This window comes from Lissotriton vulgaris, chromosome 1_1, assembly GCF_964263255.1.
Source record: "Lissotriton vulgaris chromosome 1_1, aLisVul1.2, whole genome shotgun sequence".
In the NCBI taxonomy this organism is placed as follows: domain Eukaryota; kingdom Metazoa; phylum Chordata; class Amphibia; order Caudata; family Salamandridae; genus Lissotriton; species Lissotriton vulgaris.
Genome location: NC_141685.1, coordinates 1,127,213,725 through 1,127,357,903, shown reverse-complemented (window position 1 = coordinate 1,127,357,903; position 144,179 = coordinate 1,127,213,725). Strand labels below are relative to the sequence as shown.

The following is a 144,179-nucleotide window of genomic DNA, read 5'->3' as shown; positions in this document are numbered from 1 at the left end:
AGGAGGAACTCCCTATACTTCTGTGGCACTACCACCCTCCTGGTAGCTCCAGGATTGGGGATTCTTGCCTCAGTATACAGTAATCCCTCTTCCCAATAAGCTCTGTGGGTACCACTGACATCTCCCTGTGCTTCTGTAACAGCTTGCTGCCTCAGGCTTTCAAGAGTGGGGCAGTTTTGTTGACCCTGGCACAGCTCTTCCCTAGTGGGTCCCCCTGGGCCCAGGAGTCCAACCTGGTAAGGCTCAAGCTCCATGGGCTTAGTTCCCTCTAGGTTTTCCAAGTCCTCTCCCTGAGGAGAGGGGTCTTGAGAGGCTTGCTGTGTAGAAGCTGGTTCCCCAGTCTTCTTGCTTTTTCTTTTCGTTGGTTGGGCCATGCTTTCAGGCTCCAAACCTACTTGTTCACCCTTCGTTTTGCTCTGTGCTCTGGTTTGCACACACACCAGTCTAGGAATACCCAGCATGGCTGCATGGGTTACTTGCTCAACCTCAGTCCAGGCTGAGGTTTCCAGGTCATTTCCAAGCAGACAGTCAGCTGGCTATTGTGGAGAGACCAATACCAGTTTCAGGCCAGTAATCTCCCCCCAACCTAATGCCACCATAGCCAGAGGGCGTTGGGTGGTAATGCTGTCAGCATTGGTGACTGGGTAAGTTTTCCCAACCAAGTATTGCTCTGGGGAAACCAGCATTTCCTTTACCATAGTGATGCTGGCACCTGTATCCCTCAGGGCCTCTACTCTAGTTCTATTAATGGAGGGGTATTGCAGATACCTGTTACAGTTGGGTGGCCAAACAGCTACATTGACAACCTCCATTTCCCCCAAGGAGACTAGACTAGCTTGAGTGTATCCCCAGATTTGCTCGGGGCACTCCTCTGATCCCATCTATAGATTTACTGTCCCTGGAGTAGCTGTATTGGGTGCCTTAGGGGCTTTATTGTAGGGGCAGTTTTTGTCTACAGTTAAATGTCCCAACTTTTTACAGTTGTTACAGTGTCAAGTGTCATCTACTACATTCTATGCTCCCAGATATTAAAGGGTCAACTGAAAACTTTTAAAACAGGTTCAGATATCAGTAGCAACCACTTTCCTAATAGTGTTACCTTGTCAATTAAAAATGCTGTACCCCAACTAACTAGGGTCAGTTTACTAAATCAACAAACATTGTCCATGGACAAAGTAAATGGCTTTTCTGTAAAATGGTCCAAAATCGACCCAGAAGCAATTACTGGTAAAGTGATATCTAGAGCCCTTCCATGGATGAATAATCGTTTGGCATCAGATTCCTCACCCCAGTTGATTATATCCAGCTTCCTGGAAATTATTAGAATTATACGGGAAGGACTGTTCCGTAACCAAAAATCCAGAAAAACGGAAGCCAAAGGCTGGTTTAATTCAACCTACCGTAAAGCCTTAACTGACTTAAAAAGAGCCCTACACAACCAAGTCAGATATCCTGCTGGGATTGTTAAACTTAGAAAGGCTTAAAAACTGGCACAGCACAACCGCAGAAACGAAATCAAGAAGAATCTATGGGCCCAACTACATGAGAGCTGCCTACGCAAAGACAGTTCTCTGTTCTGGCATATGGTTAAATCACCCTTTCTGGCAGATGTCACATCTTCTCAACATCTAGATGTGGCAGTGACGGCTGACGAGTGGGTGGCCCACTTCTCAAAGATATTTGGTGGCCCCACCGTGGATACTACAACAGAGGTTCACGTGGCAGGTGATTGTACCGGGGACCAAATATTTCCCATTGACCTTCTCTTTGATCACAATGAGGTTAATAATGCGAGGTCATCTTCCAAAACTGGTAAAGCCCCCGGCTCGGACGGGGTTCCACTAGAGATCTTTGTGATTAGTTTGGAACTCTGGTCACCTCTCGTCACCCAGGTCATGGCAGCAGTTACAAAAATAGGCCTAATAGACTCTTGGTCCACTTCCATCTTGCTTCTAATTTTTAAGAAGGGCGAACGTAACAATCCAGCTTGTTACAGGCCCATCTCCCTCCTGGACTCCTTGGGGAAAGTTGCCGGCCAGCTGATCTTGGAATGTCTCCAGGATTGGGCGTTTATGAATAACATCCTGACAGATCTCCAGTATGGCTTCCAGGAGGTACTTGGTACTGTTGAGCAGGCATTGAACCTATCCCTTCCGATTGGTAAATATGTAGGGGCTAAAAGTGGTAACCTGTACCTAATCTATGTTGATCTTAGCGCAGCATTTGACTGCGTCATTCACTCAAGGCTGTGGTCCATCCTCTGTGAATTGGGGGTAGACCCCCCCTCTTATCCAATTTCTCCGCGAACTATACTCAAATGCCACTGCAATTGTGAGATACGGGTATGGCGGTGAATTATCTCCATCTTTTCCAGTAAACAAAGGTGTTAGACAGGGTTGTGTCCTGGCTCCCTTCTTATTCAATCTTTACACCAACGGGCTGGAAGAGGCCATGCTTGAAGGGAGTCAGGATCTTCCATCTATTAATCACCGCCCTATTCCCGCTCTGTTATACGTGGACCATTCCGTAATTTTAGCCAGAACATTAAACCAGTTACAAAGACAATTAGACAAATACTTTCATTTTATGCTCTCCTTAGGATTGAAAGTGAATACAAATAAAACCTTTGTTATGCACATCGGCCCTAGGGCGAAGAACCATAAACCAGTTTTTATTGATCAAGTTAGGCTGGAACGCACCAGGGAATATCCCTACTTAGGAATCTTAATGGACGACAGACTATCTTGGAAACAAGCCATGCTAAGTAAAAAACTACTTTTTCAGAGAGCAACCTCAGCTCTTGTTTCCTTTGAGAAAACTGGGTAAACCTGCCCCAGCGGAGTTGCTTAAAATCTACCACGCTAAAGAACAAGTTACTTACCTTCGGTAACGTTTTTTCTGGTAGATACAATATCTGCCTGTGGATTCCTCACCTTGTGAATATCCCCCTGCGTCAGCAACATTCGGAAATTCTTTTGTAGCTTCGCGCCGACGTGGACCCGGACGTCATAGAGGCACGGCATCGCTTGCGACTCCACTGACGTCACCAACGCCTATAATAGGCCCACGCCGGCGTGATGACATCAGTTCCGCCTTTTTTTCCGTGCCTTCGAGGCACACGGATGGACCAATGACAGTAGACAAACACAGTATACGCAGTACCAATATCAAGGTAACACACACAGTGTGAAGTAAATGCAATATAACATTTGACAATTAAATAAATACATAATAGAAACACTGGCATAGAAGAGTGGACAACGGGGAGGCGGGTGGGTCAGTGAGGAATTCACAGGCAGATATTGTATCTACCAGAAAAAGCGTTACCGAAGGTAAGTAACTTGTTCTTCTGATAGATACATCTGCCGTGTGGATTCCTCACCTTGTGAATAGAGTCCCACAGCAGTCCCCACTCCCGGAGGAGGGTGTCCACTCTTCTAAACCAGAAAATCCTGAAGGACAGAGCGCTCAAAGTGGCCGTCCCTCCTGACCTCAGAATCGAAGCAGTAATGCTTCGCGAAAGTGTGGAGGGAAGACCAAGTTGCCGTCCTACAAATATCCTCTACAGGAACACCTCTAGCCAATGCAGAGGTTGACGACTTAGCTCTTGTAGAATGAGCCCTTATACCCTCTGGAGGTTCCTTACCGGCCAAAGAGTAGCAGATCTTTATACAGAGGACAATCCATCTTGATAAAGTTCTTTTATGGACCGCTCTTCCTTTCTTGCAGCCAGCAAAGCCAATGAAGAGCTGGTCATCCAACCGACAGTCTTTAGATCTGTCCAAGTAAAAGGACACCGCCCTCTTGGGGTCCAGACGGTGCAACCTCTCCTCCTCTTTGGAAGGGTGTGGGGGAGGATAAAAGGTAGGGAGGGTAACAGATTGACCAAGGTGGAAAGGAGTTACCACCTTAGGCAGAAAAGCAGCCCTGGTCCTAAGAACCATTCGATCAGCATGAATGGACAGGAATGGGAGCTTGGAACTAAGAGCTTGAAGCTCACTAACCCTCCTTGCCGAGGTTATTGCAACGAGGAAAACTGTCTTAGGGGTCAAAAGCCTCATAGGACATTTGTGGAGAGGCTCAAAGGGAGCACACATCAAAAAGGTCAAAACAAGATTTAAGTCCCACTGAGGCACAATGAAAGGAGAAGGAGGGAACTTATTTGTGAGGCCCTTCAAAAACCTAAGAACAACAGGAGACTTAAAAAGAGACGGCTGGTCAGGCATACAGAGAAATGCCGACAGCGCAGAAAGATAGCCCTTCACTGTGGCAATAGCAAGCCCCTGTTGCGCCAGAGAAAGAGCAAACTGAAGAACATCAGATAAATGGGCTCTCAAAGGATCTAAAGACTTCTCTCCACACCAAGTGACAAATTTAGATCACCTATATGAATAAATGGACTTAGTGGAGTCACGCCTGGCTGACAAGATGAGATACACCACGTCAGGCGGGAGAGAAAAAGAACTCAGGTTGCCCCGTTCAATCTCCAGGCATGAAGGTGTAAGGTCTGGAGGTGGGGGTGTAAAACCTGCCCCTCCATCTGGGAGAGGAGATCTGCCCTGTGAGGGAGACAGAGCGGCAGGTGAGAGGAGAGGTGGAGAAGGTCTGAGTACCACACCCTTCTTGGCCAATCCGGGGCGACCAATATGACTTGGGCCCGGTCTTGGCGAATTTTCCTCAGAACCCGAGGAATCAAAGGTATGGGAGGAAACGCGTAAAGGAGTCGTCCGTCCCAACTCAACTGAAACGCGTCCCCCAAGGCTCCTTGCATCGGAAACTGGAGACTGCAGAATAACGGGCAGTGAGCATTCTCTAAAGTGGCAAAAAGGTCCACCTGAGGAGTTCCCCACGTCCGAAAGACGTGACAAACCACCTCCGGATGAAGCCTCCACTAGTGGTCGGCCGAGAACTGCCGACAGACTGTCTGCACGAACGTTCTGTACTCCGGCCAGATGATTCGCCATCAGACAAATCTGATGGTCCTGAACCCAGGACCAGAGACGCAGAGCCTCTCTGCAGAGACACTGCGACCCCACTCCTCCCTGCTTGTTGATGTACCACATCCCGGTCGTGTTGTCCGTAAGGACCTGAACCGACCGACCGCGAAGGGAGGAAGGCCTTGAGCGCCAGACTTATCGCCCGCAACTCTAGAAGGTTGATATGAAGCAACCTTTCCTCCGGAGACCAAAGACCCTTGACCTCCAGATCCCCCAGATGAGCACCCCACCCTAGAGTGGATGCATCCGTTATTACCGTGGCCACCGATGGAGGAAGTTGAAAAGGCTTTCCTTGCGACAGATTGCCTTCCACGCTCCACCAAGATAGATCCGCTGCAGCTTCTCTGGAGATTCTCACTGACTCCCTGAGATCTCCGTTGTGTTGATACCACTGCCTGCGGAGGCACCACTGGAGCGCCCTCATGTGCCAGCGTGCATGGTTGACCAATAGAATGCAAGAAGCCATCAGACCAAGCAGACGAAGGACCTTCAGGACTGGAACAACCGCTCCATTGAAGGACAAAGGAATAATTTCCTGTATGTCGCGAATCCTTTGAGGAGGAGGGAATGCACGACATACAGTAGTGTCCAGTACCGCACCTATGAACAGGTTGCGCTGGGAGGGCACCAGGTGAGACTTGGGTACATTTATCGAAAAACTCAACCTGTGCAACAACTGAGTTGTCACTTGCAGATGATGGAGCACCTTCTCTGGCGACTCCACTCTGATCAGCCAGTCGTCCAGATACGGGAATACAGGTATCCCTGACCTTCTGAGATGTGCTGCCGCCACAGCCATCACCTTGGTAAAGACTCGAGGCGCAGTAGTAAGACCAAAAGGAAGGACCGCAAACTGGTAGTGTTGCGACCCAACCGTGAAACGGAGATACTTTCTGTGCGACTTCAGGATTGGGATATGAAAATACGCATCCTGCAAGTCGAGCGACACCATCCAGTCTTCTTCCAGCAGCGCTTGAAGAACCTGAGCAAGGGTGAGCATCTTGAACTTCTCCTGTTTCAGGTAAAGGTTCAAGATCCTGAGATCCAGAATCGGCCAAAGCCTGCCATCCTTCTTGGGGATCAGGAAATACCGGGAGTAGCATCCCTGACCCCTCTCCTACTCCGGAACCACCTCTATCGCACCTTTTCGAAACAGTGCCAGGACTTCTTCCTGCAGGAGAAGCAGGTGGTCAAACAATAACCCTGGCAAGGAGGATAATTTGGGGTAAACTCCCGAAAAGGAAGCACATACCCATTCTCTACAAGATTGAGAACCCAAAGATCCGATGTTATCAATTCCCAATCTTGAAGAAAATGGGTAAGCCGGCCCCCCCACTGGGCCCACATGAACCGGAATGGCGGATCTAGGGCTGCTTTGCTGCGGAGGCTGGGAAGGGGAAGGGGAAGAGGAGGAGGAGGAGGAGGAGGAGGAGGAGGAGGAGGCGCTACGGCCCGAGCCCGGGACCTCTGCTTGCCTCTATAAGATCTATACAACATGTTTTGCTGCGGCTGCTGCTGGGTTGACTTATAGGCTCGAAAAGAAGATCTGCCAAATCCTCTTGAACGTCTACCAAAAGTGCCCCTAGACTGAAGGCCCAACGACTTCGCAGTCGCCCTGCTGTCTTTAAAGCGTTCCAAGGCAGTGTCCGCTTTTTTCCCAAACAATCCAGACCCGTCAAATGGAAGATCCATCAATGCCGCCTGGACATCTGTGGAAAACTCACTTGACTTCAGCCATGCAGCTCTTCTTGTGGCTACGGAAGAACCCATGACCCTAGCCACAGAGTCTGCCGTGTCCAATCCACTTTGATACTCAAGCTGCAGCAAGGCAGGTTATTCAGAGATTACCTCCTGGAAGTCTTTCCTACTCTCCTCAGGCACCAACTGCTTCACAGTGTCCATAAGAGCGTGGATGTAACGCCCCATCAAGCAGGTAGCATTCGTGGATTTCAAAGCCATACTGGCAGAAGAGAAAACCTTCTTAGCAGCCTGATCCTGCTTTCTCGACTCCTTTTCCGCTGGGACCTGCGGAAATGCACACGTAGATCTTTTGGAACATGCAGGCTGCACCACCAAACTCTCTGGTAGAGGATGAGAGGATAAAAACTCCGGGTCTTCAGGAGCTGTCCTATATCTCCTAGCTACTGCCCTAGACACAGCAGGAGCCGATACAAGTTTTTTCCAAATCTCCAAAATTGGATCCTTTAAGGTATCATTAAAAGGCAACAATGGCTCAGACACTGAAGAAGGTGAATGAATGACCTCCATGAGCAGATTAGATTTAAATTCTGCAGTTGGAAGAGCAATGTTCAACAAGCCCGCAGCCTTCTTTATCACTACATGATAAGGCGTCACATCCCTTGAGGGTTCATCAGAAACCGAAGCAAGGTCCCAATCAGGTGACAGTTCCAGGCCACTAGCAACAGAAAGGTCCTCAAAAGGATCCTCCGAATCCTGTAGTTCGCCTTCCTCCAGATTCTCCTCACGATATCTTTCCTCCTCCATCAACCTCTGGGCCTCACGCCTTGATCTTTGCTTCACATTCGAAGCCGACGGATCCGCAATCTACTCCGACGGAGCCGGAGTCGAACCCGACGTCGGACGAAGAAGAGATCCACGACGTCGATCAGGGTTCGGCTTCAAAGATGATGGGACTGGCGTCGACGGAATCGGAGACACCGACCTCGGCGTCGAAGGCTTCAGAGTTGAAGGCCTCGCCGGATTCGGATAATGCCAATGCGGCGTCGGAACCGGCATTAAGGGCGCAGGTGCATAGGATTGAGGAACACCCAGACCATATGCCATCGGACCCATAGGACCAGCAGGAGCCCCAGAGGGATACATAGCCCTTGAATAAATTCCGAACATCGCATTCAGAAAATGCGAAGGATCCTGACCCAGACCTGGGAAGGCTGGATACGAACCCCCAGGCGGATCTCGAGGGCGCGGAGTCGATGTGACGTCGACCTCCTCTTCAGGCTGGTGCACCGGAGTCGTCAGACCTTCGGGCAACGGAGCCTCTCCCTCTCCAACCACCTCCTCCTCACCTTCATCCTCCCGACCTGAAGGATGGGATGGGTCCGGAGATGGAACAGCTTTCTGCTTCGGCGAACTCAGTGAATTCGCATGCGACGCCTCAGCCTCGGCATCCTGTTCCTCCGAAGCCGAAGAAACCACCACCTTCTCGACCAGCTTCACCTGCGACTTCGGCTTGGAACCAGACTCCTTTCTCGATCGATGTCGGGATTCATGGGTTCTCTTTTTATGCTTCTTCCTCGAAGACCTTGAAGCATGGGCTGAGGACGAATCCGATCGCGACCTCGAGCGAGACCTTGACTTCGAGCGTCGAGTCCGCGATCTTGATTTCTTCTTTTCTTTTCCTTCTTTAAACTTGGCAACCAGAAGTTTTGCTTCCCTTTCCCGGAGGGCCTTTGGTGTCATCTTCCTGCAGGATTGGCAGTCCTCGACGTCGTGGTCGGAGCTCAGACACCACAAACAGCATTCATGCGGATCTGTGATGGGCATCACCTTATTACATTCTCCGCAGGCCTTAAACCCGGTCTTCTTCGAAGACATGTCGAAAGAAAGTGAAGACAAAGAGACTAGAAACAAATAGCAAGTAACAAAGTTACAGCTAAGGCTACAGACGATCCCAGAAAACCGTTAGCGTCGACGACGCGGAAAAAAGGGAACTGATGTCATCACGCCGGCGTGGGCCTATTATAGGCGTCGGTGACGTCAGCGGAGTCGCGAGCGATGCCGTGCCTCTATGACGTCCGGGTCCACGTCGGCCCGAAGCTACAAAAGAATTCCCGAATGTTGCTGACGCAGGGGGATATTCACAAGGTGAGGAATCCACACGGCAGATGTATCTATCAGAATGCCACAGTGTAGCAACCTACGGCGCAGGGGTTTGGGGTTACGCTCCCGCAGATACCCTACAAACTGTTCAAAACAGGTTCCTAAAATACTTACTGGCACTTCCTCAAAGTGCCCCAATATACGGTTGCCACATCAAGCTGGGTATTGACTACCTGACAGATATCAGATGCCAGCCGATCCGGTTGTGGCACCGTATTTGGACCAAAATGCAATGCCATCTAACCCGCTCATTGATAACCGACTGCTTAGCCCTGGTAAACTGGAGCAAAATCCCTTGGCTTCTATATGTCTCCAATTTCCTTAAGGATTTGAACTGTACAACTTATTTCTCAGAACCCACGACAAGGACAGATATCACCAGGAAACACCTGAAAAAACTTTGTCTAATCCATCTCAGAGATCTGCGTCTTTCCCAAGAAGTAATCAAACCTTCAAATGTACAGATCCTATCGGTCCAGACTGTTTTTGGTATCCAACCATACCTAACATTCCACCTAACTAATCATGAAAAATATGTTTTGACTAGGTGCCGATTTAATTCATTTTTTCGCTTAGTTACCTTTCCTAAAGTGCAGGACTGGTCGCATGACCTAACGAAATGCCCATGTGATGGTACATTACCCCAGTCTACAATGCACGTAACTCTGTTCTGTAAATATTACGAGCTTCCCCGCAAGCGCTGGATCACTCCCTTACTTCAAAAAATTGGCCTGAGAACATGTCGGCCCGCTTACCTGGCCTTGCAGTCATTGGATTCCCAAAATGCTGCTAAATGCGTAGCTTGTTTTTTAAAATTATGTCTAAAAACTCGCTGTAAAGCTTGAGCTTCTGTCTACTCGATTTCTTGTCTTCATGTACAACATCCTAATTAATTATTTTTAATAATGGTTTTAAATGTTAAGTTTTTAATTGTATCATTGAGATTTTTATATGTATTGTAATATTTTATCTCTGTACTTTTTATGGTTTTGCTATGAGATAACCGAATAAAAGTTTTATGAACTGAACTGAACAGTTGTTACAACAGGCCTTGTTAGGATCAAAGTTCTTCCCCCTATAAGGCTGAGGCACATAGGGAGTAGTTTAGGACCCACCCACCTGGACAGGTTTTTGGGGCCCTTTGGAAGACTCAGACTTTTTCTCTTGGGGATTCTCGCTACCTTTCCCCGAGGGAGGTTTTGTAACCACCTTCTTTGGTCACCCCAGTGGCTGTCCTGGTCACCCTAGTCTTGACCCAATGGTCTGCCTTCTTTTCCAATTCTTGGGGAAAAATTAGACCTAGGTCTACCAAATGCTGGTGCAACTTTTCATTTGTGCAATTACTCAAAATGTGTTCCTTCATAAACAAATTATAAAGTCAAGTAAAATTATGTACATTGTGTCCAGTTAACTAACCATCCAGTGTCTTTACTGAATAGTCTACAAAATCTATCCAGGATTGGATCTGGGTTTTGTGAGCCCGCTGAACCTAATTGTGTACTCCTCAGTAGTGAGTCCAAATCCCTCAATCAGAGTTTTCTTCATGAGGTCATTAGACTCTGCATCTGGCCCAGAGAGGGTCAGAAGCCTGTCTCTGCAGTTACCAAAGAACAGTTCCCACACGAGTGCCCCCAGAGAGGTTTCTTTAGTCTTCTGATATCACAAGCCCTCTCAAAGGCTGTGAACCACTTGGTGATATCATCACCTTCCTCAAATTTAGGGACAATCCCTTTGGGGATTTTAGGATCATAAGATTACTCTTTATCCTTATTGGTATAGCTGCCACCAGAGATGGACTCTATGTATACTCTCTTGGCCAACTTAGCTAAAAGGTTGCCCTCTTCATTGAAGCTCTCCCCAATGTGTTCTCTGGGGCCTAGTCCACCTGTGTGGTACTCAGGCTCCCAGAAGCTGACTCCTGGAGTTATGGGTGTAGAGACCCGTACTTCCTTAGAGATGGGGGGGGCTGTTGGTATTCTCCTCTTCCTCCGCTTCTTCTTCCTCTGACCTGGTGTCACCCTGTTCAGAGGGGTGGCCTTTTGCATACTCAGCCAGGAGCTCCTGGGGCCCTTGTTTGGTTGGATGCAGGCGCATGACTATATTTGTAAGTTTATATAGGGACCTCAATTCCTTGAAATTCAAGTGCAAGTAAGGTGTGAGGTTGAGCTCCTCAACCAGGTCCATGTTATCTTCACTAACAGCAGGGTTCTGTTGAGACATCCTAACTTGACAGTTCTAACCCTCTACCCTAACTATAGTGACTTCTTTTTCTGGAAATCTAATGGGACTTAAGCAAGGCCCTATCAGACTTTTAGTATTTTGGAAAAACCAATTTCAGAATTCTAAAGGCAATTTATGAGTTCTGTCCTGTGATCAGATGGTAACCAAGTAGTCCAGCAAATGCAAGTTTGTATCTCACCGCTGGTCCACCAATGTGAGAAAGTGGCTCTATATATACTGGACCAGAATAAGGTACAGTGTGTATAGAGTCCACAAACCCCAGAGGTATAACGGAGGTTAAAGCCAGGTGTGACCTTACTCTTAAAAGTGGTAGCTTGGTCGAGCAGTAAGGCGGTACCAGAGGACAGTGTAAAGCATTTGTTGTACACACTCATTCAGCGAAAGGTTTCATACACTCAAAGACTGAACTCCAGGCCGATTGTTTTTATATCAAAAAGTATAGTTGTTTTATTTCTAGAACCAACAGGCATCAAAATATACTGTTCTCAATAGGAGAGGTCTCAGGTGAGTACTTTGCAGAAAGGCAATAAACTTTGTAAACACAATAGGTACAGGGGTTGCAGTAGGCAACACAATTCTACACACAATTAAGCATTGAGCTCAATGGATTTTCTTGTATAAACACAGTTGATTACTTTGTAGATTACTTTGGTAATTCCAGGACTGGCTCAAAGATTCAGTCCTGGGGTTTAAGCTGGAAACAGTTTAGCAAAAACGTTTTAGGTATTGCAGTGATTTTTCAGGAATAAAAAGAGATTTTAAAAGTTCACACTTAGAAACTTTTCAACAGAAATCTGGCAATGTTATCCAATGGGAGAAAATTCAGGTTGCAGGTAAAGTACAATCTCGTTACTTTTGTAATCCAGTACTGGGCTCCTGGGGCCAGCACTGGGGTCTCAACTTAAAACAGGGAAGTAATTAAGTTTCAGTATTTCATATGATTTTTAAAGACTATTTCTAGACAGAAGAAATTTCATATGCTCTTTTTTTTTTCAATAAAAAATTACTGAAATAAAAAAAATTAAAAAAAGCAGACAATGGATTCCTATGGAGAAAATACAAGTTAGTAGTAAACCCGCTAGGGATTACTTTTGCGGTTCAGTACTTGGCTACAAGGTACAGTACTGGCTTTTCCACTGATCACAGGTGAGTATTTCAGAATTCAGATGATTTTATATGAATATTTTAAGTTTTCAAAAGTAGACACAGAAGATTTTTCGAGTCAAAACCAGTCAATGTTATTCAATGGCAGGTAGGTGAGTTACCGGTTTCCTGGTGAGTACTCGACTGGTGAAGTTGTGGTTCTGGGCATAGACTCAGGGGTCCCCCAGGGTCAGGTAGGTACAGTTGGTTCACCCTCAGCGGCGCAGGGGCGGCCGGGTGCAGAGGTAGTTAGGCCCAATGTTATCCAATGGGGGCCAGGGGGCCTCCGGTTGGTGGCTAGCAGGCCACCACGCGGCTGTGGGAGCTGGGCTCCTTGTCACTTGCTCAGGGCAAAGGGGGAAGCAGGATAGGACTAAGGTGGCACAGCTAGCGGTACTCTGGCGGCTGGGTGCAGGGTACTTTTAAGCCGTCGGGCGCTCAATGTTATCCAATGGAAAAGGTAAAAAGGGAACAAAGGCTGCAGGCTCGGGCGGAGACTCTCCAGGGGCGACCAGCACGTCGAGAGGTAAGTTGGGATCTTGGAGCACAGGTAGGTACCCCAAAGGGAGGCACAGTGGGCTGTAGGGCACCGGGTGCAGGGGTGTCTTTGGGTGTCGGAAAAGCTTACCCTCAGCTGGTCGCGGTTGTGGGGGCCTCTGGTTCGTAGTCTGCAGGCGTCATCTGGTTCGTCGAGGAGGGTCTTTGGGCACTGGACCTCGGGACCCAGTCACCGGGGGGTCGTCCTCGTGGTCTAGGATCACTCGGGCACGGGCCGGGCTCGGCGGGTACAGAGTGGGCTGGTCCGGAGCTTCCTGGCTGGCACCAGGGGGGTTGAGCCTCTGCGGATGGGAGTCCCAGTCTTTAAGAGGGTCGAGGCAGGCATGTCCTCTGTGTGTCCCAAGGTTGCTGTCCGCAGGGATTTAGGCAGGAGCAGGTTCCAGGATCGACAGGTCGGTAGGGCTGGGGCCACGTCAGTGGGTGTCCTCCTGTGGTTAGCAGCTGCGCGGCAGGTCTTCTTCCTCTTGGTCTTCTTTCTTCTTTTCTTTTTGGGATCTCTGGAAGGAAGGTTCAGGGAGCCCCTAAATACTGAATTTAGGGGCGTTACAGGACGGGCAAGGGCAGGGACCAATAGGTCCCTGTCCTGGGGTGGGGTGGGTACACCCCTTAGCCTGCTCCTCTCCTGTGGGAGGGGGGCAGGATCCTAGCTGTGATTGGGCAGTGCTCCCCGTCTTCAAGATGGCTGGAGCCCGGGGTCGTGCTTCACCTCGTCTCCCCCACCTGAGGGGTGGGGTTGGCACATCCCCTTCCTGACGTAGTTTTTCCCGCCAGAGTGGGGGTCAGGACTGGTGGGGGCCAGTTACTGGGTACAGCAAATGGCCTGGAGAAGCTCACAGAGGCGGCATGCCTTTGAAGCTTCCACCTGCCCATCCTGGGGGAGGAGATCTAGCACCTCGCCCAGGATGTGCATTGTTGCAGGCCCAGGAGAGCAGGGGGCTCTCCACCCAGGGGCCCAGCAACATGTCTGCTGTGTGGCAGCCTCTGCAGTAACTCAGCCCAGATGTGGATTGTAGGTTAGGTTTTCAGGGGGCATCTCTAAGATGCCCTCTGGTGCATTTTACACTAAATCCCACACTGGCATCAGTGTCAGTCTTCGGTGTAGCCATTATGGTGCTGTGGAGTTCGTAATGACAATCTCCCAGCACCATATACTCCTAATGGCATCACTGCACGTACAGTGCCCAGAAATGGCCCTGTGTACTGTAGGGGCACAGGGCTCATGCACCTGTGCCCACACCTCTGGCATAGGGCACCCAGCTAGAGGGGTGACTAAAGTGGGCAGTGGGTTCTGTGGGCATGGCACACAGGGTTGTGTGCCATGTTGACTCTTTGTTTAGTTCTGTACGTAGACACTCAGCCTGCAAAGGCAGTGTGTAGGGTGGCACTATAAGTGCTGCAGTCCTCAGGGGTCTTCACTGGTCACCATGCACTGGGTACCTAGGGTACCATTTACTAGGGGCTGACAGGTGGCCAGAGATGCTAATTGGGTTTTAGTTTCAACACAGCTTTTTAGGGAAGGAACAAAGGCCATGGGTACCTGGCTGTGTACTGATTTCCAGGTATCTGCTTTACAGATCTCTGGAACGGGAATATTGTGTACTAAGGCCGTAGTGGCTGCCTTCCCTCGAGTGGAATGAGCCTTAGGTTTTGCGGAGAGACTTTTGTTAGCTTTCTGATAGCATAATAGAATGCAAGAGACTATCCATCAAATGGATTGTTTAGAAATAGCTAGCCCTGTATGGACTTGACCATAGTTGACAAACAATTGTTGCGACTGGCGAATGTTCCTAGTTTTATCTAGATAAAACCTAAGAGCTCTCTTTACATCCAGGGAATGAAGGGATATTTTCACTGGAGTAGAGGGATTCTGTAAGAATTTTGGAAGAGATATTATTTGATTGACATGAAAGTCCGATACCACTTTGGGGAGGAACTTAGGGTCAGTTCTCATAACTACCTTGTTCGAATGGAAGACAGTGTAAAGTTCATGAGAACAAAGAGCTTGGTTTTCACTAACCCTGCGGGCTGAAGTGATCGCCACAAGGAAAGCCTTTTCAAAGGCCAAGGTTGGAGAGATGCCTTGGGTATGGGTTGAAAAGGTTCCTGCATAAGGCGTGAAAGTACTATATAAATAACCTCTCATGGAGAAGAAGGGCATCTGATTGGAGGAAATACCTTTTTAAGCCCTCTAAGAAATCCTTAATTACAGGGATACAGGGATTCTAAAAAAGGAGGTTTGTGAGGGACATTCTCTATAGGCAGTCAAGGCTATCAGGTGAACTTTTGAGGAAATTTGTAAACCAGATTTTACTAAATGGAGTAAGTATGAAAAAATAACATCTTCCTGGCAAGTGGTAGGGTCTTTGTTCTTGGATGAGCACCATATGCAGAATCTCTTCCACTTGAAAGTATATGCAGAACGTGTTGAAGGCCGCTTAGCTTCTTGGAGAATTTCCATGCAGTCCTGAGGTAGATTCAGGTGTCCTTATTGAATCAGCCCAGGAGCCATACTGCCAACTTCAAAGAGGAGAGATTGGGTGCACTATCTGGCCTCCGAATTTTTCACCAGATCTGGGCTGCATGGCAGGTTAAGATGTTGATGGATAGACCGGTGAAGGAGGTCCGTGAACCACCATTGGCGTGGCCACTCCGGAGCTACGAGGATCATCTTTGCAGAGGACTGAGTCAACTGGATGAGGACTTCCATAATCAGGGGGGTGGGGGGTGGGGGAGGGGCGGGGGGAGGGGGGAGAAAATCAGTGGAAAAGCGTAGAGATATTTACCGGACCTATTGATCCATAGGGCATTCCCCAGAGTCCCTGTCTGGTAGAACCGCGATGCGAAGCATTGGCATTTGCTGTTTTTTGCGGTGACAAACAAATTAATACTGGAGTACCCAATCGCTGAAATGTGTCTTGGACCACATCGTTGTGAAAGACCCACTCATGGTTTTCTTGCAGGAGTCTGCTGAGCGAGTCCGCCTAAGCATTTTGGATACCTGGTAGGTGTACTGCTGTGATCGTCAGGCTCCTGGCAAGAAGCCAGTTCCAGAATGTCTGGACCTTGTCCTTCCCAGCTTGTTGTGGTGTTGACAGTTTGGACAAGCAGGGTGGAGGAGTTGAATGACGGGCAGAAAGCTTTCAACGTCAGATGGACTGCACGTAGCTCCAGAAGGTTGATGTGGTACAAGGCTTCCTTTTCTGACTATTTCCCCTGGATCTGGAGATGGTCCATATGGGCTCCCCAGCCCAGCAATGACGCACCGGTGACTATGGTTTGAGGTGGAATCTCCTGATGGAACAGAGTGCCCTGGAGAAGATTGGATGGGGAGCACCACCAATTGAGGGTCAACTTCGCATGGCAGGATAGTTGAATCCTGTCCTCCTAGTTTCCTATCAGTTGGTCCCATTGATCTACGAGACATCCCTCTGGAGGCCTCATGTCTAAACAGGCATTTGGTGTGTGAAAAATGCAAGAAGCCATCAAGACGAGATGCGATGAAACTGTCCTCACTGTTGGATGGGAAGCTTTCATGAGACCCTGACATTTCCGAAGGATCAATAAGCCTCCATAAGAAAATGAGAGTCCAGTTGTAATGCAGCTGTGCTTCTTGGGCCGAGGACACCTTGATGAGCCAATCGTCTAGATATGGATAGACGAATACTCTGTGTCTCCGAAGATGGGCAGTGACCACAGCCATGCATTCGGAGAATGTTCCGGGTGCTGATTTCAGACCAAAGGGGAGGACCTGGTACTGGTAATGGTCCTGTCCCGCAACGAACCTCAAGAATTTGCAATGCTTTCTTGGAATTGGAATGTGAAAGTACACGTCCTGTAGGTCGATTGAGCAGAGCCAATCCCCTTGAAGTATTAGAAGAAAAATTTGGTGTAGTGAGAGCACACTGAACTTCTCGCCGAATCCACCTGTTGGCTGTCTTACGGTCTAGAATGAGTCTGAATTAGTTTCTCTTTCTTTTTGACAAGAACATATCTGGAATAAATGCCTGTTCCTTGCTGTTGAGGGGGAAGAAATGCGTTACTTACCTGTAACTGCAGTTATCCAGTATTGGTATCTTTCATAGATTCACATGCCTGAATCATTCCCCGTCGTCAGGGTGGGAGTCCCCGGCATATAAAATAGTAATGTCCTAAAGACATATATATATACTAATAGGCCAGAGGCCTCACATTAGTAACCTGAGTACTTTTGTAAAAAAAGGACCAAACTTTGGCCAGGAGCCAATCAGCTACTACCACCCTCTAGAACCTTCCTGGAAGGATCCCTAGTCCCTCAGATTTTCGTAAGCACCGCGCTAAGTAGTACCTACTGAGAGAACCAAGGTGAGCCCTTCCAGGGGAGGCGGGTGGGTTGCATGTGAATCTATGAAAGATACCAATATTGGATAACTGCAGTTACAGGTAAGTAACGCATTTCTTATCCAGTATTATGGGTATCCTTCATAGATTCACATGCCTGAATCAGAGTAGATAGTAGTAGGCAGCACATTTCGCATAATATAGTATGTAAGATGTGAGAAGTTGGCCTGATATATAATGTTCACTATTCTAGTGAGCACTTTGTATCAGTCCAAACAACCCTTATGGTGATTGGTTGTAAGTCAACCTTATAGACCAGCTATCCTAGTAGCGTGGATACGAGCAGTATTCGGGCTAAACTCTAGAGGACGTGTTAAGCCAGCTGTTATACCATCACTTATACCCCTTGAACACCAAGTGAAAGGACACCACACAAGTGTTATGAAAATAAACTGTGTATTTATTTAGATCACAACAGCCCTGTACTCTTTATGAGGACAGGGTACTAAGCACACAACAAAACTCTTACGAAAATACTTTAAGTTGCACAATTTACACAAATGCCCGAGGGGCACGAAAAACCATATACTCTGAAAGTGGAATGCGAAATTACTAGCAGGTAAGTACTGGACTAATAGGCTTTGGAATCGCTAGGACTACGTTACTGAACCTTCAGATTACTAGTAGGAGGCCTAGGGGACTCAGGTGCAGAGTGTGCACTCTCACGCGGGATGCGGGACAAAGTCTATGGAGGCTAGTAAAGACAAAGTTAGTGTTCTCGGGCGAACCCGATAAGGTAGGTCGAAAACGACAGTGGATCTGGACCCTTGGATAGTGAGGCTATGCTGGGGCACCGAAATGCCAAAGTTACCTAGCCCAGGGGCTGCAGCTGCATAGGTCTGAAAAGACGTCGGGAATCCTCGTTGACGAACCAGGAGCCTGAAGAAAGAAGTTGCTGGCAGGCGACCAGTGAAGAGAGTTCGAGTGATCCAAGCCTGGATCGAAGATGGACGACACCTGAAAGCAGAGGGGACCAAGTTCTTAATCACTAGCCAGTGATTGTGTGGGCACCAGGATGGCACCGGGCGAAGTCACCTCGACCAGGTGAGTGGGCGACGCTGGGCTCTGCAGTCTCACGGACCAGGAGGCGTTGTCGGCGACCAGGATGGAGGTGCGAGCTGTCCCACGATGGTTAATGCTGTCGACGTCGCTGGACCCAGGATTGGGGCAACAAGTCTTGGCAAATTCAAGCCCACGCGGTGGACCTAAAATGGCGTCTTGAGTGGACCAGGAGGGTCCGGGGTGCTCCTCTTTTGGAAGGGAGCAAGGGCCAGTCTGGAGCAACCAGACCAGCAGTGTTTTCGTCGTTGATCGTCGTCGGGAAGGCCACAAGCCAGCGGGCTAGTAGCCAGACAACGCGGCGAGCAGCCAAAAAGCAGAAGGGCCCCACGCTGATCGTGGAGATGCTGGGGGGCTGATCTTCGGTGCTGGAGCTGCTCAGGGTCGGGGCTTCTCGGACCCCAAAGCACTCACCAGAGGATCCCTCGGCAGTCGTGCTGGATAGAAGTCGTGCAGTTCTGATGATGGCCGGTCCCTCGAGGTCACGTCGCACCTACGGTTCTCAGCTGAGCTGTAGAGGTAGGTAGAGGTCAGAGGTGCCAGGGAAGCCGGGTCTCGTCATGCTGGTCGGTCAGATTCCTGAGGAAAGACGTGCAGCAAACCGCAGAGTTCTTAGATGGTGCCTGTGGATGCAGGGTGACTACTCCTTAGCCACCAGGGAGAAATCGAGAAGAAGTCGAGAGTTCCTTTCGTAGAAAGTAGTTTCTTGATTCAAAGATGATCTAATTTGGAAGGGTCCCCGCTCCTGCCTTTATCCTAAAGAAAGGGGTGGGTACGCGACTAGGTCCTGCCCTAGGGGTGGGACCAGGAAGGGGGGTGGTTACACCCCTCTCCCATGCCGGGCTTTCCCCAGGCCAGGGGCTGGTGTGCCCCTGGAACTGGTTCTAGCCGGCAGATGCGTAGTGAGCACCGGGGTGCCACTTGCAGTCACCTTCCTGTAAAGCCCTGCCTACCCAGGATACACAAAACCCTGTCTGGGATGGTGCTAGCACCGCCCCTGACAGGAAACCCTTTGTCCAAGCTCTCCTCGCTGGAAGGACTCCCAGCAGCAGGAGGTCAGACTCGTGTCTGTGGTGGCAGCATCCATTTTGTGGAGCTGAGGCTTCAGTTAACTTTAACCGGGGTTCACAGTTACATACATGTCATGTCCCTCTAGAAGGGTGGAATGCTAACCCCGTCGCCAGAATTGGCGAGGGGTTAGTATTCCAATTCGTATGACACCTTACTTGACATGTTTTGATAAAGCAATACCAAAGATAGAATTTAACCGCGAGGATTATAATGCACTTAAGAGTATATGGTATGCGTTATCATGGAACAGCTATTAGGACTTGGTTCCGCAAGCTGCAAACAGGCTCAGCTCATGCCAGAGCACCATTTCACACGATTCCAAACACTCTGCCTTCAGGATGGTCAAGGCCTGCCATAGGAGTGACTGATAGGAATCTGTGTGTCCATTTTTAGGGTTAGATATAGGTATACTGACGTAAATAATTAATTTACTCTCTTAATTTCTATGCAGGTAAGTACTTAATCAATAATAACTCAGATCGGAAAGAAAAAAGACAGAGTCCGTGGTGTTAGAGTTCTTAGGGGTTTTATTCCTTACAAAGGAATGGTCATGACCAGGATATCGGATTCTGACCACCACAGGGGTGTCAGAAGGGATAGATAGAGCGCGCTACATTTTATTGACAATACATAGCTTATATACTTAATTCATTTCATAAGAAGCAATGCAGTAGGCGTAACAGTTGAGAGAAGACAAGATAACAGTATACACGTGGTACTAGTACGTAATCAAGAGGCGTGAACTAGGCGTGAACTGGAGGTGTCACAGGTAGGTGTCACAAAGGGGTGGCACTAACAGAAATGTTGCAATGTCAGCAGAAATCGGAAGCTTGGATGCGCGCGCAGCTGCATGACGTGTGATTGACAGGGTGCAGGGGACTTGACATTTACACTGACGGAAAGAGACAGAAGTCTGGCATGTCAGATCAACTTGTACTTCTATCATATCCGATATCTGATGTTTAGGAACCATATTATCTGGGCGGAAAGGTCTCTAGGGCAGAAGCTATTCTATGCTAACTGTGGATGCGTGTATAAGCGCCTAAGTGTCTGCATGAGGAGCGTGGGGGCACGGGGCCTTCCATGGAAGCATGGTAACAGGAGCTATGAATTACTTGCACTGAGACGGGTCGGCCCTTTGGCTCTGCAGCTGGGGAGGATGTTTACTGAAGCTAGTAGGCAGGAATGCATTTGAGGAGCGGAACAGATAACTCGAAGGTTATAGTCAGTCTTGGCAGAAAGCAGGCTGAGCTGAGCGCGAGGGGCCGCGCTGGAAGTAAGTCAGAGTTCACGGGTACAGAGGCAGCCTGGGCAGAGGCTGTCAGAGTCAGAAGCCAGAAAAGAGGCTCGATGGCAGAAATTCAGGGCCTACTCCGCCAGAGCAGGAAAACATGTAGAGTATACTACAAAAAGACGGTGGCATGGCATACTTAGGAACGGACCATTCAATCCATTCAGGGTGGATCTGAAAGAGGACATATTAACGTTGGACGCAAATGTATTTGCGTCTTCATAGCTGGCACAGGAGGGAAATTACATGCACTTTAAGCTGGTACATGGAGTCGGTGGGGTACGCGCTAGGGAACATAACATGACCAAAAATTTATATTTCCTCATTCCCTCCTTGTTCCCTACGGACCCTTCATGATATATCGATCCTCATGAATCGATCAGTTTGTTCTTGTAACATCATTTGTTCTTCTTTCTTTCGTTTACGTTTTGAGAGAAAACTGGAATGTTCAATACAAGAAGTGGCACATAGTCCACAAATCGCTGGCCCACACTGTAGGCACAGGCAGCAACTGAATACTAGGACTAGGCCAATGCCTAGGAAGGATAGGATCTTCCATCCCCAAGCGGTTAACGTTGTCCAGAACCAACCGGACCAAGTCCAGGTGCCTGGATCTTGATGTATCTGATTTGCAATTTTATGGAGACGTGTAATAGCTTGATATACAGATGGTGCGTTTTGTGGTATGAAAACACAGCAACTTGACCCGATGACCTTACAGGCTCCACCTCTATCTGCCAAGATGACGTCAATAACAAGACGGTTCTGAAGGACAACAACCCGCATGGCGGACTGCTCTTCTGTTAAGTTACCTAAGGCGGAGGCAGTTTCATTTACTACTGCTTCAAGTGTTCTAGTTAATCTGCGTATTAATTTACTATTCTGAACAGGTCCTAAAAAGAAAAAGAATCCTTTATTAAAATCGGTGTACTGTTCCCATGCCGTTTCTGTGTAGTCGACAAGTGGGATATCTCTTCTGGGTCTATTCTTTACTAGATTGGTATTTCTATGGTAATCAGGGGGAGCTAGGAAAACAGGTGGCAGAAGGAATGCAATGTAACAGGTACCATCCCAATCTGGAGGTAGACGTATGTATGCGGTATGACCACAAACAAAGTAAGAATGACTAATACCTTTAAAGGACGATTTTCCATGATCACTGAATTCGACCACAGTAGTGCATTTACTATGACCTAAGTGTACTGAACCTTTCTTCCTGATGCATAATTCGCCAGTAACTGGCAATACTGACATAGTAGGTATAACAGGTGCGGCTTCGGATTCAACAGTAAGAATCATAAGGCTAATTGTATAGTTACCCAATCCATACACTTCATTTTCTAGATCAGTTCCTATTCTAGTGGGGAGTCCATCCTTATCAGGGTAACAGACGTCGAGCAGGACTAAGTTCAGGTTTCCCCAAACCCAGCCTCCATCGAAAACAGCAATATCAGGATCTAAGGAATTAATTATTTTAAACCATGCACCGCAAGAGCCATTGTGAGTGAATGGGTACGGAAAGAGGGGCAGAGCTCCCTTGTAATTCTGATAGGGAGGGAGTCGGCCACATATCCAGCAATCTGTAGCATTGTTAGTTTGATGAGAATGGTGTAGCATACTAATGAATGTATTGTTGCGCAGCGCAAGTCTGTAGGAAAGTTCGTGTGGAGGTAACTCACTAAAAGTGTGTTCAGCAGATACATTGTAGGCAGATTGTTCACGCTTGAAAATAGGATAATAAATAGGTAATAAGATGCTAGCAACAATAGTTAAAATGCTCAGAATAAACATGATTAATAGTGTCACTATACAGTGACTACGAAGTGATTTACAATATGTACGTTTCTTATATTCTCTCTCTCTATCTCGATCTAGGGGATACATGTCAGAAACTATTTAACCGATTCACCTAGGGGAGGACTTAAACAATTAAACTGTCTGACTTGCTAGATCGGAGTTTCATACGGTACTCTTCTTGGGGAGTTTTTTCTCGTTCAGATTCAGTAAAGTCTTTTGGCTCAACACAGTCTTTGGTGGGGGTGGACGAGTCTCGATCAGGTTTCAGTTCAAAAATTTTTTTCACATGACTCGTGTGAACCCACCCCTTTCTCCCTTCGATCTTCACGGCGGTCCTCGTGGTGAGAAGGACGGTCTTCGGCGATTTCCAGCGGGGCTCCAACGGACTCTTTCTATCAAAATTGCGTACTAATACGAGGTCCCCAGGACGGACATCATGTGGCTTTACATCAGTGTTGTCAGGGAAGGCTGCGGCAACCTGTGAACGACATGATTGGAGTGCAGACATCAAGGAGGCAAGGTAATCTGTCAACATGTTACAATCAACATCAGTAATCTTTTTCGGAATGGGCGTCCCCCACATATTCGGTGGTCTGCCAAAGACCACCTCGTACGGGGATAGCCCTGATCTTGAATGGGCAACCATTCTCATGTAGAATAGTGCCACTGGCAGGGCGACTATCCAGTCGACCCCTTTCTCCTGACATATTTTGGCAAGGCGGATCTTTAGTGTCTGGTTATGCCTTTCTACAAGGCCTGCGGCTTCAGGATGTCGGACACAATGGAATTTCCACTGGTATCCCAGTAATAAAGAAACTTCTTTCATTAATGCGGAGGAGAATGGCTGACCGTTATCTGAGTACACGACACGAGGCAAGCCGTATCGTGGGAAGAATTCACGAACCAGCTGCTTGGCAGTGGTCGGAGCAGTGTAATCTGGGACTGGGTATGCTTCGGTCCAGCGGGACAGAGCACAGACAATTACGAGAACATATTTAAATCCTCGACAACGGTCCATCTGGATATAATCCATCTGGAGGACTTCAAAAGGGTGATCGGGAGGATGAAATCCACCTTGCTCTACAGGGACGCTTTTACCTGGATTGAACTGACAACAGATCATGCAAGTACGCACTTTCTGTTTCGCTGCTGCTCGTAAGTGTTTATTGTTCCAAAGATTTTGTAAACTGTCTAACATCGCTTTCTCTCCTAGGTGTGCTGGGCTATGTGCTGTATTTATCATGACTTGAACCATAGAGTCAGGAAGAAACCATGTAGATTTTCCCTTCGTCACCCAACCTTGATCTGTTTGGATCCCTCCTTGTTCAATCCATTTCTTTATTTCTTCTGGAGTAGCATGTGTCTGAATGTCGATAACATCTAGTGTGGGATCCCTGACTGTCATGCAGTTTGTCGGTCCTGTTGTCTTTGTCGTATCAATTGTTTGAGTGTGAGTCAATGCTGTATGTTTTGCTGTCTGGTCTGCCAGGTCGTTACCCTGGGAAACAGAATCTGTGACTTTAGTATGTGCTTTACACTTCATGACGGATATGCCTGAAGGCAGATGTATTGCTTCTAACAGTGCTTGAATGAGGGGACCATGTTGGATCCTTGTACCGTGAGAGGTCAGAAAACCTCGTTCTTGCCATAACATGCCGAAGTCGTGTACAACTCCGAACGCATAACGGGAATCAGTGTATATGTTGACATTTCTGTTCTTGGCTAGAATACAGGCTCGGGTCAGAGCGATGAGCTCTGCCGCTTGAGCAGACAGTGTATCAATACGATGTGTTTCTTTAACTTCAGTTTCAGTGGTCACTGCATACGCGGCCACTAACTCTCCTGTACTTGTTCTCATACATGAACCATCCACATATAGTGTCAGGTCTGGATTTGTCAATGGAACATCGGCTAAGTCTCGTCGGGGCTTTGTTACTGCATTAATGATCTCTATGCAATCATGCGGAGCTGGATCTGTCATAATGGTAGGTAACAGTGTTGCTGGATTCAGGATGCTGCAGCGTCTGATTTCTATGTGTGGCTGGAATAGTGTTAATTCGTAACCTGTCAGTCGTGCTATAGTCAAGTGTTGAGTCTGGGTTCTATTTAAAAGAACCTCTACAGAGTGTGGAACTTGTACTGTTAACTGATGTCCTAAAACAATTGAATCACTTTGTCTTATTGTTAACGCTGTTGCAGCTACTGACTTTAAGCATGCAGGGAGTGCCTGAGCTACGGAATCCAATGTACTTGAAAAATAAGCGCAAGGCTTATGTGAACCTGCCTGATCTTGAGTGAGGACAGACAATGCTGTACCGTCACGTTCTGTAACAAAAAGTGTAAACGGTTTGCTGTAACATGGTGTCGCTAAAACTGGTGCTTGGCATAATGCTTTCTTTAATTCCTCAAAGGCTTGTGTGTGTTCCTGAGTCCAAGGGAGGGCAGTCGAAGATGCTGCCTCCTGCGTCGTTAACTGGATGAGCGGTTTAGCTAGAAATGCATATTGAGGAATCCATTGTCTGCAGTACGAGGTGAGGCCTATAAAGGCCCGCACTTCCTTTTGTGTCTGGGGTCGTGGCATGTTTACAATTAACTGAATGCGATCGGGAGTGAGCTGTCTCCCCACTTTGGACAGCAAGTGACCCAAGTACACAACTTGCTGAACACAGAATTGTAGCTTCGAAGGAGACACCTTGTGTCCCTTGTCGGCCAGGAAATGTAAAACTGTCAGTGATGCTTGTTCACATTCGGGCTCACTTCGTGCGGTGATCAGTAGATCATCGACGTATTGCAGTAAAGCGGTGTTAACTGGCATTTGAATACAATCTAGTTGTCTTTTCAGTGCTTGACTATAGATGCTGGGGCTTTCTGTGAATCCTTGAGGTGCGCGGGAAAATTTGAAACTTCGTCCATTTAAACTGAATCCGAAGAGATATTGGCTCTCTGGATCAATAGGTACACTGAAGAAAGCGTTCTTGAGATCAATTACAGTAAAGAACGTTGCTTCTGAATCAATAGCAGTCAATAGGGAAGAGATATCGGGGACCACAGGGTACTGTGGTACAATGCATTTGTTCAGTTCTCGAAGATCAATCACCAGCCGATATACTGGCGGTGCGTTGGGATCAGTACGTTTAAGAATTGGAATGATAGGTGAATTACAGATATTGGAGTCGGTCTCTACGACCACTCCCTGGGCAATAAGCTCTTCAATGATTTTCAGTAAAGCCACTACAGCATCAGGCGGTAACTTGTATTGTCTGATTCGGGGTAGAACAACTCCTGTCTTGAGTGTAACACGGTATGGGGTGATATGCATACAACCTACGTCAGCTGGGCCTTTTGCCCATAGGTGATCTGGTACATTTTTCAATCTGACATCAAATTCTCGCAAAACATAATGACCCTTGAAATCCCGTAGAAAGAGTCTAACTCCCTCCGGGGAACAGCAGATTATAGCTCCTAGAGCCTTCAGTGTTTTGATTCCTAACAGATTTTCTGGGCATGAGTTCGTAAGTAACAAATCTGTAACTCGTGTTAATGGACCCACAGCCAAGGGTACTGGTTCCGATACTTCATTTACAATAGGCTGTCCTGAAAAACCAAGGGAAACATTCTGTGAGCCTGAGAGGGGTGCCCCTGGGACTTCATTATGACTGATTGTGGTGCGGCTTGCCCCTGTGTCAATTAAAAACTTTCTGTCTTTTCCCAATACGTGACTGTGTACATAAGGACCTTCTTGATCTACAGGAATTTCAATAAGAGGCAAACCACCTTCCCTCTCTAGGCTATTTCATGTATATCGGGGGTAATCTGGATATGCAGATTGGGCATACTGGTACATCTGTTGCGAAACTTGCTGAGTCGCGGCAATGGGCTGTGGTCCTGCTACTGTCTGGGCTGTATGAGATGGAGCATGCATAGGCTGTGTATTCTGCATTGGCTGTACATTTTGTGAGGTCTGTTGCTGGACCTGGTCTTGTCTAGGCGGATGCGGTCTTTCTTTAGTTTTACCTGTTGCTATGTTATGTTTCAGGACTGGGCATTCATGTACGTAATGACCTGGCTGTTTACAGTAATTACATGTCCCTTTAACGGGAGCTGTACTGTGACTTGTCTGGGTCCCACCTTTTCTCTGACCGTCGGCTGGGATCGTCTGAGCTACTAACATTTTCATCTTGGTGTCTTTCATACGTTTCTGTTCCTGATCTTGTTCTTCTCTAATTCTGTTCTGATGATATTGTAACATTTGTAACATCTGGGATGGCGTATTTGCCTGCCAAGTACTTTCAACTTTGTACACTCTATTTTTAACTAATGGTAGGGAGTTCTCGACTAGTTTTGATACAAAAAGGTGTGGATATGATTCGCTGCTTGGTTGTAGGCCACTATTTATAATAAAACATTTCTCGAATCTTGAATAGAAATCACTAGTATCTTCATCATGTTTCTGTTTACAGGACGAGATGGCGTCCCAATCTTCCTTTCTAGTTGTCAATAATCTTGGCAAAACCTGTACTATTAATCCGGGTAATGCTTTAGTCTTGTCCCCAAGGCCTACCCCTGGGACCCGTTTGCTTTCTTCGTCTTCTATTTCTGCCCATGCAATCTTTGTGTCCCCCACCTCCCACTCTTTTTCCTTTAATTTCTCGTAAATGCCCGTGGGCAACAGTACCTTTAACATTTTCATAATATCATCATACGTGTAATCCCCCATTAGTAACATGTCTTTAAGCTCTCTGTGAAAACCTGCAGGGTCTTTATCATGACACGGAACTAGTTTCTTCATTTCTAACAGTTCTAACTTAGTCAGTGGCGTGTGTACATATACACGTTTCAAGACGTGATCCGCACCCATAACTGGGTGTACTTCTCGTAAGGGGTTCTGACTTTCAATGCCACTTCCGCATTGCATGTGGTACGTTTTCCTTTCTGGAGGTGGGGCGGGAACATATTCAGAGCTTATGAAGGTGTTATATCTATGTCGTTGTTCTAGAATTATTTGTATTAACTTGGTACTGAAACCTCTCCATCTATCCATGAGTAGTGCTTCTAATGTTTCGTGTAAGGGACCTGGATCGGAATGTTTATTTCTGTATTTCGTGAGGAGGTGCTGAATCATGTATACACCTGCTAATTTCTGTTCGTCTGGGGAAAGGTTTAGAAACGTCTGTGCTAAGGTATCATCATTATACATGTCTGGATTTTCGGCCCATAATATGGCTGACCGTGCTAGTTCTTGTTCATCCATCGAATTGAGTACATGGTACCCCATTCTTTCTCGTAGTCTTTTATCAGTCTCCTGGAACTGGTGTTCAGAAGAATTCGGGTTTGTTAAAGCAGAGAGAAAAACTCTCTTACTTTCCGGACGGATGCCCTTCCTAAGGTAAGTTCCCTTACCTACATACGCTATAGTATCTGTAGCTTGTTCTGGTTCTTCAGGTTCTTCTTCCTCCTCGGAGGAGGCTTTTTCTTTCTGGTGTACTGTTATCACTGCTTTTCTAATTTTCTTGTACATACTGGCTATGCAAGTCCCCTTATCATGTTTTCCATCGGCTATATGTTGACCCCACTTGTTTAGTGCATCTAATTCACTCTGATCTGTCCCAGGCCTGTCTCGTTCTCTTATTAGACAATTTATGAAAAATCGTAGTATCTGTGCTTGAACGTCAACTTTCTGTTTCTCCATGGCATCCTTGATACTGTCAGGGTCTTTCCCTGTTTGAACAAATTCATATATTCTATCTAGACGGTCCTTCATTCCTACATAGCATAGCAAGATATCAGTAGCAGATCTTAACCGTAGTGATGCCAATATCATTAGATCGTTTTTACCGGGTACTGGATCATATCTACAAACGGAAATGTTTTCTCTGAGTGCGTCAAGACGAGGTGACCTGAACGTGAGAGGACTCTGCATGTCCCTGAGATTGAATCTGGGTGTTAATGGCGGGGTCCGAAGACCCGCGGTCGCACCTCCTGAAGCGGATGCTTGGGCATTATCTCCCTGCGGAGTCTGGATCTGAACTTGAATTTGTCGTTTAGTAGGATCAGGTAGGTCTTGCTTCGGTAGGTCAATTGTTGGTGCGGGAAGTGGCGGAGCTGGCGGAGCGGGGGAGGTCTGGCGCGGTACCGGCGGAACATGATCTGGGGGCGGAGTGCCACCCCCGTCCCTGTCGGGAGGCAGGGCACGAACAGGCAAGTTGGTGTAAGCTGGTGCTACATCCTCTAGATAAGAATTTAGGAATATGTCTTTAGTAGTTTTGTGCATTACTTTAGTTGGAACTAATGGTGGCGGTAAGTTTTTCGGTATTTCTGATAGGGCCTCAGATGTGCCTTCGGCCGCGAGATACATACCGTTTACGAGATTGTTTCGGGCACGGTCTATTTGTTCTGTTTTTACTCGGATCCCTTCAGTAACTAATTCGTTTTCTTGGGCTTTTTCTGATTCTTTAAGTCTGTCTTCTCTACGGAGTGCTTTCTCAGCACGCTTATGTGATTCCTTACGCCAAAATTCTATGGCGTCTTTCTGAGATTGTCTAGCTTTCTTTTTCCATAGTGCTTCTTCTACCTTCATGATGCACTCGGCATCCCATGTTCCAGTAGCAGGCCATCTGTGTCTTTCGTCTAGGTGTTTGGTGTAGTCGGCCCATAAGTCTAGATACAATATGGCATCTATGCCATGTTTATGATACATAAAGTTACCTGGAGTGTCCCTAGGGGGAATAGGAATTTCTTCCTCCAGTATCCCTTTCCTAGTTCCTATCTGTTTTAACTTGCTGAAAAACGGCATCTTGTTTACTTATTACTGAATGCTCGATCCTTACTCCTTAATACTGGTTACAACTAGTTTATACAAGAAACACAATAATGCACATTAAAACGGTCACATTCATACCACGACATTAATCACATAAGAAAACATTTGAGACATAGATGACTACCCTCTATACTGGATGTACTGCTAAACAGTACAGATACACTGGTGTAACAGTGCAGAAATTCGGAATACTAGATATACTGCTAAACAGTACAGATACACTGCCTAAAAACAGTGCAGACCGGACTTGTGTACCCAAACCCGTCTAGATACGTCCCAGCAATGGTACTCACCGGGAAGCACGGAAACAGAAGGCCTCGGAAAACTCGACTGGACTCGACTCGGTACTTCGGAAAACTTCGGAAAGCTTCGGAAAACCTCGGAAACCTGGTGGGCCTCTTGACACCTCGGACCTTGCTTCTTTCGGCTAGGCTCTGGTCGGGATCCTCCGCACTCCTCACCGCCTCGTCTGGGCACTGATCGCAGTCTTCGTCACCTCCGTGGGTCAGAGGGAGATGCAGGAAATCCTGCCAGTACGCGTAGGTTCCATCTAACTGATGGCAGGGGACAGAGCTTGCAATGCGCCAACCGGCGCGTGAGGTGGGGGAGGGGTCCCTATTCGGGCGCCAAAATGACGTAAATAATTAATTTACTCTCTTAATTTCTATGCAGGTAAGTACTTAATCAATAATAACTCAGATAGGAAAGAAAAAAGACAGAGTCCGTGGTGTTAGAGTTCTTAGGGGTTTTATTCCTTACAAAGGAATGGTCATGACCAGGATATCGGATTCTGACCACCACAGGGGTGTCAGAAGGGATAGATAGAGCGCGCTACATTTTATTGACAATACATAGCTTATATACTTAATTCATTTCATAAGAAGCAATGCAGTAGGCGTAACAGTTGAGAGAAGACAAGATAACAGTATACACGTGGTACTAGTACGTAATCAAGAGGCGTGAACTAGGCGTGAACTGGAGGTGTCACAGGTAGGTGTCACAAAGGGGTGGCACTAACAGAAATGTTGCAATGTCAGCAGAAATCGGAAGCTTGGATGCGCGCGCAGCTGCATGACGTGTGATTGACGGGGTGCAGGGGACTTGACATTTACACTGACGGAAAGAGACAGAAGTCTGGCATGTCAGATCAACTTGTACTTCTATCATATCTGATATCTGATGTTTAGGAACCATATTATCTGGGCGGAAAGGTCTCTAGGGCAGAAGCTATTCTATGCTAACTGTGGATGCGTGTATAAGCGCCTAAGTGTCTGCATGAGGAGCGTGGGGGCACGGGGCCTTCCATGGAAGCATGGTAACAGGAGCTATGAATTACTTGCACTGAGACGGGTCGGCCCTTTGGCTCTGCAGCTGGGGAGGATGTTTACTGAAGCTAGTAGGCAGGAATGCATTTTCGAGGAGCGGAACAGATAACTCGAAGGTTATAGTCAGTCTTGGCAGAAAGCAGGCTGAGCTGAGCGCGAGGGGCCGCGCTGGAAGTAAGTCAGAGTTCACGGGTACAGAGGCAGCCTGGGCAGAGGCTGTCAGAGTCAGAAGCCAGAAAAGAGGCTCGATGGCAGAAATTCAGGGCCTACTCCGCCAGAGCAGGAAAACATGTAGAGTATACTACAAAAAGACGGTGGCATGGCATACTTAGGAACGGATCATTCAATCCATTCAGGGTGGATCTGAAAGAGGACATATTAACGTTGGACGCAAATGTATTTGCGTCTTCATAGCTGGCACAGGAGGGAAATTACATGCACTTTAAGCTGGTACATGGAGTCGGTGGGGTACGCGCTAGGGAACATAACATGACCAAAAATTTATATTTCCTCAATACTATATCTAAAGCAAAGGGTGATTACACCACCTTGCCCCAGCTGTCGTGCAGCCAGTTGTGTCAGTTTTAGACGGCCATCCAGGGGTGGCATACTACATGCTTCAGCCCCTGGTAGGCCCTGGGTACACCTATGCCCTGAGTTACAGGGTCTGATAAGGTGGCCCAGTACCAATTGGATAATGCACCTAAGGTACACATGTCAATTTAGTGAGAGAACAGCTAGGCTGTGGGTCTGATTGGCAGGCCCACAGCCAGAGAAAGTCGTAAACCAGTGAAACAAAAGCAAAAAATCTGGGTGATCATAGGTTTGCAGACCCTACTCTCCTACATGACCCCCCCCCCCCCAAACTTTGGGAAAATAAACTAACCTTGACCAGGTGAGTCTTCTTGCTCTAAGTGGAAATACCTGGAGAGCCCATCTGCATTGCCATGATCAGTGCCAGGTCTGTGCTCCACTGTAAAATCCATCCCCTGTAGGGAAATGGACCACCTAAGGAGTTTGGGGTTTTCAATCTTCATCTGATTTAGCCACAAGAGGGGCTTATGGTCGGTCTGAATCTTGAAATGAGTGCCAAACAAGTATGGCCTCAGTTTCTTCAGGGCCCAAACGACAGCAAAGGCCTCCCTCTCAATAGCTGACCAATTTTTCTCTCTGGGGGTCAGCCTTCTGCTTATAAAAGCAATGGGCTGGTCTTGACCATCAAAATTCAGTTGAGATAGAACAGCTCCCACACCCAACTCAGAAGCATCTGTTTGGACAATGAATGGTTTGGAGTAGTCTGGACTCTTGAGGATAGGTGCTGTGCACATGGCCTGCTTTAGGTCATCAAATGCTTTTTGACAGCCTGCTGTCCACTGAACCTTTTTTGGCATTTTCTTACTTGTCAGTTTATTAAGTGGAGTCACAATTGATCCATAATTTCTGACAAACTTTCTGTAGTAACCAGTCAGGCCCAAGAAAGCTCGAACCTGAGTCTGGGTGGTTGGAGGAGCCCAGTCCCTGATTGACTGTATCTTGCTCTCCAGTGGCTGAACTTGGCCTCCACCTACAAGGTGGCCCAAGTATACAACCTGTGTCTGCCCTATCTGGCACTTGGTGGCCTTGATAGTGAGACCTGCTGCTTGCAGTGCCTCTAACACTTTCCTCAGGTGGACCAGGTGATCCTCCCAGGTGGAGCTAAAGACAGCAATATCATCAAGATATGCTGCACAGAAGTCATCCAGCCCAGTGAGAACATGATTTACCAGCCTTTGGAAGGTGGCAGGTGCATTTTTCAAACCAAAGGGCATTACCACAAATTGATAATGCCCACCAGGGGTAGAAAATGCTGTCTTGGGCTTGGCATCCTCAGCTAACCTGATTTGCCAATACCCAGCTGTCAGGTCAAATGTACTTAAGTAGTTGGCAGAAGCCAATCTATCTATAAGTTCATCTGCCCTTGGTATTGGGTGGGCATCAGTCTTAGTGACTGCATTGAGACCTCTGTAGTCTACGCAAAACCTCATCTCTTTCTTACCACCCTGGGTGTGAGGCTTTGGCACTAGAACTACTGGACTAGCCCAAGGGCTATCTGAGGGTTCAATGACTCCCAACTCCAACATTTTCTGCACTTCTGTTTTGATGCATTCTCTAACATGATCAGGCTGCCTGTAGATTTTACTCTTGACTGGCAAGCTGTCACCAGTGTCAACCTCATGGGTACACCAATTGGTTTGACTGGGTGTTAGAGAGAACATATGCCTGAAGGATTGAAGAACTTGTTTGCAATCCTTCTGTTGATGTTCAGAGAGGCTGCCACAAAAGACAACACCATCTACTGATCCATCATCAGGATTCTGAGTGAGCAGGTCTGGGAGAGGGTCACTCTCTTCCTCCTGTCCCTCATCTATGGCCATGAGCAAGCTCATGTCCTTCCTGTCGACATATGCTTTGAGCCTGTTGACATGGAGCACCCTGTGGGGGCTCCTGGGAGTTCCAAGGTCCACCAGGTAGGTGACCGCTCCCTTTTGCTCAAGAATTGTGTGGGGCCCAGACCATTTGTCTTTGAGTGCTGCTGGGGCCACTGGCTCCAACACCCACACCTTCTGTCCAGGCTGATAAACAGTCAGGACAGCCTTTTGGTCATGCCAAGCTTTTTGAAGTTTTTGACTGGCCTTAAGGTTTTCAGATGCCTTTTCCATATACTCAGCCATCCTGGAGCAGAGACCAAGTACATAGTCCACTATGCTGGTTGCAGGCTTGAGAGGTCTCTCCCATCCTTCCTTCACCAAACACAGGGGTCCTCTTACAGGATGTCCATACAAAAGTTCAAAAGGGCTGCAGCCAACCTCCTTTTGTGGGACTTCTCTATAAGCAAATAAAAGGCAGGGTATCAGGACATCCCATCTACGCCTGAGCTTTTCAGGTAGTCCATGAATCATCCCTTTTAGGGTCCTGTTGAACCTTTCAACAAGCCCATTGCATTGTGGATGATAGGGTGTAGTGAACTTGTAGTTGACACCACATTCCTTCCACATAGCAGTTAAGTAGCTTGACATGAAGTGTGCACCTCTGTCAGAGACAACCTCCTTAGGGAAGCCCACTCTGGAGAACACTCCAACTAGGGTTCTTGCCACAACAGGTGCTGTAGTGGTCCTAAGGGGAATAGCTTCAGGATACCTGGTGGCATGATCCACTACCACCAGTATAAACTTGTGCCCTGATGCTGTCTGGGGTTCCATTGGACCAACAATGTCAATCCCCACTCTTTCAAAGGGCACCCCCACCACAGGCATTGGTATAAGGGGGGCCTTTGTTGTGCCACCTGACTTACCACTGGCTTGGCAAGTGACACAGGAGCGACAAAACTCCTTGGTATCCTCATTCATGTGAGGCCAGTGAAAGTGTGAGACAAGCCTGTCCCAAGTCTTTGTCTGGCCTAAGTGTCCTGCTAAGGGAATCTCATGAGCCAAGGTAAGAAGGAAACCTCTCTGAGACAAGGGGATAACCAGCCTCCTGGCCATGCCAGGCTTGGGGTCTCTTGCCTCAGTGTACAGGAGTCCATCATCCCAGTATACCTTATGGGTACCTGTGGCGTTCCCAGCAGCCTCAGCAGCAGCCTGCTGTCTGAGGGGTTCAAGGGAAGGGCAGTCTAACTGGTCCTTCCCCAGGTCTTCTCTTGAGGGTCCCCCTGAGCCCAGAAATTCAACTTGATCAAGTTCAAATTCTTTAGGCTCAGTTTCCCTCAATTCCTGTAGGTCAGCCTCCTCTGAGACTTGATCCTCAACCTGGGGCAAGGGGGAAGGCAATGCCTTAACCCTACTGCTCTTCTTCTTGAAAGGTGTCTGATCCATTGTTCCAGGGTCCAGCACCTGTTCAGTGGGGCATCTTCTGGCCTGTGACCTAGTCACAGCAAGCACATGTGCTGGCAAGCCTAACATCTCCATGTGAGTCCTCTGCTCCACTTCTGACCATTGTGATGACTCCAAATCATTGCCCAACAAACAATCCACTGGGAGGTCTGCACTAACTACAACCTTCTTTTGGCCAATTACCCCTCCCCAGGAGAAAGCAACAATTGCCATACTATGACTGGTAGTGACATTGCTTGCATTGGTCACCAGGAAATCTGTACCCGGCATGATCTGTCCAGGGTCCACAAAGTTAGGTGTCACCATTGTGACACTGGCACAAGTGTCCCTATAGGCCTGCGCCATTTTGCCATTGATAAAAGGTGTCTGTCTGTATTTGCCCAAAGTATTGGGACTGACATCAGGGGATATATCCATATCCCCTGTACAGACAAGGACAGCCTGAGTGAGTGTGCCAACTAAGTTGTCATACCCCTCAGAACCCAAGGTTAACCCCACTAGTCCCTTGGGAGGTGCACTACTACTGCTGGCTGTACTAGGGGGCACAGGTGCCTTAGGGGCTGCAGTAGTAGGAGTCTGCCCTCCTTTCTTGGTGCACTCACTAAATCAGTGAGTTTTACTTTCACAGTACTGGCACCACCTTTTAGACTGGCCTTCTTGAGTCTTCTTCTTCTGGGAAGCCTGACCTCACCCTCTTTGGATTGTTGGGGACCTGTCGAAGACTTCTGGTCATTTTGTTCACCTTTAGTATCTTTACCCTTCTGGTCTGCTTTCTTCTGACCACCCTGGTTCTGGCCCTGGTTCTGCTCAACTCTTGTTCTGACCCATCTGTCTGCCTTCTTTCCCAATTCTTGGGGAGAGGTCAGATCTGAGTCAACAAGATGCTGATGCAACAACTGGTTCTGACAATTGTTTAAAATCTGTTCCCTCATGATCAGATTATACAATCCTGTGTAATCAGTAACCTTACTGCCCAGCAACCAGCCCTCCAAAGCCTTAGTGGCACAATCTACAAAGTCAGAACAATCCTTAAACTGAGTTTTCTGGGTATCCCTGAACAGCAACCTGTACTGCTCAGTGGTTAGGCCAAACCCACCTATCAGTGTATTTTTCAGGACTTGGTAATCCTTAGCATCCTCAGCTCTAGTAGTGAGGAGCTTGTCTCTACCTTTACCTTCAAAGGAGAGCCACAAGATAGCTGCCCACTGACTCTGGGGGACACACTGTATAGTGCAAGCCCTCTCCAAAGCAGTTATCCATTTGTGGATATCATCCCCTTGCTTAAAGGGGGGCACTATCTTACTCAGGTGTCTAGTATCTAAACTCCTGTTTTCCCTTGGGGGAATGCTGCCACCAGTGGAATCTTGTCCACTTAACTTTTGCTCTCTAGCAAAGGCAAGTCTCTCTTTGGCCAGGGCAAGTTCTTCCCTTTCAATCCTCAGATTGACTTCCCTTACTTTGGCTTCATACACTCTCCTCTGAGGGGATGTCATCCCTCTTTGAGAAGAGCCCTGAGAGCCATTGGTTCGAATGGATCTGTTAGAGCCTCTGGAGAGAGACCTAACTCGTCCATTCCCAATGTTAAGCTGACCTGAGAGGGGCCCCAGGGGTCTCCTAGTACAATTCTCATGCCTGCTTAAGTTGTCCCTAGTTAGCTTGCTAACTACTTCTGGACCTTTGTCTGCCTCGTCCTCAGATGGCTCTAGATCCTCATCCTCCTCTTCACCTTCTGCAGAGAGATGGATAAGGTCAGGGTCACCTGAGGTTCCCTCTAGGGGGGGGGCATGTTCCCATCTGGATTAGAAGGGTCTGGGTTACCAGCCCTCCTGGCATCATAAGTCTCTAAGAGGCCAATCAGGAATGGGATTGTAGGGTTAGAACCCTGTTTTAGTTTCCTGGAGGTACACACTTGTCTCATCTCCTGGAAGCTAAGAGCAGCATATCTGGAAGTGACCTGTGGAGGGTCCACTGACACAATGGGAGACTCAGAGTTTCCTCCTTTGTCTGACATGCTGATTCTAGTGTGGTGTAAGTGATGCACCTACCTACACTATATGTTTGCCTACTGATCCCTTGCTAAGAGTTGTAGCCAAGGTGTGCTAAGCCTTTAGGAGCTACAACAGCTGGTTCAGTAGAACTCAGAGTATTCTAAGCTAAGTTATATGTACCTGAAGTACTTATGTGATCTTTCACAAGATATTCTTAGGATACGTGTGGTAAAACAACAGCAAGCTCAAATCCCAACCGCTGCTCACCAATGTGAGAAGTTGGCCTGATATATAATGTTCACTATTCTAGTGAGCACTTTGTATCAGTCCAAACAACCCTTATGGTGATTGGTTGTAAGTCAACCTTATAGACCAGCTATCCTAGTAGCGCGGATACGAGCAGTCTTCGGGCTAAACTCTAGAGGGCGTGTTAAGCCAGCTGTTATACCATCACATATACCCCTTGAACACTAAGTGAAAGGACACCACACAAGTGTTATGAAAATAAACAGTGTATTTATTTAGATCACAACAGCCCTGTACTCTTTAGGAGGACAGGGTACTAAGCACACAACAAAACTCTTACGAAAATACTTTAAGTTGCACAATTTACACAAATGCCCGAGGGGCACGAAAAACCATATACTCTGAAAGTGGAATGCAAAATTACTAGCAGGTAAGTACTGGACTAATAGGCTTTGGAATCGCTAGGACTACGTTACTGAACGTTCAGATTACTAGCAGGTGGCCTAGGGGACTCGGGTGCAGAGTGTGCACTCTCACGCGGGATGCGGGACAAAGTCTATGGAGGCTAGTAAAGACAAAGTTAGTGTTCTCGGGCGAACCCGATAAGGTAGGTCGAAAACGACAGTGGATCTGGACCCTTGGATAGTGAGGCTATGCTAGGGCACCGAAATACCAAAGTTACCTAGCCCAGGGGCTGCAGCTGCATAGGTCTGAAAAGACGTCGGGAATCCTCATTGACGAACCAGGAGCCTGAAGAAAGAAGTTGCTGGCAGGCGACCAGTGAAGAGAGTTCGAGTGATCCAAGCCTGGATCGAAGATGGATGACACCTGAAAGCAAAGGGGACCAAGTTCTTAATCACTAGCCAGTGATTGTGTGGGCACCAGGATGGCACCGGGCGAAGTCACCTCGACCAGGTGAGTGGGCGACGCTGGGCTCTGCAGTCTCACGGACCAGGAGGCGTTGTCGGCGACCAGGATGGAGGTGCGATCTGTCCCACGATGGTTGATGCTGTCGACGTCGCTGGACCCAGGATTGGGGCAACAAGTCTTGGCAAATTCAAGCCCACGCGGTGGACCTAAAATGGCGTCTTGAGTGGACCAGGAGGGTCCGGGGTGCTCCTCTTTTGGAAGGGAGCAAGGGCCAGTCTGGAGCAACCAGACCAGCAGTGTTGTCGTCGTTGATCGTCGTCGGGAAGGCCACAAGCCAGCGGGCTAGTAGCCAGACAACGCGGTGAGCAGCCAAAAAGCAGAAGGGCCCCACGCAGATCGTGGAGATGCTGGGGGGCTGATCTTCGGTGCTGGAGCTGCTCAGGGTCGGGGCTTCTCGGACCCCAAAGCACTCACCAGAGGATCCCTCGGCGGTCGTGCTGGTTAGAAGTCGTGCAGTTCTGATGATGGCCGGTCCCTCGAGGTCTCGTCACACCTACGGTTCTCAGCTGAGCTGTAGAGGTCAGAGGTGCCAGGGAAGCCGGGTCTCGTCGTGCTGGTCGGTCGGATTCCTGAGGAAGGACGTGCAGCAAACCGCAGAGTTCTTAGATGGTGCCTGCGGATGCAGGGTGACTACTCCTTAGCAACAAGGGAGAAATCTTGAGAAGAAGTCGAGAGTTCCTTTCGTAGAAAGTAGTTTCTTGATTCAAAGATGATCTAATTTGGAAGGGTCCCCGCTCCTGCCTTTATCCTAAAGAAAGGGGTGGGTACGCGACTAGGTCCTGCCCTAGGGGTGGGACTAGGAAGGGGTGTGGTTACACCCCTCTCCCATGCCGGGCTTTCCCCAGGCCAGGGGCTGGTGTGCCCCTGGAACTGGTTCTAGCCGGCAGATGCGTAGTGAGCACCGGGGTGCCACTTGCAGTCACCTTCCTGTAAAGCCCTGCCTACCCAGGATACACAAAACCCTGTCTGGGATGGTGCTAGCACTGCCCCTGACAGGAAACCCTTTGTCCAAGCTCTCCTCGCTGGAAGGACTCCCAGCAGCAGGAGGTCAGACTCGTGTCTGTGGTGGCAGCATCCATTTTGTGGAGCTGAGGCTTCAGTTAACTTTAACCGGGGTTCACAGTTACATACATGTCGTGTCCCTCTAGAAAGGAGGACTTATTGTAAGAGGACTGGCCTTGTTGTTGCCTCTGTTGGTATTGAGGCTTGTATTGCTGGGACGAGCCGTAGGTGGATTTGTACCCCTGGTATCCACCTCTTGTTTGCTGGCTTCTTCCTCTGGAGCCTCGAAGGGAGTATTCTTGTACTGGAGTGTTCCCAGGGATCTTGCGGTCTTGGTATCTTTCTTGATAACCTGTAGCATCTCGTCGATATGCTTCCTGAAGAGAAGCTCGCCATCGAACGGCATATCCAGTACCTTGGCTTGGACTTCCGGCCGGAAAGATGTAGCTTTCAGCCAGCCTTGGCGCCTAAGGACAGCCGCCCCCGCCAGCTGGCGAAATCCTGTTGAGGCGATATCCATCGCCACGTCAATCTTCGAGGCGGACCGCTCTCCTTCAAGGAGGATTTTCTTGACTTCTTTCTGCTCCTCTGGCAGAGAACCTAGGTATGATGCTACATCTGCCCACATCTGGCGATTGTAGCGTCCCAGGAGCGCAAGCGAGTTTGCTGCTCTGACGTTAATGGCAGACATCGAGGAGAACCTCTTCCCGATATGATAGAGTTTACGGCCTTCCTTGTCCGGAGGCGCAGTCAGTGCGGCAGCCGGATTGTTGGATTTCCGCTGCGCGGCCTCTGTGTGATCACAGAGTCCGGTTTAGTATGGCCCGTAAGACATGCCGGTGCCTTGTATTTCTTATAAAGTCTGGCCGGCACTGGAAGTAGAGATGAGGGGTTTTGCATTATCTATAATCCCTGGTCCCAGATGTGTTCAATAATCGGGATGGACCGGACCGTCTTTTTGAATGGCTCCTTAAAGTCGTATAAGAAGCAGTCCGAAGGTTGTGTGGTCATTTCTATTTTGAACCTCGCTGCTGCACGTTCTATAATATTGTGAAACCCCCCTGATGTCCTCTGGAGGGGAGTCCGCCTGTGCCTTGTCTGGGGAAGCTGGATGTGAGATGACTTATTCGTCCCACTCATTCTCTCGTATTGCTCCCTCTTCTTGTTGACCCTCCTCTTCCTCTTCTACTGCTTCCTCTTCGTCCGAAGATTGCTGCGGAGGCAGAGACACAGGATCTGGGGTAATCACCAGTGGAGGTGGTCTATGGCGAGGAGGAGGGGCAGATGATACAGCTTGAGGTGGCACCACTGGAGGTGGCGGAGCAGGTGGGAACCGCTGTTTGTAGTCCGCTATAAGGAATTGGAGGTCCGTGACAATTGAAGCCGGGAGGCTCACCATTGGCTGTGAATGAGGAAGCGAATGATATTCCTCTCGATAAGGAATGCCTTCCTGATCCAGGTCTTCGTTGTCCGAACTCTCATGTACCTTAACAAGTAGTTGTGATGGGCTTGTTGCCGCTGGGAACATGGCTCCATCATCATAGTCCTCAGTCTCCAGTAGATTGGCCGGCGGCAGTGGTTGGACTCTGCTAGGAGACGTCGCTTCTGGCATCAGCGTATGCGTTGACATTGTGAAGTGTGTATAAATACACTTTATCATGGGAGAGCCTTCCGTCGACGGGCCCGTCGACGGGGTGGTCGTCGACGGTGAGAAACTGACGGCCACCGCAGACTTCTCTATTGTTTTCTCAGACGACTATGTCGACGGTATCGACGTCGACGGTGTTTTCTTCGTCGACGGTACTGTCGTCGACGGTTTCGTCGATGGCTTCGTCAACGCTGGTGTCGACGTCGATGGCCTCATCCACGAGGTGGTCGTCGACGTCGAAGGGACTTTCGTCGACGACGGAGCTGTCAACGACGGAGGCGTCGTCGACTGTCTTTTGACAGGAATAACAGATGGTATAGACCTACCAGACGACGACGAAGTTGAAGTAGATGTCGTCAAGGCGGTGAAGGCAGACGCTGTCGACGTGGAGATGGTGACTGTCAACACTGTCACGGGCATGGCAGAAGACACTAGCACAGGCTTTTTGAATGTAGTTTCCTGAAGAGAAGTCTTCACTGCCATGGTCTTCGGACGGCCGTCTGAAGACTTAGGAGTCTTCTTTTGAGGAGGCATATTAGAAGGACCTGGAGAAATCTGTCTCAGCCTTTTAGAAGAGTGTGAGCTCCTAAAGGAACACTCGCTCTCACCTGAGGAGACTGCTTGATCCTTGTCCTTCAGTCTCTGAAGCCACAGAAGCAGGCGTCCCTCTCTGTCTTTAAGAGTCTTGACAGAGAAAGTGCGACAGACCTTACAGTCCTTGGCAGAATGGTCAGGGTAGAGACAGTAGAGGCAGTCTTCATGTTTGTCATCTACATGCAGTCTCAGCTTCTTACACGAGGCGCAAGGTCTAAAAAGCCCTTTTTTAGGAGTGGTAGACATAGTAGACTCTAGCCCTCCTTCACAAGAGTAAACAGCAAGAGAAAATATGGATAAAATCCATAAAAAAACAGAAACCTGAGCAGAGCTCAGTGGAGACTCCCTTAGCACGACGTGCGGTAGAAAATCTGAGGGACTAGGGCTCCTTCCAGGAAGGTTCTAGAGGGTGGTAGTAGCTGATTGGCTCCTGGCCAAAGTTTGGTCCTTTTTTACAAAAGGACTCAGATAGGTTACTAATGTGAGGCCTCTGGCCTATTAGTGTGTATATATATATATATATATATATATATATATATATATATATATATATATTTATATGTCTTTAGGACATTACTATTTTATATACCGGGGACTCCCACCCCGACGACGGGGAATGATTCAGGCATGTGAATCTATGAAAGATACCCATAATACTGGATAACTAGCTCCACCGCCAACGTCTGTAAAAGGATGTTGACCTCCGCTCGTAACAGAGGAAGATGGATGGTAGTTGGGTGGTTTCGCAGGAACGGAAGGTGGAGGACTGATGAACCATAGGCAATATCCATTGTGAACAATATTTAGCGCCCAGGAATCTTTTATTAGGTTTTGCCCCTCTACAGGTAGTGACTTATGCTCCCCCCCCCCACCGGAGCGGAACTCAGAACAGGGGGAAGTAATGATTCAGGGCTTCAGCCCATAAGGCTTTCCCCCCCCCTGAGGATGCGGTTGGGGGGGGATCTCCCTCTAGACTGTCGTTGGTGATACGATCGGTAAGGCCTCTATGAGATGAGAGATGAGAGATGAGAAACAGCGTTGAAAAGACCAAAAATATTTTCTCTGTTCCCTAGGTCTTTATAGGCAGACTGCCTTACGAGTTTCCATCTCTGCCTTCATTCATAAAATTACCTCATCGGCGTGGGCTCCGAAAAGAGTAGTACCAGAAAAAGGCAGATTTATTTTCCTTTACTGCGCCTCTGGTTTGAGAGAGGTTAGATGCAGCCAAAATTGTCATCCAAGGGTTATCCCATGACAGTATTCGCGAGCGACCAATAATGAAGTCTGCTGTCACATTAATCACCCGATTTGAAACCATCAGACATTCATTAAGGATCTCCATGAAGTCTTCCATTTTTTCTCTGGGCAGATGGTCAAGAAAAGGATTCAAGGACTCCCAAAGAGCTCTGTCAAATCTGCCTAGTAAGACAGTAGCGCTAGTTGCCTTCATGGACCTTGCTGCCGTTCCATACATCTTCTGACCCACAGAGTAACATACGACTTTTTGTCCGGAGGGACTGTAGATGAAGGAGCAGTGGCATGTTTCCTTACCGCTACTACAAGGAATCAGGTGCCGGGTCAGAGCAGAGGCAAGCTGTATCCTGCTCTGGAAGATTATACTTCTTGTGAAGTCTAGAAGGCGCGGTCTTGATGGAAGCTGGAGTGAGAAAGAGCTCCATAGCCAGTTCAAGGAGACCTGGCACCAGCAGTAATATAGGTCTAGCTATAGACCTTTATTGTAGGGTCTCAAAAACGACAGTTGTTGTCAGAGTCAGAGCCGATAAAGGAATACTCAGTTTCGTAGCTTCCCTCACTAGAACCTCTTGAAAAGTGGAGACATCCACTGGTGAATTCATGGAGGTGGAAAGTTAGTCAGTGTGGGAGAGTAACGACCAGTAGATGTCGAAGATCTTGAATGATGGCGACAGTGATGTGATGTGTGTGGGTGGCTCTGTGTGTGGGTGGCTGTGTGTGGGGGCTCTGTGAGGGGGTGGCTCTGTGAGGGGGTGGCTCTGTACGTGTGTGGGTGGCTTTGTATGTGTGGCTCTGTGTGGGTGCAAATGCAATAGGTCTCGCATTTGCGAGCGATTAAGCTATTGGCATTGTAAATGACAATGCCATTTATGTATGTTTTAAAAACAAAAACATAAAAATCATGTCATGAGCAATGCCAATACTTTACTACTCACTCTTTCACTTTTTACTACTCTCTCTCTAATACTCTACTAATCACTCTCACCTACTCACTATCAACTACTCACTCTACTACTTACACTGTGTGTGGGTGCAAATGCAATAGGTCTCGCATTTGCGAGCGATTAAGCTATTGGCATTATAAATGACAATGCCATTTAGGATTTAAAAACAAAAAAAATATGTCATGAGCAATGCCAATAGCTCTACCTTTAATAATGCCGAGACCATTGCATTGTAAATGCTTGTTGCTATTGCTATCGAGCTGTTGGCTTGTAGATTGCGGCAGCTTCATCGAGATGGTGCGTTTAAATGTTTCCAGCGCCAAATCTCGATCTCCCTCTATGCAGATGACATAACGCTATAGGTCGTAGACCCATAGCAGAATTTGAATCCATTGCTACGGGAGTTTCTGATGTTTGGTGGCATGTCTGGAGTACATATTAATTGGAAGAAATCGCAGTTCTTTCCGCTTACACCTGTGATCACAGAATTTCTATTAGAATGGTGTCACTCTGATCTTCGTTATTTAGGTATTCAGGTTTCCAGAGGCAGGGAGGAAACACTCGGGCTACATTATGGGACTGCAATTACTAAATTGACTGTAAGAATAACCAGGTGGATCTCCCTTCCTTTGTCAATGCCGGGCAGAGTTTCGATTATTAAAATGGTGATATTACCTTGCTTCTTGTATCTCTTTCTCAATGTCCCATATTATCCAGGAGCTTTCTATTTTAAAACATTGCGTACAGAGTTGATTCGGTTGGTATGGGGTGGGCGGCAACCAAGGCTTAAATGGGCAGTCATGGCACAACCTTATGATAAGGGTGGGTTCGATATCCCTGATTTTGAAGCATATGTTCGTGCGCAGGCACACTACACGTATCATTGGATGGCACCTACACAGTTTATGCCAGTTAGCGGCGGAAGACTGGTTAGCGCAACCGCTCACCTTAAACGACATCATACATGGTCCTGTGGGTGTACTAGACACCTCGCCTAGGACAATCACGTGCACGGTTGATGCATGGCGGCGTATGGCAAAGTTGCTGCAGGTCACATTGTTGTATTCGCCACGAATGCCCCTCACCGATCACCCGAAAATGGTGTTATTATAGGAAGCAGGTTTTCAGGCCCTATGCAAGCGCGTCAAAGTGGGTACCTGGGGGGACTTGTTTCTGGGAGGAGTGTTTCGCACTATGGCCCTGTTTTTTAAGAATATGGTCCCTACTCCTCTGGAGGTATTTTATTACGCACGACTAAGACAAGGAATGAGGGAGGTTTTGGAAGATTTTCCTAAGGAGCCTGTTAACCTGGCCCCATTACACCTTCCGGTAAATTCTACAAATGGGAGACACTTGGTGTCTAGTATATATAATAGTATTAGAACACACAGACAGGAAATAGACGGGACGGCTAGGTTACGTTAGAGTGAAGATCTGGGGGAGAGACATTACTGATGACCAATGGGTATATTGTTGTGGACTTACAGGGACTATATCTGCTTGCTGCAAATTTAAAGTCATTCATTATAAATTCTTACAGCGGATATATTACACTCCTGCCAGGAAATATAGGTTTCAACTATCTGATAACGATAGATGCGAAAGCTCTGGAGCTGGTTTTCTGCATCTTGCGTGGGAATGTCAGAGTATAAGAGACTACTGGACACAGGTACACACAGCACTAGAGGAAATGCTAGGCCTTACCATCGACAGAGACCCGCTGATTATGTTGCTGGGATATACTGCCACAATACCCAAAGGTTGTAGAAAGTTATTGGATATCACACTGCTTTTAGCTAAACGGAGGCTGGCATGTCGATGGGGACGGGGGAGAGCCCCAAAATTCAAGGAATGCAAGATGCTATTTATTGTCAAGAACAAAATAGGATATATGCTGAAACTCAGCCGATCGCAACGAGGCCTAGAGATATATTGGGGCCATTGCAAGATTACCTCATACGTACGAGATACTGATCGTGGGGATGTCCCAAGATGCTATTCAGGAACTGGTGGATGGGTAGGGACCGGCTGTTACCACCTAGGCACGGACTATTAGACGCCCCTGCCCTTGCACATCGTTTATTACTTCTAGTCACCTATGTATTATTACATGATGCACTACAAACTGCCACGTCTCTTTACGCTACTGTTGTTCATGTATGTATTTTTCCTGCTTTATAATAGGGATGCAATCTTTGTAAGAGGTCACAGATAAATGTTGATTGTTTCTATGCTGTAGATTGCAGATCCCTCATAGGATGTATACATGAGAAATGCAATATGTCTACTGTGATGTACCACAAGATGCATGTAAATGGTTATGTTTTCAAAAATCGTACAAATAAAGGTTTTAAAATGACAACAACAAAAAACAGAGACTGGTAAGCGCTCCGATATCCAATATGGCTTCAGGTGCGGCCTGGGCACGGTAGAACATTGACTTAATCTGCACCTTGTCATAGGCAAATATACCTTAGCCAGGATGGGATCCCAATATTTAGGGTTCATAGACCTGATGTCTACCTTTGACTGGGTGCAGAGAGGAAAGCTCTGGGAGAAGATGTTGGTGATGGGCATTGAACCAGCGATCGTGCATTTCATAGAAGCTATGCATCAGGATGTCACCGGGAGGGTTAGTTATGGAGCAGGTGGAGAACTTACAACACAAATCAAAATGAGCCGCAGGTTGTGTGCTTGCCCCTTTTTAGGTCTTGCCTAGGCAATGCGCATGTGCTCTAGGAGGGCCTTTAGAAATCGGTCTTCACTTTTCAAGCACTCTACCTCGTGGTGGCATCCACCTTGCCGGAGAGAGCAGAGGCACAGCCACGTTAATTACAAACATCTGGCTGCTGCTCGCTCCCGCAAGGTGGATGCTTCCACAAGTACGAGTGCTTGAAAACTGAAACAGTGAAGACCACTTGTTTATGTTGTGAAGCACTTCCACCCGTCACTGCCTCTCTCTCGTTGCTGCCTTTTAAGGTTCATTAAACCAGCGTGACAGCTGCACTTGCTAAGCCGAATAGTGAACAATGGCAGCCGCGCGCTTTTTTCTTCAGCGGTTGTTTGTGTCTAATATTCAGACTCTTTCTGCTCTCCCATGTGCCCCTTCGATATCCTCCTCTCCTTCCGCATTCTGCCTACCCAATAGTCATCCACCACCACTACGTCCACCTCCACCACCACCACCACATCCACCACCATGTCAGCCACCATCACCACATCCACAACAACCACCAAGTCAGCCACCACATCCACAACAACCACCAAGTCAGCCACCACATCCACTCCACCACCACGCCACCACGTCCACTCCACCACCACATCCTCCTCCACTACCACCACCTGCGACGGGTAAAGTATCACTGGAGTACAGGGGTAATAGGAGTGTCAACTCCGGCTGTACATGGGACATTTAAGGGTGCAGGAACAGGGCTAGCTGGAGTTTGGGGTACTTGTAATATCTCAGGACTATGGAGAGCTGAAAACATGCTCATGAAACGCCTGTTGACTGTTCCTACAAGTACTTCTATCGCCATGTGTCACAGTGAACTTGGTGTGATTTCCCTGTCCTTTTGTACACAATTCGCGCCTCTTTTCTTGTGGTATAATATTTGGGCAAAAGAATAACCAGTCCTGAATCGTGCTGTCATCACAGACTGTTTAAAACTAGAGTGGACAAACAAAATCCCTTGGATCTCTTATATCAGAGCCAAATTGAGTAACATGGGATTGTCAGATTGTCTTGACCATCCAGGAAACAGTCTAAAAATGTCAAGGGCCAAGCTGATCGAAACACCCACCGATCTAAACACAGCAACAACCTCTCCACAGCCATCAAGAACGTCAAATAGATCACCTTGTGCACCTTACTCCCTGGCCCCCTAAAATTCCAGGCCAGTTGGTAGACGGAAGAACTCGGACTGCTGAAACACCACTGCAAACAACTGGAGTGCAAATGGCGAACGGGCCAGGGCACGTTCAAAGCCGCCCCAACATGCTACACCAAATGCACCTATCTGGAAGACCGCATTTATGCCAGCACCAGCAGAAGCAAAGAAATCTTTGCCACTGTGGAAGGTTTCACCTCACCATTACCTGCCTCCAACGATCACTTCCCTCGCAGGACCGCAGCAAAAATCTCTTAATTTTTCAGTAACAAAATCACCACCATTTACAGGAACTTCAGCCAACAACCATACCCAAAAGACCATTTCAAACATCTCAAGTCCATCCTCTCAGGGACCCCATCGTCCCCAGTCATCACTCCTACTCCAGAGGACTGAAACCGATCAGCACCATGCTCACACATATTCTGAATACCTCCACCTCTTCCGTGACCCTTCCACATGGAAACAGGCAACTGTCCTCACATTGCTGAAGATACCCTCTGCTGACCACTCAATGCTCGCCAACTACAGACCGATGTTACTCCTACCAGTCCCGGCCAAGGAGTTGGAGAAAATCATCTACAGACACCTCACTGAATACTACATTGATCACACTCAACACCACCCAGTCTGGTTTCAGACTAAACCACAGCATGGAAACTGCCATAATTGCAGCTAAGGATGACGTCTGCATGACTCTGGGCAGAGGAGACAGAGCAGGTCTCATCTTGCTGGATCACTCCGCAGCATTTGATACAGTCTTCCACCCCATCCTCTTCCGATGTCTATCCGACATCGGAATCAAAGGACAACCACGTCAATGGATTTGCTCCTTCCTGACTGGAAGGACACAGTCAGTCCATCTTGTACCATACACCTCAGACAACCACAACCTCATCTGCAGAATGTTGCAAAGATCTCCCCAAGCCCAACCACTCTCAATGCATAAATATTCCCTCTAGCCAGCATCATCTGCCCTCACAATAACGTACTCGCCAACGACACGCAACTCATTTTTTCCCTCATGTAAAAGACATCCAGTACCTGGCCAAAGTTGTCCCTGCATAACAAATCAACTCAATGAAGACCATCTGTCTAAATCTGATCACGGACAAGACCGAAATCATGGTCTTCCGAAAGAACACACCATCGTGGGACTCCACGAGGTGGCAAACTGACCTAGGACTAACATCCAGCCCCACGGCAAGAACCTCAGGATCGGCAAAACTTTACATGACTGCCCAAGTTGATGAGGTCACAGCCTCATGCTTCCATACACTGAAAATGTCGAGAAATATTTTCTAATGGATCCCCATCAGCAACTGGAAAACCATCATGCACAAGCTTGACAATGGGAACACCCTCTATGCCGGGAATAACAGGCTGGAGACCATTCATAACTTGGATGCCAGAATTACTCTCAACCTCCCAATCTGCCTTCACATCACACCTGAATGAACTTCACTGGCTCCCCAATCACAAATAAGTAGAATTCAAACTTCTCACCCAGACTTTCAAGGCACTACATAACACTGGCCCAACATAACTCAATTGCATCTATACCGCTTCAATCACATCTGTTTTCACAAGTGTTCCAGACACCTCTGCTAATCCGGACTCCTACTTGCATAAATCCCACACATACGGAAAACCAAATCCAGAAGTCGAGCCTTCTCGTACATTGCTCCTAAAGCATGGAACGACCTGCTGCTACACATTAGAGCCTCCTCCTCACTCTAGCTGTGCCTAACTCACACCTGCTCAGCACCAGGATACCATGCCGGGTGATAGTGCGCTCTACGAATCTGCATAACATACCATCTTTATTTGGTCTGTGATGAATGTACCCAAGTTCTACTGCCCAAAGTCACATCATGAGTTATTTTTTAATTGGCAGATCAAGTTTCACAATGTTTTTCTATTTGTGTTCCTCTCAATAGGTTCAAAATAAATACATCTTTTGAATGTGTGTATTTACACATACACACGTGTGTGAGAATATACATTTCCTTTTACTTTATATATATTACATTATACAATTTGTGTATATAGTTCAGTTAACAAAAAAAATTAAAAATACATACACAGCCAACAAAACACCTGCTACAACACGCATACCCAACAATTGTTGAATAAAGATCTCCAATCCCCCCAAAAATAAAAAAAGTTTGCATTATAATTATTTTTAAGGCGGGATAGAGCATGCATTTACTGGTCCAATAAATCCTGCAAAATCAGTCTTAATTTGCAGTCTTGTGACGGACCACATAATGTAGTCATGGCAGCTTATCTGCGGCAGAAAAATGCCACCCTAAAGAAATAATTAAAGGGAAACAGCCTTTACATAGCATGGCAAGTATATTCACCGAAAAAATATATTACGGGTGATGGGGTAGGTAGTCGGGAGGGTAATTTTAGATTTTTGGGGTAGATAGTCGTGAGGGTAATTTTAGATTGTTGGGGTTGATAGTGGCAAGTGTAATTTTAAGGTTACGAGGTAGGTAGTGGTAAATGGTGGAGAGAGTAATTTCAGATGTATGGAGTGGGGAGTGAAAAGGGTAGATTTAGGGGTGGTTAGTGGCAAAGGGTGGTTAAGGTTAATTTTAGGGTTCACAGGTGGGTAGTATTAAAGGATGGTAAGGGTCATTTTAGGTTTCAGTGGTGGGTAGTGGCAATGGAGAAGGTTAATTTTAGGGTTATGGGATGGGTAGTAGGAAAGGATGGTAAGGGTTATTTTGAGGGTTTGAGTGGGTAGGGGTTAAGGAGGGTATGGGTAAATGTAAGGTGTAGGAGGGGGAAGTGTTTTAGCCTTCCCCAATCCATCCTACCAGTAAAGCTTGACCATGCAGTTTGAATAATGGAAACCCAACATATTTAGGGGTGGTTAGCGGCAATGGGTGATAAAGGTAATGTTTAGGGGTGGGTAGTAGTAAAGGGTGATAAGGTTATTTAAGGGCTATGGGGAGGTATGGTAATTCAATAGGAGGATCATCTCACTTCATGCTACTCGCTGCCTGGTTTACCATTCTACCTCCTGGAATGTGTTTGCGTAGATATACATGAGGGACTATTTAACACCTTAAAAGTGCCCTAGATCATCACACATTACATTCTTTATCGAACTGATACATTCTACACAGAAGACAAGCATTCTTTCAATGCATCAGCCTTTAATCTTTAAAGGTTCAAAATAGAAGCCAGACCTATTACATTTGCCAATGCCGAGTTTTTAAATGCCTTTTCAAGTGACCTCTTCAACAATGTTCACATGGCTACCAAGGTAGAAATATAAGAACATAGCTACTCTTTTTTTATAGGTTGGTCAAAAAACAAATTGTCCTAAAGAATAAAATAGGTTCAGGTACAAAGTTGCTATAAAAAAACGGGAACTTTCGGTTTGACACACTGGTGTTGCAAAGTCTTGTTCCAACAGGTCATAATAAATAACGGAGGTAAAATGGTTTTGCATGTTGACTTCGGGGTCGAAACAGACTCCAGTAACTGTAGAAGCATCTCTTCATGGATCAGCCGAACTTCCACACAGAGATATGAGATTTTAAAAAGTTTAGTTGCTTTCTCGCTATGAAAATTTATAAAGCAGAAGGAAAAAAAATGAAAATGTGGGTGTTTCGAAGTCCAGCCTGGCAGTGGGGCAATATAATGCTCCGAATTTGGAGAGGACCCATTCATGTATAACAGTTTTTGTATCTCTCACTTTCAGGCTCATAAACTCATATTTGGGAATAAAAGTGTTAAAAACACATTTGGTTGCAGTTGCATAGAATTTCTCATGTTTGTTACCAACGTTACCAGAGGAATCATTCACAGCATCCACAACCATACAATTGGAAGTGGAGAGGAATAAGGAGGGTTAGGTGTTTCCAAGCGCTCTTCAAATTTTCACATTTCACCGAGCTCATGCGGACAGACTCGTAGCCCAAGTTGATCATTCCCAAAACATCTGTTGTTTAGGATCATAAACTAAGAAATATTGGCAGCACACCAAGTATTTGATAGAACATTTCACGGTCTTGACATGTGTAGGCTACACAGGATGAGAATGTGAAAGCGTTTCTTGTAGCAGATAACTAGGAGCAGCATCTCCAGCGCGCAATGGACATGAAGATTTGGGCAGACTGGAAACCAAGTCTAATCTCGAGACCAGTGTTTAAATGAGACTCCCGGATCTTACGGCCATTTCTGTGGCGGAAAATCTTTTGTAACTTGTATGCTCTATCACATTTCAACAACAAACAACTGAGACCTTTTGTGCTGCGGAACAGTTCCACGGATGTAATTACAACCTCAGTAGTCAAGATTCTAGGAATGTATCTGAATCACCATTGTACAACACTGGCAGAAATGCAAGTAAAATAAAGATCCACTGAAGCTTCAAGAGCAGGGGACCGAACCCTTTCATTGTGGGCTGTCCTAGTGATCTAGACATCAAATGCCAACAGGACAATTCAGTGTTGTCTACCGTCCACCCCATCCCATCAATTGGTTTGACATGAGGGAAATCACATTTCCTCAGCATGGTGCAGCAGATTTGCCATTTCCATTTGTTGTGGGTGCTCCATGTGATATTGGGAGAGGAGCAGAGTCCTCCTCCTTAGCTTCATTTTGAAGTCCAGAGACAGTGCGTGCTTGACCCTAAGGAATTAAAAAAAAAATTTATGGTCTTTTTCAGCTCAGTGGTACAATTCAGGCATGCCCCATTAAGAGTTTTTAATCATATTACAGACCCAAAATTGCTAATCCTGCAAAAATGCAATACCTGTTCTGAACAAAATTAGTATTTACCAGCAGCAGTAGTTACTGCCTGAACAATTTTCCGGTTTCACATGCTGTGCATCTATTCCGCCATCTAGCGGTTCGATCTGGAATGGTCTTGCTCTCTTTTTTGTTGGTTGGTTGATTGCTTTATTTCGATATGCATATATCATACAAGCAGTACAAAGAGTAAAAGCAGCATGTCGAAAGATGTGACTGTACATTGAGAATAAAAAGAATAAAAACACATTTGATCAGCATAAATTAACTAAGACAGAATTAAATTGATATGGACAGTCTTTTAAGTCTAATCAACCAAGCCCATTTTAAAAACTTGGAAACGGCACAGACAATGGGAGGGGCTGTATTAGTTAAAAGGATCCGGAGGGCGACCGAATGCTGGCGAGTGCCCAATTCTCTGCAAATTGGTTTAAGCCATCGTGATCTGGGGCGCCCATAGTCCGGACATTCAAAAAGAAAGTGTGGCACCGTCTCTGGTTTGTCAGGACAAAGGGCACAATGGCGTGATGCGGGCTGGGATTTGTTCCACCTGGAGCAAAGGTCGGCAAGGGGTAGGGTTCCTAACCGGAATTTAATGTACAAAGACCGGTCCATGGCGATGGTAATTAAGTCCATGTAGGGCTCGAAGGCAACGACATCTTTTATTAGCAAGAAGGCTGCGGTGGCTTTGCAGTGCTGCTGATTACTGGGAATGGGTCTTCGCGAAGCGCATCAGCAAAGTTTTTTTAGGGACTCCTTTGGGGGGGCTGAGTGACTAAGCCAACAGGAGTCCAGACCTAGATCCCCTAAAAGATGTTTAATTTCCCGGAGCCATTTGATCTTGTGCCAACCGTCGGAGCGCATCACCTCTGCTAGTCCGTCAGCGTAGGATTTTAGCTCCGGAACCCTCCACAGGCGAGCCCAAAGCAAGAGAGGTCGGAGGCGTGCCTGGTCCCCAATTGCTTTACAGCCTACAGCCATTAGGACTGGGAGTGTCGGGCTACTCATCGGGATGGCAAGGAGGTCTTTAACGAATTTGTTCTCGGCCTTGCTCAATGAGTCCACTTTACCTAGGCCCCACAGTTCAGCTCCGTAAAGTGACGCAGATACAGCTCGGGCTTTATAAAGGTCTATTAAAGGGGTAACACATTGCTTGGTTGAATAATTGTACTCCTTGAGGAGGGCCCCCCCCCACCCTTTTGTGACCAATAGTCATTTTGTTGATGTGGGCGGTCCAGCTCATCGCATCACTTAAACGGATTCCCAGGTAATCGAATTCTGCCACTATTTCAAGGGGGGTGGAGTTCAAGATAGGGGGACGGCCAAGTTTACGAGGTGGGTGCATGACTAAATACTTGGTTTTGTCCACATTGATGACTAGTCCTCTGATAGTGCAGAAGTCCTGGAAGTGGTTCAGGAGTTTCTGGAGACCTTGGGGGGTTTTCTAAATGAGGAGGGTATCATTGGCGAACAGCAAAGTTGGGATTTTTACACCTCCCAAGGTGGGAGCGTCTGCTGGTTCGCCGAGCAGGTGCTCTACCACCCCATTAATGTAGAGGGAGAATAGGGTGGGAGCCAGGACGCAACCCTGCCGCACTCCCCTCTCGACCCTGATCTTATCGGTCTTTTCCCCATTCAAACCCCATCTAACCCATCTTTTTTGTGTGCATCATTGACTGCCATTTTTTGTTAAGCCCATCCCTTTATGATGTCAAACAGGGCCCTGAAAGTAAGTATGTGCGGTCGCCATCTTCAGATTCTTTTGTTTTGTTTTGTATTCCTTTATTTTATGTATTTAAAGTTTTGTATAGCGCGAAATTGACCAGAGTGGGTATCAGAACGCTTCACATGCTGGTTGAGGAAGACCTAGGTAGATTGCTTCGGGAGAAAATCCCATCTTGAAGTATCGCTAATCTTGCCAGCTTGCTCCATCACCATCTCAGAGATGGGATACAAAGCTAGAAAATTATTCCAGCTGCAAAACTACTACTGATGGGTAACTATTTTGCAGTATGAATTAGTTTCTGGATTCACAATCTGTGCATCAAATTATGTAGTCGTGGTGGTTTCCTTGGGAAAGAAGGGTTGAGATGTAGAGCAGTTGGCAAACGTGTTTTAGTACTCTGTCCCACCTTTGCTTATTTATGTGCATGTCCACACTAAGTGTTTTGAAACGCTGTGCTGAAGACCAGGATGCGGCCACACAGATATCACCAATGGGTAGGTTTGCTTGAAAAGCTAGGGTTACCCCTTTTTTCCTGGTTGACAGAGCTCAGAGGTGTGTGGATAAGGCTTTTCTTGACTTTGTGTAGAATGTTTGGAATGTTTCCATTATCCACCGTGCGATTGTTACTTTAGATATCGGTGTACCCTTGCTTGCCCTGGAGAAGCATACGAATAGTTGGTTCCCTGTTCAAATGTTTGTTTCTTGTAGGTGTGCTTTTCACACGTTCAGTGCTCAGCGCCCCTTTGACCTTTGACTTCGGACCCTGAGAAAAGGCCGGAAGTTGGATGCTTTGGTTGACATGAAATCGCAATACCACATTTGGTAAAACTGTGGGTTTGTCCGTAGGGCGAACTTGTTTTTGTGTATTTCACAGGATGGTTCCTGGATCATGAGTGCTCTTAGTTTGATTACTGTGCAGAGTCTCGTGATCGCTATTAGGAATGTTGTCTTTAAGGTTAGAAACTTAAACTCCGTTTTGTTTCAGCACTAGGAAGACGGTCTTTAGTTCCAGATAGTTTGTGTTTCACTGCTTCTGTAGGGTTCCAGAGATCTGACCATCAGGATGTCCATGCGCCTCCCAGCACTTGTGGAATGCATACGTCATTATGGTCCTTGTGAGAACTGGTAGCTTGAACGGTCTCCCTACTCACTGTTTTTGGGCCCCACCATTTTATCTCCTTCTGAACCTTTGAGGGGACAACCACTAGATAATCCAAGTTCCCCATGGCTCGTGACCATCTGATGCAGAGGCATTACTGTAAGGGTGCATGTTGTATAAGGAGAGTGCATAATGACATCATATCCATCAATTTCATGACTGTCAGAGACTACCCCCCTGCCAGTAGAGGACCTACTGGGGGCAGAGTATACTCCTGAGTGCTTCTTGTAACATCATTGATGTGTAGGTAGTTTAGGTCTAGGGTGGACACTTACTCACTTACTTAGGAACGGGATCACTTATTGTAGCTTTGTCCTTCTGATGTGTTGCTTTCGTATGAATTTGTTTAGGTGCTCGAGGTCTAGAATTGGTCTCAATGCCAAGACTTGTGTTGGCTCTGGAAAGTACACTCCATAGATGCCACCGCCCATCTCCGTTGGGGGAACTCTCTCTGGGGCAGAGGTCTCCAATCTGTGAGGCACGACCCCCAGGGGGGCCGGAGTCCTGGGAAGTGGGTGGAGTATTCCCCAGCTTCGCTTGTCCCTGCAATCCAAAGCGTTTGCTTTCTTTATGTCAAAAGACAGCCATCCTGGGACAGCTAATTTAGATCATTATCAGCTGATTGCCTGAATAAAAGGTATATGTGCCTATCAGTTCATCTGCAAGTGTAAAGGATCCTTGGGAGTGGTTCTGGCCTTAGCTGATCAAATCCCTCTAAGCTTTGCGATGACAAACATTAATTTTTTTGAGTGTAAGTGCAAATAGTTATTAACTGCGCTGGGAAGCGCTTGCCTTTAATTTTAACTAGCATTTACACAACCCTTAGTATCCTTAAAGAGGTGTTGAAGGAGTTATGTAAAACAAATTACAATACATATGCTCTGGTACTACTAAAATCTACATTTTGGAAGCAACATTTTATTATATTTGCACATTTTGCAGCATTTACACTGTGTAATGCAAGTATAAAATACTAACTTACACATGCACAGTGCTTTCTGTCACAGGCTGTGACTTCGTAGCACTAAAAATATCACTATTCTCCACTGCACCAATCAAGATTTAATTCGGTCTCTTTGGTAACACGCAGACGTCTGCAGTGCATTAACTAATAGAGGTTTTATAATGTACTACAGTGCATTTGTCACCGAGTAACTTGTTTTCCATTTACGCTGCCCATTATTTTATGTAGATACTGGATGGTGAAAGACCTAAAAAAACAGAATATTTTTGTGTTTATTTACAAGAGGCTTGTATCACCAGAGCATCACTTTATTTTACGCTATGGTGGCGCAAGCGTCTCAGCAATATCTATGAGGCGTGCAAAGTCACCCTGCATGACTTTGCATGCCCTCGTAGGTATGGAGTAGACAGTAGCGAAAGTAACATCAAATAGATGTTTCATGGGCTTTGAGTAGGGTTCCCACGTAACACCCATGGATTTTGATGCTGCTCCATATTTACAAAATCACGTAAACCTGGTGCAGCTCTAAAAACTGATGCTTTCACAGGTTCTAGAAATTTCTGTCAGAAGGGGGTCCTTACACCTAAAAAAGTATTACGAGGGGGTCTCAGCATCAAAAAGTTTGAAGACCTCTGCTCTAGGCGGTTTTTTGATGAATTTCTTGACCTCTTCTCGCAACTGCCCTTATGGTTCTTGTCTTTCGAGGAACACGAGGCTGTAGCCTGGTGAGCTCGACTCAGTAAACCGGTCTTATTTTAAAAATCCAATTGCCATTAGATGTCCATTCCTGGAGGAATCCTCCTATTCTTTCACACCATGGTGTTATGTGGCGGGGCTGTTGGTCAGCAAAGTCACTTGCTTATTTCCCTCTTCTTACGGGTTGCCCTCCCCCCCTGGGCTTTCTGTGAAAGGACTGCCTTGCAGGGTGTAGCTCCTGCTGTAGGGCAGGTTGGTGTACGGCTTGCAGGTTGGGACTCTGCTGCTCCTGGTGGTGTTTCTGGGCTGTCGAGAACCCAGCACTGCCTGCTAGTCTTCTGTTGGAGCTCCCCCCACACCACGCCTGAAGGACCCACTGAACTGTAAGCCCCCCCCCCCCCCCCCCCCCCACCCCATGACCTTAGCACTTAGACTTGTCCTTTATTTGCTGGAGTGTTTAGTCCTCGGCAGTCCTAAAGAGATTCTCTTGTGAAGTGCTTGTTTATGACCGATGCCAGCACCTCTGCCTTGAATCCGGAGACCCTGACTCATACAGATCTTCTGTCGAAGGTACCCGTGCAAATCTGCCTGCCGGCGGTATCCGCCATGTCCAGAGCCGATTTGGGGCAGGAGCTGGTGATGACCTTGCCTTCTTGATTGCCATCGCTCTCTTCTTCAATTTCTCTGTAAGGTTCTGCACAAGTCCTTCAATTTTCTCCCAATCGTAGTGACTATCTTCTGGAGTTCACGATCATATTGCATCACCATTTCCCTTTGTCTTTCTACCCACCAGGTCCATCCTTTTGATCTTTCTTGGATGCTGGCCCAATTGATGTGGGGGTGTTATTACTCTTCCTGGCCATTGCTACTATGACCTAGTCTGCTAGTATGTTGCACCCGATTTATTGGGGACACTTAATTGGTGTTTAGATTTCTTTTCCACTCAAGGGGTGACCACCCTGGTTTTAGCAGGTTTCTTGAAGCTTTCCTTTCCCTGATCTAGTATACTGGAAAGCATGAGTAAGTAGAGATTTGCTTTCTGTGATGACATCAAGGTTTCCAGGAGGAAGCATGATTCATCCCCCTATTCCTAGGGCAGGACTTCATATGTGTCTGCCGGGGTCTTGATTAGTCCTTTTTACATGGACATCAAGGGGTGTGGGCTCGAGATCCTGTCATTTGCCGAAATGGCTGTCTCTCCACCACAATTGGCTAGTCTTCCTCGTAGTTGAAGAGACCTTCCTGGGTCACTATGTGGCTCCGACTACTAGGACGCCTCAATATTGTGTACATTGGCATCCACTTCCCTAGGCTCTGAGGGCTTTGTGGGTATGCATAACACCTTAAGGAGTCACGCTACCATTTTGGAATCGCGCCAGTGTTTTTCCTCAACCAAATGCTCGACATCGATTGACAAGGTCATCTTCAAGTCCTTGTGCTCTTTGTCCTTCGCCTCCTTGCTCTTTGTCCTTCAAACCCTCCTATGTGCCTGCTAGCTTCGAGGGTACACTTTAATGTTCCTTCCTTTCAGCATCTGAGTCGCCTCCTTATGCTGGTTTTACTTATTCAAAGTTTTCCTCGTCACTGGTGAGAGCCAGATCCTTGGATTCCCGTGCTATATAGGTGCCAGCCATGGCATGCCAGTCGCTGCTTCAACCTTGTCTTGAGGGTCTTTAGTACAAAGTTGGTGCAGGCTTCGCAGGTTTTGGCGATGTCGATCCCTCTGTGCAAACTTATGGTAGTTAGGGAAGGACTGGACAGGGGAGTTAGTCAAATCCCTTAGTTGCCTCTCTTCACTAGATTCTCTTGCCAAGTGGTTTTCTCCTGGCCATTCGGTGATCCTTGGTGTCTTCGGTTGACTTTATCTGCAAATTTTCGTAGATTCTTTTGAGTTCCTTCGGGGTGCTTCCAGTCCCAGCAGCAGAAAAAAGCATCAGACGGTGACCAAAACAGACATAAGACAATTACAGACCCAACCACTGGACGGCAGAATAGATGCACCACTTGTATCAAGAAAAATATTCATGCCGCAAAACCAACCTCTCTCTGTACAAGGGACTAGACTCAAACTGTATCTTCCAACTGAATTGGCCGAGCCCCCTCTGGAGGTCCTGGAGCAGCCAACAGACCACAGGAAGAAACATTTATCTTGGCACCTGTTTGAAACCAGTGGCTACCACAAACCAAAGGCCTCGATTCAGTGCCGATAAGCAAGGCTGGAGCAGCTAGCCAAAATAGACAACTATTTCTAATGAACAAGTTACTTACCTTCAGTAACGCTTTTTCTGGTGGATACAGTATCTGCATGTGGATTACTCACCTTGTGAATATCCCCTTGCGTCAGCAACATTCAGAAATTCTTTTTTGTAGCTTCGCGCCGACTACGTCACAGAGGCACGGTATCGCTCGCGCGGCTCCACTGACGTCACCGACTCCATAACAGGCCCACGTCGGCATGATGACATCAGTTCCGCCCTTTTTTCTGTGCCTTGGAGGCACACAGACGGAACAATAGTAGATATACACACAATGTACATAGTACCAAATAATCAAAATAGCACACACAGTGTGAAGCCAATGCAGGAAAGCAACTGAAATAAAACATTTCCTTTGACAATAAAAATATTAACATTACAGTAACTCAGGTATAGAAGAGTGGACAACGGGGAGGCGTGTGGGTCAGTGAGGAATCCACAGGCTGATACTGTATCCACCAGAAAAAGCGTTACGGAAGGTAAGTAACTTGTTCTTCTGATGGATACATCTGCCAGTGGATTCCTCACCTTGTGAATAGAGTCCCACAGCAGTCCCCACTCCCGGAGGAGGGTGTCCACTCTCCTATACCAGAAAATCTTAGACAGAGCGCGCAAAGTGGCCGTCCCTCCTCACCTCGGAATCCAAGCAGTAATGCTTCGCGAAAGTGTGGAGGGAGGCCCAAGTCACAGCTCTACAAATGTCCTCTACAGGTACACCCCTGGACAAAGCAGATGTAGAAGACTTTGCCCTAGAAGAGAGCTCTTATACCCTCTGGAGGTTCCTTACCCGCCAGGGAGTAGCAGATCTTAATGCACAGGATAATCCATCTCGATAGCGTGCGCTTGTGCACCGCCTTCCCCTTCTAGCAGCCAGCAATCCAACAAAGAGCTGGTCATCCACACAATAGTCTCTAGTCCTATCAAGGTAGAAGCTCACCGCCCTCTTCGGGTCCAAGCGGTGAAGTCTCTCCTCCTCCTTGGAAGGGGGAGGGGGAGGATAGAGGTAGGGAGGTTAATGGACTGCCCTAAATGGAAGGGAGTTCCCACCTTCGGCAGAAAAGCAGCCCTGGTCCCAGTACCATTCGTTCAGCATGAATGGTCAAGAATGGGGGCTTAGAACTAAGAGCTTGAAGCTCACTTACCCTCCTTGCCGAGGTAATTGCAACCAGAGAGACCGTTAAAAGACAACAGTCTCAAGTGACACTTGTGTAATGGTTCAAAAGGCGAACCCATTAAAAATAGCGAGCACAAGATAAAAGTCCCATTGAGGTACAATAAAGGGAGTAGGAGGAAATGTATTCCTAAGGCCTTTTAGAAACCTCAAAACAATAGGAGATTTCAACAAAGGCGGGTGATCCGGCAAACAGAGAAATGCCGACAATGCCGATAAATAACCTTTGACGGTAGCAATAGCAAACCCTTGCCGAGCCAAAGAAAGCGCAAATTGAAGTATATCAGATAAACTAGCCCTCAAAGGATCGATGGACTTCTCTCCACATCAAGCAACAAATTTAGACCATCTATAACAGTAGATAGACTTGGTGGAGTCACGCCTGGCCGTTAAAATGACATCCACCACGTCGAGCAGGAGAGAAAATGAATTCAGATTGCCCCGTTCAATCTCCAGGCATGAAGGTGTAAGGACTGGAGGTGGGGGTGTAGAACCTGCCTCTCCATCTGAGAGAGGAGATCTGCCCTGAGAGGGAGACGGAGCAGCAGGCACGAGGAGAGGTGGAGAAGATCTGTGTACCACACCCTTCTTGGCCAATCTAGGGCGATCAAAATGACTTGGGCCCGGTCTTGGCGAATCTTCCTCAGAACCCGAGGAATCAAGGGTATGGGAGGAAACACGTAAAGGAGTTGTGAGCCCCAACTCAACTGAAACGTGTCCCCCAAGGCTCCCTGCATCAGAAACTGGAGACTGCAGAATGACGGGCAGTGAGCGCTTGAGAGTAGCGAACAGGTCCACCTGAGGAGATCCCCACGTCCGAAAGGCGTGACAAACCACCTCCGGGTGAAGCCTCCACTCGTGGTTGGCCGAGAACTGCCAACTGAGACTGTCTGCACACACATTCAGAACTCCGGCCAGATGATTTGCAATCAGACAAATCTGATGGTCCTGAACAGAGGATCAGAGACGCAGAGCCTCTCTGCAGAGACCCCGCTCCTCCCTGCTTGTTGACAAACCCCATCGCTGTGGTGTTGTCGCGAATCCTTTGAGGAGGAGGGAATGCCAGACCTACAGTTGTGTCCAGTACCGATGAACAGGATGCGCTGGGAGGGCACCAGGTGAGACTTGGGTACATTTATCGAAAAACCTAATCTGTACAACAACTGAGTTGTGACCTGCAGATGATGGAGCACCGTCTCTGGAGATTCCGCTTTGATCAGCCAATCGTCCAGATAAGGGAACACCGGAATCCCTGACCTTCTGAGATGTGCAGCCATCACCTTGGTGAAGACTCGAAGCGCAGTAGTCTTGAACTTTTCCGGTTTCAGATACACGTTCAAGATCCTGAGATCCAGGATTGGACGAAGTCTGCCATCGCGTTTCTTGGGCATCAGGAAATACCGGGAGTAGCATCCCTGACCCCTTTCCTGCTCCAGAACTACCTCTATCGCGCCTTTTCTTAGCAACGCCAGGACTTCCTCCTGCAGAAGCCGCAGGTGGTCCTCCGCGCAAAAGCCTTGGCAAGGAGGGTAATTGAGGGAATTGCCGAAAGGGAAGTGCATACCCATTCTCCATGAGATTGAGAACCCAAAAGGTCATAAGTCAAGAAATCTAAATCCCGCAGATAATAGGTAAGCCGGCCCCCCACGATCCGGAATTGGAGGAAGAGGAGGCTTGACGACCTCTAGAACAAGCTCTTTGCCTGCCCCTGTACGACTTGTACAGCGTATTTTGCTGTTGCGACTGTTTGTAGGTCCGAAAGGAAGACCTGCCAAATTCTCTGAACCTTTTTCCCACAGTACCCCTGGAATGTAGGCCCAAAGATCTTGCGGTCACTCGGCTGTCCTGGAACCTCTCCAACGCAGCATCAGCCTTCTTCCCAAATAAACCCGACCCATCAAAGGGCAAATCCATGGGGCGTGGTTTGGCACGCAATGGCGACGGAAGCTAAAGGGCAGAGCTCCAGCCGGAACTCCCCTTCCACGGGCCAGAAATCCGTCCCAATTCCTCGCAACCGGCAAAAACTGCAGGCGGAGCATCCCAACATCGCCCTTCGTCCACCTACCAACTTTGGGGGGACTCTGCTGCTCCTGGCCGCTTCGGACCTCCCCATGGCTATCATAGCCGAGTTGCGGGGTCGGCAGCCGAGGCGATGCGAGGCCGGGGATCACGCCACGACGCTAGGCCTGGAGGCGGGGCCTGCGCTGGGAACCGCCGGAAGCCCCCCGACTGACACGGTGATCGGGCCTACACACTTGCGGTGCTACCCGCTGCTGACCCGCGTCGGCGATCCTGCAACCCACATATCCTGCCGACAACGAGCGGGGAGAGGCCCCGAACAACGGGCCTGCGAGGGACAATGGCGGAAAGCTGAGGCCGAAGACATCACGGCCCGGTGACGGATGCGGGCCCGCCCTGCTGGCTGGGAGACCCGGAGCACACTACGGAGGCACCCTCAAAGGCACACACCGCCCGGGTGACGCTGCTCGTGCTGTGTGGAGGGTAAGACAAGCGGACGCCACCCTTGCCCCTGGGTCCCTTGAAAACGCTGCCTACATATCACGCACTGCTGCGCTAACAAGCGCAAACATAAGGAACGGAGGATCGCACTGGAACACGGGGCCAGAGAGGACCCCCGGTCACCCAAGCCCAGACCAAGGAGACCGCGCCTGACCACAGGAGGATCTGGTGCCTGCGGACGGACATCGGTGCATTAGCGCAGCACACTATTGACCGCCTGGCACCTGGGAGGATCTGGGACGTGAAACTATGCCAGACGCACGCGGAGCGCCGTGACAGAGGAGGACGTGACCCGATAACGAGCGGGGCCCTGTGTGGCCGACCGAGGCGAGACGGAGCACAAAGCCATCCCACACTGAGGAGGCCAAGGCTCGCTGGACCCAGGACGCTTAAGTGAGCTGCCCATTGCCTCCCCCCCCCCTCACCCCATCATCCTCCGGAGGACCCTAACACCACACACAACCGGCAGCCCTGTGACACTCATGTGTCCAGAGCGGAGGAGAGCCAGAGGCTGGAGGACATCGCACAAGGTGGCACAGGAAGACACCATGAATAACGCGCCGACCGTTTGCACACTGTCTGCCTGCGCTGTGTGGTGACCCCTGCCACACAGACGCTGCTGATTGCACCCAACGCCCTGACCATTGGCGGCTGTGCCCATCGGGGGTTGTGAACAACGCGAGGTGATCGAGACGGAAGAGCGCTAAACAGCCCGGAGACTCCCCGAGATTGCCGCACTCCTGAGCCAGTGCTCCTTGAACCATCAGTCGGAGCGGCCCCTGCCATCGGGAATTTCAGCCAGCGCCGGCTACCCTACTCATCGCCCTGCCCATGTCTGGGGGAGTGAAGACTCGAACTGGCACTGGGGGTGCATCTTCTAAGGGGAAAATGGATAAGTTGTCGAAGCAGACGGACACAGACTAGGTGGCGACGAAACTGGACACTGTACTGGCCGCCATGGAACGGATGGAGGAATCGCTCTAGCTCACCCGCACCTCGCTGGAGACCAAAATAGACAGTGTGGCGATTGACCTCAACCATCTTAGAGCTGATCACAAGAAACTGGCGGAACGCACCGCCTCCCTGGAGGGCACACTGACAGATCTGGAGCCCCGAGTCAGCCAGGCGGATAAACATGTGCGAGATCTCCTAAACAGGGTGGAATTCCTGAAAGACCGCGCCGAAGATGCACAAGGGAGGGCACGGAGGAACAACATCTGACGAGTAGGTGTACCGGAAAATTGGGAGGGGAAAGACCCCACGCAGCATGTGGAGGACTGGTTGAGAGCACTGTTGCTGGAAAGTGCCCTGTCGCTGCACTTCGTGGTGAACGTGCACACCGAGTGCCGGCGAGGCCTCTCCCCACGGGATCCAATCCTAGACCATTGCTCTTCCGGGTTTTGAATTATCGTGACCTGTATACAATCCTGCGCGAAACCAGGAAGCTTGGGGATGTCCAAATCGACAATACTAAGGTGATGTTCTTCCCAGACTATACGGTACAGGTGCAGCGCCAGAGACATTCCTTCCTGGCAGTGAAACAACGGCTGCGCCAAATTGGACTTAAATACTCCATCCTCTTCCCCGCCAAGCTATGGGTGGTAGCGCAAGACAAAACGCATTTCTTCACCAGCCCGGAGGAAACGGAGGCTTGGCTGGACAACGGTGTGGATACAACGCCCTGACGTGGGCAGGGATCCACGACCACGGCACGCACCAGAGGATCGCGGCATCGCCGCAGACTCAAGACGCCCTCAACCCATCAATGACCCACTCCCCACCCGTGGAACTTGTCCTATTGGATTAGCAAGATGCCCTCCGAAAAGTGATGGAAATCAGCGGCTCCCCAACATCGAACTCCGCCACGGAGACCAGCCCCCGGGCTTTTCAGAGTGATGATTAAGCTATTTATGGTTTACTCGACTCAGCAGTCCACGGAGCAACCGGATGTAACACCGCAGACGGCGGATTTGCTTAATTAACTGACACCATTAGTCCTCATTAGGGTTCGCTCGAACAACAATGTCGCCCAGACCTCCAGTCAAGCAGGTATCCCGGCGGGATTGCAGACTGTTGTACACCCGGGGCGGGGCCCTCGATGCGGCCTCCGACTACAGACACGAGACACAGTGAGTACTACTCTTGACACTTGTTCGAGGGTGCGATGCCCCAATGGGGTTGGTCCCCGCCCGCCACCACCTGCTGAGCTCTGACTTTTGGCGACCCAGACGCAGGTGTGTAATGCAGGCCTACACCACCTATTTGACTATGGCCGGCTCTACAGGAGCATATGCATGGAAAAGCCATGCCAGAATAGACTACCATGTTACTTTGCTGGACAATACTTGTTTCCTACGGCCCGTGGAGGGGCAATGTCTTCTCCGCTGATCGTTTTGTCCTGAAGCCATAACTGTGCCGGTTGTATAGCACCCCCCTGAACTGAAAAGTTATTCATCTCTCTAGAGAGTTTGGACGGCGGCATGTTCAGCAACCGACCGTTTGGCATTTTTTATTGGTTCAGCCCCTTGCGGTTTGTTATATTTTCAACCCCCCAACCCAGCTTCTGGGGCGGGAGGGAGACTAATGTGGGTAGAACTTATTATGGTTGAATGACTGCGATAAATATATGCACCTGGAATGTTAGAGGCATGCACACGCCATCGAGCAGGTATCAAATTTATTCCCACCTCAAACGCCATCAGGTCCACATCGCCCTTCTCCAGGAGACAGATTTGAATAAGGCAGACGCACAAGCGCTGCGCCGCAGATAGCGCGGGCAACTATGCCACTGAACACTCCTATGCCCACGGAGCGCTACTGTGGGTGAGACCCGGGATCCCCTTCACGGTCTCGCACACACACACAGACCCTAGGGGAAGATTCGGGATAGTACAGGGCAAACTGGACGGGCAACCGGTGGTCTTAACTTCCATATATTCCCTTAACACAGATCAGGGAGATTTCTTCGCGCAGCTGTCCACGAGGCTGGCGCCCTGGCATGGCGTCTCTTGGATATTGGGAGGTGATTACAATTGTATTCTCGATGCCACGCTAGACCGCTCCTCCCCACCCATTGTCGGCACGCCAGCGCATGGAGCTATGAAAGCACTCAATTGGGCAACACAATGGGGATTACATGACGCCTGGCACACTCACAACCCCACCTCTAGGGTCTACTCCAACTATTCAGGGGCACACAATCTACACGTGCGGTTAGACAGGTACATGATATCCACAGACCTTCTTCCCCTAGAGACAGACACGTACTATATGGGTCGCACCCACTCCGATCACAACCCACACATACTAAACATAGCCTGTGCCCACCTGGTGGCTGCAGCCAGCCCTACTCCTTGACGCCCCCTTCCGCGACTCCCTTTCCGCACAAACAGCGCAGTACATTGAGGAAAATACCGGCACAGCGTCCTCCCCTCAGATTGAGTGGGACGCCTCCAAGGTCATACTCAGGGGACACTGCCTGGGCACACAGGGGTATATACAGAAACTAGAGGGAACTGACGCGGATAGAGTCCGACCTACTCCGACGGGAATAGGAGGCGATCGGTGGCGCGGATGCACCACTGCACGCGCTGAGCACGAGAGGTTACTGGAGCGGCTACGCCATGTCAATTACGCAGCCCACTCGGCCCGCACGCACCACCTTAGTGATAAGCCCGGTAAATTATTGGCCTGGCTCAGACAGGATGACTGTATCCGCGATATATACGGACGGAGGCGGGGTGGTGTACACGCAAAGCAAAATATACGCAGCCTTCACAGGCCACTACAGAGCTCTATACCGCTCCCAGCTCTGAGTCCCTGCCGGGGATATTGCGGACTACCTCTCGGGTATACAGCTGCCGAGAGCAACTGATGCACAGCAGGACGACCTGGGCGCGCCGCTCACGTCAGACGAAGTGCGCGCCACCATTTTTGCCTTATCGAACGGTAAGACCTCAGGTCCAGACGGGTTGCCGGCCGAATACTATAAGGCTTGCTCAGATATCCTGATCCCAGAACTGCTGAAGATGTATGCAGCGGCCTCTGACTATACCAGAATGGCTTTGTGCCTACAAGCAATACTTCCTGCAACATCCGTAGACTGTTTAAAGTACAAACTGATGCCACCCACAACTGGCCCTGATCGGGATGCCTCGTCTTAGACCTTGAGAAGGCCTTTGACTGTTGAGTGGCCCTACATCAGGGAGACGCTGGAGAAATATGAACTTGGGGACGACTATATTGACATGGTGAGACTACTCTATCAAAGGCCGACTGTACGTGTGCGCACGGGCGGGCTGTTGTCTGACGCAATTCGGGTACAAAGAGGGACCAGACAGGGCTGTCCCCTGTCCCCATTTCTTTTTTCAATGGCGATGGAACTTCTCGCAGCGTTATTACGAGCGCAGGGAGAGGAGTGGGGGGATCCCAGTGGTGGGTGGCTTACATACAGTCTTGCTTTACGCGGACGTTCTGCTCCTGTATGTTAGAGACCTGACCAGTCTCCCGTCGTCCTTGTCTGATACCTTTCGGACCTTTGAGGCCATGTCGGGACTCAAAGTCAACTGGGCAAAGTCCGGAGCAGACTCCTTCAGCCCAGACACACAGGAGTGTGACATCTGCATAAATGGCGGGAGACTCACCTGGCACCCCACGACATTCAGGTATCTTGGCATACATATCTACAGAGCCCCGCCTGACATACTGGAGGGAAACCTGATCAGAGCTATCTCCTCCCTACAAGCACAGATGACATTCTGGAAGACCCTCCCCTTAAACGTGCCCAGCCGAGTCGCACTTACAAAAATGATAGTCTTGCCAAGACTATTATACTACTTTGCTAATATCCCAGTATATGTTCCGACCCGGATATTTCGGGAACTGGAGACACTGATTCGGAACCTCATCTGGAACGCAGGAAGACCCCGTGTGGCATTGACAAAACTATGTGCCCACGGAGGCTGGTGGCCTTGCGGTTCCCAACTTGGAACTGCATTACCTGGCGGCTCAGATGCAATGGGTGACGGGATGGTTGAGTGGCAGGCACCTAGATGACACCGCCACAGATGCTGTAACCTGGACACACAGGTGTGCACGCTGTTCCACCCCTTGACTAGGACTCCGCTTCCGACGCAGATTCACGTGACCGTGGCTCGCAGATGCTTCCTGCGTTGCTTGAAATTGACATGTGGGGTGAAGCCCTATGCCCCAGCGCTTCAGCTACTGGGCACACCCAGAGATGGTGGAGTGGAGACACTGGGTGATCTATATGCTGATGGATCCCTACTTCCCTTTGGGACTCTTTCTGGGGACACTTGACTGCCGTCCGGGCAGTTTCTCCTTCATGCGTCTATTACATGCACGCCGGCTCGCCCCTGGGGAGGCTTGACTGAACAGCCGCAGACGCACCACTTTATGCAATACCTCCATGTCATGGGCAACTGCTCCCAAGTGGTCCACTGGCTGACACAGGCATGGACAGACAAGGGGTGGGCTGTGGTGCTGTCCAGCCCGGTCAATGTCCCATGCAACTCACGCTTTAAAATCATACAATTTTATATACTACACCGCGCATATTTGTCGCCGGACTAGATTAACAAATATTTCTCTGTTACCACCTCTGCGTGACCAAGATGCTCCCTGGTTGGTGCGGATCTCCTACACATGCTGTGGGCCTGTCCCACCATATTAACATATTGGAACACGGTCACTACCCTACTGAAGCAGAGTAGCGGTGACGATCTGCCGCACATGTGGGAAGCCTGTCTCTTGGGACTGTACAAAAGGACCAAACTCAATAAGGTACCTACCAGGTTCTGGGACCTGGGACTCATCACAGCCAAACGCTTGCTCACTAAGCGGTGGAAAAAGGATGAACCCCCACAAGCCATACATTGGTACACCTCCTTCGACAATTGGGCGAGAGCGGAGGGCGTCATACTACACAGGGAGGAGACGGCAGGACTGAGAAAATACCCCATCCCACAACTCTGGGATGAAACCCTGAAATCCTTCCAGCAGGCGAGCCTGGATCAGGGAGTTACTTAATGGTGCCCCTCTCTGGGCCGGCCCCTGACGATGGCCAGGACGAAACATCATGCTCCCACCCGCACCTTACTGCCATGGTCAAACGACAGACAACACATACCTGTGTGATGAGATGCTGCTGCAGAGTGGTGACGTGACAACAACCTACAATCCCCACTGCTTTGGCACGGACGCTCTGATGCCCATCGGGCAATGTCGGACCCCCCCCCCCCCCCCCCCCCCCCCCATGGAGTGAACTCGCCCTCCTCACGACCACAATCACCCCGAGCCACTGTCATACCACGTACTCATTACCTCAACAGAAATACATTGACACTCCTCCCACTACACTGTCCTTTCATCCTCATCCTGCCCCTTTGCAACTGTTTACTCCGGACCAAACACATGGCGACCTCGTGATGGGGGATGTATCACATACTATTTGACGGAAGGGACCAGGGGTAGACGCACGGATGCAAGAACATGCCGTCCCATACCACATCCCGAGGACTGCTTACAAAGCGCTTAACGCCATGCAACAACACATTTGCTAAAGATTCCAGTACCTATCACGCAATCCATCGACTGTATCGAAGTACTGTGGTGTGTCAAAAACTCATTTTCTACTATCATTGAATCGCATAGTCATTATGGTGTGAAGCAAAATTATGTATAACATTTTCTTTCATCCAATGCCTTAAATGTGTATTGTATTGACAATAATTATTGGAAAACTAATAAAACCTATTCAAACAAAAAAAAATCAAAGGGCAAATCCATCAAGGCAGCCAGGATATCCGCAGAGAATTCGGATGAGTTCAGCCATGCTGCTCTTCTGGTGGCCACTGAAGATCCCATCACTCTTGCCACCGAGTCAGCAGTGTCCAACCCACTCTAAATGACCTGCCGAGAAGCAGCTTCAGTGTCAGCAATTACTTCTTGTAAGTCTTTCCTATCCCCTCAGGAATCTTTGGAGCCAGCTGTTTGACGGAATCCATCAAACATGGATATAGCGTCCCATGAGATAAGTAGCATTTGTCGATTTCAGTACCATACTTTTGCAGAGAAAAATACTTTTTTTTGCAGGCAGCCTGCACAACCAAGCTCTCTGGTAAAGGGTGCGAAGACAAAAAGTCCGGGTCTCCAGGAGCCACCCTGTACCTTATCGCAACAACTCTTGAAACAGCAGGGGATGTAAGTGGTCTTTTCCACATTTCTGATATTGGCTCCGCCAAGGCATCATTGAAAGGTAGCATGGGCTCCACAACAAAGGGAATGAAGGACCTCTGTCAGAATGTTCGATTTGAACTCTGCAGTAGGAAGTGATATGTTCAACAAATCCGCCACCTTCTTAATAACTACGTGATATGGAGTCACATCCTTAGAAGGGGCGTCAAACAGAGGCCAATTCCCAATCAGGAGACAGCTCAAGACCACTAGCCTCCCTTAGATCGTCAAAAAGATCCTCTGAATCCTACAGCTCACCCTCTTCCATTTCTGCATCACAGTACCTCTGCTCTTCCAGAAGCCTCTGGGCTTCAAGCCTCGACCTCTCCTTCAGGAATGACGTCGACAGATACTGAACCGACTCAGACGGTGCCGGAGTCTAATTCGAAGCCGGAGGGCAAGACCGTTGTTCACGAGGTCGGCCAAGGCGGCATCGGAGCCGGCATGAAAGGCGCAGGAGCATATGCCTGGGGAATACCCAGATTGAATGCCAATGGACCCGTGGGACGAACCGGTGCTCCAGAGGGGTACATAGCTCTGAAATACACTCCATACATTGCATTCAGAAATTGAGTTGGTTCCTGACCTGGAGCCAGAAAAGCAGGATAAGAGCTCACAGGCTGCTCTCGAGAAACCGGAGTCTTCTCGACCTCTACCTCAGGCTGGTGCACTGGGGTCGATGAACCCTCTGGCAACGGAGCCTCTTCTCCTTCATCTTCCCATACAGGTGCATGAGATGGAGCCGGAGAAGGATTCGACACCGACTTAAGTGAATGAACCAGCGAATCAGCAGGTGAAGCCTCACCCTCGGAGTCTCGAACTTCTGGAGACAGAGACACCTCATCCTTGCGAAGCGAATTCACCTGAGACTTCGGTCTCGAGTCCGAGCCCTTAACCAGAATGATGTTGAGACTCGTGTCTTCTCTTCTTGTGTTGTGTCTTCTCTTCTTGTGTTTCTTTTTAGTTGACTTCGAAGCATGACCCGAAGACTACCTCGAGAGACTTCGAATGAGACCTCGACCGTCGAGTCCGAGACCTCAAACTCTTCCTGTCCTGGTTCTTCAACTTGGCAACAAGGAGCTTTGCTTCCCTCTCACGAAGTGCCTTGGGATTCATTTTTTAACAAGATCATCCCTGGAAGTCATGGTCCGAGCTCAAACACCATGCGCAGTCCTCGTGCAGGTCCGTTATCGACATCATCTTACCACATTCACCACACGGTTTAAACCCGGTCTTTTTCAAAGACATGCCGACTTTGAAGAACAAGAAACATTAACAACCAAAAGTCACAAAGTAACTATCAAGCTACAGAGGATCCCTCGAAAACCGTTAGCGTCGACGACGTGGAAAAAAAGGGAACGGATGTCATCACACCGACGTGGGCCTGTTATGGAGTCTGATGTCAGCGGAGCCGCGCGAGCAATGCCGTGCCTCTGACGTCGTCGGCACGAAGCTACAAAAAATAATTTCCGAATGCTGCTGACACAAGGGGATATTCACAAGGTGAGGAATCTACTGGCAGATGTATCCATCAGAAAGCTGCAACCTCAGTAAAGACAGCATACAGGCTGGAAATGGACCTAAATATCCTATATCGCTTGACTTCTGTTGCTCACTACCAGCTTGCCATCATTTTCCAGAACAAACAACTAAATCCTGTCTCTACCTGGTAAGGGTTTTTTGGGGGAGCTTTTACAATATTAAGTCAGTCACTGCACTAATCTCACACCACACCAAGATTCTCAAACTCATCTTACAACAAAAGGATCATAGCAAAGGTAGTGGCTTTAAGGATAGAGGCCTCTATCAGGCCAAATTCCATAGCAAAGCCCATGCAAGACAGTGCGACACTCATCAAAACACAAGAGGAAATTACAGGGCAAGCTCCCCCCAACTTTTATCTCCCACTAATTAGGAAACTAATCTGGCATCTAACACCACACATTTTATGTACCTGTCCAGTAATGCTCTGAGTCGAGGCTGGTCTTCGATCTTGCTGTGGTGTTTGTTTTGGATTAGTGGAGGGCTGGGAGTCTTCCTTGGAAGTATTAGAAGTCAGTTTACTTTCCAGAGATATAGAGGGGTCCGAAAGCAGTGGAGAAGGGGGACACTGCATTCCATCGCCTACCACATCCAGGTCCTGCAAACATTTAAAAACAAAAAAGTGATTAGCAAACTGCACAATCATACTGGAGTTTAACAGTATCAGATATTTCATTTCTTATTCCGTGAATCTGCTCCATCACGAAATTCAACTTTTTCCAAGTCGTTCAGACCTATAGCATTGACTAGGCTTCTAGAAAATTCAACTTCAAGCACAGTTTTTCTGATCAGGGTTGGGAATAACACGTGTCGTAAGAGCTCTAATGTATACTCCAACAAGTCAGCATTGCAAAACTGGTGGTAGTCGGGCCACATTATAACAAAAAAATAACTGTATCTTCCAACTGAATTGGCAGCCCCCTTTGATGGTTCTGGAGCAGTCAACAGACCACAGGAAGAGAAGTTACTCTTGGCACCTGTTTGAAAACAGTGGCTACAGCAAACCACCATCCTCGATTAAGGGCCGAGCTTTCAAGCTACAAGACTTCATCAGTCAGTAATAACCTCACAAAGAAAGTTCACTAGAAATTTCATGCGACTCAAAAAGACACTTATCACCTCCAAGTCAACTATCTGACCCATGGGAGAAGTGGTTCTTTCCTTCAGCACGCAAGGAAAGGAAACCCTTTCTACCATACCTAGGGTAACAGCACCATAACATCATGCAATCACGAACAAGACCACACTTGGAGGTGGGAGACTGATCTTCCGTCTTAAATCAAATTGTGGAGGAAAGAAGTCACATCTAGGTCAAGGAGGTAACAGTTATTTACTGTCAAGCCTAATTCTCTTTCTTAGGCAACTGCTGAATATATATATGCTGTTCTCATTACATCAATAGTCTTAGTGATATTGCAAGAAAAAACAATATACTAATAAACTGACCAACTGCTACGCATTATGTTATCTGACAGTAGAGAAACATGCAAATGTCACTCGAATGTGACTGTAGCACTGCAGGTTGGATCAAATACAGACAAAGGAAAATGCTTCTTACCCAGTAAGAATCGGTTCTTGGTATGTAGAGCTTTAGAGTCACATGCTTTGCATAGACCGCCATCTAGTGTTTGGTCCGGATGTTTGCACTTAGAACAAAAACAAAGAAGTATTTTCCAGTCACGAGGTAGGGGACTCCTTTCAGTGATAGTGCGCATGGGCATCAGCTCCATTGTTAGATTGTTTGCCACAGAGGGTGATATTTGAGTAAGTAAGATTAGTAAGAGATGTCCATGTATGTATGTATCCAAGTAAGAATACTGGAACAGGTATACGTTTCCCGGGTAGGCGCATGTGACTCTGCAGCTCTATATGCCAAGAACAGATGCATACTGGGCAAGTAGCATTTTCCGTTCGAGGCATGCGAGTTGTAGATCACAGTTATCTCCCAAAGAGGTGGCTAACCTGCAGCTGTTGCAGTCGGAAATAGTGTATGTAAAACTGCTTGGTCCAACACTAGCTTGTTGTCTTGCTAACACATCTACACAATAGTGTTTTGTGAATGTGTGAGTATAGACAATGTTGCAGCTTTGCAGATGTCATTTACGGGTATATTCCCTAAGAACGCCATAGAAGCCCCTAGTTTGCGTGTGACTTGCGCTCTTGGTGGAATTATTAGTCTTAGTTTAGCTGTTGCATAGCATGCCTGAATGGATTTGACTATCCGCTGTGCAATACCTGATTTTGATATGGATTGCCTTTATGTTGTGGCGCAAAAGCGACAAACAGTTTTGTCCTGCGGAAAGGTTTAGTCCTTTCTACATAGTAAAGTAGAGCTCTTTTCTCAACTCAAGTGTGCAGAGCAGTTTCTGCCACAGAATCAGGTTGAGGGAAGAACACAGGCAACTCAGATTGGTTGATATGAAAGGTTTGGTGTATTTGTAAAAATGGTTCTTTTATGGTTAGTGTCTGAAGCTTATCTACTCTCCTCAGTGATGTTCTGGCTAGGAGAAAGGCTACCACCCAAGAGAAATTGCAGTTCACATCTATGCAATGGCTCAAGGGGTGGGCACATCAGTCTTGTAAGGGCAATGTTAAGATTCCACACTGAAGCAGGTGGAAGTCTTAGAAGAATGATTCTTTAAGTCCCTCCAATAAATGCTTTAATGACATGCACTCTAAAGAGAGACCGATATCCGTTCTGTAGGTATGCAGCTATTCCAGCAAGATGTAATAAATAGCAAAAGATGTTTTGAACTGAAGCGTCTAGCGGATTGATTTGGTTATTGCAGTATATTACATAACGCTTCCACTTTGCTTCATAGCATGCTCTTGTGGTAGACCGTATAGCTTCTTGGATGAAGTTCAGGCAGTCTGGCGGGAGATCAAGGTAGCCAAACTATGATTTCAGGTGCCAGATCTCAAGTTTGAGATGACTGGGATCTGGATGTCTTATCTCTATGGCTGAGTGAGAAGATTGGGAGTGAGATGTAGTTTTTGGCAGGAACTACTGAGAGCTCCAAACGGGTTGTGAACCAGGGTTGCCGGGCATATGTGGGAGCAACAAGGATTAGTGTCAGGGACGCCTGTCTGAGCTTCCGAACTACTAACGAAATGAGTGGGAGAGGCGGAAAAGCGTAGGCAAATATCCCTGACCAATTCATCCATAGTGGATTGCCTGTGGACAATGGGTGTGGATGCCTGGATGCGAAGCTTGGGATTTTGTGTTTAGGTTTGTGGCGAAAAGATGAATGTCCGGAAAGTCCCACGTTTGAAAGAATGGGAGGAAAACTTGAGGGTGGAGTTCCCATTCGTGGATCTGTGGTCTTGGACGACTGAGAAGATCGCAATTTGATGGTTTACTCCTGGAAGGTGTTCTGCAAGGAGATACATTTTGTGAAGTATAGCCCATCTCCAGATCTGTGCTAGTTGTGACAGCTGGAGAGTGTGCCCCCCTCCCTCGTTTTTGCATATAGCACATTGATGTCATGGTATCTGTTAGGATCAGGACAGCTTTGCCTACTAGATGTACTTGAAACGCTTTGAGCGCTAGAAAATTCGCTAGCAACTCTAGATGATTTATGTGAAGCTGCTTTTGTTGCAGGCTCCACATGCCCTGAATTGTAGGAGTCTGGAGAGGAGCTCCCAAACCAGTGAGCGATGAGTCTGCTGTTAGCACTATCTGTGGAACCGGGTCTATGAAGGTCCGCCCTTTTGAAAGTTTGTGTATTCCACTACTGCAGAGAGCGAAGGGTGCAGCCGTCCACCAACACTAGATCTGATAAAGAGACCCTGAGCCTGCATGAACACTCGAGCTGGCCATGAGTGTTGAGGCTGAAACGGGCAGAGTAAAGTTTGCATGATGCAGATTCTAGCCGGATTGGGGTAGGCCACAGCCTTTTGCGTTTCTATTGTGGCTCCCAGATACGCCTGTATGTTGGATGGATGTAGATGGGATTTGGACAGATTTGTTGTGAATCCAAGATCGTGGAGCAATTGCACTGTTTTGAGATGTGACAGACAGCTTTATTGCGATCCTTTATGAGCCAATAGTCCAAATATGGGAAGACGTGAATGTGTCGTCTTCGAAGATGAGCTGAGACTACTGCCAGGCACTTGGTGAAAAACCCTGTGTTCGGTAGTTACTCAGAATGGGAGCACCTTGAACTGATAGTGCTGGTCTGCTACTACGAACCTGAGGTATTTGCAGCGAGCAGGGTGTATTGGGATATGGAAATAGGTGTCCTTCAAGTCCAGAGTGGCCAGAAAGTCGCCTTGTTGAAGGAGCACTTGCTGGAGAGTGACCATGTGAAACTGGTCCGACTGAATGTATAGATTAGTTCTCGTCGGTCTAGTATAGGCCAGAGAGAGCCATCCTTCTTAGGAATCAAAAAGTACAGGGAGTATACCCCGGCCCCTTGATATTTTAATGGGACTGGTTCTACAGCTCCTTTCTCTAACAGAGAGAACTACTTGCTTTAGACGGGTAATATGTTCCTGTGACATTGTGTGTGGGGGGGGGGGGGGGGGGGGGGGGGTGCAAGTTTCAGGCAGTAACCATATTTGATCATTTGTTAGACCAGTTTGTCTGAGGAGGGGGATTGTGTTCCAGACAAGGAAAATTTGGGAGAGACACCCCCCCCCCCCCTCCCCCGACAGAAGTGGAATGATCGAGGGTAGCGGAAGGAATTCACTGCTTTTTTGCGGGGGAAGTGCGTGTGGAGTTGCCTCGGCTTCTTCCCATACATGGTTTCCTCTAAAACCACCTCTGGAATAGCCTCTTGATGTAGGTGATTGATTGTTGCCCTTGTAAGCGGAGGCAAGATTTTTGTGGAAATATTTTTGGAGCCACCCCTTCCATGCTCATGACGAGCTGAGCTCGTCATGAGGCACAGTGGAGCTGTGCTTATGACGAGCTGAGCTCGTCATTAACAATAGTATTCAAAGAATGTCAGCACAGGAGGGGAAAAGTCACAGCAGCCAAGGTGTTAAAAGGAGCGCCCAAAGGAACCCCTATAACTGCGATGTCCCCATGGACTTTGCGACCTCATGTGGTGCTCATTCTGTTGGCCTAGTTTCCTTTTTTCAGGCAGTTTGGCATGAATATGTCCAGTATCTGGGTTAATAACCAGTTCTTTCTGTTTCGGTTCCAAGGTGGAACATCGGACCAAGGCTCTTTTGGCGGAGTCTTTATATTTATTGTTTTCGTGTCCAAAGCTTCGGCTCCGAACTCTTTGGTACCTAAGATTTAGTCTTCAGATTTAGTCTTGTACAAAGATAGAACCTAGACCAGGACATGCTTGGATTTCGGTTCAGCGTCGGCATGGGGCAGACTCTAGCACAAGCAAGAAGGCTTCTGTGTTTCAGCACTGGACCCGGGGCGCTTGAAACTTGCTCTGTGCCTACCTTGGCCTGCAGGCAGAGGAAGGACCAGAGCCTTTTTGGTCTTGTGTTGTTGGGGCAAGGGAGCTTCTGTACTCACAGTATGCTGACCCGGTGTAACTTGCTCCTCTTCTTCCATGTCGGAGTTGGCCTTGGACACTGAGATGTGTTCTTCCTCCTTTCCTTCAGCTTGAGTTTTTTCTGTCAGAATCTTCTCCGAAGATATCCGGAACCCTTGGTGCTGTACCTCGTGACGTAGTGCCAGACGGTCACGGAGCGGCTTCTTTGATCGAAGCCATCTACACGTGCCGGGAGTCCTTCTCGTCGTTTTCCGGGGATAAACAAAGGTAGCACACTTCGTGCAGGTCGGTGAGCGGTAACTTGGTGCGACACCCGGGACAGAGCTTGAATGGAGTTCGTTCCATCGACTGCTAGCGAGCCCGGCGCGGGTAAGCCCAACGGCACTCCACGAGTTTTCCGATCAAAGATCTTTAAGTCGAAACGATACGCGGACAATGGGAAACGCAATCGAGAAACAATTCCGTTGAGGGTAGTGGATTGCGCGTCAAAGGGAACCCGAGAAACAGTGCCAACCCGTAGCCCAGCAATTCACATCAGAAACCGATGGCGGAAAAAAACAACCTAACAATGAAGTCGATGCCCATGTGCACTATCACCAAAAGGAGGCGTCACCTACATCGTGACTGGAAAAAAACGTCTAACAAAGTGCAAGCATCCGGACCCAACACTAGATGGCGGGCTATGCAAAGCATGCGATCTACAGTTCACATGCCTCAAACACATTCAGTTGAAGGGGGTGCGAGAACCTATCAGGACAGAGTTGGGTGCAGGCATTAGGGTCTTTTTAAGTGGCCTTGTAGCATCACCTTGAAGTTGCTCATCTAGTGATTAAGCGTGCAGCAGGCTCTATTAAAACTGCAGCACTAAATTTTTTACTTTTATGTTGGCTACCTGTCCCATTTCCTCAGTTTCATGTATTGATAAATCCAATTAGAATATGTTTAAAATTAAACTGTTACTGTGGCCCTCAGAAATGTGTGTATTACACATTTACACATCTACACTCCCTTGACAATACTTCGAGGCTATGGGCGAATACAAAAATGGGAATGGCTCTCCCGTTTGAAGGGAGTCAGATTGGCTAACAAAACGTCCACTTCTTTAAGGTGTTAGTCTGGATTGCGGTTCTACATTTTTCCATAACTTTAAATCAACTCCATGGTTTATCTATTGGGGACCTCAAGTACTGCAATACATTGAGACTTTCTGAAATTCCAGTTTTTACATAAGTGGCGCTACCCACTGAAAACAGAATACTGAAATACATTCTGGAACAAGATTTCAGAAACTTTTTAGACTGAATGGAAGAACTTTCAGTTACCAAAGGTTCAATAACATCATGATAAAATATGTAACTTGCACGTGTATTTTTTACACACAGTACTCTTGATGGGAGTGTAGGAAATACCTAGTAAGGGCCATTTTTCTCAAGTTCAAGATGGTTCTTACACTTCAGTGTCAAGTTAATCAATTACTTTATTCGATTGTATTTGACAATCATAAGTACAATAAAACAATCATACCAAAATAGTAAAAGCAGCAAATATCATTAGGTAAATACACTTAATTTTAAGCATAAGCATAATACACTGCTATTAAAAATCTCGCCACATACCAGCAGACTGTAGAATTTTCTAAAAATTGTAAATATAAAAAGGCAGGTCTCGTTTGTTTAAAATTCAAATGTGCAAATAAAGGGCGTATATACTTTGGATGCAAATCGGCCAATTTAGGACACATTAGAGAAGACTCATCACAAGAACAGGAGGGTCTTGTTGCCTATGCCATCCTACCAGAAGCTGCGGAAACATATTCAGTCTAAAGTAATGTTAAAAGTCTTCTTTGATTCATGGGCATGTCCAGGGTTAGACAAAGTTCCATTCTTTCACTACTTTTGACAATTGTATGATTTATGCAACAGCGTTTACGCTGGGAGTCTTGCAGTCTAAATTCTTGAGTACGCTCTAAAAATGCCTTCTTAACCTCTACAGTAATGGATTTAGTTATTTTCTCAGGTGAACTAAAGACATGCAGCAAGCCCAAATTAGACAGGGAAGTTTTTATATAGCTCAGCCATGGTATAGGATAACTAAAGTTAAAGTACAATCTCTTACTATTTGTCTATTAAAACCCAATTCTTTTTTAGTTCATATAGAGCACCATAGTAGACTCGGGCGCAATTATATATAGTCAGCTATGTGACCTGCCCCTAACTCTTCATGAACTATTTCTAATGGGACACTCTGTGGGATGCGTAACAGTTTCCTTAAGTACTTATTTTCTGCTCTTTGTATTAATATAGGAGATTCATAATCCCAGATTTCTGCCCCATAAGTTACAGCCGGGACACACTTAGCTTTGCAAAGGTGTAATATGGACTTTATGTGACTGTGTCCTAAACGCCTAGAGAAGGCATCAATGCTATGAGCCGCCCTATTAAAAGGATGGAGTGTGTGATTTCAATAAGGGAGTCCAGGACTGTCTATCATCCAGCAATATGCTTAGATAGCAAAACCTATCCACCTTACCTATATTGTTATCCTTTATCACAAATTTGAGTCTTGGTGCCTCTAGGTCCTAAAGTCATAGTATATGATTTGGTAAAATTAATTTTTAGACCCAAATTTTCCATAAATTCATGAAAACGGTTGAGTAAAGATTGCAAGCCATTAGCTGTCGAGGAAATAAGGACAGTGTCATCCGCGTACATCAAGGCGGTTATCGTTCAGCGTCCTGTCCATGGGAAGTCTTTACAGTCATTTTTTAAAAACGGATCTAATTGATTTATATACAATAAAAAGAGAAGGAGCTAAAATACAACCCGGATGCACCCCTCTTCCCAGCTTAAAGTGCTTAGTGCATTCTACTGATGGGCCAAATCTTGCCCTTGCCTCGAGCCCCATATGTAGATTGTGAAAAACTGCAACTATAGCTTCATCCATCCCCATGTCCCTCAGCTCAGCCCATAGCTCAGATCTTACCACTGTGTCAAATGCTGTGCTGAGGTCCATGAAGGTTAAGTGTATACTTTCCTTTTTAGCCAACGTATACTTGCTATCAATTATAGATTCAAATTCTGTTCAATCGTGCCACGTCCTGGCCTGAATCCATACTGTTTATCAGATAGTATATGGTTATCAGTAGTCCAATCTAATAAACGCCGCAATAATACCCTACCCAACAACTTTACTTCTGCATCTATCAGAGATCGGCCGGAAGCATGTTTGGTCCGCACGGTTCCCTTTGTGAAAAACGGGTATTATGATCAAGTGTCAAGTTTTTTTGTCTCTTGCCTTTTTGACTTAATGGAACAGGCTTCACCTGTAGTTCCCCCCCCCAAACCCCCCCCCCCCCCCAAAATGTCAACTATTTCATACAATATGGAATACACAGTTATCTTCTGCACTTATTTGGGACTCCTCTGTATGATGGTACAATAGTATCCAATCCTCACACTGGAAAAGATTATAGAACTTGGGAGTAGGGGGTAGGGAGGGGACGAAGTGGAGGGTTAGAGACAATGCATTGAAATGAAATGAATGAAACTTATATAGCGCACGACTTACCCTGGGGCATCTCAGCGCTTGCTTAGGGAACCCGTCCTGGTATTCCCCTGTGAGATAACCCTGGCAGGGTATCCACAAGGTGAAAGCCAGGCATCCCACCGCGAGATTAAGCAAGCTATTGCCCAGAGTCGCAGAGTGTGAACCCGTGAGTTGAGAAGGCACCGGAGCGAGAATTAACGAGTCCGTGGAATTTTGAGCCCAAGACCCGCCGAGGCGGGGAATTGAACCCTGGTCCCGGGCTGAACTCAAGCTCCAGGTCTGCCGCCTCTAACCCCTGAGCCACACTTCTGCATTGAGATGGCAGGAATTTTTTCTGTTGACCCTCTGGGTTAATGGCCACCCCATGGACAGGTCTTTTTCTGTTGACCCTCTGGGTTAATGGCCACCCCATGGACAGGTCTTTTGTGATTACAATGCTGCTGATCCCAGAAAAGAGGCACAACACTTGGGATGTAACTTAGATTTTCATAATCAGTAGTATGTTTCCCCCCTAATTGGACTTCCTGCAGAACATCTGCTGCTGTAGTCATGAGGTGCACAACACCAAACATGTGGCGGCCTGATACCAAATTGCTGGAGAAAGGCAGATTCGTGAATTTGAAAAAAGGTATTCAGTTCCAATCCTGTAAGCCTCTAACAGGAGAAAACAGGTAAAGGACAAAGCAGGTCAATATACAGAAGACGCAAAAACAAACTGAGTTACATAATTCAGCAGAAAACATCTGCAGGCTAGTGGGGAAGATCTTGTTGCCTTCATTGTAGTAGCTGCCCTAACTCAAGTCTTCAAGCCAAGCGCAGTCCGTTTGATATTTAACTTCTTCATTAGGCCCCCACAAAGATACTGTTGGATGGATATATATATTTTTCTTCAGGTTTTGGATCAGGCCGCAGGAAAAGTGAATCCTACTCAGGAGTTCAGCCTCTACTAAGCGTGGAGTAAAAGACTTTGCTGTTCTAGAATTAAGAACATCTCCACATGTGATTTCAAGACCTCAGGAACCAAAGATACAAGTATTGCCTTAAAGGGCCATATGTTGAGCCACTTTAAAAGTGTAAACCTAGTATGAGGGATAGGTCATTTCACTAACATGGGATTAAAATCTTATTAAACAAGTTTAAACAAGAACTTTCAGAGGGAGGCCTAGTCGGTAAAGCTTATTAATACATTTAACAAAGTTAAATGTAGAGATGCATTTCTGGTAAGAGCACAAGGGCATCTCTGGTTTCTGAATGCCACTCCTAGTTGGAAAATAGCGATCCAACGACCTTCCTTCTTGCTATGACTCATCACTTAAAGGAATAGAAGTCAACTTCTCCTAGTGAATGGCGGACTTCATGAGAGTTTTAGTTGGGCGTTTTTAGTAGGAAACAGAACTGCATGGAAGGCATAACAAGTGTGAAAGTCCGAGACCGGGAGCCTGCTTCGGACAACATGCGTTTTTTTGTTCAACTAACAAGAAAATGAATACAAGTTTAGCAATAAAGTACAGAGGTTTACCATTTTCCTCAGTGAAATTGACTTTAGTAGTCATCTGTGGTTGAAGCCTAAGGTTCATTCTCAAAGTGATGTTATGGTTACTAAGAATATAGCAGTCAACCTCCAAATGTTGCACTGACAAGCGATGACAAGAGGGCTCCCTAGGCAAATTATTATGTACTTCTCGAAACTAGTAAGAAAAGCGATCCTTCCTGACCCAATGACTTAACACACAGAATATCAATATCTAAAAGGAAAATGCTACTTACCAGTATGCATCTGTTCTTGGCATGTAGAGCTGCAGATCCACACACTTGCATTAGATCGCCTTCTGGTGTTGGGCTCGGCTGCTTGCACCTTGTTGTCTTGGAAGAAGTCTTTGTAGTCATAAGATAGGGAACTCCTCACTTGGACGATAGTGCGCATGGGCATAGACTACATCTTTAGATTGTTTTTCGCCATGATGGGAAATGATCAAGTTAGTAGTAAAGAAAAAGATGTCCATGTATGTATATCTACCTAAGATAGAACTGGAACAGATACAGGTACCGGGGAGGTGGGCAGGCGTGTGTGGATCTGCAGCTCTACATGCCAACAGATGTACACTGGTAAGTAGCATTTTCCGTTCGAGGCATATGAGCTGCAGATCACACACCTGCATTGGCTGTACAGCAGTATCTCCCATAGCGGTGGTCACCTCTATAAGTTGTAGTTGTTTGAAAGAGAGTTTCAAGAACAGCCTGGCCCACAGCAGCTTGTTGCTTGGCTTGCACATCAACACAATAGTGTTTCATGAAGGTGTGTGTTGTAGACCATGTGGCTGCCTTACAAATGTCTTCTAGGGGAATGTTTCCTAAGAATGCCATGGAAGCCCCTAGTTTGCGTGTTGAATGCGCTCTAGGGGGAATTGTTAAAATATGTTTAGCCTTTTGGTAGCATATTTAGATACATTTAACAATTAACCTTGCAATCCCAGCTTTGGAGATGGGATTATCTTTATGTGGTGGGGAGAGACATGAACGATTGTTTTGCGAAAAGATTTAGTTCTGTCAATGTAATAAAGTAGGGCTCTTTTGACGTCTATTGTGTGAAGAGCTCTTTCTGCTACGGAGTCCGGGTTTTGGAAAAACACTGGTAGCTCCACTGATTGGTTAAGGTGAAAAGCAGTGCGGACTTTAGGAAGGAATTTTGGATGTGTTCTGAGAACTACCTTGTTACGGTGTATTTGTAAGAAGGGTTCTTGTATGGTTAAAGCCTGGATCTCACTTACCCTTTTGAGAGAGGTAATTGCAATAAGCAAAGCTACTTTCCATTTGAGAAACTGAAGTTCGCATTGGTTCAAATGGGGGTCCCATGAGCTTAGTAAGTACAATGTTGAGATTCCACACTGGTGAGGATGGTAATCTAAGAGGAATGATTCTTTTAACGCCCTCCATAAAGGCTTTATTTGCGGATAGTGATAAGTGTTGTCTATTTTGTAAGTAAGCGGCAAGTGCTGCTAGATGTAAATGTATAGAGTAGCATGCTATATTACATTTTTGCAAATGTAGCAAATAGCAAGCGATGTTTTGGTAGAAGGCATCAAATGGATTGATAGGATAGTTAGTGCAATAAATGGCAAATCTTTTCCATTTTGAGGCATAGCAAGCTCTGGTGGTAGGGCGCCTGGCCTCTTTAATGATGTTCATACAGTCTGGTGGAAGGTTAAGATAACCAAACTCTAGGACTTCAGGATCCAGATCGCTAGATTGAGTAGAGTTGGATTGGGGTGCCTTACCTCCATGGTTCTGCTTTAGAAGTGATTGGTAGAGGCGTAGTTTTGGGTGTGGGACTACTGAGAGTTCCAACAGTGTTGTGAACCATGGTTGGAAAAGCATACGCAAATCTGCCCGACCAGTTCATCCATATTGCATTGCCCTTGGACCATGGGTGTGGAAACCTGACGGCAAAGGTTGGGCATTTTGCGTTTGTGTGTGGCAAACAGATCTATGTCTGGTTGACCCCACATGTGGAAAAATGGTATAAGAACTTGTGGATTTAGTTTCCATTCGTGAATCTGTCGACTTAATAGATCCACAATCTGATAGTGAACTCCTGGAAGATGTTCTGCAAGGAGGTATAGGTTTTGTAGAATGGCCCACCTCCAAATACTCTCTGCGAGCTGGGACAGCTGCAGAGAATGTGTGCCTCCTTGTTTTCGTATGTAATACCTGGCTGTCATGTTGTCTGTGCGGATCGGGACAGTTGTTTTGTACATGAACTTGGAATGATTTTAGAGCTAGGAATATTTCTAACAATTCCAGATGATTGATATGGAGCACTTTTTGTTGAGTGGTACGTTTGCCTTGAGTTGTGTGATTGAGGAGATGTGGTCCCCGACCTGTAAGTGAAGCGTCTGTTAGCACTATCTGTGGAACAGGCTCGAGGAACGTCAGCCCTCTGGATAAGTTTGTGTTCCACCACTGAGGAGAGCGATGTGTGCTGCTGTTCACCAACACCAGATCTGCAAGTTGTCGCTGAGCTTGATACCACTGATATGCTAGACATTCCTGTAAGGGACGCATTTGAACTTTTGCATAAGGTACAATGAATATGCAAGATGCCATCATGCCTATGAGTTGCATGAACACTTTGGCTGGGAAAGGGTTGTTTGAAATTTGTTGGAGAGCTTGTATACTGGCTATCCTGGCTGGACTGGGATATGCTAGAGCTGTGGAAGTATTTATTGTGGCTCCCTGGTATTGATGTACATGAGAGGGTTGGAGGTGCAACTTGGTATAGTTGATTGTGAAACACAAGTTGTGCAGTGATTGAATGGTTTGTTGGGAGTGTGTTGAACACACTGGTTGACAGACTTGGCTTTTATTAGTTAGTCAGTCCAGGTATGGAAAGAAATGGATTTGCTGTCTCCTTAAGTGTGCTGCTACCACTGCCAGGCATTTGGTAAATACTCTGGGAGCGGTGGCGACTCAGAGCGGAAGGACTTTGAACTGATAGTGTTGTCCATCCACTACGAATCTTGGATACTTCCTGTGAGCAGGATGTATGGGAATATGGAAGTAGGCGTCCTTGAGATCTAGCGTGGCAAGGAAGTCTCCTTGTTGGAGTGGAGGAATCACTTGTTTGAGAGTGATCATGTGAAAATGATCTGAGTGTATGTCGGAGGTAGAGTATACCTTTTGGGGATCAGGAAATCGAGAATAAACTCCTGTTCCCTAATGCAGCAAGGGGACTGGCTCTATGGCATGCTTTTAAAGCAGTGAAAGAACTTGTTTTAAAAGTGTAAGATGTTCTGTGGACGGCGCTGTTTGGGTGGTATGTTTGGGGGGGTAGCTGCAATTTCCAGGCAGTAACCATACTGGGTAATTGGTCTTACCCACTTGTTGGTTGTGATGGATTGCCAGACAGGTAGGAACAGAGATAGTCTTCCCCCAACTGGAGTGGAATGGTCTGGGGGGACTGGAGGAAGTAACTGTTTAGCATCAGGGGAGGTGAGTGCTGTTACCTCTGCCACTTCCTCTGCTGTTATTGCCTCTGTATCCTCCTCTAAAATTTCCTCTATTGGGGGATGTTTGGGTAGTGTTTTTAAAGGAGGATGGGGTATCTGTGCACATGTTCTTGGAGGCTCCTCTGTGAAAGGAGCCACGTGTTTGCGGAGACTGTAATGCTCCCATGGACTTGGCAGGCTAGGTCTTTTTTCAAGAGCAGTGTCCACAGCCATTCCAAAAAGTTGTTGATTGAACGGCTGATTTAAAATAGTTGTCTGGACCTCTTGTTTAAAGCCTGAAATGCATAGCCAGGAGTGTCGTCTAAGCAGTACACTGGTATTGATGGACCTAGAGGCAGTGTCTGCTGCGTTAAGGGCACATTTAATTGAGGCGTTTGATATCAGTTTTCCCTCTTGGATGAGATCATTTGCTGGAGTTTTATATTGGTCAGGCAAATGCTGTAATAGGGTTTCCAGCTGATCATAGTGGGCCCTATCATATCTAGCTAGCAGTGCTTGAGTGTTAGCTATGCGCCACTGATTGGCCGCCTGAACAGCTACCCTTTTGCCAGATGCATCTATTAATTTGGTTTCTTTATACGGGTGGTGCATCTCCGGAGGTTAGTGAATTTGAGCGCTTTCTAGCGTTGGAAACTACTAATCCAAAGGCAGTGGTCCCTACTAATCCAAAGGCAGTGGTCCCTTGATGTACGCAGGGGCGTCCGGGGCAGGTCTATATTTTTTATGTATCCTTGGGTTAACAATCCTGGCTCGTACAGGATCTTTAAATATGTGTCAGGGGCATGCTAAATGACCCCCCTTAATCATTGGTAATATTTGTACAGTTCTCTGGGACTGTTCAAATGTATCCAACAGGAAATCTTCCTCTGGTTTGTCAGTGAAAAACCGCAGCCAATTGTCAAAAAACAATCTTATCGTCTGGGGGAGATGGTTTTGTTGGGTATGGTTGGGGGCTTGGGAGGTCTGGAAGATCTATTGGATCATTGTATTCCCAATCGTCTTGTGGTGTGTCGTCTGGATCTGTGAATGGATTATCGGGGTCTCCCCCCATTCCTACGTTATCATATGGTGGTGGTGTATGTGGTGAAGAAGTTACAGGTAGAGGTGGTGTAACAGGTTTGGAGAGAGGATTAGAAGGAGGTACAGGAGAAGAAGGGGGCATAGGTGATGTAGCAGAGTCTTCTTCACAGGCATGTTTTTTTCGTTTTTGGATGGCACGGCTGTGACATGTCCTGTTTTAGGGTGACTATAGATCTTTTTCTGCTTGAGATCGACAGGATCTGGGTGGAAAAGTTACTCTTCCTCAATACCCGCTTTCGGCGGCTATTTTTTCGGTTCATAGCGGGCTGGTGCTGATTTTCATGTTCTTTGGTCTTAGGAGACGTGGTAGAATCCTTAGGCTTGTTTTTTTGGTTCTGAAAGTTTTGGTTTCGGAGCAGAGGCGTGGTCCTTCGGCTTAGAAATGTTTGAAACCGGTTTATCTACAGGCCTGGAGGTGTAAGCGGCCGGATTGTCTTTTGGTGCCGAAGGAATTGGAATGGATTTCGGAGCAGAGTTATTTTAGCTTGGGTGCCGAAGGCGCCGGTGGGACTATTATATGCGGTTTGCTTGGTCCCGAGCTACCGGAAGGCTGGTCTTTCTTCTTCGGAGCCGGGGCTTGTGAAGTTTGCTTTCGGTCGAGACTGGGACCAAATGGCGAAGTCTTGAGCAGTGCCTTCTGTTTTGATGATGGGGTTGGGATAAGGGCAGTAGTACTCCATTGTTGACCAGGAGTGATGGGGTCATCGGAGTCTTCTGCCTCGGACACAATTGAGATCTTCGGAATCTTCTTCTGGGACATCTGGGCCTTCATTGAAGATGTCCTCTGGTTCCGGAGCGGATCTCTGCACCATGATGTGTCGTCGAGCCCGACTATCTTGAATGGTCTTCTTTGATCGAAAGGAGGCAAAGGCTGGACAGCTGAACTAGTCGTGTTCTGGCGGGAGACCCAGATTGCAGACCGTATGATGGTCACTGTGTGGGAATTTTGCTCCACACTGGGGGAATTTTTTGAACAGTGTCCTTTCCATGTGCCGTAGGCCTTACGGCGTCGATAGGCCCAGCAGCCCGCGTCGACGACTGGAATGGAGCAGATGAGAACCGCTCTGAAGACATCGATGTTTGAAGTGAATTCAAAGATTTTAAGGAAGTTTTGCGCGTCGAAAAAGTTTTACATTAAAGTTTCGAACCGGAGCGCAAAAGTTGCATCCGAACCCAATGGCGGGAAAAAACAATCTAAGGATGGAGTCGATACCCATGCGCACTATTGTCCAAGGAAGGAGTCCCCTATCTCCTGACTACAAAAACTTCTACTAAGACAACAAGGTGCAAGCATCCAAGCCCAACGCCAGATGGCAATCTAATGCAAGTGTGTGGTCTGCAGCTCATATGCCTCGAACACACAATTACTGCAAAACTGGCTTTTCAGATCTGGCTATTAGATGCTCAGCATTACACACATCACATTAAAAACAAACCCAGAACTTGCCCTACAACCCATCTCTCCTGCTGTCCCAACCATGGGTGATGAAAACTCACATCGCTGAACTCCAAAGGCAGGCTTTCGCTTGGCTGAAGCTCGGCTGTGCTCAGGTACAGGTCCATAGGCACAACATCCAACTGCTCAGGAGCAGAGAGCACCTGCTCAGGTTTGTACATTGGAAGTGGGAGCTGAGCATGCAGCGCACAACCAGGAGCTTCAGAAAGGCCAACGTGAACAGCTCTGTTGCACGGAACTTCCTCAGACCCATGGCAGAGCTTGAAAAGAACTTGATTAGTATCTTGACAGATATCTGGCAAGTCAATAAAGGCAAATGAACATGGGAAAAATGAGCATTCCAGCATTTTACAGGAAACTGGTCTCTACAACCCAAAGCATTCACACACTGGTACTGCAAGGCAGTCATTAGGCTGTATTGAGGTCCTGGGTACTATATGAAAACCCCAGATTGAAGGTAATGTAGGTTCAAACCGAACATACTTATGCGGCGTGCACATTTTACAGAGGGACGGCACCCAAGTTGAAGACTTGTGTGAACCATTACACTCATGTTCATCACAATTTGCTGTCAAGTTAATATAGGAGCACACAACAGCCACAAGATCACCACTATGTCTTCACAGAAGTGCATGCACACCAAATTAAATGAATACCAACACAAGCCCAAGCCATGCAATACCAAAAGGAATAGTGGGCAGAGACCACATGGGAACAATGGTGTGGAGGCACAAAATAACAGGCCAGGGAGACAGGGAACAAGAAGATCACAAGATAAATGGGTAAAGGAGGGTGGTTTGGGGAGACCAATGATGTGGAGACTTATAGTCAAGGATTTGGGAGGGGTGAAAAGATCATAGGTGAAACTAACGTGGGTAGAGAGCACAAGGAGACCAGATGACATGAAAAATAAGATAATTAGAAAAGAGTGGTGTGAAATGGAGGTTGTGAACAGGGCCCATGAGGTAATGAAAGACTAACATCAAAACTGAAATCTGCTACAACCACCTGACGAATAAATAATCTTCATTTTCTCTGCAAAAGTACCTCCCTAACTGCAAGCATACACCTCAATTGACATGAACGTACAGGAACAAATTAGGCAAGTAGCAGCTAAAATGGCGTCCCACTTACCGACGAGTAAAAAGCGAAGTTCTCAAGTAGATGTTTTTGGGACTCTAGGAAGAATTAGGCTTTACGTAAGAGCTTCCAGGGCAGGAATTTTGAAACAGACGGACATTACTTGTTAAACTTTCAACTGCAGCTAGATATAAGGTCTCAGAAGTGTAAGTTAGGCCTCCAATTTGCAAATGCAGCAGATAACCAACAAGGTGTTGGGCTGTGAATGCGGAAAGCTCAATATTGTGATAATTAGCAAAAGGTTTCTATTTAGGTGCATAATAAGATTGCTTAGTAAGTTTTCTAGCGTCCTAATAAATGACCATATGTTTCAGAGGAAGCTGCAAGTTCCTGAATTTTAACTCCTCAGATGCCTAATTGCTAGAATGAGTGCCTGGAGATTGGGGTACAACATGACCCAGTTGTTTGATTCGCGAAGTCAGACCATTGAGGTAGCTTCTCATGGGGACTGACAACCCTAGAAAAAAGTACCAAAGCCTGACTGTTCCGGTTAGTGAAATAAGGATGAGTGTCATCAACATATGGCCTTACTAGAAGCGAAGAAAACTGTAGGCCAATGTCCCTCCCAACTCTATCCATAGGGCATTCCCCAGGAACCGATGGTGTGGGCAGCTGGTAGCAAAGTTTCTGCATTTTTTCAATTGCTTCAGGGGAGAACAGGTCTATTGTTGCACTCCCCCAATGTTGGTGCTCAGAACTTGAGAAATTATCTCACCCACAAAGTTACAGCCTTCCATTAGAGGACAGTTCAGAGGAGGAAATTTCTGCCACCCTCTAAACCATAAAGTGAATGTATAGTTTAAGATGGTGGTGGAGATAGTGGTGCAGCAGTGGTAGTTGCTTTTGTGCTTTCAGGGACTGTGTGCGGTGCACTGTTGAACTTTAAATAGTAGTGGTTGAGGGGGTCTGTGCTTTCAGCCTTGTACGGTATCAAACTCCATGCTCTACTGCAAATTTAGAGGTAGAGCCTTCTCCTGAGTGGACTACTTCAGTACATGCACAGCAGTGTTTTCTATGATACTCTTTGAAAAGGAGTTGAGGCTCCTTTTGAGGACCAAGTGGACAGTGCCCTTACGGAGCTGGGAGTTTTGCGTCCCATCCTTGGTGGTGATGCTTGAAATCAGAGGTATATTCTTAGTCCTAGGTGCAGACATTGCTAGGGACACAAGAGAATATTGGTGCCTGGAGTCTGCTGATTCATAGGACGCTGCTCTTGGCCACTGGGTCGCTACACCCCTCACCTCGCTCCCAAACGGTAAATGGACTCATCCTTTAGCCTCTTCAGCGACCGCACCAGTCTAGAACCTGGCATTGCATAGTGGCATAATGTGCCTCCATCTTATCAGCACAAATAGTATTTTCGCAAAAGGAAGACGTAGTACGCTGAACAGACTTTTGTTGCGGTCGCCAAGAAGAGTTTGCAGACTAGACTGGAGGTATCCAATGGAAAATAGAGCTCCCAGGCAATAGTTAACATATGTAATGCAAGAAATGAGTTCAAAAGATTAAGTAAAAAAACAATACATTTTAATTATATAATCAAATACATTTATATTGTAATTTAAAATGATTTTAAATTACAATTTTTTTTTTACTGTTTTAATCTTTTGAACTCATTTCTTGCATTACATATGTTAACTATTGCCTGGGAGCTCCATTTCCATTGTATGTGTACCCTGTCCAAAGAAATGAATCAATTCACAGGGGGGGGGGGTCCTTGATATTTCGCATATAGACTGCAGGTATCACCATGGACACTCACTATTAACAAGGATAACAATTTAAAAGGCGTGTTTCCACAAGCCTCCCCAATGAAGTCCTTCTCAGACAACCTGGTCCAAGGTTCTTCGTCATGATCTCTTCCTGATGCAGCAGTGAGCCCGGCAAAAAAAAAATACGGTGTAGCCTTTGTCCATGTGCATTGTAGGCCTTAGGGGATGTAGCAAGTCACCTCAAGACAAAAGCACGTATTTAAAGAAAAACAGCTGGTATTGTTCCAAGCCAAACAGGTGGCATGATTGTGCCCAATAACAGCACATTCTACAAACAAAAACCTAATTAAAATAACGTGTCCAGACAGGAACCCTTCCTCTTGTGAACACCAGGCCATACGCACCACAGCAAGGCAAGAAAGGCTCCCGTACAGGAGTGAACAAAATCACCCAGTCACACCCAGACAACTCAGTCCCAGACCAATAAGATCAAGACACACATAATGAACAATGCTGGCCCCAAGTCAACAATACAAGACCAGCGGTACCTAAAGACTACTAGAGGCACCACTTGTGCAATAGACTACAAGCTTTACACCAAGATAACATCGACCTTGTGCACGAGCAGTATAGGTACAGAGTATTTTTGTTTGCAAATAACACACCGGGCCCCCTCTAAAAAGCGGATGACTGACAATCATCAGTAAAAAGTGGAAACAATTATTGCGGTCAGCCAGTAAATATATATCCTGAACAAATACTTTTTAAAGGGGCAGGAGGATATGGGGGCTGTTGAGTGGCAGGGAACTGGGTAAATCACATGATCGTGATCGTTTTGTGTCTCTTCCAACAGAACTGGCCACTCCTTTGACGTCCAGGAGAAACCAACGTACAACAGAAAGAGCTGTTACTCTGGGCACCTCTTTGAAGCCAGTGACTACAGCAAACCACTAGCCTCGATTAAGGGCCAAGCAAAAGAGGCAGACAAGCACTCTTGGAATATTAAGACTGTCTCTTCCTGCTGTCGGCAACCATACCTGGATACAGAGGCACTCAATTTAAGTCATCAGCATCTATGTTCACGGAACAAAGCTTCACCAGCACCAGGAAAATAAAACAAGACAAGCACGCTGTAAACAGTCCGCACATCTTACATACCAGATCACTCATACATCACAAGACCATACTTACATCAATAGGAAGTAACGCCTAAAACAAAGATCAGGGACAACCCCTACCCCCACAGGGAACACCACAAAAATAATCGGCATTGGAGTGCTCAACACGCAAACACAAAGGATACGGGACAAGCAGTGTCTGGTCATTGGAAGAGACGGCTGAGTACATCGGACATCATTGACGAAGGCCAAGCACCTCTGACTGGAGCGAGTGGTGTGCACCTTACAAGAAAGGGAGATTGAGAAGGTTAGGCATGCTGGAGAAAGCAACAATCAAGTGGTCCAAAACCATTGCACTGGAGAAAAGCATACCTATTCCAAAAGGAGTTTCTTCTGGATACTGTCAGAGGAGGTTGGGGGGGGGGGATATTGAATTGACATATCTAGAGTCTCGCCAAAAGGAGTAAGGTAGCCAATTGTTGAGAGAAGCTTGGAGCAGGTATGATTGGAAGATTGGCAGGCACTTGATTCAGAACGTGAACATTTCAATAAAAAATGTAATAAACAATTCTACAACTTTTCGTATCTGCCAAGTTGGAACGGTAAGATTAACAAAATAAAGAGAAATATCTAAAGAAGAAATCGGAAAGACAAGTCACTAACTGAAACACAAAACTAAAATGGCATGACTTCATATTGGATACCTTCGTCTGGCATGGTGGACAGCAGCTTGGGGTTTGTGCCAAGTGGATGCCACAATCTTACGCAAAAAAACTCTCCGGCCTGACCAGAACATCAGTCTAGTTCCACATATCACAAGACCGGCAGAATGGGCACCTACCTACTCAGACATGGAAGAGTCACGTACAACACGGAGACACAATGGTACCTGTTGAGCAGACCCTTCCGTCGCCAGTATCCTACGCTCCTTCAGCTGCCGATGCAGGAGAGCCTCCACGCCGTAGCGCTGGCGGTAACGCCGGAGGGCTTTCAAGCGTTTCAGATTCTCGCGCTCCTTGAGTGAAAGTCCCTCGGGTCCCGTGAGGAGGCTACTGCCTGTGGAAAGGAAAGGGAAGATGAGAGAAAGTCTAGCACAATTAGGAGGAAAACAAGCATTGGAAATGCAATAGGGCTCGCATTAGGAAAGTTTGAGCTATTTGTCTTATAAATGACTTTTCTATTTATGTGTTGATTTTTAAAATAGCTAAATTAATAGCTTTGTCATTTACAATGCCAATAGTTCTAACTTTCGCAAATGTGACACCTATAGCATTTGTAATGCAACATGTTTTGTATTTACGTGAAATATTAACATCTTTTTGTGATTTGTAATAAAGCTTGAAAACAGCATGAAACATTGAAAGAACATATTTGAACCAGTGATGCTGTGGTGGTGCTGTGGTAGTGCTGTGGTAGTGCTGAGTGATGCTGTGGTGGTGCTGAGTGATGTGGTGGTGCGGGAGAGGGAAGTGAGGGAAAGGGAGAGAGGGAGGGGAAGAAGAAAGGGGGAGGACGAGAGCAAAGGACTGAGGGGAGAGAGAGGAGAGCAGGCAGAGGGGGAAAGGGAGGAAAAGGAGAGCAGGGGGAAGGTAAAGTGAGGGAGAGAGGGGGAGAGGGAAGTGAGGGAAAGGGAGAGAGGTTGACGGAGAGTGAGCGACTGAAGGGAGGGAGAGAGGAGAGGGAGTGGAGTGAGGGAGAGAGAGAGAGAGAGCAGAGAGAGGAGAGCAGGCGCTTTTTGTTTGCCAATGCGCTTGCTCATTGAGCTTGCTTTTCACGGGCACAGCATCAAAAGCCCGAGATGGTTAAGCTCTCGTTAAGCCCCAATATGTCTCGACATCTGCAATGCGCAAGCGCATTGGCAGAGGTAGAGCCCTAAAAAAAGGCCCGTCGATGCGATTTACAAGAGAAAGGGTGTACTGTATTAGGTAGAAAAGCACCATCCACTTCCATAGACATAAGAAAAGGCAAATACAATGTTTATAGTTTTCACACAGACAGAGGATAGGGCACACTGAAGAAACAGGGTGCTGTTTCAGCGAGAAGGAAAACAATGTAAAGTCTCGGTCTTTTACAATGGAGAGCGAGGAAAGGGCACAAACAGTGAGCTGGCTCAGAAAGTGAGAAGGTCATGGAGTATCAAGTGGTATGCTTCGCGAGAGGAAAGAAAGATACATGTTCAGCTTCATCTTGTGGAAAGCAAGCGAAACCGTAAATTAGAAAGAAAAAACACAGAGGGCTGTTCCAAAGACAGAAGGAAGGGCACACCAGAGAGCAACAAAGTACGCAGTTTAAAAGATGCATGGGAAGCAGAGAGAGAAATATAAAACATCTATGTCCTCCAGTGGAGAGCCATATTAGGAAGAAATATACAGGTTATGCTGCTTCATAAGGTGGAGATAACAACGGCACATACAGAAAAAAAAACCTGAAAAAAAATAAGCCAATCTTCGTTGTTAGCTACAATAGCAAAAAGCAGTGGCAACGCCAGTAGGACAAAAGGCTGATATCTAGGGGCTTTGCCTGTAATTCATATCAAATTTGCCTATATATAATTATTGTGAAAATAATTAACAGTGGCCAGATTTTACTAATGCGGAGGCAGTGTTGACAAGCTAAGCCCTAAAACCATGAGCCCCGACTGCACTATACTTTCTCCTCTAGATATCACCCATCACTATGATACGTGCCAACCTGTCGAGTACAATTCACTGGACAAGAGAAGTAAACATGGCAGACGGACTGCTTTAAGTCTCACATCAATAAGAAGTTGTAAACTACTGAGGAAGCAATCGGAAGACCGTGCTGTGGAGATAGGATATCAGCCAATCTTCAAGGACACACACTGAATTTAATTCACTAACCACGCATGGCTGCTCGAGTTCTCTGCATGTAGCACAAGTTACCTACCCATCGTTTCCAAGTCTTCACTCTGGCTGTGTAAGAAGCAGCGTTTCTTCTCCTTCAGAAGGTGCTGCAGACGTTTGAACTGATCAATATAGAGAGATTGCAAGCGAATGAGCTTCTCCCGCATTATAAGTGCTACCTCCTCCGCTGTATACACCCCAGCGTGCCTAGAACAAACCAGTGCATCCAACAACTTCAATATAAAGCAAGCCACAAAAATAACAGAACAGCAGAGCTTGATGTGTGCGAATTAATGGAAAACAAAATGTGAGAAACCACATTGGAGGAAGCTAAGCGTTGAAAACCCAATTTTAGGGAAACACAATTAAGGAAATGCAGTCAAAAAAATCGAAAATGAAAGGAAACACTTTAGAGGAAAGATAATTCTAAGAAAAAGCCCTAAAATTACTTTAACTAAAGTGGAGTTTAGGACTACTGTGGAGTTGTTGGGTTCAGAAACGGGTAATGTTTAGGGTGGTGAGGGGTTTTAGGATTCATGGCTGAGTGGCGTTTAGGTGCGAAGTTTCAGGTTTATGGGGCGGGTGCAGTGTAATGGTGTTGACAAGTTTTAGGGTTCATGGATGGCCGAGTTTAGGACAGTCAGGGCTTTTAGGGTTCAATTATGGGTAGCAACTGGGACGGAGAAGAATTTTTAGGGTTCTGGAAGGGGTGGAGTTTAGGGTTGTGAAGGGTTTTAAAGATATGGGGTGAGTAGCAACTGGCGAGGAGGAATTCCTATGGGTCATGGATGGATGGATGGATGGATGGTGTTAAAGGGCAGGGAGGATTTTTTAGGATTCAGGAATGGGTGAGTTAGGGTTAGTGATTGAATTTATAGAAAGGGATTTTAGGATTCAGGGATTAGTAGTTTAGGTGTGGTAAGGGGGTTTAGTGGCAGGGATTGAAGGTGTTAAGGGCTGCGAGGGGCCAGTGATGGATGAGGATTATGGGTCAGCAAATTAAAAGCATCCGAAGTAGTAACTGTTGGAGAATTTAAAATATATAAATAGGTCCCCTAAAGTACAGCACTGAAATAAATATCTCCGACAAAACTGTTTCTGAAAGTAAGAACTACAACCAATGCAATTACACTTAAACATAAGCATTCAAATGCCAATTACACTGGTCTCCAGAGAGCGGATCCTGCAACTTCCCCTAACTTAATTTAACCCAGCGGATACAAATTAGATGCCCTCTGGTACTACTGGTGGTCAAGAGCGGCATCCACTGAGGAAATTAAAGCTAAAACATAACTCAGGAAGGCATGAAGACACAAAAATAATTGGAGGGAAAAAAAACAGATCTGAAGTTGCTGAATAGTAATATATATATACTCTTTGCAAGAGGTTACGTTTTCAGGCCTTCCACCCAAGAGGTTGACACTCAAAGTCAAGGGGCTGGAACAAAGAAAATAGTACAATCTAGTATATATGAAAATACTCCCCAAAATCCACTTCTAGTGAGTTTTGTTGACAGCAGAATATGGAGATAATCCGCTCAGGTATTCCTACTACAACCCCAGGCAGCAGGATATTTACCCAAGGAGTGGAATCCGCTCAAAGGCATGGAGGAAGAAGGAATAGAAATAACAGCTATAAAGATGACTCAGCAATATGAACTCTCGCTTCAGACATGATGGAACGTGCAGGTCAAGAGTTCAAAACCCAACAAGGCCAAGTCAGTCTTTCATCTTTAAAATTCAATACTGGGCATCATTACAGTAAGCAGTAGTAAGCTCGGATTTCAGGGCTTAGTAACTGCGAAAACATTTTCTACACAAGTTAAGAAACATATGGACAAACCCTCGAAGATCAGACCTCACAACAAAATCTCCTGAAGGAGAGATATTGCCTACTGTGCTTCCACTCGGGACTCTAAAACAATCATATTTCAAAACAAGGTTCAGACACACATGGATTACTTGAGGGGGTCTTCCTGGTCACTGTCAATGCTGTCCGCTTCACTGTCAGGATCCCCTCGCCACGTTTGATCCACAGACACCAGGTCTTGCTCTCCATCACTCCAGCTGTCTTCGTCTGAAAGACAGAAATAAAATATACTTAACGGTTATAGTGCCAACTCTAAGTTCCATGAGGGGCTAAAGTACCAACGGCTGAGGTGCAGATAATCCAACTACTGGCCACGGAACAAAAGCAGTTAGAGTTGAACTGCTTTTGTTAAGGCAACCAAACACTTTATGCCTAAAGTATACAAGACACCCACTAAATACAGAACGACGGGACCCGCAGGCTAAAGCTTCCATGTGATGTTAGGAAGTGCCAAAGCGCGAGTTTGTGAGGAGGGCATGATAATAATGGAGTGGTGGAAGACCACATTAAATAGATCATCCTCTAAACAATATGGGATGTCTTACAAATGTTTAAGGGGGCGTACGAGGCACTTAAGGACAGACAGACATAACCACTACCAGTACAGAAGCTATAGTGATGGCCACTTACCCAAGATCCTACTGGCCTCGCTGCGGCTTGCCTCCTGCGTCTGGGTACCCAGCTCGGTCCGGGTATAGGTGCTCAGCTGGCACAGCAGGGACTCATTACTTGGTCTTGGGTTGGACTTCTTCAACTGGGCACGAAGGGCCAAGGTATTCCTGCGTGCATGTTCGGCACAGAAGGACACACTGCAGGAACAAGAAAAGAACAAAGTGCATGAAAACCAGTGCCAACTACTCTGCCCTGACAACCAGTTAGAAACATTGGCCCAATTCTCATTTATTTCCTTGGCTTTTGACACTCTAATCAAGAACCTCTAATCCGCTCATTCCCGGAGTCTTAAGCATGCATCACTCCATTTCAAAGGCCAGACTGAACTTGCTGGCTACTATGGTACCCACTCTGCCAGACTGTTGCAAACTCTGGCCACCCAACTTTCTCCAATGGATACCATGGCTAGCTTAAAGCCCAGCATGACATGTCCATTCACAAGCACTGCAGACGTCAGATTTAGATTCTGTCCACAACCCAATTCCCCAATGTGAATAGTTAATTACAAACAATACACCAGATGTTCTGGTTTGGAGAGAAAATAAATATGTATGGAGTTAGGAATGTCACAGTTCAACTCAATGTGTCTGAAGATTCTGAGTTCTCAAAAAGGCAATCATGACTAAAGTAAGCACCCTGGTGCAAAACTCTGTCCGCTGCTTTCTATCAAGTTGCTTATCTCGGAATTGTAATTATCAAACGGACGGCGGGGCATCAGAAACACTTTTAAGATGAGCAGCCTGTTGGTACCCCCTCTGCCGAGGCTCCCCACCAGCTTTCTTACACAATGCATAAACACACCCATCCTTTTTCTCAGGCTTGGGCGCAGCGTATGGGCATCGGCGCACATTCTTCGAAGAGATGTAACTGCACTGCTTAAAGGGCGCGTTGCGGTCTTCAAGGATATGCTTGAGGCAGTAGTCGAAGCCTTCCAGACGGGGGTGGGAGCAGGAGCGGTGTGTAAAGGCGCAGGCCAGGGGCTCCTGAAGTCTTGCTGCTGTGGAAGGGCGTGCCCGGTTGGGGGGCAGCACGTGGATCCGGATCCTGTTCATCCTCCTATTAAAAACACAGACACAAGAGGGAACAATAAAGTACCAGTTTACCAGTAACTCTACTGCGCAGTTTAAGTACCAATTATGTGGAGCCAGTCTGCAAAGACTGTCCATTCTCCCCTGGGTTCTTCACTTCCACCCGTCTAATGACGTTTATTTTCTCTTCTCATCCAGCTCTAACAGTATCCACAATAGCAAGCAGGTGATACAATAGTACCCCATATCACTTCCAAAAACTGGCTTTGTCGAAGCACACTAAACGGATCTTGATGCAACAGCCAGGAGTGACGCGAGCATCTGCTACCCTTAGCATACGTTATGAAAAGCATGTTGTGCTATGTAATTACTCGCATTCTGGCCACTCCCTTTGCCTCCGTGCACTGCCTTCTCTCCCTTCTTTACCTGCCAGTGTGCGCCACATGATTTCCCCGAAACTAACAGCGGTAGCATTCTACATACCTAGGACCACGCTGCTTCCGCCTGACAAGGATGCAACCAAGGCCAGTCCAGGGGCGTGCACTACGAGTCAAGTCAGCCAACCCTTACTTATAGCGGGGGCTGGCACCCAACCCTGCTCTGCAAAGCCGAAGGCCGTGCTCAGTGAGAGTTGGGTGCCTGCCTGACCGCAGCGTATTGAGAAAACCCACACCCAAAACCTCAACGAATTGCATAAGCACAGACTGCCCCCCTGCAGCAGACTGAGCAAGTCCGAAAAAGGGCTTGGTAAATAAGATAATTTAAAAAATAAAAATATATTCACTAAAAAACATTTAAATACAGAATTACGTGCTGGCTCAAAAACAAAACTATTCAAATTAACCAATTATGGTTTCCAAATGCACAACACAAATGACTGGCAGCTCACCATGTTTTTTTAATGGCTATTTTTTTGTTTGTTTTTGTGTGGTTAGCAATTTGGAGTCTTAAGCATTGCATGAGGCACGTTATGGCATGGATTGAGTGCCCCGGAAACCATAACTAGTGTACTTCACACCCCCATACTCAATACACCACCCCCTATCTGAATTGATGTCTACAAAAAGGAACAAGCATTTGTAATGCACTAGGTCTCGCATTATTCAAGTTTGAGCTATTGGCATTGCTAAAGAATGCAACACCAATAGCTCAAACAAATGCGAGACCTATTGCATTGCAAATGCTTGTTAAACAATCCCTTTCTCAAAATTGTACAGGGATTTTACTTGCTTTGAATGGTACCAATGTTTTTTTACATTTTAATACTATTCCTATTTATACTTTTTATTAATAACGATCAGTTTAACGTGATTTTTTAATTATGTATTTAACCATTTTATCTTAAAGTTAATGGATGTTTTAAATTGTTCTTTTATGTCTGACATGCCGAAATAAAGATTGTGATGATCATGAAATTTAACGGGTGGTCCCTCCATCATGAGGACGGAGGCATTTACTTCATCCCCGAGCCGTCTGACAAGATATAAATAAGGCCCCAAGTCTCCAGAATCTTCTGCAAGAAAATAAATGTGCTCCGTCACCTACCCCATCAACCACGAGATGCATGGAGGCATATTCAAGCTGCACCTCTTCATGAATGAGACATACTGTGATTGGGAAACCGCCCTTACACCTGCTAACCATTAGTAAAGTGCCTGGATCCCACTAAAAACACTGTCAGATTGGCATTTCCCTTATTGGTATTTTTAATTTTCGTACAAGTCCCTACTATATGACATATGGTGTAGCCAGGGCATGTAAATTAGATGGCACTAATGGACTACAGCACTTATGGTGCCGTCCACAACAGTGGCAGTTCAAACATGGCTTCAGGCCTACCATTGTAGCCTGGCTTCAGTAGTGTAAAAATTGCAATTCAATATGTCAAACTAAATCTTTAACAGGACAAGACCCTCCGTAAAAGATTACTAAATCTCCTATATCTAAACTTATCAGCCCATAAGGTAGGGTGCATGGTATTCCAAATAGGGATGGGCGGAACTCATGGAATTGTACTCTGTGGAATTATGCAGCATTTCATAAAAACACTGATTCCGCCGAGTTCCTTTCCGCCCACCCTACTCACAAATATATTCATGGCTGTCTGACGAAAGCATTTTAGTGTAACATACACCATGTAATAGGTTTCCACATTCAATACCAAGGCTTTACCAACAAAAATAAAACACCTAGCAGGCTCCCTGAAAGACCAGACAGACATACTCCAACATCACAGTTGTCGTTATTGTCAACCACATCTCAAACTTATTGTCTTGCTGTCTTCAGGTCCTTTTCTTTTTGTAACCCACATAGTGCCCCAAATCAACCAGAAAGCCAGATACAGTACTTATGAAAAGATGACCAGTAATCCAAATAAGTGAATTAGGCTGACAAATACTTTTTTTTTTTTTTTTACTGGCTATTGTAGCACTAAAGTGCTTGTCACATGTTTCACCAATTCATCTCCATAGAGCGTTTAGTGCTCGACTTTCCAGCCCCAAACCCATCTTGTACGTTGATGTGTTGATTTTAGCTATGAAAATCAGCAGCTAAATCTTATCCAAGGCCTCGAATTCCCTATAGATCAGCGACAGAACAGAGACCTGCCCGGAGATGAGGCAACTATGAAAAATATCGACCAGCTGCTCCCGAGCAACATTTTAAAAATGCTCTCTTTTGACAGCAAGTGTTTACCCAAGCTAGGACGACCTGCAGGGTACAGCTTATGGGGTTTTTAAGAGTTCTCAGAAAGGAGGAGAAGGGCGCGCTACCTAATGTAAACGTTTGGTGTGTATCTTATGCTAGGTAATGGCGTGGTGCGGCAGAGCGAGCGGAAAAGACCCCATAACCGTTCAACAAAAGGTCTGAAGACAGACCTTCGAGACAATGTAAACAGAGCTCTCGCACACAACAAGCAAGGTATTAACAATAGTAGTTACACAAAGGAAGCATTGTAAATATACAGCCAAAAAAATGACAGTTGCAATTTTTGTATGATTTCTTAGAAGATGGGTAGTTTAATGATTCCACACCCAGCTGACACCCATCCTCTCCAGCTATTTATTATTTCGCGGACTTCCCTCCTCCACACACCCTGTTTCTCCTCTCACCGACTGCAGGTAAAAACTTAAGTCTCGGAAGAGCACACTCAGAGTCCCCCCCCTCTTTTAGAAGACTGCGGGCTTGTGCCTCCGAAAAGTCAGACATTTAAACATCAATAAACAGCGGAAGGTAGCGTTCACTCTGAGCATTTTTGCAGCTGACTCTGCCGTGTCTCCGGTTTGATTTTTGAAATCATTTGCCCGACGAGGATTGCTGAAACTTGGCTATCTGCCCACCCGCCTCCTGACCCCATTACCATCTCGGGGTCTTGCCGCCGAGTGGAGCGCGGTGCGAGGGCCAAAGACTACATAACCCAGCAGCCTTAGCGGCACCCGCCGCGACATTTGCGCGCCAGGAGGCGCTGAAATACAGCGTCACCCCCGTCTCGCGGGACGCCGGGCGAAGCCCGGGCAAAGGGCGGGCCCTCTGTGGCCGAGGTAGGCCGGGCTGGGCCCTGTTATTTGTATTTTGTTTTCCAAACAAGACTTATTAGTGACAGGAGTGTAACCTGTGAAGGAGATATTTCTGTATCCTGGCCAAATATTTACCCTCAATTCCTCTGTGGATTCATTTTTATGGACTAACTATCGTTACTTATATATATCTTCTGTGCGAAAGCCTGCTGCTTGGTTGGTTACTTTTATGTTCAACATGACTGCAAAAAAATTACGCTCTGGAAGAGTCCTAGGGGGGAGGTCATGTATAAAAACTAGATCTAACCCCTTGAGGAATAAACATGACAATAGTGTATTACTGAAGGGACAGATGCAGCAACTGAAATTATGGGAAAAACCTGTTGATAAGACTGTGGCAGTCCCGATAGCTGCTGATTCTGAGGTGATACTATTGACGGATGCACAGTCTGATGTAGAGAAAGAGCTAGCTCCGGAAAAAAACTTGCCTTCTCTGTCTCCAACTACCGATACTAACCTCCCAGTAGGTTCGCTAAGAGGAGAGCATCCTGATAATATGATAGCAGATACAAAAGTCCCTCTGCCTAACATTCTTAAGAATGCAGAAAGTCTGGACGTGGCTATAAAAGAAGAGTCCTTTCCATCCAGTATCGATCTTTAATTGTGTGGTCGCTCCATGGACGATAGAATTTTGAAACATCCTGACCCTAGTAAAACACCAAACGGAGCTACGCCGTCAGGATTATTGCTATATAGTAGTACTCCATCTATAACTCCTAATGACATCCCTTCATTGCAGAATGATTCTAGGACTCCACAACTTAATTTATCCGGTATCTGCTCTTACTGCATCCGGGTTCCCTAAAGATGATAAACCTATCTCTGATTCCCTGATCAATCAATCAATCAATCAAAGACACTTATAGAGCGCGCTACATACCCGTAGGGTCTCAAGGCGCTGGGGGAGGGGGGGTGCCGCTACTGCTCGAACAGCCAGGTCTTCAGCTTCTTCCTGAAGGAGAGGTGGTCTTGGGTCAGGCGCAGGTCGGCCGGGAGGGAGTTCCAGGTCTTGGCGGCCAGGTAGGAGAAGGACCTTCCTCCTGTAGTCGCTCTTCGGATGCGGGGGACGGTGGCGAGGGCGTGGTTGGCTGATCGGAGGTGGCGTTTGGGAGCGTAGAAGTTGATGCGGCTGTTGAGGTAGCTCGGGCCTTGGTCGTGTAGGGCTTTGTGTGCGTGGGTGAGGAGGCGGAAGGTGATTCTTTTGTTGACGGGGAGCCAGTGAAGGTCTCTCAGACGTCCGGAGATGTGGCTGGTTCGTGGGATGTCGAGGATGAGTCTGGCTGAGGCGTTCTGGATCCGCTGGAGTCTCTTCTGGAGCTTGGCGGTGGTACCGGCGTAGAGGGCGTTGCCGTAGTCCAGTCGGCTGGTGACGAGGGCCTGGGTGACGGTCTTCCTGGTCTCGGTGGGGATCCACCAGAAGATCTTCCGTAGCATGCGTAGGATGTTGAAGCACGCCGAGGAGACGTTGTTGACTTGCCTGGTCATGGAGAGGGAGGAGTCCAGGATGAAGCCCAGGTTGCGTGCGTGGTCTGTCGGTTTGGGTGCGGTGCCCAGGGCGGGAGGCCACCAGGAGTCGTCCCAGGCGGAGGGTGAAGAGCCCAGGATGAGGACCTCCGTCTTGTCAGAGTTCAGTTTCAGGCGGCTGGTCGTCATCCACTCGGCTACCTCTTTCATCCCTTCGTGTAGGTTGGCTCTGGCGGTGGCGGGGTCGTTGGTCAGGGAGAGGATCAGCTGGGTGTCGTCGGCGTAGGAGATTATGCTGAGGTTGTGTTGGCGTGCGATGGCCGCGAGGGGGCTCATGTAGACGTTGAAGAGGGTGGGGCTCAGAGAGGATCCTTGAGGGACGCCGCAGATGACTTCGGAGGCCTCTGACTTGTACGGTGGTAGGCGGACTCTCTGAGTTCTTCCGTCGAGGAAGGAGATGATCCATTCCAGCGCCTTGTCCTGGATTCCGACGTTGCTGAGGCGCTGTACTAGGGTGCGGTGGCAGACAGTGTCGAATGCCGCGGAGAGGTCTAGGAGGATGAGGGCCGCTGTTTCTCCGTTGTCCATCAGGGCTCGGATGTCATCGGTGGCGGCGATGAGGGCGGTCTCGGTGCTGTGATTGGCTCGGAAGCCGGACTGTGAAGGGTCGAGGGATCCATTCGTCTCGAGGAAGGCGGCCATCTGCTTGTTGACGGTCTTCTCGATGACTTTGGCTGGAAACGGGAGGAGCGAGATGGGGCGGTAGTTCTTGAGTTCGGTGGGGTCCGCTAGTGGTTTTTTGAGTAGAGCGCTGAGTTCGGCGTGCTTCCAGCTCTCTGGGAAGGTGGCGGTGTTGAAGGATGTGTTGATGATGTCTCGCAGGTGGGGTGTGATGACAGCGTCGGCCTTGTTGAAGACGTGGTGAGGGCAGGGGTCGGTTGGTGATCCGGAGTGGATGGAGTTCATCGTGCGGATGGTGTCTTCGGTGCTGATCGGGGTCCAGGCGTGGAGGGTGGTGGTGGGGGGTGGTTGTTCGGTCATGGTGTGCGTTGGTTGATTGTTGAAGCTGTTGTGTATGTCCGCGATCTTGTTGTGGAAGTATGAAGCGAGGGAGTTGCAGAGGTCTTGCGATGGGGTGATGTCGTTGTTTCCTGCGCTGGGGTTGGATAGCTCTTTCACGATGTTGAAGAGTTCCTTGCTGTTGTGTGCGTTGTTGTCCAGCCGGTCCTTGAATGCAGTTTTCTTGGCGGCGCGGATCAGCTGGTGGTGCTTCCGAGTGGCCTGCTTGAGGGTGGTCCTGTTGTCCGGTGTAGGTTCCCTTCTCCAGACTCTCGAGGGCTCGGCAGTTCTTCTTGGAGCTCTTGAGTTCGTCGGTGAACCACGGGGCTTTCTTGCTGCCGGGTCTGCTGGGCGGGGTCCTCAGCGGGGCGAGCTCGTCCGCGCAGTTGCTGATCCACTTCGTGAGGTTGTCGGCGGCCTGGCTGGGGTTCGCTGAGCTGGCAGGGAGGGTGCTGGCTCAGGGAGGTGGCGAGCTGGTCTGCTGAGATCTTGTTCCAGCTTCTGCGGGCGGCCTGTTGCTGGTGGTGGTGGGTCGTCGTTCTCTTGAAGGTGAAGTGGACGCAGCTGTGGTCCGTCCATTGAAGCTCTGTGGCGTGCCTGAAGTTGATGTCTGTGCTGGAGGAGAAGACTGCGTCGAGTGTGTGTCCGGCGAGGTGGGTGGGGGTGGACACCAGCTGCTTGAGTCCAAGATTGGCGAGGTTGTCGAGCAGGGTGCTGGTGTTGCGGTCGTTGTTGTTCTCCAGATGGAAGTTGAGGTCTCCCAGGAGGATGTAGTCAGCGGAGGGGAGGGCATGCGGGCTGACGAAGTCGGCGATGTCCTCGCTGAATGGGGCGCGTGGTCCCGGGGGTCGGTAGATCAGGGTGCCTCTGAGGGTGGTGTTCGGGGTTGGTGTGGATCTGGAAGTGCAGGTGTTCGGCGCTGGTCAGGGTGTTGTCGGTGCTGGTCGTGAGACGGATGGTGTTCCTGTGGATGATGGCGATGCCTCCTCCCATCTGGTTGGCGTTGCGGTCCCTCCGGACGATCTTGTAGCCCTCTGGGATGGCGATGTCGGGAGCTGAAGAGGCGTTCATCCAGGTCTCCGTGAGGAAGGCAACGTCAGGGGCTGTGGCGTCTAGGAGGTTCCAGAGTTCGATGGCGTGTCTGTGGACGGAGCGGGTGTTGAGCAGGATGCACTTGAGGTGGGTGCTGCTGGTGTTTGACTTGGCGGGTGCTGGAGCGAGGCAGGTCCGGATGCAGGAGAATTTGCAGGCGTGGCAGCTGAAAGGTCCGTGGGTGCGTCGTGGTGTGGCTTGGTGGCAGTCTGGAAGTCGGCCGGTGTTGAGTGCGATGAGGGTGGCGGCGGAGTACGTCAGGCGGGTAGGTCGGGGTCTTCGTGGGCCAGGGGTCCTGGCGCTGGGCGCGGTCGCGGACGGGCGCAGACGGGCGCACCTTTGGCGCGCCTTCGGCGCACAATCGGCGCGCCCGCTGCGCGTGACCGCTGCGCGTTCGCACGGTCGCCATTTAAGGCGAAGTGCGCGGGTGGGCGGAGCAGCTGGGAGGCGGGAGCGGGGAGGGAACAGAAGAAAAAAGGGGCGGGGCAAATGGCGGTAGCGGGAAGCGGGGAGGGAGAGCGGAGGGCGGCGAGGTAGGCGGGCAAGCAGGAAGGAAACAGACACGGCACAGGGACTACACCAAATGAAACAGGCACAAATGGAGGGCAAAACAAATGGCAGAAACAGTGAGAGAAACGATGTCACGGCACAGAAAAACGCAAGCACAAATGGAGGGCAAAACAATGGCAAAAACAGTGAGAGAAACGATCACACGGCACAGAAAAATGCAAGCACAAATGGAGGGCAAAACAATGGCGAAAACCATTGGGGAGCGACCAGGCGGCAGCGAGGCCGGCGGCGAGGCAGCAAGGCAGGCAAGGGGCACACGCAGCAGCTGGTGGCCGTGCGGCGCGGGGGTGTCCCACAAGTGGGTCACACTCACCTGCGTCGCACGGTCGCCATTTAAGGCCAAGTGCGTGGGTGGGCGGAGCAGCTGGGAGGCGGGAGCGGGGAGGGAACAGAAGAAAAAAGGGGCGGGGCAAATGGCGGTGGCGGGAAGCGGGGAGGGAGAGCGGAGGGCGGCGAGGTAGGCGGGCAAGCAGGAAGGAAACTGAGACACGGCACAGGGACTACACCAAATGAAACAGGCACAAATGGAGGGCAAAACAAATGGCAGAAACAGTGAGAGAAACGATGTCACGGCACAAATAACCACAAGCACAAATGGAGGGCAAAACAATGGCAAAAACAGTGAGAGAAACGATGTCACGGCACGAATAAACACAAGCACAAATGGAGGGCAAAACAATGGCAAAAACAGTGAGAGAAACGATCACACGGCACAGAAAAATGCAAGCACAAATGGAGGGCAAAACAATGGCGAAAACCAATGGGGAGCGACCAGGCGGCAGCGAGGCCGGCGGCGAGGCAGCAAGGCAGGCAAGGGGCACACGCAGCAGCTGGTGGCCGTGCGGCGCGTGATAGCACTAGAACATTTACTGGCTTCCATACTGTTTTTATTGGGCAAATTTGTTGGGAGCTCTGATTGCATCTTGGACTCAGTTGCACAGATATTGAAAGTATTATTGGCAAAAAATACTGAAAATGGTACTACTCCCCTGGAGACGGTTGTCCAGAAAGTCCTAGAGAGCAATAACTTACTGGTAAAAAATTTGCCTGTGGGGATGCCAGTAGTGGTTGACATACATGAGCCCTCAAGGATGCCTACCCCATTCGCCTCAAACTGCAGGAAGGAATCTGAACCTTCCTTAAAGGAAGAAAGTTTGGTGGAGGTTAACCAGAACGCTGGAAATGAATTATTTCCGATCTTCAACCAGGATAAAAAAAAAAAAAAAAAAGAACCTGAAGGAAGTCTCTTTGTAAATGGAAAAGTAAACGAAAAAAGCAGAAAGAACAAAGGGAAAAATAGGAAACCTGTTCGCAAGTATAAGAAGAAAAGACAGAGGCAAATTATTTTCCAAAAGCACATAAATACAGAAGCGCTTGATGTTGTAGAAATCGTAGATAATTCTTTACTGGACACTTTTCTAATGAGGCTGCTGTTTGCACTACTGGCTTTGTAGTCGAAGGTCCCCTTGAAGTTCATGCTAATGTTGGGGGAGCTCCTTGTCAAGAGGATAATGGATTAGTGCCCCCAGGCCCAGTGGAAGAGGTGACAAGAACTATTCCTGCTGTAACAGGGACACTTAACCCATCAGCGTCTATTTTTCGGCTGCCGGTTGTTGTGGCCACGAACGCATCCCCTGTACCCTTTAAAGCCCCTAATTCTTATGTGGATACTTTGACACTGGACTTTCTGCCCTTATTTGATTCTGACCTATACTTAAACAGGTCATGGTTGCTTAACTGCTTTAAGGATATTGAAAGTTTAAAACTTATTCTGTCGAGTGATATGGGCTTGGTTTCCTTAATAAGATTTGAAAATGGGCTACGAGTACGGGTAAAATTCTGTTCTAAAATAATTGCTAACCTTGTCCTTCAACAGGCGGAATCATTTCAATGTAGAGGGATTGATGTGTTACCCTTTTTTAATAATGGAAAGGATATTTTCTCTAGAGAAGGGGCCACAAAGTTGGGTTTTAGGCAGGAAGACCCGTCCCCATGCAATAAAGACCTAAAAATCTGGGTCTCTAGAGGTAAACGTATGGTTTCCCAGGTACTCCCTATCCCCATGAACTTGACTATTCCTACAACTGAAGATAATCATCGGTGGAACTGGTTGCCAGGAGTTTTATCTAATAATATATCGAATAATCCAAGACTGTTTCAACATCTTTAACAGATATTTAAAAGTCATATCCTGGAATGCAGCAGGGCTACATAATCGACCCGAGAAACTTGATTTTTTATTCTCCTTGAATGCAGACGTGATATGTATTCAAGAAACCTGGTGGTTCAATATCCTATACGGGGGGGAAAGATTATTTTGTGCTTGAGGCTGCAGCTACACCATCGAAAAAAGGTCACGCAAAAGGTGGAATTGCTTGCCTCTTATCTAATTCATTACAATGGCAATTTTCCCATTATGTTGACACAAGTAACCTTTTTCAAGCAATAACTATTAATAATCTAGCTAGTGTAGGTAGCCAGTCTTTTCTGGTAATTATAAATGCATACATTCCACCTGAAGATATTTTTAGTACTGTTTTGAAGCGAATGTTTTCCTAGGTTAAACAACTATTAGAGCTTGACCAGCCCCCTTATATTTTACTCGTGGGTGATTTAATAGCAAAGTTTCTAACTTAAGCATAGACTTGTTTAGAAATAAGTCTAAGGAAGAAGCATACAATATACCCCAATCAATCTTTCCTAATAAAATAAAAACTAGCAAAAGAGGAAAGATACTGCTAGAAGAACTTAGCTATTTAGAGGGGCTAATTGTAAATGGTAGGATGCCATCTGATATTCCCGCTAATTTCACTCATAGGTCCCCTAAGGGAGAATCCATCCTGGATTATGTAATTACGGACTATGACACTTTCTCTTTTATTCGAGACATAATGATTTCTCAATCCTCCTTGAGCGACCACAATGTGATCAGTATAACTGTCTCATTACAACCTCCGGACACTGATTCTTGGTCCTTAAGTAATAGAGGAGTTTCTTTCCATTGTAAGTCCGGAAGATGCTTCTGGGACCCTACCACTATGAAGGATGTGCAAAACATTCTTGCACAAACTTTACTTGAACTAAAAGAATGGCAGGGCATGGAATTCTTACACTTTGAAATCTTTATGAAGAAGCTTACTTCGACTGCAAAGAAGCCAAGATATCCTAGGAAGTTGAACTTCGTTCCTAGTATATTATTACCCTTAAATAAAGAAATAAATAAATAAATAAACTTGTGAGGCAACAGTTCCTATGTAGATCCAGGGAAAATGATCATAAGTTAGCCTTACTAAAAAGGAGGACCAGATTGAGAACAAAATTAAAAAAAGAAAAAGAAGACTCACTCTGGATTAGTTTAAGGGAGGCTTCTGTCTTTGGTAAATCTAGAGAATTCTGGTCCATAATTGGTAAGGGATGTGGTGCAAGAACTTCCCCTATTCCCATATCTATTCCTGAAGATGTCTGGATTTCATTTATATTGAATCTGTATGCGTCTAATGGCGTAGAGGGTGAAGATTGTGACCCTGTCTTGGATAGTGGGTATACTATGGAGCTCCCGTCCGAGAAATCCATTGCTTCCGTGATCAAGAGTATGGGCTCATCCGGAGCAATGGGTCCGGACGAGTTGCCCATTTCAATACTGAAGCAAGATGTCACCTCATGGAGTAGGATTCTCCTTCCTTTGTTTAAAGCCTGCTTCTTATTGAGATTAGTTCCTACATCTTGGAGGGGAAGTATACTAATACCAATATTTAAGAAGGGAGAGCGGGATAAACCCATGAATTACCGTTTAATAGCTTTATTGGATTCTATAGGGAAAGTTTTTGCTAAATGTCTTAATATTAATCACTGATTGGGTGGAGGCAAATGGAATCTTACCTTTGGAACAAACTGGGTTCCGTAAAGAGCATGGTACACTTGATAATTTAACAGCTCTTCAAGTGATTGCAGACAAATATGTACGAGTTCGAGGAGGTGGAATATATGCGGCATTCATAGACTTCTCCACAGCGTTTGACAAGGTGGACCGTCCGACGCTGTGGAGAAAGCTAGCTGCATTGGGTATGCCACCACAGCTACTCGAACTTGTAAAATCCCTCCACTCGAACACATGGTGCAAGGTGTTACAAGGCGGAGAAAGGGGCCTTTCACAGTCTATCCCATATCCGAATGGATTAAAACAAGGGTGTATATTGGCCCCTATATTGTTTTCATTATATACTGTAGACCTACCTGCTTCCATTGCTGCTTGTGGTGGGTTAGCCCCGGTAATTGGAGGGACATCCATTTCGGTTTTAATGTATGCGGATGATATTCTCATCTTAGACTTAACTCCGAAGGGCTTGTCTAACCGCCTGCAAGTATTACATTTATTTGCAGAAGCACATTTTATGAAAATCAATGCTTCTAAAAGCAAAATCATGTGCATTTTTGGAAGGAAAAAATGTAGGTCTGAAAACTTTGGATGGGCTATAGGAGGACAGACACTAGAGGTGGTTAAAACTTACACCTTCTTAGGTAAAATAATTTCAGCAAACCTAAGTGAGAAACCCCACATTGAGCATAATTCGCGTAAAGCATTGGCTCATGGTATGGGGTTATGTTCCTTGTATTCTGCTACAGGAAAAAGACACTTTGCACGATTTTTGAAAGTATATAGAGCAAAAATCCCTGCAACTCTACTGTATGGAATAGAATTGGTGGAGTTAAGGCATCGGGGATTCTTGCAGGTAATGGAAGGAAAGGTACTAAGAAGAATTTCCTCCCTTAATACAGCTTGCTCTGTGTCATCATGCAGGCTGGAATTTGGCCTCCGGAGTTGTTGGGTACAGGGGTTGATTGCCCTAGTAAGGTGGGTGGCCTGTTTGGCCAGAGGTAAATTGGGTTCCTTACGGGGATGTATTAAAAATGAACTACTGGGCAATCTAAACGAGTTTTCCCTATTAGTAAAAAACTTTAGAAAAGCAGTAACAATGTTAGAGTTGGATGCAAGTACTTTGTTTTTACTTTCTCCTTCTCAACTAAAGTCTCAGCTGAAATATGCATCTTGGGAACTCTGCTTTAAACTGGATATGACTGCCCTACACCGAAAAAAAGGAAGTGATTTACTTTTAAGCACGTACTCACTAAAGCAGGCCCAGCAGTATCTCTCTTGGAATATCCCTCAGAGTCCGTAGGCTATGGTACCTTTTAAGACATGATTTGCTTCCTCTAAATTCTCTCTTAGCAAAGTGGTACGGATTATCTCCAGTATGTAACCTCTGTAATAATGCAGTGCAGGACCGAAATCATGTTCTATTTATTTGTCCTGCATTACGTCCACTGCGCTCCAAATGGTTAAAATCTGTCTACAATTAGGAATCCTAAATGTAAAAACTTTTTTCCATGGACTTTATTGTCCACCTAATGAAATGTTCTGTTTCAAAATTTTTAACTTTTTTTAAGGGTTTTTAGATATTTATTAATGATACCTAGAGATGTTGTTGGATAATTGTTCGGCCAGTGCTTACGATGTGATTTCTTTATTTTTGTTGTTTGTGATTTTATTGTAAATAGTGGTGTATAACTATGTGATTGTTTTATGTGGCCCTCTTTTGAGAGCCAAAAACATAATAAACTTAAACTTGAAACTTGAAAACCCAGCTGTAGCTTCTCTGCTCCCTGAACACCAGTCTTGAAACCACGACACCCGCACGAGATGTAGCGCAGAGAAGTAGTATGATTTAAGACCGAAGGGTCGGTTTCACGTGTACTACTCGCTCACCTTTTCGCTTAAAGCGCGGTGGACGTTACGAAAGACCTTTCCCCCTCCCTCTCTCTGCGCTATTCAAATAATAAAACATAGGTCCATATATACTAGAGTCCCCAAAATAATTTGAAGTAGAGGTATACTACACTTGGCACCAAGGAGCACAGACACCTCATTTCCCTCTGGTGTACAATTGTGTTACAAGGATTTGTGTTTATTTTGAATGACGCGCGAAGAAAAAGCATGATGCCCGCACAGTGTTAAAAGTACAAATAGATTGAAAAGTGCTGAAACATTGCACAGTGCCCGAAAAATGCTGACAGTGCCCAAAAAGGGCTGACGCATTGCAGTGCCCGAAAAGTGCTGACGCATTGCACAATGCCCACTCTCCACACTACTAGGCTGCTGTAGGCTCTGAGGTCAAGCAGTCTCCTACATTTGTACTTGTCCATCTGTATGAGGAAGGGGAACCGGTCGGATGCCTCCATGTTCACGACTCCTGGGCCGGTCCCTGGTGTGGACCGGACCAGGAGTCGTCTGACTTTTCGGAGGCACAAGCCCGCAGTCTTCAGCGTGGTCCGCTGTGTGAATGTGCCTGTGTGTGTCTCCGGGTCCCTCCCTCGGCCCCTCCTCTTGAACCCACTCAGCTAATGGAGCCCAGTGCGGATCATTCCCCGGCAGCCTACATCCCGGGTGATCGTATAGATCGGCGAGGTCGTGTGGCTGCAGCAGACATCTTCGTAATTGTGAGCATATTTCACTTTCTTATGCTCCTTCAACCCCTCCTATCACGGCGACACGCGACAGCCCTTGCAGTGAACCCAACGAGACACCAGCCGGGCACACATCACAAGGGATTAATGCCCTTGCAGCGAGTGTCTCGCTCTGCCGCGGTCTCTTCCCTCTCAAACAACCAGACAGGAACCCAAAGCAGCAGATTTAGAGCAGCTGCGATCCCAACTAAAAGCAACATGCAATGCATTGGTCTCGCCTTTATGAAACTTTAAGTATTTAGCCATGCAGCACATTATCCTCGGTGTTTCTGCCTTAATAATCACTTATAATTATTGGAGAGCTGTGCAAATTATTTCTAAGTGAATTGTTAATGTATTTCCTCTTTTACGTTTATATTTCATAAGAAAAAATACTGGATTTCACTGCCATAAAAATACTGGACATGTGGCAACCCTTTTCGACTGAGACACACTAGGGTTGAAGGCACTGTTTAGCTAACAATGTATCTGCATCGCTGGGACAGTCACGACCGCTTTGCTGAATCTGACATGTGTCTGGCTGTGAACCTACCCTATCATCTTTCTAAGGTACACTTATTGATCTCCCCAAACCTTTGATGGTAGACCCCTAACATAGCAACAGTTTGCTTCAGAAATATAAGTTATACAGTAATTGGTCTGCAGAGAAATCTGTCTCCGTGTAAGCAGAGCTGCCAAGTTGATAAATAACTGTTTGAATTGGGGTGTAAACCAAGGCACATTTTAAGATAATTTAGTATCTTTTACATAAAATGTACTTGCATTAATTGGTAACACAATTGTATTTTTTCCCCGAACAGGGCCCCCCAAACCGGGTCTTGCCCGTGCCCCCGAAGTTCTTCAAGATCACACTGGGCCCCTCGTCCCAGGGCACCCGGTGCCACTCAATCTGGTGCACTATTGATATCTACGACCCCGCACAAAAGGCCCCAGAAAAGACGTAACAGTTACGTTCCAAAGCACGCCCCGACAATACCCACGCACCAGAGGGCAGCCCGTCCAGCACAGCATTATTAAAGAGTAATCCATGCACGGTGCTATATACCTTATCCTCTGACCTGGTCCAGGACAGGAGCTATAAATCATGGCGCCATTGCATCCACGCTGTGCCTAATTTATAACATAGCGCAAGGCAATATAACATGATAGCCTCTTACAGCTGAGCATTATCAGAAGATTAGTATTTTGTGGAAGAACGTAACAGCATAACATTGGGCAGCAAACCATAACACAACATACGACATAAAGCTCCATTCCAACATAGCACAACATAATACAAACCTGGCAAAGAAAATGCACCACAGCATAGCACGACTCTGAAAATGGTGCAGACAGCAAGCCCTGCACAGAATACATTGCGTCTTGCCCGCAGGCACAAAAAAAAAAAAAGGGGGGCGCAATGCAATGACTCATACCAAGCCGCAGAAACATACCAGAGCGGGTAAATTTCCAGACAGATAACATTTCGCCCTTGCTCGTACCGCACGTGGGTCCACTTCCTGGTATATTAGTTTAACGATCTATTCATTGACTTGCTGCGGTAACATGTCTACGTGTCATATTTATTAGGAAAATACGCTAGTTAGGTTTCTACAAGTTGGCGTTGTTACTGGCACTGTTTTAGTGGAATAGTCCTAATACTATATTTAATAAAAAGGATGACTCCCCTCTTTCCTGTTTACTCACCTTACTTCCTGACTCCATGCCGCAGCTCACTCTCGTCACAGGGGCTGGTGCGCCTAGTAGCCTGTCCGATCAATGCTAATGTAGCGCTCTATGTAGAATTGACCGCCTCTTTCCCAGGCTCGGTATCCTCAAAGTAGATAGAGGTGTAGAATACTCGTTTAACAAGAACTAACTGCCCGAGCTCCATGGCATTTGAGGAATCTTGCCATATCCTGACCCAGAATGGAGGCGCTGACATCGCGGCACCCCCACTTTACTTTTAAAATGTTACAAGTAGAGCGTGGGTGCCGCGATTATACTAATAAAAGAAATAGATGTTTTTTTCTATTTCTTTCATGTTGGTATAATCGCGGCACCCGCGCTTTACTTGTAACATTTCAAAAGTAAAGGGCGGGTGCCGCGATTATACTAACATGAAAGAAATTTCTCTTTTAACCCCGTCCTCTTCAGACAGGCTCGGCATGACTTACTGCTGCGGTAAAAGGTTCCTTATCTTTATGGGGCGAAACAGATGGCCTCATAAAGAAGATAAGAAACCTTTTACCACAGCAGCAAGTCAAGGAGCCCGGTCTGAAAAGGACAGGGATAAAAGAGAAAGAAGAACGTCACTAGGACCTCTTCTCCAATGGATTGTCACCCTTTAGCATGACCGGTGATGCCAGCCAATGGAGAAGAGGGGCGGGGTTTAACTTTGCTAGTGGAAAATACTGAATATCATTAAATCTCGCTAGCTCGACTTGCGCATGTGCGCAGTCTTTCACAGGCCGAGACCGAAAAAATATTGTCAATGAGGCCTCACCATAATCGGTGGCGTCCAAATTCAAGAAATAAAGAGATCACTGCAGAACCGGCAAGAACTTCCTCAGCAACCTTGAGAACAGCAATTGCAGGAGAAACCAGACGGTGCTGCGAGTTCTAGACACGGACGGGAATGGACGTTGCAAAGGTGGGACATGCGCCCACCTTTGCCCAATCCTGCGCCTTTTTTATAACAAAAAAAAAAAAAACACGCTAAAGCCAATGGGGCCTGCGAAAGCCTGCTCATACGCACAAGCGAGTGAGCAACTTTCAGAACCCCTTTACAAGAGGGCTCGCGCTGCGCGAGTAATGCTGCGCACTACAACGCTAGGCGCGAGACCTAAAAACACGGCAGGGCGCGAGTGATGTGCAATGTAGGCCTAGACAGAATTTCAAATACACTGGGGTAATCTTAGTGATTTGGGAAATTATATGTTACTATGAAGCAAAATTGCCAATAATTATGAGCTCACTCCTGCAATTAAGAGTAATTTGTGAGAAAAACAATTCCTCAGCAAGAGCACAGCAGGTACCTGCTCGATATTTGTGTTCTACTGCATTTAGCGCAGTTTCTTGGTTCAAAATGCATCCTTATGCCCATTTTGTGCTAAGAAAACAATGCTAAATGCTAACAACAAGTTAGGGGAAATCCTACCCCATGAACATATTTAGCAAGCTTGGCAGTTCGCTATTCGTGTTCTATTGCAATTCAAGAAGTATCTCTAAACGCAGAATACTCTTCTCGCAAATCAAGAGCAATTTCACGTTATGCTTTGGCAATTCTGCATGATTACACTACACAAATTATGTGATTTACGCCATCCTCATGTCCAATGCACACTTTAACGTGCACATTTGTCTTTTTTTTCTTTTTGGTTGGTGAACCATGGCTGACCTACTATGGCTTTTCAGTAAAGTATCTCCTGGCAAACATTATACTGATAGCACGAGTCACAGATTGAAGTAGAATATGGATCCCTATTTCAACAATCGCATTTTTAGCCACATTTGTGATCCACTGGGAACTACATGCAACTGTCTAGACAACTGGCTACATGAAACCTGATGAAGCAGTGGTAGGACCAACCTGAACATTTGCTATGACAGATAGGTAAACTCTAAACCTATAATTTCACTTTAATCACAGGAAATAATGGATGCTCAAATTGTGCAGGGACTAAAACAGTATGCTTTGTCACAAGCGGGTTCCAGTTGGGATGTTAGTATTATCTATCAATGAATGTTTAGGCATCTCTCAGTAAAAAGATATGCCCGAGAATGTGGTTCTTGTTTCAACTGTCAGGTTTGACATTATACATGCATGGCCACTAGAATTATGCAGCTCATTTTGTGACAGCATTACTTAATTAATTTGTCGACAATTATGTGAGACCCATCAGGAGAAGGGCTTTGACTCAGTCCACATGTTGGGAGCCAGGAGTACATGTTCGAATGAGCAAAAGTTGTGTTCCTTTAAATTAAAAAAAAAAAAAAAGAGCTTTCCATCCACACAACTACAACCATTTTGTTAATTTAGCCAGAACTTTAAAGGGGAACACGCAAGCCACTGAGACGCTATTAAAGTCGCTTACATAACTGGAGATATTTTTTTCCTCTGGCAGTTGCACAGATGGGAGGCAGTCATTAATAAACATGGTTTTTTGGATCTGGCTTGACAATGCTGTCATAAAAAAAAACTGCATTGCCAATGCTTGCTGTACTTAGATGTAGTGTCACCGATCCATCCTGTGGTCTCACTTCATTTCCCTGCCCCCCTTAACCTTTAATCTGTATGCCTCATTTTAGGGTGGCCTATCAACTACGCCATATAACAACAAGGTACTCTCTGCACCAGGAAGCCTGTTGAATGATAGTGCGCTACTTACATTTAGTTTACATTACACTTGTTAACATGGTCTCAGCATTGGCTGCATCTCATTAGTACCAATTTAACAAGCCATGGAAGCAACAGGCAACCAAAGGTCAACTTTCGCAAAGGGTCTTCCACTGCGCTGCAACACATATTGCTGCGTTTAAGTAACCTTTGAATCGTTTGAGTTTGATACAATTTTGTGTTAAAATTTGCAGATTATTCAGCCTGTGATGGGTTGTGTGGCACGTCTACAATTATATCAAAATTGCTGAATGCAGCCTGTGATAGATTTTGTAGCAGAACTACAATTATACCAAAAATTCTGAGGCCGCACAATCGTATAATTCCAGTGGCCCTGAGCATCTGCATATCCTTAGAAGACATTTCGGAAAATAATTTAGGCGGTGTACTTAGTTAAGACATTCAAGAGTACCTGCTAAATCATGCCCATCTTTACAAAGGGAGGGCAAGATTTACAAGCCCCCTGCACCACCAGTACGTCACTTATGTGACGTACTGGTGGCACATTTTACTGCTCCATATTTACAAGGACTGTAAAAGCCACCCTGAGTGACTTTCAGTCCTTGTAAATATAGCCCTTTACACGCAGCCCTTTGTGTGGATGGGGCGTTCCACGCAACACCTGTGGAACCAGACATTTCCAGATTTACGATTCTTCATAATTCTGGAAATTCGTGTGAATACTACGCCTGTAGAGAGGCAACTAGGAGAAAGGTTTTAATTTCTCGTTTTTTTCTCCTTCAATGCGTGCTGCATTCTACAGCACACCTTGAAAGAGGAAAATGCCTGTAGTGATTTATTTTGTGGAGGAATAGGTACCTTCCAGCGCAAAAAACAATCTCCCCATGACGCAGCCATCCTTGCTCCATGGTGCAAGGGTGCCTGCAAATGGCTGCAGTTCATGCGCAAGGGGAAGCACAGATGCGACATATTGTTGTAAATATGTCGCATCCCTGTGCTTTGAAAGTGACTCAGTGCGGCGCAGCCAAATGGCTTTCGGAATGCAACGAGTCACTTTCATTGTAAATCTGCAGCGAAATATTTTAGTATAGTGCTCCAGCCACACCCACCCAAAAATTGACGTTTTTAAATTTTAGACTAATATAAATAAAGCTTTGAGAAAGCCATAGACCTGAGGGCCATTAGACGGGAGAAGAAACACGTGTTGCCTGACCGGGAATAATCTGGACTTGAAATCATGGATACATAATAAATAGTAATACGTGCCCTATATGAATTCGGCATTGCTTGTATAATGAACGTGCATTGGTTCAAGCAAATAGTACTACAATCCTTTGTGGGGCATGCATCGCCCACATCTGAAATAATGTTTTTGACTAGGTTTAAGGGCCTTTACCTAGATTAGATGCATTACCACGTCATTATACTCTAGAATAATATATATTTTCTTCAGCTATCGAGTCATTGACCATCTCTCGGAAAGTACCCAGTTACATTCTTATCTGGTGACTAAAAGAGCATAAAACAGTAAGAAAATAGAGTTCTTTGATAACGTTAAAAGTAATTATGACGCTTCAAATTCTGTACACCTTGTCCGAGGGTTCGTAGGAGAATGTGTTATTGTCTATGGGGCAACTGGCAAAGACACTTCTTTAGCCTAAAACATGCACCGAAAAACCTCTGATCGAGAGAACCCACGGTCTACGTTGTCCTTTCTTTTAACTCATTTGAGCCTTTGTGAACTGAGGGGGTTCATTTACAAGCCTCTTGCGCCGCCGCTGCGCCACTTTAAAAATAAGTAAAAAGGTGAAGAATAGGCAGCTCCAGAGATGGTAAAAAAAAAGCTCCGGATATATTGAGAATATTAGACACGTTTAGGGAGCAATTATATTTGTATTCCTATGAAGTTTTCTATTGCTGTACAAAATAGATAAATATCGTGTTTTGAGAATATGCATTTTGAACCAACAAAATTACGATTTAAAAGTTTAATATATGCAGCGTTTATACGGATATGTTTTATTATCAAGCTTAGCACCTTTACAGGGGTCGGAGTTTCAAATTACACCCGCCCGCCATCCTTACCTAACCGTCGATCCCCTCCCAATGTATAGTGCGGCTCTGTTCTCGCTTTGTTCTCTACCCCAATTACTTGTTGGCCTTACACTATGGTTTCTAACACACGCCTAAATTTGTCGCACTTTTCTACATAGGGTCTTTATCAGTTTATTTTGCCGCCATAGTCACCTCGTGGTCAGGTACCATTAGAGTTTACAACAAAAGGCCCTTAATAACGCCGTAGACTGTCTAACCTTACTAGCGGTGTTTTTTTTCCGCCCTATCCTTTCCCTCTATGGCCGCTAGCTCCCTCGTGGCCTTCTACGCCCTTGGGCTTCGTCCCACAGCCGCCATCTTACCTCGATACTTGCAGATCGCCAGACTCAACACTGTGTGAACGTAACAGACGCAGCAGCAACGATCGACTGCCTACTAGGTTCCTCGGCCCTTCAGTCTAGGACCCGCCCAGCTTTGCGCTAATTGGCTGCAGAAGAAAATATTGAGCTTCAATTGGTGAGTTGGTGTTTGGTGGTAGCTGTCTGTCACTTTCTTTCTCGATTTTAATTCGCTTCAAGACTAAAAGAAACGCCTTAGAGGCATAACGAAAATAACAACTATGAAAAAAAAACATCATTTAAAGGCAGAGGCATGCGCTCAAACGTGAAGTATTGGAAAAGTAAACGGATTTCCCTTGGAAAACACAATTTGAGGTTATAACGTGGTGACAGAAACGGGGCGCGGCCAGGAAGATTTGTTCAATGACTTATAGCCTGACTGCGCGTTCTGTTTCTAAACAAGCATTTGCAATGCAATAGGCCTCGCATTAGGAAAGTTTGAGCTATTGGTATTGTAAATGACACATTTATTATTACGTGTTGGTTTTGAAAATAGCGAAATTAATAGCTTTGTCATTTACAATGCCCATAGTTATAACTTTCGCAAATGTGACACCTATAGCATTTGTAATGCAATATTTGTTGTATTTACATGACTTAGATGTATTAATATTACAAATAACAATGGCTTTTAATTTTTTTTAAATAATTACTACTTAAATCTTATTGTTATTGTTATTTATAATGGCAATAGCTTAAACTTTTGTAAATAACTTTTGTGAAGATTATGTTCAGTGTATTTTATTGTGACGAAAATCCAAGAACAGAAGTGAAATATTAACATCTTTTTGTGACATTTGTAATAAAGCTTGAAACATTGAGAGAACATATTTGAACCAGTTGTTGTTGAATGGTTGCACAGATTGATGCTGTGATGGCGCGGAGTGATGTTGTGGTGGCGACTAGTGATGCTGTAGCGTTCAGTGATCCTGTGGTAGCACATAGTGATGTTGTGAAGCCCCTGAGTGATGCTGTGGTGGTGCTGAGTGATACTGTGGTGATACGATAGATAAAGTGAGTGCGATAGATAGATAGGGTGAGTGCGATAGATAGATAGAGTGAGGGCGATAGATAGATAGATAGATAGATAGATAGATAGATAGATAGATAGATAGAAAGACTGAGGGCGATAGATAGATAGACTGAGGGCGATAGATAGATGGAGTGAGGGCAATAGATAGATGGAGTGAGGTCAATAGATAGATGGAGTGAGGGCGATAGATAGATGGAGTGAGGGCGATAGATAGAGTGAGGGCGATAGAGAGATAGATAGATGGATAGATGGATGGATAGATAGATGGATAGATAGAGGACACCTAGAAAAAACGGGGCAAAAAAGTCCCTCTGTTCACCAGACACAATATCTTTGTATTCTCAATGTCGGCCAATTATTGACAATAATTTATGGTGGCTGGAAACCATTGATATGAAGTGTAGAAGTGAGTTTTTAATCACACTTATTTTAAAGCACCGAGACGGAAAATTATGTTTTTGATTACTATGGGAGGATAAGTGCAAAGTCTGCTGAAATGGAATATTTCGATATAGTGCACTGGCCCAAAAAAAAGTTTGTAGAAAATGGTCAGAAAATGTGGGCTTTAATGCCAGCGGTGCAGATTTTAGAAGTGGTGAGATAGGCTCGATTCTCCGCAGCTCAACATCCTGTGATCCTGGGCAAATCACTTAAGTCTCAATACAAAACAAAAAAAACACATGAATGTGTGCCCTTGTGTAATGTAACTGGTGCTCCTGTACACAAGTCAAGTCAAGTCAGAGAATTTATATAGCGCGCTACATACCCAGAGGGTCTCAAGGCGCTTGAGGAGGGGTGGGGAATTACTTGTCAAATATCCTGCTCCACTGCTCCAGTGCATTCGGGTCAAGTTCACGCTAAACAAAATGTGTAAAAAATCATAAACACTCTGTTGAAAGAGTTAATTTGAAAGCGGTCTGCATGCAAATCCCTCTGTATGTTTTTGTAATTTAGGTCAAATTCTTGTCAACGGACATGACAATGTGTAAACCGAAAAAATATATATGCCACTATGTTGGCGAAGTGCGCTGTTGTACACATTAATCCATTGCCGTTTTCGACATTTCTGTTTTAGCCATTAAACACAAAATTAGCAAAATCACAATATTGCACCCATTTTAAAGTTGATACCGAGAAGAAGGCGAGACGCTACAGTCACCAAAGCTCTGCTTCATATGTGAAAGAACATACGCACGTGCATTTCCATATAGCTTCCGGTTGAGTATAGTGACATGAGTGGACAGGTACTGTCCGGTACTCAGTGCCTGCAACTCTAGAACTCATAAGGAAGAGTACCTTAATTTCTCAGTAGAGGTGTAATAATGCTTTGAATGGGAGCGTACCAGCAATTTCAACAAGGCTGGTGGCATGGGAGAGAGGAGTGGCAGAAAGCAGGGGTGGATGGGAAAAGGAAAGTGAATGAAGAGGGGGAAATAAATAAAGAGTGCACGGGAACGGAGAAGAGAGAGATGGTAAGAGAGGAAAATGAGACAGAGTGGAAGGGCAGTGAAAGAGAGTGAGGGGGAAGATAGGAAGAAAGATAATGGTAAAATGGGAGCTGGAGGGAAAGAGGGCAGGAAAGACGGAAGAAGCGAAGAGAGAGAAGATGAGACAGGGAGGGAGAATAGTGGCAGAAGCAGCGTCAGTGGAGAGGTGGGGAGAGAGAGAGGGGGTGGAAGGGCGGCACGAGGGAACGCGAGAAAGGGGATGAAAAGAGAAATACTGAAGGGGAATGGGGGGGGGCAGGAAGGGGAGGAAACGTAGATGTGGAGCGGAATCGGACCGGAAGTGTGGGGTCCTTGGGGAAGATGCCACGGGGACAATGAAAGGGGGGGACGGGGAGAGGCTGGGAAGGGACCGGAGGGGTGGGAGGGATGGGGTGAGAGGCTGACAGGCGAGAGACGCTGATTCAACCGGGTCTCACCCGGCCGGTCTCACTCCGCTGGTAACAACCTGTGACATAACGGAGGGGAGAAAGAGCAGAGAGAGAGGCGTGAAAAGAGACAGTGGGGAGGGCAGGGGGGGGCGGGGGAGGACTCGATGGAGAAGAAGAAAGGGGGTGAGACAGGGAGGGAGAGAGCGAGAAAGATCGTGGAGGGAGGTAGATGTCGAGTGGAAAGAGAGAGGTGATAAAAAATGCAAGCAAAGTGAAAAAAACCCAGAAAAAAGGTGTGCACAAAAAAAGAGAAGAGGCAGCTCTGGGCAACGCGGCTGTGAATAATTAGGGGGGAGGAGAAATGCGAGGCACGGCCTGGCGGCCGTGAATAATTAAGGAGGAGTAGAAAAAAAAGTACGGCCAGGAGGAGAAATGCCTTCGGTATATATCACAGTATATACACCAAACCCCTCCTTCCTACTACAAACAAATGAGGCAGATTGGCATGGCCAAATCATGTTAGAAAGATAGGAGCCACAATAGGATGGGAGCTTGCTGAGGCAGTCAGAAAAAGCAAAGCTGCAATGAAAGACAAGCATACTTTCTGGTCCGGTAAAGTTCAGTGTCAGATTAAACACGATAATGCCACGGGACTATCACTAAAATTGTTGTCATTGTCAAAAAGCAAAACAAAAGCTGGGCATGTAAGTGAAGCAATGTATTTACTACGGGTGACAAAACTCCACTAGTCAGATGACCCTAGGCTAAAATAATACACCATTATGAGAAACTCAATGAGTTTACCAGCACTCTCCCTAGGAATCATTTTAAAACAGTTTATAGCTATTAAGGTAATAATATTAATTATGCCCGCACCATTGAACTTTAATAGAGAGAGTCATGCACGATTAATGTAACAGATATGCTGCCATTTAGTAAAATTACTAATTTTGTAATGATGTTGGGCTTTAGATGGCCACCTAACATTCAGCTGCATGTGTGTCTTGGTACAACCATTGTGTGGCTCAAGGAAAGAATGTTGCCCCTCGACGAAGCAAGCCATGGTGCACCCAGGAAAATAAATGCGTCTCCTCCTGGAAAAACAGATATCAAGGCAGAATGGGGTAATAAATACGACCCAGAGCATGGAGGGGTCTGGGGAATTTAGCTACGGGGGAAGCACACAAGCCAACAAGAGTTCAGGAGGGTGGTGGGTGAAGAGGGAAAGCAGACTAGAGAGCACACAACGTGGGCGGAAAATGTAAAGGACAGCAACACACACCGTTGGGCAGGGGGTATGTTGGGGGAAGCACACTAGGGAGAGAACTGTAAATGTGGGGAGGAGAAATGCGAGACACGGCCTGGCGGCCGTGAAAGTGAAAGTACCGCCGGCCGTGGGTAGTGAATTATTAGGGGAGGAGAAATGGAGGAGAAATGCCTTCGGGCCTGAAGAGCGCGTGAATGGGAAGAGCTGCCGTAAATGTGGGGAGGTAAATGCGAGACACGGCCTGGCGGCCGTGAAAGTGAAAGTACCGCCGGCCGTGGGCAGTGAATAATTAGGGGAGGAGAAATGGAGGAGAAATGCCTTCCAGCCTGAAGAGCGCGTGAATGGGAAGAGCGGCCGTGGGAGGTGGGAGGGAAGTAGAAGAGTGCGATGACTGACAGACAAATGGTGGTTTGTGACGTAGCTGGTTTGTGAATGCGCACGGAGCACATGCACTGTGGCAAATCCGCCGTTGGTTTCAAAGCTTATTTGGCCTACTATACTCTCATCCAATTATCCCTTGCGGGATTAATAGGACGAGACCTAAAAATGGCAATATATGATAACAAGCATTGGCAAAACCAATAGGTATGGCCTCTGGGTGAGCTATTAGTTTATTTTATTTTAGCTGGGTTATACAGCACTGTGGTTGTACAGTATGTTTAAAATCTTATTCTAAATTGCTGTGAAACAGGCATTATTATTTTATTTACTAATGCATGAGGGATGGTATGAGCTTTGAATTAAAATGCGAAATGGAAGGGAAGTAGCAACACAAACAACAGCTGTCTTAAAAAGTATTATGATATAGTGAACACCACTTTTTATGGGGGGTTGATGGTTCTTAATATAGAGAATGGGTTGGGTAGCGCTAGGTAATAGGTGAGGTGGATAATTGGTAATATGATAGTAAATACTCATCATGTGTAGTGGAAAAAAACTGTTTAATTTTCATTTATAAAATAATTTAAATGTTTGGAAGTGGTGCATATGTAAAAAAGAGGAAGGTAATTTCCCCCGAAACATTGCACGTGAAGAAAGATGGGAAGCACATTGTGTTATCTCAAAGGAAACACAATGTGATAGAGTGTGTGTATAACAGGCAAGAAGTTCCTCGAATGTGATAACGTGTGCTTGAGCTAAAAATGAATACTATTTGCTTTTAAAAGCACAGCAAAATAGTGTGCTTGAAGCTCGATTTTTGGCACAGTAAAGTTGAAAATAAAACTTAGGTTGTGGGTAAGGTGCAGTCGCATATATTGTTTAAAGCTATCTAACTTAACAAATGAAAGGAAGCATTGTCCAAGGTGGAATTAAAGTAAGCCTAAAGCTGAATGGAAATGTTGCTCTCTTGGATGCTTTTTGGACACCCATAAGGAAAAATATGTGAAGGGTAGCATTTTTCTGCGTACCTTGCACTCATCCTGTGTTCTTGCAGTCAGAACTATTGTTTAAGGTTATCTAACCAAAGAATTGAAAGGCAGCATTTTTCAAGGGGAATACAACTTAGTTTGTGGTTAAGGTGCAGTCTCAAATAATGTTAAAAGCATTCTAACATAGCAAATGAAAGGTAGCATTGTCCGAGGTGGAATAAAGATAAATTTAAACCTGAATTTAAATGTTGCCGTTTTGGTCCCTTTTTGTACACCCATAAGCAAAAATAAGTGAAGGGAAACATTTCCCCGTGTACCTTGCACACATCCTGTGTTTTTGCAGTCACAACTGTTGTTTAAAGCCAACAAAAGAATTGAAAAGCAGAATTGTTCGTGGGGAATAAAACTTAACTTGTGTTTGAGATGCAGGCACAAATATTGTTTAAAGCTGTCTAACTCAACAAATGAAAGGCTGCATTGTCCGAGGTGGAATAAACGTTTGTAGAAGCTATAAATAGCGTGAGGTAACACAACACTGACACCATTGTGAAGGTTCACACAGAGGTGTTTATTCATGTTGTAAACTTAGCAGCACCAGGCATCAACTGGCCCACTACCAAGCCATACATTCTAACACAGAACCTGGGATGCCCATGAACATCCCTGTGCCTCCTGGGCCTAACTAGATCACCACAACATCTTCCCACTAATATATAATACTTTGAGAGTAACCAATAAGCATTTAATAACTACAAACTATAACACATCATACATAATAATTACAATTACAAGTAGATCTACATCTAGGCTATAACCCTGTCTCCTGAGAATTGGTAGACATAAACATATATAACTCAACCCTTCTAATGGTTCTCCAAAACGAACATACATTTGTTTCCATTAATATATGATACCAACATTTCAAAAACCTATACTCTGACTAGGTGTGGTACCTCATAGGTTTCCTTATCACCCTCTTTTCACTAGCAGTATGCTGATGTTCTGAGCCTTCCTTAGATGTCCTTTGTTTAGATGACATTGCACTTTCTCACTCTCTCTAGAAAGGGTTAATAGTACTGTCTCGACAAGAATACTCACACGCAACTTTCAGTACTTTGCTTATATCCCACCATTTGTGCCCATTCACACTCCAACAGCATTTCCTGTGACTACCTTTGCCTTAGCGGGATCTCTAAACTTAGATACCTCTTTGTATACATGAATTGTATCCTTGTTACAAATCCAGTCCCCATCTTGTATTTTGCCCCTTGTTTTTGTCTCACTGGCAAATTTCTTTTTCTTAAAAATCCACCTTTGAACGAATTTCATAATCTGTGAGACGTTCATGCTCCGACCTATCCCTCTACCCTTTCAACCATGATGGAACCATATTAAGAGACGGTAAGTGTTCACTCATGATTTCAAAAGGTGTCCTGTTCGTTACCCCATTGAAAATGGTACAGTGAGAAATCGAAATACTATCCACAGCCTTGTGATCCAGGGCTCCTACCAAAATACTGCATAAATAATGTCACCATCTACCACCATACTAACCATTCAATACCAGGCCCATTAAAATAACAGAGCAGCTGAATCATGAGGCGAAGGAATCTAATATGCTGTTTAAACTATCTACAATAAACAAGACCAGCTTGTCATTTAGTAAGTTTATTCAAACATATTCATGGAAACTTAGGCTTTGAACTTTATTAAACAAGTATTAGAAAATGTCATTAAAGAAAGATTTATTCAGCATTTATAAAGAGAGCTTGTTTCAAGAAATATTAATCATTAACAGAAATAAGTGAGAAAGAGCATTTTCCAAACCCTAACTAATTCCCTGTCTCTACCCTCATCGCCTGAAAACAAAGTCTTTTAAAGGACTCCTTTCCTTACGTGCATTCGTCGGTCAGCAGAACACGACCCTCTGGAATCAAGAAGCGTAGGCAAAAGTCTGCTCCTTGAGCCAATTCATATACCCTAAAACTAAGGCTAAACTAACTATTTTCACATTCCAAGAGCTGAATTCTGGCTCCCCATTGGCTGAACCACCTCATGCCACAGTAAATTGTGACATCTTCCACCTCAGGTCCGGGCTTTTACACAAAGCCATTGTTCATGCACAGAGTCCTGGCGGCACTTCCTTAGGCTGCTACATTTTGTAGCAAAGATGTTCATGTAGTGCACAAAAATGCCGCGACTCACATCCTGGCCTTGAGCCTGTCCATTCTGAGCATCTCATGGCACAATAGCAAACCTCTCCACAGAGTCGCCTTTTGCAGTTCTTTTCAAAAACTTTTCACAATAAAAGTTTATAGGCTTCTCATCTTTTTCAAAATATGTTTTTCTCTTGTGGCTTTTCATCAGCAGGCCTCTTTTTCAGAAAGCGTCAATTTTCTGCGCCACTTTTTCTTGCGTCACTTTTTAAAAATGCATTATTTTTCTTCAGCCAACTCTATGCTTCTTTTGTAAAACTATTATTTAAACAAACATAAAACATCAATTAATTAAAGAATTGACATTTGTTCTGTTACCCACCCCCTTTGCTAAACGTTAACCCATTAATTATGTTACCTAGCAAAAGCACATTTAAGCAGCATATATTACCTTTGATGTACCAATCCGATCTGGAACTGCATTTGTCACAGAAAAGACAAGACAGAAGCACATTTAAAACCACATGCTATTATTTTTTAAAAGCAGCAGTTAGTATATAACAAAGACAATAGACAATAATTATTGTATTATTTCTTTTGCATTTTGCACAAATAAGCATAATGTTAGTTCCATATGTTCATGTTGCACAGTTTATTCTAGGTTGATTTAATAACATGCAGCAAACATATTAGTTTTATTAAACATTATGGAAGTCTGACTTCACAAGCCTGAACAAAATATTGTTCATTAACCCGCTCCATCACTTGCATACATTGATCCAGCTTCTGACAAACCACTGCCCACACTCCACTAATGTTCAGTTCATTTTCTCTACCAAACCATTAGCCTTAGGGTGATATAGTGTCAAACGTTTGTGAGACACATAACATGCCATCAAAAACTCTCCCTTTTCACCGTATGTAAATTGCACTCCACTGTCAGACACAAATTCATTTGGAAAAACTTTTCTAATAAAGTTTGGTGTAAAAGCGATGTCACTGCTTTGGTGTTGGCATCTGGCACACATTCAGCCTCCCACCATTTGCTGTAATAGTCGACAACCACTAAAGCATACTTTACATTTTAAGGAAGAACCCTGAATGGCCCAATTGAATCTATACCCAGCTTTGACCCTGGACCTTCTAAAACATGGGTACTCACAAACTTTCTCTCGGGGGCCAAATTTACAGTGTGGTTTGTGTCCGAGGGCCGCACCGTTGGGGGCGGGGTAAGTGGGGAAGGGGTGGGGCTAGAGCAACAAAAAAAACTGTGACCATGAGATTGATCATAGGTCCCTGCAGCGGATGCCTTCGTCCACTGTGCCACCAGACCCGGCATAGACACACATCTCTCTCCCTCTCCCCCTCTCTTCCCCTCTCTCCTCCTCTCCCTCTCTCGCTCACTCTCTCTCTCCCTCCCTCTCTCCCTCCCTCTCTCCCTCCCTCTCTCCCTCCCTGTCTCCCTCCCTGTCTCTGTCTCTCTGTCTCCCTCTGACTCTCTCACTCCCTCTCACTCCCTCTCTCTCCATCTCTCCCTCTGTCTCCATCTCTCCCTCTGTCTCACACACTCTGACTCTCTCTCCCTCCCTCCCTCTCCCTCCCTCTTCCTCCCTCCCTCTGTCTCCCTCCCTCCCTCTGTCTCCCTCCCTCCCTCTTCCTCCCTCCCTCTGTCTCCCTCCCTCCCTCTTCCTCCCTCCCTCTGTCTTCCACCCTCTCTCTGTCTCCCTCCCTCTCTCTGTCTCCCTCCCTCTCTCTGTCTCCCTCCGTCTGCCTCCCTTTCCATCCCTCCCTCGCTCTCCCTCTCTTTGTCTCCCTTCCTCTCTCTGTCTCCCTCCGTCGGCCTCCCTTTCCATCCCTCCCTCGCTCTCCCTCACTCTCCCTCGCTCTCCCTCCCTTTCCCTCCCTCACTTTCCCTCTTCCTCCCTCTTTCTCCCTCCCTCTGTCTGCCTTCCTTTCCCTCCCTCGCTTTCCCTCCCTCGCATTCCCTCCCTCCCTCGCTCTCCTTCCCTCCCTCGCTCTCCTTCCCTCCCTCGCTCTCCTTCCCTCCCTCGCTCTCCTTCCCTCCCTCGCTCTCCCTCCCTCCGTCTCTTATCCTCCCTCCCTCCCTTTGTCTCTCGCCTTTTTTTTTTAAAGGCTGTCTGCAACCAGAGCTCGACTCAGAGACTCTGCTGCCTGTGGGGGCCGGGCGATTTCCGCCGTAGTCAGAGTGGGGCTGCAGGGGCGCTGAGAGCATAGCTGCCAAGGTTTCAGAATGCTATGTGTGACATTTTTATAATTTCAGTGTAATTTTGAGTGACATTTCAATAAATATGAGTGACACTTTCTCGCAAGCAAAGTCAAGCAATGAAGACAAGAGAAACCTATAAATATCAGAAATATGACACCCATTTGAGCAACAAGAAACTCTAAAAAGTAATTGAACTAAAATGCACTAACAGCAGGCAGCTGTAAACAGAGCAGTCTCATACTGCGAGAGTGCACAGTTCTCACACTACAGGCTGCAGGCAGCTCAGAATGAAGCATTCATTTCATTTATTAATAACATCCATAGCATGTTAGGTGAGCTATTAATACACAGAGGCCTTTACCAGCCTTTGCCCACACTGGGTCACCTGGATCCTACCTTCTGCCAGCATCAATCAATGAATCAGATCAGGATGCCGAGCATCACTGGGGGCTAGGACCTTTCTGTCACAAGTGGGCACAGGCCCACAACAGATGGATGTGAGGCCCCAACATTTACATCTCTTCTCAGCTGCCTAATTAAGAGCCAAACACCGTCAGCTGACTCGCAGACAAGCTCGGGCACTGGGCAAACCTTGGATTGAGGGGCACACAGTTCCACATAGGTTATAGCTGGCAGCCAGAGCTCTGTAATGTTATATTCCAAAAGGTACTCTGAGTCTAACAAGTAGCACTGGGCAGGGCTGTGCATGTCCTGTACAGCCAGTTTCATATGCGTAGCGTGTAACTGTCCTTATCACGATACTGGACAAGAGGAGACATAGTTTCTGTGGAAAGCGACAGCACAGCCAAACATTGCGGTTAGGGTATGGGGTTGAGGTGTTATGTAGCTACCATTACTAGTGAACTATAGGCCATATAAAATAAGGATGCAGGGTTCTGCCTCAAAGATTGCAGTGCAATAAATGACTGCAGCACGCACAATATTGCAACTGATTAAAGTCGGATCTAACCAGAGGACCCGTTGAGAAACCCGTATTTGGCAGAGTATGAAAGTTGAAGCAGGTTCGATCCACTTGAACTAATGCTCTTCAGCAGATGCACACCCCTCAGTCAACACATTGAAGCTGCTTCATTCAACAGGACGGTGACCTACAATGGGAAGAAGAGAGCCTATGGAGGAGTTCTGATGCTCGGAGAGACGCCAGCAGGAAGTGCAGCTAATGCCTTTGTGGCTGATAGTAAACACTGCTGGCCTAGGTAGCTGGTGGTGCCGGTCACTACTACCGAAGTGGAAGGCCCCACATTATCACATATTCTGTGCACTGCACCCAGGGATTCCAACCGGCAAATCGGGCCCCCTTAACAACAGGGCGTCAGCAGCACAGTAACGCAGCGGTGTGAGGATGCAGTCTGTGCTGGGGAAAGGGCAGCAAGGGAAGGAGGGCCGCCCCATCACAACACAAGAGAGTCTATGATCTCTCACCTCCCTGACACGGCGTGCTGAGCCCTCAGTTGAAGGTTCGAGCCCAGGGCTCCGTCGGCCCTCACGCAGCACCCCTGGGCAGCACAGGGCTGCTATGTTCACTCAGGCTTCTCCAGCATAGGAACAGGTCAAGATGAACTTTCTGCTTGCACCGCTACGTACTGTTCGGCCGGTGTGAGAAGCTCTGCAGCCCAGGGCTTTTACTCCATTAATGGCTGCACCATAACTCGCGGACACAAGTTACAGTATAAACTGTGTTCACTAAAGTTAGACACTGCTTTGCCTGGCGCACACCACGTTGGCCAAAGTACTTACTGAACTTGAGTTGAGTTCAGAATGCTGTCTTTGCGTCCCGGTCCGTGCGGCGGCCGCAGCGTGAGCCACACAGGAACCAGCAAATCAAACAGCAGACTGCATGATGCTCTGCAGTGTAATTCCAATCCAGACTGACTCGTCCCCCCGCCCGCGCGTTTTGCGCCGCCACCCGTGATCACCTCGATGTCGACGATGCCTGTGATCCGCAGTGGCCATGACTATCCTGTCGGCGAGTGACTAATTAATCAGTCACTGGTCAATCTGGCCTCCCGCCGGTCCGGCAACGCTGGGGATTTTATTGCGCAGATAGTCAGCATCGTACGGACTCGACTCTCTCTGATTGAGTCCCCCGCCGCTTCTGAGTGACCTTATCTCACTTCCTCTTCCTCCAGTGACCAGAGGCACTACGGCCACATTCGGATAATAATCCCGGCCCCCCCATGGTGTGCCACAGCCAGTAACAACCACTCCTGAGGGCATCCCCCCGTCGGTAATTGACAGTGTAAGTCTTAGTGGTGCGTGTCTGAAACCTGCGCAGCCCGGGTAACAGGAAATAGGCAGCTAGGCAAGAAGGGGTGCCCTGCCCCCCATCCCTCCCCGTGCTGTGACAGCTTCCAGGCGGAGCACACAGCCGCACCCAAGCATTTCACAGGTCTTTAAAAGACCATTAGCATGTTAATGAGGCTCTTTTCACCTCTCAGCGCCCCTGCAACCCCTCTCAGACTACGGCGGAAATCGCCCGGCCCCCACAGGCAGCAGAGTCTCTGAGTCACAGACAGCCTTTAAAAAAATAAAATAAAACTCGGGTACAATGTCTGAAAGGTCCGCGGGCCGTCAGGGAAGGCTTGCCGGGGCCGCCAGCGGCCCGCGGGCCGTACTATGAGTATCCCTGTTCTAAGAGCTCAACCGGATGCAATGGTGGAGTACATGTCTTTAAAGACTTGTCACTAGTAGCACATGTTACACACTCACAGACTGCCTGTACAATCTCAGCATCCATATTGGGCCACCAGTAAACTGATCTTATCTTTCTTTTAGTCACTCTTTGTCCCAAATTACCATAATGGCCAGCACAAATTATTCTGCTGCGTAAACTCCTAGGTGGTGCAAACTTGTTCCCTCTCATGTCCATGTTGCCTTTCTCCAATGTCAGTTCATCTGCCACTTTAAAATATGGCGGTAAATTGGGATGTAACAACCTCTACTTAGGCCAACCCTCTGTCACATATTTCTGCACCAACCTGAGATCCTCATCCTCCTTCAAGCACTCAAACCATTCAATTTTGACATATCACTCACCTGCAGTGCTCTAGACAGATAGTCTGCCCTCAAATTTTTTCTACCTGGAATATGTTGTACGTCAAAATGGTATTGAAGCAATTTAGAATTTAATCTGGCGGGCTATTCTTGGAGTTTGATCCTTGATAACACGGCCACTGAGAATGTTCACTAATGGTTTATGATTTGTCATCAAGGTGAATTTTCATCTCCATTCAAAACTCTTGAAATATTCAACTGCTCAACAACATGCGAGTAACTCCTCCTCAATTACAGAAAACCTATTTTCATTATCTTACAACGCTCTTGAGCAAAACCAGTAGTCCTTTTAATTGCACCTTTGACAGAGTTGCACCTAACCTACTTTTACTGGCATCTGCAGTGATAAAACATTGACAATTTGGATGAAAAAGTGCAAAAACCTTGTTGAACGGATTTCTTGTTTTAATGTTTCAAACTCTGCTTTGTAAGACTCATTCAATGAAAAACTCTATACTTCTTGAGTAACAATCTTAAATTCTCTGTTTTTTTCTTTAAATTCCTATGGTTTTTGAGTAAAACTCATACACCACTAGGAACAAAGAAGTATTTTCTTTGGGCTCAGAAACTGGTGCCTGTCTGATTGCATCAACTAACCCTGGGCGTGGTTCAGCACCTTCCTCAGAAATAATATGCTTCAGATATTGCATGCTAGGCCTAGCAAAATCACATTTATTGACATTTGCTACTAAACTTTCCCTGTCAAATCTTTCTAGTACAGTCTGTAACACTCTATCATGCTCAATGAGGTCTTTTGCTGCAATCAAAATATAATCTTGGAGCGTTACAACGCCATTCACGCTCCCTGCAAGACTGACTCCATGATGCATTGAAATGCGGATGCAGCCAAAGCCGACCCAAAAGGCATCCTCCTAAACTGAACAGTTCCAATTGGTGAAACTAAGGCTGTTAAATGTCTGCTTGCTTGATCTAACTCGACCTGGTGATAGGCTGAAGCCAAGTCAATCTTGTTGAACACCTTTGAACCAGAAAACTTGTAACAATTTCATCAATGCATGGCAATGGATGTGAGTTTACCCATATAACTTTGTTTAAACATCTCAAATCAACACAAATACATAGGACCTCATCCTTCTTCTTAGTGATCAAAAAGGGTGACAGCCATAATGAGGACCCTACAAGTTCAATCACACCTTCCATGGTCATTCACCTCAACATTTCTGCCAATTCCTTCCTAATACTAAAAGGGACATTCCTAATTTTATGTTTTACGGGTACTACTCCATCCTTCACTTGGATATTGTGTTTAAATCCTTTAATCTTTCTCCATCCACACACATTCTTCTAGGCTCATACTTGTGGACCATGTGTGTCTTTCATCATTCACCAGTGACACGTGTACTTGCCTTCCAGATGTCATTGTGTTCCCAAACAAACCTTGGTGGTACCAACCCAGTATGTTCAACCCCATTATCGCCACATAAACCTTGCCAAAAATATCTCTGCCTTTAAACTGTAAGGAAGTCTTAAAATAACCCACAAGGTCAATTTGTTTTCCTTCAAATGAGACTGGATTCATATTTGGTGGCATTAGCTCCTTTGACCCCATTTGTTAAAGAGCAGGTCTTCTGTAATGATTGTCATCTTAGCACCTGAATCCACCAATAAACGTAATTTATACCATCAACAACAACCTCAGCATATGGATCCACACACTCTGACTCATCCCCTTCATGAACCATCAACACCTTTTCTTTGGTACTGTTGATCCAGCGGCGTACCAACAAATGATACTCCAATACCATATACTCACCTGGGACCGCCCATAAACACACACAATTGAGCAAACCTCTGGAGTCAAAGTTTGATACATTTCTTTCACAGTTTTCAAGATTAGTTATTCAATACTCCTGACTAATCTTTAGTATTAAATCTTTTTATTGAGCCACAAAAAAAGGAGCATTGCAGTGCATCTCATACAGCCATCTGCGCCAGCCCGAGTACAAGGCGGTCACAGACAGTGCCAATGTGTATACACGACTATCAAGAGCATTGACCGCTAAGGTTAACACAGCAAGCCACCTACAACCCATCCGGGCCGGCTGCGTCTCAAGGATTGCTACGTAAGTGTAAACGGGGCCGATTTTGAACAGAAAAAACGGAAGATAAGAAAACAACTCTTTCCCTCCCGCCCCACACCCCCACTCCCCTCTCCTTGTCCATTGAGCAAGTACCAAAAACCCATAGTCGGTCACCTTCTTATTGTGCGCTATCCAGTATAGTGTTTGCTGGGGCCTTGCGTCTGTGCGGCTGCGTCTTGGGTACCGGGAGTGGGGTGTCTGCAAGGCGTAGCAGTCGCAGGTAGCGTGGGCAGCTTAGCTCCCGGAATTCTCCAGTCGGCAGGGTCAGAAACGGGCGCCAGAGCTCTGCAAATTCCGCCCCTTCCCTGCCTTGGTCAGAGACAGCTTCTCCATTGCCAGGATCGCCCAAATCCTATGTAGCCAGCCCGACTGTTGTGGGGGCTGGACTGCCCTCCAGTGAGCTACAATATTCTGGACTTCTGCCCCCAACGCCAGCGCAATAAGCTTCCCCCTCCAGGATTTCAGGGGGTACATCAGGACGTTGGGAAGGCCTAGCAGGACATAGGCCGGGAATCTAGGTAGCTGCGTGTCCAGGTGTGAGTCTATTAGATCAAGGATTGGAGTCCAATAGGGCAGGAGACGAGCACAGCTCCAGAGCAGGTGCTCCAGCGTTCCGAGTTCCCAACCCCTCCAGCATCTGTCGCTAACTCAGGGATCCCATTGATGTAGTCTTTCGGGTGTGTGGTACCAGTAGGTGGCGATTTTGGTCATGGTTTCAGTGAGGCCTGTGTGGTGCGCCGAGTGCCTAGCCCTATAATACACTCCCTCCCATTCCTTCCTCGTGAGTTGACGCCCCAAGTCCCTCTCCCATCTGACCCTCCCTGCATTGTAGGTATGTATGTTGGTGAGGAGCAGGTGCTGGTAGAGGTCTGAGATCAGTTTTTTGTCGGATGTGCGTGTCAGCAGCCACTTCTCGTATGGGGTGAGGTGGCGCTGTGCCCCGGGTTGGATCGAGGGGTGCAGCTCCCAGCGACGGATCTGTAGGTAAGGCAGGCGATCAGTCTCGGGGATACCATAGTTCTCTTTCATCTTTTGGAAAGGGAGAATGCCTTTGAGGTCGAACATGTGTCCCACATCCCTGCAGGGAGTCGCCCTCCAGGCTGCATGGGCTCTAGAGTCTAGGCCAGGTGTGAAGTCTGGATTGTCGAAGATCGGAGTCATCGGTGAGGGAAAGGAGGTGAGCCCCCGGGTTACGGCCACTCTGTCCCACACATTGAGGACCGTGCTAGTGATCATTGAGGCGTATAAGTTGGGGGGTCTGTGAACGCGCGGCAAGAACGGGACGTCCTGCAGTGTGCGGTCTGCTACCGCCTGATCTTGAAAGAGCCAGTGTCTGCCTGATTCTAGTTGGTGCCATTCCACTAATGTGCGCAGTTGCGTCGCCTGGAAGTATAGCGTGAGGTCTGGTACGCCTAAACAACCGTGTTCAGGGGGGAGCATAGCAATCGCATGCTTAAACCGCGAACGTCGACCGTTCCAGATGAAGCGTGCCAACTCCGATTGGGTCTTCTGTAGCCACCCTGCCGGTGGACGCAAGGGGAGAGTCTGGAATATATAAAGAATCTGGGGCAGCAGGGTCATCTTGGTGGCCGCGATCCGGCCCAGCCAGGACAGAGTGAGGTGTTTCCACCTCCTGAGATTGTCTCGGAGTTTCAGGCTGAGTCTAGTGTAGTAGGCCTCCGTAGTGGCCTGCTCCGTCGGCGCCAACAGGACCCCCAGGTAAGGGATGGTGGTCTCCGACCACTGCAGATCGAACTCCGCCCTGGCGTCTTCCAGGACCTCCGGTGATAGTGATACATTCAGGGCCTCTGATTTCGCCACATTGATCTTGAAGCCCGACGCCAGCGCAAAGGTGTGGAGCTCTACAAAGAGAGCCCGTAGGGATTGCATCGGGTTGGTCAGGGATAATAAGATATCGTCCGCATATAGACTTATCTTGTGTGTGTCCCCACCAAAGGGAATGCCACAAATGAGGTTGTGTTGCCGCACCCGCTGTGCCAATGGCTCCATATAGAGCGCAAACAGGAGGGGGGAAAGTGGGCACCCTTGCCTGGTCCCTCTGCCAATTTCAAACCGCGGGGAGGTATGTCCATTAACTCGAACTGCTGCATTAGGTCGGCGATAGCAATTAAATATGCGGTTGCGGAGGGCCTCTCCTACTCCGAAGCTCTGCAGCACCAGGTCTAGATAGGGCCAATGCACCCTTACGAATGCCTTCTCTGCATCGATGGTTAGAAGCATACAGCCCGGTCTTGTGCGCGACCCGGCCTCGATGAGATGAAGAGCTCGCCTGGTATTGTCGCTCGTCTGTCTTTGTGGGATGAAGCCCGCTTGGTCAGCTTCCACCAGTTGCTGCAGATATGGTGCTAGATGACCTGCAAGGATACCGGTATAAAGCTTTAGATCTATGTTCAACAAGGAGATTGGCCGATATGAGCTGCAGCAGGTGGGGTCGCGCCCGGGTTTGGGGATCACTGAGATGGCCGCCTCTAGGAGGTCAGGGGGTATGGCGCCGGGCCGATCGAATGTGTTAAAGAGGTCGCGTAACAGGGGGGCCACTTGCGAGCAGAAGGTTTTATAAAAGGCCGCAGTATAGCCGTCCGGACCTGGGGATTTCCCTAGCTTAAGGTGGGAAATCGCCGAAATAACCTCCTCCTATGGGGAGATCGGGAAACTCTGCCTGCGCCTCGTTCAGGGATGGAAGTGTTGCACCCTGCAGGTAGTCCAGGCTGACCTGCGGGTCGAGACGATCCGCGGCGTAAAGGGCGGCGTAATAGTCGCCGAAGGCCGCGGCAATGGCCGCGTTCTCAGTGGTGGTGGCACCTTGGCTAGTCTGGAGGGATCGTATATGTTGTCTCTGGCGCTGTCCCCGCAGTCTGCTCGCCAGCAGTTTCCCTCAGCGGTCTCCTCCGGTGTAGTACACATGTTTGAGGCGCATGGCGGCGTACTCCGCCACATCCTGGTCTAGGGCCGCCAGCATTTTCCTTTCAGTGCAAAGTTGGCGCCATGCCCGTGCCGCCCCGGTGCGCTGATGCATCTGCTCCAGTTCCGCCACGCGTTGAGTGAGTTCGGCTCTCTTCTGCGCACGGTCCCTATTATTAGCCGTAGCTATCGAGATGAATTCACCGCGGAGGACCGCTTTAAGGGCCGCCCATTGCGTGGCTTTAGTTGTGTCCTCGTTGGCGTTGTGCATCAGAAACTGAGCGATCGCTGTTTTGATCCGTTCCAGCGTGGCTGGAGCCTGCAAGAGGCTATCTCATAGTCTCCAGTGCCTCTGGGGACTTGGTGTGGCCGCGACGCGAAAAGACGCCACCACCGGCGAGTGGTCCGATAAAGAGGCTGGGAGTTTCTCTACATCCTGTGCCTGAGAGGTCAGTTGGGAAGAACACAAGAAATAATCAAGCCGCGCGTACGTTTTGTGGGCCGCTGAGTAGTACGTGTACGCCGTCGTGTGTGGGTGAGCGTGTCTCCACAGATCAACGAGACCTAGATCCGAAATGTGTGTGTGCTCCGATGCCAACAGTGCCCCCACCTGGCCGAACCGCTGGCCAGAGCGGTCTGCAGTGTTGTGAAACACAAGATTGAGGTCACCTCCGAGTAGTAAGTGTGGGTGTGTAGTGGCCGTGGCTGTTTCTAAGGCAGTGTGCAAAAATTTCTCCTGACCTTCGTTGGGAGCGTATACAGAGCCCACTAGTAATGTTTGGCCTGCTACTTGGAAGCGATGGACAAGCAACCTCCCTTTAACCTCAGCGTCTTTCTGCAGGACCCTCCCCCCAAAGGATTTGGCTACCAGTATCGCTACCCCTGCTACCTTTTTATGGGCGGACGAGAAAAACTGCCAGGGAAAGGATCGGGACTTTAGTCTATGTTGATCCTTAGGTACCAAATGGGTTTCTTGCAAGAGGCAGATGTCTGCCTTCGAGTGTTCCAGGAAGGACAGCACCGCTCTGCGCTTGACCGGGTTATTGAGAGCTCTCACGTTAAGCGAGAGGATTGTCAAGGGATGTGTCACTGTAAGTGGGTCGCAGGGTCAGCTAAGTGCGGCATCTGGCCTGCAGATGTATGTGGCAGGGTCTTCCCTCGTCTGACGTGGATCGGCCTATGGATCTGGATTGCAGATTTTAAAGCCCATGGACAAGGAGAACCCTCCCTCCCCTCCCTCCCCTCCCTCTCCCCCCAACACCCCCGGATCCCACACTCCCACTTCGCCCTCCCGCGCTCCCCTCCCTCTTACCCCTTCCCCAACTGTGAGTAAGACAGTAGCAAACATTGTCCCAGGTCCAGTCAATTGTCCAGCTGGACCTGTGGTAAGGTTGTCAGATTGAAAGGGGGAAAGTGTGCAGTCGAGGCAACCCCGGTCGCCCCCGTCCCGTCCCCCAGGCCCCCTAGAATTCAGAGGCATTCATTCACACCCCCCAATGTAGGCATATCACAGCTCCGTGGAAGTGTCCTTGGCGACCACTTGGACTGCAGCCGCATGCTCTTGAGCTATGGTCTCGGGGTCTGGCTTGCGGATATTCTTGTGGGTTCGTCGACGTCTCACCCGTTGCCAGCCGTCCCCAGACCTGGTCTGGGAGGGTGCCGGGGAGGACCGTCTGGACGAGTTCTCCTCACTGTCCTCTGCTTCCAGGGTGATGCCCAGCAGCTCACAAGTGTCCCGGAGAGATCGAAGTTGCCGGAGGACCCCTTCCCATTTAAAGATGAGTCTAACCGGGTGGCCCCAGGAGTAAGGGATTCCTTTGTCACTCAGGAAGGCCGTGGCCACTTTAAACAACCTCCTCTTCTGCAGCGTGATGGCCGATAGGTCCTGATACAACGCCACCGCATGGCCACGGAACTCAAGAGGTTGTTTCTGCCTCGACATTTGAAGAATGCGCTCCTTCAGAGGGTAATCCGGCAGGAAGGCCAGGATGTCAGGCGGCGGGGCTGGAGCCCGGCGTGCCATGCCCACCCGGTGTGCTCGATCGATCCGGATCAAGAAGTCCTCCTGCTCCCCCAAAACGCTCCGGAATAGCTCCTGTAGGAATGCTGCTATGTCGTCCCCTTCTGATTTGGACGGCACTCCCCGGACCCGTATGTTATTGTGTCTGGAGCGGTTCTCGAGGTCCTCGTTGTGTGCCTGTAGGTCTGTGTGTTGGTCTTGGTGCCGAATGATCTCTTGTTGCAGGAGTTCGATCTCGCCACTTCTGTTGCTCAGCGATTCCTCCACAGCCACCACGCAATCACCCAGGCCATCTACGTCCCGCCTAAGCTCCTTATGCTCCCCTGCCATTTCTTGTTTAAGGGTTTGGAAGTCCTCTCTTAGTGTGCTGAAAAGCGTTTCCATGAAGGCCCTCGTGATGGGAATCTCTCCTTCAGAGTGCGTCTTAGGTTGCTCTGGTGGGGGGCTTTGCTCCGGGCTCTTCGCCCCCTTTGGGGTGCCCCTGGTCAGCATGTCGGTAATTGTCCGTCCTCCTTTTCGGTTCGACATGGTGCTCTTCACAGTCACGCCCGAGGCTCCGCGGGCCACTTCTGGTGCGTTCGGTGTCACCTCCGGCGGAGTCTTCTTCCGGATTGGGCCCCCGCTTTCAAAGGGCCACTCTCCCAGGTTCGAGCCGACGCTGCCGAGTTTGCGGCTTCACTGGGGGTCATCCCACGGGCCGACTGGGCTGGAGACAGGTAGGCTCCTCTAGGACTTAGGGGTTCAATTCCCGCCCTCGACTCCAGTGTGCTCTCCTAGGGCAGGGCCGCCTGTGGCTTCGTTCCCGGGCTGCTAACGGGCCTCCTTGCAGCCCACCTCGCTCACTTCATGCGAGCCTTGCCTTATTCCAATTCGCGTTGCTGCCGGCCCGCCACCCAGGAGGCCTCCACTCCTTGTTCGGCTCCACCCACCGGGGGCACAGTCGCTAGGCCCCCAAAGGCCGCTCGGCTCCCGCCCCACTTCGTGGCACCTTATGGTGTGGCTTGCGGCGTTCACCCGGGTCGTCTGCGCGGTCTGGGTCCGCGCCTCACTAGGCAGGCCGCAGTAGGCCCCACGCCGGGGACTCGATTTATGCCCCCCGAGGTAGGCTGCAGTGGGTCCCACGCCGGGGGCTCGATTAATGCCCCCCGAAGTCGCACAGCCTCAAGGACAGAGCACAACCAGACTGCTGTGCTCTTCTGTCGCCTTTGGGTTCTGCCCCAGGTGGCTCTGGGACTATAGGCCCCGGTCCCGCTGATGGCGGCCACTCGTGGTATGGGGGGTCGGCCTCCGGCGTGCTCCTCACAGCTCCCCCCAGCTCCGGTCGCGGCACATTCAGCCAGCTCCCCGGGGGCACCCCGCCGTCCGCTCCTCACCTCTGCAGCTCGCCAGGCGCTGCTCTGCGTTGGGCTGCGTTGGGCTGCCCCCGCGGAACTCGGTCGTCCAAGCCCACGCCGAGGCCTCGATTAGCGGCGTCTTGTGGCTGGGTTCGCTCCGACTGGCCGGAGCTAGGAGGGTCCAATCTCGCCAACCGCTGTCTTCCCCTCAGTGGCGGCCGGGCAGCGGCCACTGGGAGGCAGCACTTCGTTGGGTTTCAGGCGGTGCAGGGTTTCGGGGCGGTTCGCCGGTGCGCGGCCGGCAGGCTAGGCCTTCGCCACGGCCTCTCTCCGGCCCGCTCCGGGTGCTGCTCCTGGGACGGAGCACAGGCTTCCCCTGGACCTCGGCTGGGTCATCGCCGGACCGCTCACACAGGGCCGCCCCTCGCCAGGTCTGCGGGGGGATTAGCTTATGAGCAAGGGGAACAGAAGGGGGCTCGGGACGGGGAGCTCTCCGACTACGCGTCCGCTCTGGTCACCATCTTGGCCACGCCCCCCGACTAATCTTTAACTGATCAAAAAGTTCTTTCCTCCGGTCGATGGACCATTAGTTGAACTAGTTGATGGTGAAAATGACATAAGTTAACTTAATCTTTACCTAAAGTAAAATACCACAGACTTAGGGAAGTTTTAAATCTTTATCTAAATTTCAAAACGCATGTTAACGATCTCAAATACACAGTGCATTCACCGTCATTCGTAGGAGAGAAAATGTATTTAAATCATCAAACATATACTTTGGATTCATGCAATGGTCGGTGCTCAGAAAAGGAGAGGACAGAGAGAACAGAACATCTGCAAATAGCACGAAATTATAGTTACCAAGAATAGTGTGAAGACCAATGCCCTGGCCAAAGGGCTGGTAAGGGTCCCCAGAGATAGATCAGGCAAGAAAGACTTCAGGACATGAATCACACAGGATAGATGGCCTCTCTAGAATACTGACGACTGTGTCGTACCTCTCTCTGACACTCTCTTCCTCCTCAAGATTCTTCTGTGATCTTCTGTCTAATCCTAATTAATTTAAGATAGTAGGCTCTGCATTCAATTCTTCATCAAGATCTCACAGCATCTCTCCCAGCATCAGCATCTCTCGCTACTCCAACAGCACCCACGACTCACAGCCTCTCAGCATCAACGTCTCTCTAACTCTAACTCTAACTAACTAATTAAAAGCTATCTAAATTATACCTTTCGTTCTGCATGTACCACCAATTAATGTTTCAATATCGTAAAAGTACTAAATCTGACTGGTCAGGCAAAGGGAGGAAGATCATCACACCATGCTTATTATGTCGTTCAATTCAATAATTCCATTGTTTACAAACCCATCCACTTAATTTTTATTCACAACTTTTATTTGCCACCCGCATTTATGTTTCATTTGCAACATTTGTTCAAACTCTAACATGCAGGTCCATTCAGTTGAACTTTTCGCCCTCCGTTCTCAGGCTCGGGCCTTCTGTGACCTTACAACTTTTTGTTTCATCATTCCGGATTAGCTTTCAGTGCCCAGGCGCGAATATCACATGGCTCAGCCCACTCCAGCCATATATGAGAGACCCAAATACGCACTATTGATAAAGTCAGAAAGACCAATGTTAAAACCCACCGCAATGGAGCGCACACCGCTAGCCCCTCCTCCGGATCGCCCCTCGGAATTCTGGTACTTGTAGTTCAGTAGTGGATCACCCAGGTGGGTGCAAGTCGGTACTTGTTGGACTGATGAATCTCTAGACCCGATACATGTCCCGGGTTTTTGGGTATCGCCCGAGACATGGCTCGGGTTTCGGGATAACTTCCCTCATCAGTAGAGAAAATGGTTTAGGGGTGGAGGAGAAGGCCGCCAAACAACAGTCAATGGCCTCGATGCCCGAACCGGCACGCAGGGCAGCATCCAGGAGCCCGTCGGCTCAAAGCTCAAGGGAGCCAATTAGAAAAAAACCACCGCAATGGAGCGCACACCGCTAGCCCCTCCTCCGGATCGCCCCTCGGGATTCTGGTACTTGTAGTTCAGTAGTGGATCACCCAGGTGGGTGCAAGTCGGTACTTGTTGGACTCCCTTGAGCTTTGAGCCGACGGGCTCCTGGATGCTGCCCTGCGTGCCGGTTCGGGCATCGAGGCCATTGACTGTTGTTTGGCGGCCTTCTCCTCCACCCCTAAACCATTTTCTCTACTGATGAGGGAAGTTATCCCGAAACCCGAGCCATGTCTCGGGCGATACCCAAAAACCCGGGACATGTATCGGGTCTAGAGATTCATCAGTCCAACAAGTACCGACTTGCACCCACCTGGGTGATCCACTACTGAACTACAAGTACCAGAATCCCGAGGGGCGATCCGGAGGAGGGGCTAGCGGTGTGCGCTCCATTGCGGTGGTTTTTACTAATTGGCTCCCTTGAGCTTTGAGCCGACGGGCTCCTGGATACTGCCCTGCGTGCCGGTTCGGGCATCGAGGCCATTGACTGTTGTTTGGCGGCCTTCTCCTCCACCCCTAAACCATTTTCTCTACTGATGAGGGAAGTTATCCCGAAACCCGAGCCATGTCTCGGGCGATACCCAAAAACCCGGGACATGTATCGGGTCTAGAGATTCATCAGTCCAACAAGTACCGACTTGCACCCACCTGGGTGATCCACTACTGAACTACAAGTACCAGAATCCCGAGGGGCGATCCGGAGGAGGGGCTAGCGGTGTGCGCTCCATTGCGGTGGTTTTTACTAATTGGCTCCCTTGAGCTTTGAGCCGACGGGCTCCTGGATGCTGCCCTGCGTGCCGGTTCGGGCATCGAGGCCATTGACTGTTGTTTGGCGGCCTTCTCCTCCACCCCTAAACCATTTTCTCTACTGATGAGGGAAGTTATCCCGAAACCCGAGCCATGTCTCGGGCGATACCCAAAAACCCGGGACATGTATCGGGTCTAGAGATTCATCAGTCCAACAAGTACCGACTTGCACCCACCTGGGTGATCCACTACTGAACTACAAGTACCAGAATCCCGAGGGGCGATCCGGAGGAGGGGCTAGCGGTGTGCGCTCCATTGCGGTGGTTTTTACTAATTGGCTCCCTTGAGCTTTGAGCCGACGGGCTCCTGGATGCTGCCCTGCGTGCCGGTTCGGGCATCGAGGCCATTGACTGTTGTTTGGCGGCCTTCTCCTCCACCCCTAAACCATTTTCTCTACTGATGAGGGAAGTTATCCCGAAACCCGAGCCATGTCTCGGGCGATACCCAAAAACCCGGGACATGTATCGGGTCTAGAGATTCATCAGTCCAACAAGTACCGACTTGCACCCACCTGGGTGATCCACTACTGAACTACAAGTACCAGAATCCCGAGGGGCGATCCGGAGGAGGGGCTAGCGGTGTGCGCTCCATTGCGGTGGTTTTTACTAATTGGCTCCCTTGAGCTTTGAGCCGACGGGCTCCTGGATGCTGCCCTGCGTGCCGGTTCGGGCATCGAGGCCATTGACTGTTGTTTGGCGGCCTTCTCCTCCACCCCTAAACCATTTTCTCTACTGATGAGGGAAGTTATCCCGAAACCCGAGCCATGTCTCGGGCGATACCCAAAAACCCGGGACATGTATCGGGTCTAGAGATTCATCAGTCCAACAAGTACCGACTTGCACCCACCTGGGTGATCCACTACTGAACTACAAGTACCAGAATCCCGAGGGGCGATCCGGAGGAGGGGCTAGCGGTGTGCGCTCCATTGCGGTGGTTTTTACTAATTGGCTCCCTTGAGCTTTGAGCCGACGGGCTCCTGGATGCTGC

The 144,179-nt window shown here is 47.4% G+C and overlaps 1 protein-coding gene and 2 non-coding genes across 3 annotated transcripts; all 3 read right to left on the bottom strand.

Annotated features, from left to right (window-relative positions):
* Nucleotides 1-50,052: 50,052 nt before the first annotated feature.
* Nucleotides 50,053-119,073, bottom strand: KANSL2 (KAT8 regulatory NSL complex subunit 2). Its single transcript, XM_086963754.1, has 10 exons — nucleotides 118,951-119,073; nucleotides 97,686-97,940; nucleotides 96,843-97,021; nucleotides 96,305-96,419; nucleotides 94,387-94,550; nucleotides 92,369-92,535; nucleotides 91,665-91,761; nucleotides 87,551-87,804; nucleotides 71,375-71,560; nucleotides 50,053-51,555 (listed from the first exon to the last, which is right to left on the bottom strand). Exons 2-10 carry the CDS (start codon nucleotides 97,934-97,936, stop codon nucleotides 51,433-51,435), a joined length of 1,536 nt encoding a protein of 511 aa, XP_086819880.1. The 5' UTR covers nucleotides 97,937-97,940; nucleotides 118,951-119,073; the 3' UTR covers nucleotides 50,053-51,432.
* On the bottom strand, nucleotides 58,288-58,427 carry LOC147748750 (small nucleolar RNA SNORA2/SNORA34 family). The gene has a single exon (XR_015300182.1). It is a non-coding gene; the product is annotated as a small nucleolar RNA SNORA2/SNORA34 family (small nucleolar RNA).
* LOC147748749 (small nucleolar RNA SNORA2/SNORA34 family) lies at nucleotides 71,853-71,990 on the bottom strand. Its single transcript, XR_015300181.1, has one exon. It is a non-coding gene; the product is annotated as a small nucleolar RNA SNORA2/SNORA34 family (small nucleolar RNA).
* Nucleotides 119,074-144,179: the final 25,106 nt, after the last annotated feature.

What these genes read in the sequence shown, in the direction of transcription:
- KANSL2 (XM_086963754.1), bottom strand. Translation starts at nt 97,936, where the DNA reads ATGAACAGGATCCGGATCCACGTGCTGCCCCCCAACCGGGCACGCCCT. An exon ending in CGAGGCCAGTAGGATCTTGG is followed by an intron (nt 96,420 to 96,842) that starts GTAAGTGGCCAT and finishes TCTGTCTTTCAG; the next exon opens with ACGAAGACAGCTGGAGTGAT. An exon ending in CGGAAGGGTCTGCTCAACAG is followed by an intron (nt 91,762 to 92,368) that starts GTACCATTGTGT and finishes CTTTCTTGTAAG; the next exon opens with GTGCACACCACTCGCTCCAG.